This window comes from Emydura macquarii, unplaced genomic scaffold, assembly GCF_026122565.2.
Source record: "Emydura macquarii macquarii isolate MOO-44397 ecotype Brisbane River unplaced genomic scaffold, CSIRO-AGI_Emac_v2 contig_2768, whole genome shotgun sequence".
NCBI lineage: Eukaryota > Metazoa > Chordata > Testudines > Chelidae > Emydura > Emydura macquarii.
Window position 1 is genome coordinate 16,760,748 of NW_027132905.1, and position 144,179 is coordinate 16,904,926.

The 144,179-nt window shown below is 41.2% G+C and overlaps 1 protein-coding gene across 2 annotated transcripts; it reads right to left on the reverse strand.

Moving 5' to 3' along the window:
* Nucleotides 1-2,518: 2,518 nt before the first annotated feature.
* On the reverse strand, nucleotides 2,519-97,679 carry UBTD2 (ubiquitin domain containing 2). Of its 2 annotated transcripts, none has more exons than XM_067566379.1 (3): nucleotides 97,490-97,679; nucleotides 43,920-44,156; nucleotides 2,519-9,636 (listed from the first exon to the last, which is right to left on the reverse strand). In XM_067566379.1, the coding sequence occupies exons 1-3, from the start codon at nucleotides 97,557-97,559 to the stop codon at nucleotides 9,239-9,241; spliced, it is 705 nt and encodes a 234-aa protein (XP_067422480.1). In that variant the 5' UTR covers nucleotides 97,560-97,679; the 3' UTR covers nucleotides 2,519-9,238. The 2 variants fall into 2 exon arrangements, with proteins under 2 accessions (XP_067422480.1, XP_067422481.1); XM_067566380.1 differs by lacking the exon at nucleotides 97,490-97,679 and adding an exon at nucleotides 48,761-48,807.
* Nucleotides 97,680-144,179: the final 46,500 nt, after the last annotated feature.

A 144,179-nucleotide genomic window follows, 5' to 3' on the forward strand; every position in this document is an offset into this window, starting at 1 on the left:
CAGCTTCACTACTTAACTTCTGCTATACTCAATTTGGTGTGAGGCCCTGAACATTGAAGTTTAAAAGCTGTCAGTGGACGGCAAGGCGGCTGAATCAAATATAAAGCCCCAGCTTCTGAACTGAGCAATTGCCACCACGGTCAAGTGTTGTTACTTTAACCGTGGCACAGGAATTCATAACATGACAAGAAATACTACCCTCTCCCTTTATTTCCCCGTGCCCGAGGCTTTATTCCTAGGAATCAAGAAAAGGAAGCTGCTGCCACCCAAGTTTTCTGTGGTTAGTCTGGAAGATTGATTCATGTTTTCTAACCTGAGAAAGGTGGAATGGATGTTGTGAAGCCGGTCCCTGTTTAGTAAATTATCTGTGTGTGTTTATCACTTTTTACCCAAAGATCTTGAAGAACTGTCCAAAGTAAACATTCAGCCAGATTCCCCTCCCACATACCCTGGTTTAAACTGGCGTCACTGCATGGGCTGCAGTAGACTTACTCCAGGTGTAACAACTAAGGCTGGCCAGAAAACAAGAATTCCACTTTGCAGGGGAAAAAAATAAGGAGGTTTCAACATTGGTTCGCCTGATTTGCAGCAGTGACTTGACTTTGGGTCTCCCACATATCAGTGAGTGCCTGAAATCTCAGGGCATGGGTGATTCATTCCCTGATGGAAGTTTCCTCGGACTAGGTTCTCGTTGAAACTAAAATTTGGTGTTGAAACATAGTGACATTTTCCAATAAAAACCGTCAAAATATTTTTTAACCAGCTCTAGTGACAAGGAGCAGAATTAGGCCCTCAACATAGGAATCATTTCAACTTACTGCTCCAAATGGATCACACATTGCAGCAGTAAAACTGTCAGCTTGTGCTACAGTGCACAGTACCACCACGCAAGTGCGTAGGAGCAGAAGGGAAGAATACAATGCCCAAACCTCAGATGGAGTGCTGGCAGGCAACATAGAATGACCCTCTTGGAATTTCTCCAGTTCAGCAAGGTTCACACCTCCTGTAGTTCAGCAAGGCTGTGCCATTTATAGTGTATTTTGGAAGCTGGTAGAACGAGATATAGCTGAATGGTTAAATAAAATACCTTCACAAATACAAATAGTACATTTTTTCCATACCCATTAGGAGCATGGACAGAGTATTTTGGACACATGCAGCAGCCAGAAATTGTATGTTGATCATACAGTCAGAGCTGCTGCAACAAGCATAGTCTCTTATACACACAGCCTAAATGCTAGCGGGTGTGAAGCAGCATTAGATGCCACTGTTTTGTGTCAGTGGCGACTGTGGAATTTCAACTGCTGTGCATCTTTGACTAGGAACTCACTTTCCCCTTGGGTGGTACATCAGTTGTAAATATATTTCCTGCACGGGGCTTCTGGATGCTAGTGATAGGTGGTGTGTGTCTTTATTGCCACTTTACAAGTGATCATATGTTACTTGAATGAAAGGCACAGTTAAAAGGTGAGATTGTGTCATCACAACAACTCGACACTCCAAACCTTCAACATGTAAAGTAGTTGCCATTACTGGGCTCCAAAGGAACATCTGCCCATTCCAGAGGAGGAGGAATAGCAGCTGACAACTCTTGAAGGGTGGGTAGCAGTAGATTGTGCTCCTGTTCTTCCCGCACCAAAAAAGAGAGTCAGGAAGGACACGTAGAAAAATCCTCATGTATAATTTCAACAATTGTATTTAGTTCATACATTATTTTTTCTATATTCTGTTATGAAAACACTCTCTCTAAAGGAAGTTAAACAGGTGAAACTAACTGTGAGGATGGTAAAGGCAGCAAAGCAAATTAGTTAGCATTATTCATGCTCTTTTGACATTGTAGGCTCTTAAGATTATAAAAATGGATCACACTAAAGGTTTGTCTACATGGTTCATTAGTCCACAATAGAGGGGTGCAAATTCTAGCGTGCACTAGCGCATAGTGGCTTGTGTGGACCCAGCTGGTGTACACTATCTAGTACTGTTTGAAATGGGACTACATTAATATGCATTAGGGAACTTTCAATGAGTGCCAGTGGGTCCACCCAGGCCAGTTAGTACATGACATACTGTTGCGTATTCAAATTTACACCCTTCTGGCATGGACTAAGGTGCCATGTAAACGTACCCTAAGAGACCCATCTAACATTAATATTTAAAGGGCAACTTTCACAGATAAATTACTTAACATTTCCCCTCATCCATAAAGCCCGCAATACCAGATTGTGTGTAATATCACACACTACACTTTGTGGGTGGTGGAGAAACTTGACCTTTGGTTCCCTACCTCACTCTGCACGGACCTAGATTCTTCCACTGATCGTGTACCCTATTTTACACTATTCCCAACAGACAAATTGTGTGAGATGCTGCTGAATGATACATTTTATGTTTATGACCTGAGCATCTTAAAATTCCATGGGCAAAAGTATAATAAAAAGATTGCAGAATTACAATGGAGTTCAATTACATTCAAATAACTTAAAAGAGAAAAACAACACTCAGTTTGTTTCTTAAGGCATGGCGTTTCCAGTATTAATTTTATTTTTAAATCCAGAAAAAAGAAATTGTTGGTTTTTCTTTGCTTTTTTTAATACAAGAAGTTTTGTACAGCATTTCTGACTCATAGAAATTCATGTTTTGCCCTCAATGCTATAGACATCTAACTATGTAAAAAAATTCACATAATTTAAGTTTAAAGACAACCTACTTGTGCTTTGCAATTGATTAAAAAATATGTGCGCACACTACTGTGATATGTCAACCAAATAACAGAGGTACAACAAAAATATACAATGCATCTTAATGTAACCCAGTGTTCACAGCATCTCCAAATAGGCTAAGAATTAATCATTGGACTGAACTAGCCAGGGAGGAAAAAGCATGTTTCACACAACCGGTGTGTTAAATTCTAAAAGATTTAATTTTATAAAAGTTACGGGGGGCGGGGTGGAAGTCACATCATTGGAATTCCTTCATCCTTCTCTCAATAGCTGTTGGAATCATGTTTCTCTGCATCAGTACCAAATTATCTAGCACCTTATCCTACGTAACATGAATATTTCTTTGATACATGGCACACAAACGACATACAAAAGAGATTTACCATAAAAGTGAAGGTATTTCAAGAAGTACAAATTTGATGGTACCAGCCATCTTTGGAAGTCGCTACCACGAGGCAAAGAGAACAAACCCAAGTCTCTTGCTCATAACGTGAAAAATGAAGGGTCTTATACATCTGCAACTGATTAGTGCATAATATTGCAGGCATTGCTCAAGGACATCTCCAGTTTCTAGACATTCCCTGGACTGGGAGAAGAGAGGCACAAATAGGGTCCTTGATATAAGACCGTTTGATTATTTTAATAAAGTCACATGAACTGAGATTTTATTTGCTTTAAACTTCCTTAAACTGTCTCCAGTCTTTGGCTAAATTCAAATTGTCAAGGGGAAAAAAAAACAGGATTAAAAGTAATAAAACTGGATTTTTTGGAGTTCTAGGTGAACAAAGTTTAAAGGAAAAGTCAGAATTTTAAGTTCTCAATTTGCCACATGGTTCTGATTCATTGGTCTTTATATTTAAATGTACAAATACAGCATTCCATTGGATAGATACCCAACACATGGCCCTGTTCAAAAGGATAGGAACACACTTCTTCATGAGTAGCCCAGTGACCATATGTAATAGGAGTTTCAAAGTCCATAGTAAGAAACTTAATTGATTAAAAACTCCTCATCTTCAAACTATTTGACTTTTGTGGGCTCAGTGGCATATACACTATGTTTCTCTTTGGATGGAGAACTATAGCCCTAGAGTTACCATGAATGGTCCACCATGTCCTATGAACAGGAAGTGGCATCCACATCCCTAGGGAATATTTGTTGAAACTGATGAAATATGAAAGAAGAGCCATCTGCAGAATGAAGCAATTAAAAATTCTTTATGAAAATGAAGCAGTTTTAAACAAGCAGATTTGTATTGACTGACAGAACTTTGCAGTTGCAAATGCAACAGTATGATATTCATTTATTTTGGGACAAGAGAGAAGCAAGGTTACTGAAGAGATAGTTTGTTTTAACTCATTGGACTTCCTGGGATATTAAATAAGTTTTAACTGGCACTGATTGGGCCCAAAATGGATTTCTTCTTTTTTTTTTTAAAAAAAAGTTTGCCAAGTGCATGAAATTCATCCAGTTTCCAAAAGCAAGTTCTTTAGAGTTCTCTATTTAAACACATATCACCTATTCCAAAAGAATGTCAGATGTCCAAGATTTGCGAGCAAGGAAGCTTTTTTCATTAATGGAAATTATTTTCATTTCAAACACTTGACATGCATCTATAAAGTGAAAAGAGCTGACGTGTTCTTTATAAAAGTTTTTTTTTAAAAAGTCAACATCTTCTCCGCCTAAGATGTAAAGTTTTTAACATCATATATATAATGACATATGAAAGATTCAGCAAAATATAAATCAAGAATCAGAAATGTAACTAACATTTGCGTTTATGAAAAGAATAGTGATGGACAAATTCATAGCACTCATTTGTCAACATTTATGCAGCTGAAATGCTTCCAAAATTCCATGGTTAAAAAAGCAGCCCACTATTTCATCAAACTAATATAAATATTTTTCACTAACAATGTATATGTATGCAGAAGCATGTCTGATACTGTAGTGATATTTTATCATTAACAGGCCATCCGCTTTATTGAACATTATGATGTAAACTGAATGTGTTGCTTTGTCACATCAATATTAATCCTGATTGCTTTTTCTCCCCTACTAAATCAACTGATGTAGCTTTTTGAGAAAGGCAAAGGGAGGTGGTTTTATTTTTACACAGTACCCTTAGCCACCCAATTGCTATTAAAAAAAACTATTTACACTGCATTTTCACATCATTTAGTTTTCCAAATATTTCCCAGATCCAGAAAAGTAGAGGTTGCTGGTTTTAAGTAGGAAGTTGAAAGTTTTCTTAATATTACTTCTCAAATAGACTTTTCTGTAGAGGATATCTACAAAACATAACGCACACTTTGTTTCCAAAATAGTGGAAACATAATTCAAAGTTACATACTATGAAAAAGTGTGGTCACTTGTTCTTTTTGTAGAACACAACACTTTGAACACACTTGTAGCATAATTAGCAATACCTATGCCATAAATCCCATTTCTGGTCATTTTCTCCAGCAGATTACATGTAGTGTTGGTGACCTTCTGCCTTTAAAGCTATTCTGGGAGCACAGACTTTAGCCAGTCCATTACTTCTGAGTTAAGTACAAGGGACACCTTTTCAATAAGAAGCACAGATGTTTGAGCTCTGTGTTAAACAGACCTATCAGTGACATAAGAGGTAAAAACGTAATCTACTAGCATCCCTTCCTGGCCAAAGTTAATCAGAAGTGACACACGCAAGGCCTGTGGGTCTAATGAAAACATTATCCTATTATTCCTCACTTGTCTGCACTTGATTATGTCAACTCTTGTGTATACATTATAAATATCTCCCAATTAGTACACTCCTTTCTGAGGACATTGCACTGCATGATGCTGCACATCGACTGGGATGCCCAATCTATAAAACAACAAAGGCCACATAGGAAACGTGTCAGGAGCACAAAGGCCACACCGAATCTGAGTCCACAACAGCATGTGCTTGTACTTACCTTCCTTGAGTGATAAATAGAAATTGCCTGATATTTGCAACCACCAGTAATTCAGCCTGCTGCTGACTGGACTTTCTTATGATGACTGCAAGGTGAGGACAGCATGGCCAGAAGCTACATTTTAGAATTTCACTAGTCACATTCTGGGGACCCAAAATCCACCACAAAGTTTTGTTTTTCCTCCTCCTTGCCCCAGAAAGGGGCTTTTCCAAAGCTCTGCTTTTCCTCCCTCCTTGCCTGTGTCCCATGCCTATCTATTTCCTAATACTACACATGGGCCCCGATTCTGCTCTGGGATGCAAGCACACAGCTTCCAGTGAGACAAGTGGAAACTGCGTAAGTTTGTGTGAGGGCAGAATCTTGTCCTGTTCATTTCTGTTTTTATAGACAGGGATCTTGTAGGAATACAAAAGTCGGTCATCTTACAGATAAAGAGAAATCCAGTATTCACTGAACGTATATAGTCACATACAATATATTCATCAGCATGAATACACATATGCACACTTTCAGAAATGATCTCGTTAGATGCATTATTCTTTTCCTTAATATGGATCTTACCAAATTTCTTTGTTTTCAATTTATCTTGTATATTCAAAAATAAAGTTGTGTGGTTAGGTTTATCAAGAGGAGGATCAGGGACCAGTATTCATTTTCACCTTTACAAATAAGTGGCTTGGCCACCAGATTGCTTGGTTTTTTGATTTGTGCTTATGGGAAGGGAGACGAGGAGGAGAGTATGTTTTCTATGCAACGACCCCATGGGTGATCAAATCCAGCAATGTTCACCCCCTACATTCGTGAAGGCCAATTCAAAATTGCTTAGCCATCCTTCTCCTCACTCTCCTCCGCCAAAATACTTAATGTAAAAATGTGACATATTACAGCACAACATTCCACAATTGATGCTTTTTCAAAGAGTGAAAATTCATTTAAATTGTTTGTCTGAAACCTGTGATATCAAAAATTATATTTTCAGTAAATTACCTCAAACTATCTCTGAAAATGCATTCTACAAAAGGATGTTGGGAGTTACAAAATCATCATTATGCTAGTTACAGCTTTATTTCTTAACAGCTGTAATTTTTTCCCCCTTGAAAAACTGATTCCAGGGAAACTACATCATAAAAACTGATTAAAACAATATATATTATGTTTTTATAAGACATGCTGCTCCAGGTATGAAATTACTATCTGAGGCTTCGTTAAAGTATAACATTTTATAAAACAATCTAGTCTTACCAGGCACCATTTGAACAGTGAAAATCCATGAGATTTTTAAAGTGGTTGTGCAGAAATCCAGTATTATTTTCCCCTTCAAGATGCAAAAGACGTGGCAAAAGAATCACTACATATTAGCTGGATTTTATCTTTAAAATTCTGACTCCTGTAAATTGTTTAACACCCTTTTGTGAAAAAATCCAAAGGCTTTGTGCAAGTCAAGGCTTAAGTCTAACTTTTGTCTTTTTTACAAAAATTCTGGAAGTCAATTTGATGCTCGCAAAAGCGAGGGACTAAATGACATGGCTTCCTCCATACAACTCTTGTCATTGCTCTTCATTCACCCTGTATTGCCAAGCTTCAACCTACCTTCAGTAGCTCTGGCAGTGAGGTGTGCCAAGGAGCAGTGTGGTTTTGTGACATACAACATGGGAACATGCGTGATGTGGTACCAAATATGAACTTCAGTTTCCAAAAGTGAAAGACTAGTGCACTAAACCCAATGCGCCACCTAACCACTGAACAGATGAAAAGGTTAGAGAGATATGGAAAGCCTCATGAGTTTGCAATTTCAAGTAAACTGTGCTAGTTCCAATTTTACACTGTTATTTGTCAAGTAACCTATCCACCCGTAAGACTGTTATATTAAGTTGTACAGAATTAAAGTAACTTTCTTCACTGCAAATTTGAAAGTGTCAGTCCTAAAATAGAGACTCCACTATCAATGGAATAAAAGCCATTCTGGGGCAATTTCAGATTTAGTTATGGAAGATAAAAAGAGCAATATAGAGGACCACGTCTGAATAGGCAAAATAGAGGGTTGGTAGGAATTAAGTCATCTGAGTGCATGAGGACTGAAAAACTAAAAATAATTGTGTTTATAACAGGAATGAGGGACAGTCTCAGAAAAGGATTTACCCTATATCCCAGATTCAGAGAGATGCAGAGCAGTCTAACAAAGGAACTAGATCAGTTTCTTTTAACATGGTAACAACTAACTCAGTAATTACATTACTTTTTTCAACCTAATATTCATCCTATTAATTTTTTGGGCAAAAATACTATCATAAATGTTGTCCAAAGCACACTGAAACAGAGATGTCTTTTACATTTTGACAGGAAAGTGCCAGGTATTAAACCTAATGTATATACTAGGCTCCTGATACATTATAATGAACATATTTCCACAACTACGGACTAGAAAGTGACCAGGTCCTCCAACACTGAGATTTAGGGAACAGCCTGTTTCTACTGATAGTGACATAAACGACTGAATGTAGTGTGCTTTATATTCTCCTTTCTATGATTTTCCATAACATGTGCTCTCTGAGAAGTTAGCAAGGGGAATATGGCATTCAATCATACTTGGGTGTAACTGTGATTTTATCTGGAACTATTATAGGCTAGTATACCAGTGTTAGTTGCTAAAGATCATGCATTTGTTTTTTTAGTTCCAGATCAGTGTCCCTCTTGTACTTAGCTAGCCTTTTGTTATTAGTTTGTTTTACAGGATCAAGAAAGGTATCATAATTTAGTAGGCACATACTTAGGTGCCAATGAGCCAGAAAACTGCAGCAAAATTTAACATTGTAGCACATAAATTTACAGTACAGTACATGAATGACTTTTTAAAATGTGTATACATTTACTAAATTATTGCCTAATGCTCCAGAAGGCAGTATTTACCAAACACTGAAGCCTCAAACGGCACAGGCCCATTTATCACCATCTTGGAATGTGCTAAAACTGGTTGGTCTAAATATTAAGAAGAGCCACATTTGGGGTGGAACACAGCATTATTAGAATTCAACACAAAAAATCTGTTCTTCAGTCCACCTCTCTCTGGATGAGTTTCACTACGCCACAGGAGTAATCTGACACAGCACGAGTTAAACCAAAACAGAAGCAATCATCATAAATACCTAGCAAGGTGGATCTACCAGAGTAGCTACATTTCTTGCATGAACTGTAAGTGGTGCCGATTTCATGAAATACTACAATTTGGTTTAATTTTTCTTTTTTCTTTAAAAAGTGCTCTCCCCATGGATCAAGGCTCCACTTACAGTTCCAAGCATTATTCCAGGTTTTTATTGTTTAAATGACAGACTTCCCCCTTACACACACCCTTCATTGCCTTTGCCATGCGTTTCTTTTTGAAGTGTTAAGAAATATCAGATCAGACAAATCCCAAGGGGCTGTTTACATTTGTGTTTTGTTTTTGCAGATCTCCATCACAGATGGAATTTTTGCTGGTCATTTTTTGGAACCAATCCATTAGCAGGAAAAATGAGAGCAGTGAAAATAAATCCCAGTTGATGGAGGAGGAGGAATGGAGAATTAATAAACAAAAAGAATCAGTTTTCCACTGGGGTTGGATTTACTAAGGGCTGGCTCACAATGACTTGAACCACGTAGTCCTTGGGGATTTTCAGCTCCTCCAGTTTCATTTTGTCTGCGAGTGGCCTGCCTGAGAAGAACCAGCGCTGGCTGCTGGGCTCCACTCCTTCCACTGTATGCAGCCGCCTCTTCATGTGATATACTGTGTCCATACTGCGGACCATAAGTCTGAGGTCTTTGCCTGTTGAGAGGCGCAAGCGAAGCTGGCATTCATGCCCTGAATTGGGCGGTGGATCGGGAATATCTAGAGTCTCTAGGTCTCCCTTCTCCTCTATCATGTTGATAGGTGGTGCCAGGCAGTAGACTGGAAGCTGGTATCTGTTGCCCAGTTCATCATAGCACTCTGTAAGAGCACCTTTGGGAGACAGAGGGAAAAAAATAGTATAAATACAAGCATTTTACACTTAAAATCAAACTAATGGTAACCTCTGAAACATTTGTTCTTGTATTAAAAGCACAGCTGATTATGTCCCATGCAGGCTGCAGCCAGAGCATCCCCAATCCCTGATTAGGAAAGTATAAAAATGTTAGCTTTCATTTTCAAGTGAAAACTATATTTCTCCCTCTTTCTTGTGAAAAAACTATGGCTGGGGCTGAAATAAAAACATCTGCGCTCCATTCTGCAGTGTGTGGGGTGGGAGGACGGGGGAGAAGAACCTAATAATAATAATAATAGAGTGATGCCAGCCCCCTATACGTCATAAAATGGATCGGTTTAGTTAAGTTTAGGGCGTCACTCAAAGATTCACCTCCTTAACTCTTTCCCCCTCACTCCCCAAATCCTTAAGCCACCTCTGAGTTTGATAATGGTGAACATGATTCAGTAGCACTGGGATGGGGGTTGAGGAGAAGAGAGGCAAAAAAACCCAACACCTTTTTCGTAACTCCTCCTTTCACCCTCTCATCTCCTCCCAAAAAGCTAAAACTGGCTCAGATAGGACTTATATACTCTAAAGATTACCATCACTAGAGAAAGACATGATCACTCACTTGAACAGATCACTCCATCTACAAGACAGCTGTGTTATTAAAGGAATGGGAGACTGCACTATTGCATGTGACTACAATGACAAAGTTTTGGATAGATGTTACACTATTATAAGCCTGAAATTTAATGAGTTTGAATCCCTTTTTCTCCCAGGCGCACTCATAGTGCCCACCTCAATGAGGACAAAAATACCTTTCAGCATTCAGTGTTAAAGCAGCAAGGAAACTGGTTTGCAGTCTTGGAGATGGAGTTCTCTCACTACTGATGCTATAAGTGAGGTTCAACAGACAACTCAGGAATTTTAACTTAAATTTACGGAGCTATTAAGAGCCTCAGCGTGTACATGGTAAGACATGCTTCTCACCATGGGACGTTCAAGAATTACACTAGAAAAATGTGGCAGAGCTACATTTTTAGCAATAAAGTTTTGAGTTAAAGTAAGTTAAAACCAGAATTTAAGTCTGACTACCTATGTCACATATCACATTCATGCAGTTAGTCAGGAAAATGAGATGCAGGGGAAACAAGTTTGAATTCCTAAATCGGAGCAGAAATCCTCTCTCAGGAGTTAAAAAGCATAATCTGCATACTAAGGAAATGCTGCTACGTTGTCTTGGATTTACCTGCTTGAAATGAATTTTCTCATTCTTGCCCCCAGATGGGGCACATACACTTGCAAGATTATCTAACTTTTGGAAGTTACAAATGTTTGAAGATGAGCCACATCCCAGAGCTACAGAATATTTTAAAAACTCTGACTTTGCAGTTCTGTACAGACCACCCCAACTGTTCCTCATTAGAAATTAAGGCCTTTTCTAGTTGGAGGCTTTTTTTCATACTAACAGTGAGTTGCCTTAAACTTTGCTGTTTGGTTGATCAGCAAAAATTATTGCAACATGAAATTATAACTTGGGGACATACTGCATAGCTCTTTCATTTCAGTCTAACAGTCACATCTGATGTTGAAAACCATTTTCTTTGAAACAGAAACCTACATGTTCTTTTTAAAAAGACAAAAAAAAAAAAAAAAAAAAAAAAAGACACTTTTAGATCATTCCACACCAACATAAATTTAAACATACAATGAGCATTGACTGGTTAAAATATAACTGTTCCAATAGCTGTCACACTTCAGGACTTTCATCTCCATTTGTGTGACTAGTATCAATTTTGTTACACTGTGGGTTTCATAAAGAATCCAGAGGAATATGGCTGTCCTGCAGCAGAGTAAGTTTTTAAAAAGCGAACAAAACATGAAAGAATGACGTAGTGAATGGACTTAAACTTTTATGAAAAGTGGAACATTTCTAGTAATCAGTCAAGTGAAGTAGTATTGGACTCAAATATTATCCAGTGATAGTTGATGTCCCCAAACTGTCTGCTCACTTTCAGTAGACGGTCCTTTTTTTCTGAAATGGTCAAAGAGGGCAGCTCCACTACATGAAAAAAGATAAACGGCTGTACTACCCACACCAATCTTGTGCTGTTTGTGCATCCCATAGTAAACCAAACTGGACTAATCAACACAATCTGTAGCTCACGCATACTTACAGGAGAAATAACAAACTTCTTCAGTTCTCACAGCCGAAAGTTGTTGTTTTTTGGGGGGGGGGGGGGGGGGGCGGCTTTTTTTTAAATAAAAAAGGTACACATTTTTATTTTGAGCACCTAAGCAGTATAGCATATCCAACATAGCATGATTAATTTTTCCTATGAACTGTTTGCTACACTCAACCAAACATGTCTAGCATTTTAGTCCCAAAGATGCTGAACTATACACCATCAATTTTGTTGAAAAATATATTTGCCCTAAAAGAAAGCTGCTACTTAGGCTGTGCCAGGGCAGGACCATCAAGGGGTTAATGTGAAATACAATGGTAAAATACAATTTGCCAAGGGATTTCCTCAACACCCATATTCCTTGTCCAACCAACACCAGTGCCAAAGCATATGCTATAAACAAGTAAGTTGCTTAATCATAATCAGGTAAGCAATATTAAGAACTAACTACAGCTAACTTGGAGCAGTTTTCTTGGAATATGCACTCAATTCCTTGAGGACTCTGAAAGGGGTAAACTAAAGTTGCAGTCTTGCCACTGAAAAATGCACATTCTAATGACAGGACAAGGAAAAGTATAAGATGAACTGTAAGTGTAAAAAAAATTATTTGGAACCCTGTCTTCAAAACTTTCAATCTTTCTCGATCACTGTGAAATATTTTTAAGATTCTTGGAAATCTTTAAATTGTTTGTACTTGGACTCAAGACTGAGCATTTAACTACAAACAAATCACACCTGAAAGTAGAATAGATAAAATGAAAGTATCCTCTGACGAAGTTGATCATCAGTGAAGGGATGCTCATGTCACCAAATATGTTTACAGCACTATGCAGTTAACATTATTCTTCTTTTGTTGAGTGTCAAAAATACTTGGCATTAAAAAGAACAGAGGAAGACATTGGTCCCTGTCCCAAGAAGCTTTCAGTCTGTTCAAATAAAAAATGGAACTATACAACTATAACTCACATCATCAGCGTGGTTTTGGTCCCATTCAAGCATCTAATCCACATAGAGGTTTATGAATCTGTTGTAGCCTTTGGACTAAGGAAAGTGGATTCTCTAGCTATGGTGGCAGAGGTTTGCATACTTAGATCTAGAAGTCCAGGATTCAAATCCCCACTGACAATTCCTCCAGAGGTGTTAAAATAAATAAATAAATAAATAAATATATATATATATATATATATATATATATATATATATATATATATAGGTATTTTTACATATTACAAGTCAATAATGAAAAAACATACCATATTTGCTTGAATTCAAAAGTGAAATTATATTTGGCTATACTCACAACTACAGCTGGGCGAATTCTGATATTTTACATAGATATATAAAAAAATGCAGTGAAATTCAAATGATTTGCAAAAGGTTTGTGAATTACACACCAGCTATCATTAGAAGGACTTTCTCACTAGTAACAGATATATGCTCTTCAGGCTCCTGCCATAGTGTGTACTTTTATTATATAACAGTAACTAAACAAAGTAAATACATTTTGACTGCTCAAAACTTTTATTTTTGCTGTTATAATTGAGAACTTTCTGTTACTGATACATTCTACAAGGCCAGCGGTTTTAAACCATTTTTCATTTGAGGACTCCTAAAAATTTCAAATAGAGGTGTGGAGCCCTTTGGAAATCTTGACAGTCTGCAGGCTTCCAAGGGGTCCACGAACCACAGGCTGAAAAGCACTGTCCTATGGTAATGACAAACTTTTGTACACCCCTTATACATAGTCTGCGGACTGCCAGAAGTCTGCGGACCAACGGTTGAAAACCACTGGTTTAGGCAATAAAGTCATCCAACAAGAACTGGCATTAACAGAAAAAGAAGATGACAATTCACATTATAGGTTCCTCCATCAATTAGGCAACAAGGGGCCTAACAAACTAGGTAAGGGGATGGATTCCCATTTGGATACATTAAGGACACAGGCTCTCTTAAACTTGTGACACAAAACACAAATGGAAATGTCAAAGTTAGACAGACAGCTCCATCCTCTGCTTTCTCCATTATTAATGTTATTTATGGAAGTGCCAACAGTGTGCTCAAAGCTGGAACTCACAGACAGATGCTCCCTGACCCAAAAGGTTTCCAAACTAATACAGACAGCCAAAAACAGACCAGACAATACATCAGGACAGATGTAAAGAACAACAGATGTAAAGACAATTGCCAAACTTCAAAATTTGGAGGATTTATTTGTTATTGGTTTGAATCACCACCAAGAGGCTCTGGGAAGGGGGTGGTTTTTAAGGAGGAAACTGAACCAAGGGAGGATGACTGTGGCACAAGAAGATGGAGGAAATTCTACATGTAAGGAGGAGGAAGGTATATAGAAAAATGACCAAGGTATTTCAGCACAGTTAGCAAAGAAAAAATGCACAGGTCTAAGAATATCACAATAGCTAGCTAAAACTCTCTTACAAATTTTAATTCTCCTTGTGGTCATTTATATTAATCACTGTTGTAAGGATTAAAGTGATACTATATTTCAGGAGAGGGGGAAAAAGGGTGTAATAGACTATTTTAAAACAATCTGTGTAGCATCCGTCAGTGAACCAGTATTTCAGGTTTAATAGAAGCTTTCTCAGCCCTCTTGGCTGCAAGGTAAGTACACAACTATATACAAGAGGCTGGGAATACAGAAGAATTGGCAACAATGGGAAGAAAGGGGTGGATGAAGCTTCATTAGAGAAAGTGCCTTGTAACGTGGTCTAGTATAATTATGTGTCACCACCTCAGGGAAGTAGAAAACAATAGTATATTTTCTTTGGCAGCATGCTTAACTTAAGGAGCAGTTCTTAAACTTTTTTAAAGTGCAAATCACACCCCTTCTACTTCACTGGCACAAAACATCATTATGGCAATTATAACAATTGCTTTCAAGAAACTATATTAGGAAAACTGGGTTTTCAGCTTCTAATACAACTTAGTAGGTGGATACAAGGGAAGGTGGCACCACATGAGATCTTACAGATCTTTGTGGAGCACCAAGCAGTGTTATGTGGGCCATCAACATTCCCTGAACCAAGGATTGAGAACCTCTCAATTACAGGCAACCCACTATAATAATAATTACTGGAGTAATTTATGCTGACTTTGCCATGCGGCAGTATCAGGTATTGACCTTAAGAACCCTGATTCACGTCAGTTGACAGAGGCCAGCAAACAAAGTTGAGTGTCTCACAGTAATAAATATGCAACACAGGCTTACAAACACAGTAAGGGGGGGAAAATGTCCTGCTTACTTAAAAGAAGTAATATATTCTTGGAGAACAGGGACATTTTGGCAGAAGTCAGAAGGTGGCACAGAAAGCTTCTTACTCGTTGTTACACAGATTTGCAACAGTTTTAGGGTTTCGAACAGAAAAATAATTAAATTGACAATATCAAGCACACTGGATTAGAATTATTTTTAAAGATGAAGTATTAGATAGACTATGAAACTGTACCTTAACTAGTTATTAGTGTGGAGAACCTTTTCCTAGATTAGTAACTGAAAACCCTAGGAACAAAAATGAATGGTTTCTGTGCTTAAACAGTTCCAATGCTATCAGCAGTTTCAAGATAGATCATTAAGAACCCAAAATTTACAACTGACCAGACTTTGATTAAAAAAACAGATTTGCTGTCTGAGAATTTTTTTTAAAACCTAGTATGCCAAGGACAAGTAATTCATCTAAAGAGTTGAAGTGCCTGTGTATTTGCAACATTTCAATCATCCTAGAAACACCTGGTTCATTTGTTCTTATTAGTGAAAAAAATCCCCATTCCAAAAGCATGTATATAATTCAACTCAAGGATGACTGGATTGCTCAAAACATTGGCAATGGTAAGACCTTCATCTGAAGATAGCTGCTCTGAATCCAGCCTGGGTCACTAACTCTTGAATTGAATTGATCTTATTCTGGGTTCATAGTAGACAGGGATTCCTGGAAGGCAGTAACTATTAACATGAAAATTGAACTATATTCTCACCTTAAACAGATGTTTTATGTTTATGCAACCTACTGTTAATACAAACTGAGAGAGTAAAAAAAAGTGCTACTCTGCAGTCAAACCCATATAACTTAGTGATTAGATTGGTATTAAAAAGCTAAACTGTAGTTCTTCAATTTTCTGGAAGGTGGGACATTAATATTTGTGGAAGCCTAAGTCACACTAAGCACTGGGACAGTGAACTAACTATAAATATTAATGGTGTGAGTGAAGTACTTTAAAGTAAACAAGTGTGAATTCCCCATGCTCTTTTCATGTTCAATTGCCAACCATACTAAGCCTACACCTGCTAAGCAAATTTTAACATCTGTAAAGCTACCACACATTACACTGCCTCATTAACGCCTCATGGAGTGCAAGTGCTTTTCCTGAACACAATAGTGTCAACTGCTTAAATAACTAAAATGTTCCAACTGAGCTCCTATCTTAATCTTCTTTTTAGCATAAAATACTTACTCAAGCAAGGGCCTGTAGACAATGAGTGTTAAGCATTTAATAATTCCCATTCCAAATTCACTAGAAAAGAGCTCTACCATTAAAAAAACATTACAGGTCTGGCTTAAGTCCAAAAAAGGAAACTACTTTCTGGACCAGCAGGAGTTCTGAGTGCTGCAGAAGCTGCTTAGTAAATAGAGAAGAGCTTATTTCCACTCAGTAGCAACACCTGCTGGACAGTTCAGAGTGGCTTTAACCAGTTTGAAGATAATCAGCTCGCTGCCTAAAAAAAATCAGCATGAGGCCCTGAGGATTTCCAGGTAGTGGAGAAAGGTATTATAAAAAGAGGAAAAATTAAGACTTCCATGAAAGTACAAGTGTGATCTGCATCTTCGCTATGTGTATTGAATGTTAAGGTGTTGAGGTCATTAGAACCCCATTTCTCCTGCACTGCCCCATGAGCACTGAAAAATGAAAGCACACTATTCAGCCTGAAGATGCACTGTTGGGTAAAATACACTGAATTGTGTTATGGTGGAGTGGCTGCTCTGCTACAGTTAAGGATAAGTCCTTTCTGTTGAAAGGATGACCCTTCTAAGTGCTCTAAAATCTTTATAGTTACTAGGATTGTCTTGACTTTTCATGGCCCCATGGAGGCGCTAAGCAGTGTTAGAGGTTCAAATTTGAGGTCATTTGAGCAAAGGGTTCTTGAGATAACGCCTCCTGAAAAAACAAGTCTTATTAAAAACAAAGTCCAGTCTTATACCTATTTTTGCACTCACGTGGTGATCAAACTATGGCTTTAATGGCTCCTGAGACAAAGAGACTAAGTGACTCATCCAAGGTCATACAGGAAGTCTGTTGAGGACCAGGGAATTGAACCCAGGTCTCTACTACTGGATCATCCTTCCTTTTATGCCTCTCCAATGTCTGTCCCTCCCTTCAAAGTATCCCTACTGACTGCATGCTGGTCTCTACATGGTTTCTGCATCCTCTCTCTAGCACCTCAACCTACAGGTCCCATGCTGATGCCGGCCTTTTCATGGTGATGATAGCTGGTGAGGGAGAAATCGGCTGCTGGACAGACAGAGACGGGAGACTATGAAGAAGCAATGAAGGGACTAACATGCAGCTCATGCATTGTGGCCAGATGGTTGTTGCCAAGGAGCCAGAGGCAGTGGATGAGGGGAGCTGAGATGTTATTTAAAATAAACAAAAACAAATTAAATACCAAAGCACTTCACTAATACAGAATTCAGGTTCTCCAGTCAGGCCCTAGTGGACTTTCAGAATGTGGCAAGTGGCTAAATGTAAACCTCTGAAAACCAGGAAATATAGTTAAGTACATGCCACCCCTGCACGGAGTAGGCAGCTGGCCAGAGTAGGCTGCCTGGTTTTGGGGCCTGGGGTAGACTCAGTGGACCAGAGGCACAGCAGGGGAGGCCAAGCTGGAATACGGACATAGTGGGGGTGTAAGGCCGGCTCAGTATGCAGCTTGGCCTACATAACCAAGGAAGTGTGCTGTTGCCCGTGACGTGAATGCAGAAGCAAAGGGAAGACTTTTTACATGCTAATGGCTTAATGGAATGGGAAGAGACTATTTGTTGCTTGGGATCATGATGTGGTGGTGGAGAGTGGAAAGAGACACACTGGTCTTCTCATGTGCTTAAAGTTGCTGTAACCAACATGAATAAAACTGTAAAGATTTTGGGACATAGATTATGTTGGTGATTTTCCCCATCCTGTCAGCAATTCTACCCTCCAAACACTGCAAAGCATGATTACTGTCATCATTCCATTACAACAAAGTGTAGAGAAGAGGGACGACAACTTAGGAATCACGTAGTATCCTTTACCTAGTCACAGTGGCGCCTCAAATACAAATCTACTACATTTGTCAAAAAGAACACTCACTCCTGCCAAAAAATCTCTCTGTAAAAAAACCCCCCAAAAACTAAGAGATTCACTGACAAAACTTCATTAACAGAGTTTAAGGTTGCCCAGTGGTATCTTGTGCCCTTCTAGAACATCAAGTGTGAATGCAATGTTTACTCCCCTTACTCTAGGACTGCATGGTATGAGTTATTTCTCCCTTTACTGTGTTTCTGGCTGAGGGCGCAAACTAGGGCTTGAAGCAGGGAATAATTTGCAGGGAACCACAGCTCCAGACGTTCTCAGTAAAAAACATTTGCTTGGAACAATTCTCTAAATAAAGTGGGGATCTGAGGCTGCCAAAGGGTTGGATATCCAGGTGTGTTTTAGGTTGTTTGTCTAAAGGTAAAGGGGGGAAGTAGAGAAAAGGACCTATATCTCTAGCACGCACATAAAACTCTACAGTAGCCTGCAACCTCCCATTCGGAAATCATCCATTCACAAAATGTAGTGCTGGTTAAAGGTCATGAGCTGAAGGCATTGGACATGGAAGTCCTTTATCCACTGAGCAAGCACAGCACAGGTAGCTGCAGTGCCTGTTTCCCAACAATATGCCTCAAAGATTTCCTGGAGAAACAAACCTCTAATGGAGGGGGAGAGGAGGAGGGGGAGAAGGATAGTTCAGACTCCACAGCCCATTCAAGCTTTAGCCCTCTCACTAGGACCAACAAGTTTGCAAATGAACTCAGCAAGTGATGATGATTTGTGATGTGGATAAATGTCTTCTCACAGAACCGAGACTACCAACAATTTAGACTCATGAACAGTGTGAGAAGGCAATGGCTTTCAATTAGCTACCAACCTGAACCTGAACTAGTTGGAGTCTAACTAGTAACTTAAAGGCACAAACTGGAATTTTCCATTGGCAATTTCCTGAACAAGTCCATTTCTCTTCCTCCCCACACCTTCAAAAATTTTAGCACATTAGACTTTTGCTACATGAGAAACTCCACAAGGAGAATAGATGTGTCAGTAAATGATGCTTTATCCAGACATCAGATTTGCCAAAGGAAGTCACTTATGAGTTAATATTCTGTGATCTTGGTGTCAACACCACCATATGTACTGCCACTTCTCTGTATTACTTAAATCTAATATGGCAGGAGGATCATAGCTTCCACATTCAAAAAACATTACACCAGGGCTCAAAGATGACAAGTCCTGTTTGCTAATAATAAAGAATTCATGTGTTATTCGGGTCTGCGTTTAATAGATGCCATGTCTAGACAGGCGTCTTAAAAATACTCTAGCTATCTTTGTTAGAGGGTCTTCTCTATCATCCTCTTCAAATACATTTATTGTTCTCTCCTCTTCATCACCCATTTTAAAAAAGATGCACTGGTGACCAGGACCTACTGTACCTATACTGCATCCCCAATGGAGAATTCATTTACCAGGATTTTAAGTGACCAGACATTGTGAATTTGAGGTAATCTGGAGAGCTGAATTTACAGAATTACAGAAATTGTCACAACCTTCTGTATCATGTGGTTTTTATTTTTAATAATCTTGGTGTTGTGTTCCAGTACAGAGAAAGGACAGCCCTAGCAGTTAGCCAGTGATGCACACAAAAACCCAACAACCAGCTCTCAGTATGGAGAATTAACCATAAAAAACAAACAGTTTTTTGTTTTATGCAACAGATGCAGATTTGCTTCTCCTTGTTGCTGATAAAGTGAGCATGAGCAGTCTTCTCTATCCTTGGTTCTGCTGGGTGGTCTTCTCCCTCAGCTTTTCCCTTTACCCTCCTAAACCAGATTTGCAAAGCCTCCTTCAACTGCTCCTTCCAGATGAAGAGGCCAGAACAGCTGGGTTGCAGCATCCAATTGGTCAAAAGAGGTGTTTTTCAATGTTTTAGTTCAATTAAGTTAACTTAATAAGACTGAAATCACACCCCCTTTTTGCCTATCAAGACAGGGCCCAAGAATTTGATGCAGAGAAAGTAACATTTTAAGTGCTGACTAAAACAAAAATAATGTAAGAGAGACTCTTAATTTAAGGGGCTTGAATAGCGTTCTAATGACTTTGGTTTTGAGTTAGCTCTGGTACTTAAGATAACATATTGGATCTGTTGCTTGTATTTTCTTACTTGTAAGAGGATTTTACTTTCAGTATAAACAGCAGCACACTACTCAGCAAGATCACAAACAAGCTACTTCATGACCTGATGAATAGTAACACAAGGGCCTATTGCGGTATTGTATGAACAAGTTGATTAATTACATATATATGAATCCCATCAAGTTTCACCTGGGGCTTGCTTTCAGAAAGACTGTTAGCTCAAGTTATTCTACTCGAGCTAGCCTAACTCAAGTGAGGCCTTGTAGTCATTGCTAAAAAAAGTAATTTTTACTTTGCGTTAATTAAACACAAGCTATCCTGAGGTAAAAACAGGCACTTTAGTGATTTCTGGATAAAGCTAGGTGAGGTCAGCACTATATCTCCCCGAGGCTGACCTCACACAGAGCTTGCCTACACACTGGGGCAATGTGCCCTATGGCGGTGTCGTTTCTAAACCACACTAATTGGTCTGTGTAGACTCTGCTGGTGCACACTAAAGGTTCCCTAACACTTAAAGAACGCTAGGTAGGGAATCTTTAGTGTGCACCAGCAGAGTCTACACAGACCAATTAATGCACAACACATTAGTGTGCTTTAGACATGTTCCCAGAGCACACTACCTACTGGGTAGGCAAACCCATAGTTTAGCTTGGTAAAACTAAAGTGTCTTGTCTTCACTGTGTCTTTACTTCAGGATAGCTCACGTGCATTAGCTACCCCGAGGTAAAAATAAGCACAGCATTTTAGCAGTGAAGAGTTGGTGTCAACACTTCAAAACAACACTCTTGAACAACAGAGTGATTGGATTAGCAGTTGATGAGTTGCAACTCCAGGTGCTGCATCCCCCATGCATTACTAGCTGGAGTCAACACTAGATCTTCAAATCCTGTGTGAGAGAGTGAATGAGCGAGTGAGTGTGTGTATGTGAGAGAGAGAGAGAGAGAGTTGAGTAAGGGGCAGCACTGGAGTTACAGCACATGTTAACAAAAAAACAAAGATAAGCCCTTGGACTACACATGTGAACGAGTGAGGACTCTGTGTGGGTAGGAGAAGTCCCAACTCAGTTTAAAACAATAGGCACTGTATGGAAAAGAGTAGCAGAATAAAATGTATGTATATTAAAAACTCTGCCTGTCTGCACACTGCCCACCTGCGCTCAATGGAGCAGAAAGGCATAGAATAGAGATCATGGCAATACAGACGTACCTGTGTTCCCACTTGCAAGTGTAACATTTCTCTCATACTAGCCCCTGGATTTGCCCATATTACCATGCTGACATTTAAAACCGGATTCTGATATAAACCTGCTCCAAATAGTACTTTACACACAGTCCCATTGAGGCTAGGGAGACTACAAATGGAGTAAAGTGCTACTCAGAGTGAGTGAAGGTATCACAATCTACCCCTCAGTGATGGGCCATCACTTTTTTAAAGATGCAAAATTAAGAATACCTGCATTATTTAATCCAAACAGCTCAAATTAGCTAGCTGCTTGTCTAGTCCGCTTGGCACAGCTGTGCCAACTACACTTGCCTGCTTGCAAAATACTGTTTAGAGCACATAAACCTATTAATACAGTGAATGAGATTTCCTTTTAGAAAATATCTGGAGCCAGCACACACCTAGGTTACCTGTTCTACTTTACCCGTTAGAGCTTGATTAAAATGAGCTTTCTGTGATCTTTCCTAGTGGCACTGCATCAATTTATGCAACATCTCTGGGAGAGGAGAATGCATGTGTGTGCACAGTACCCCAGGAAAATTAATCAACAAGACTCCAGGGAAGCCAAACAAACTATCACAATCCCATACTCCACCTAGGTACAAAGATAAAGAAATCTACAATATACATTTGTTTACAGCAAACCCCCCCCCCCTTAAAAAAAAAAAAAAAAAAAAAAAAAAAGGAGCTGGGTTAGTCACTATATGACAAACATTCCAAGCATTGTTATCTTGTGAATCCATCTGAGAGGACTGCATGTTACAATTAACTTAGCCATGCAATATCTGTTTTAGTTACATATTTCACCTTCTCTGTATTGTGTTATACAAAGTATATTTCTTAATTATACTTTTGATACAAAATGTCTTGATCAGAGTAATTTCTAGCCCATCTGCAGAAAACATCTAGCCAGGAGTACTTTTAGGATCTGTATTCTGATCATGAAATCTCAGACAGGTTAATTACCCAAGCCCCTAATACAGCAGTAGCGCCTTCATAAGACTCTGGTTTGCTATAGGACAAACTCAAAGTCTCAGCAGGCTATTTTTTCTCTCTTTGTAATAACTTATGCCGTTAAATAAATATAGTGTGAAAACAAGTACATCTTTTTTTATTATTACACATTTTCTTGCAATAATGCACCATGAAACCAAATACCCCCATGTTTATTATGTGCTCTAGAATCTCTGTTCTGCTCGTAAATGCATGATGTCAACAAAGGAGAGCACTTTTGCTAGAAAGAGCACTGAGAATTAAGGAGGAAGCAGATAATTGACTAGTAGAAGTTGTGCTTAAAATTTCATTCTCATACCAGTTTATGAATTTGTTCTAGAAGATTTCTGGGGGGAAGAAGATAGTTACTTATTCCAACTGTGATTCTTTCAGCTTTGCTGTCAACATGGACTCCACTCTTGGGGCATACGTGTGAGATCAGATTCTTCTGACCAGCAGTGGTTGTTGGGGCCTGCACACTACGGGTATGTTTACACTGTAATTGGCTGGGCTCTGCCAGCTGCCTGGAGTTCACAGGACTTGAGCTGTTTAACAGCAATGTGGACAGTTCAGGCTCAGGCTACAAACTGAGCTCGGGGACCTTCCCACCTTGCAGGGTCTTAGAGCCTGGGCTCCAGCCTGAGCCGGAATGCCTGCACACCTTGCGAGCCTAAGTCAGCTGGCACACCCACTGTGGGTGACTAACTGCAATGTAGACATACCCTAAGGCCTCCAAGGGGCCGACCAATCAACCCTGTTCGTATAATATTGAGGTCTGAAGAGGGAGGCAGCTCTTGAACCAGAGAAATGTGTGGACAAGGCCCTTAACGAATCTAGCCGCTGTAGGGTGAGAAAAGAATGTGGCCCAGGATAGGAGGGGGATGGGCAGATACTGCTGCTAGATGGACTCCTATGGAGCTGACAGAAAGCCCAGACTGTTTCCGGGCTAGCAAGTAATCCCATATTGCTGAAATGGGTGTTGTCAAGGGAGATATCTGGGGCTGAGATGTCCAAATAGAAAACCTCTTCCACTTAGCTTTTATAAATCAGTGCAGTTGAGGCTTTCCTGTTTTGGAGCAGAATGTTCTGAACTTCAGCTCCATTGATTTTCAGGGGACATCATCCAGCCAGCATCCAGGCGGTCAGATGTAATAAAGCTGGGTCCAGGTGTTGGCTGACCACTGTTCTGTGACACTATATCAGGCAGGATAAGCAAGATGATTGGTTGTTGCACTGAGAGGTTCAGATCCAAATCTCAGAAACTACCTAGCCTAAGCCAAGGCTGTGATAATCAACCCTGCCTCTCGTCTCAGTTTTCTCAGGACACTTGGTGGGAAAAGGCATCTCTAAACCCTGGTGCCCAGGATGAGAGAGGCATCCAACAGAGAGTCTAGACTGGAGTCTCCTCAGGAGCAAAACACTTTGCATTTCTTGTTCTGGCTGATGGGTTTCCCCACTTGTGAAAAGAGTCTCTAACACTGAGGTTGTCTAAGAACTGTCTGCTATGGTGATCTATTGGGGAGTTCTGAATGCCTGTGTAATGAATGTGGGATTTTTAGTAATATTTTAATGATTCCTATGCATGCCTCAATTTCCCTCTGGGCTTTGTCTTGCTATGCACGGAGAGTAAAGGGAAGCGATGCAGGTGTTTGATTCACACAGCAGCCTGGTTGGAGATCACAGCCATCAACAAACTGAATAAAGCTGAAACATGGGAATGGAGGATTTGGAAGAGGAGATGAGGGAAACCCCAATGGCTAGGACATTCACACCAAGCGACCAACAGCCAACGCCCAGATTTCTCCCATCTCTGTGAAGGGAAGCAGCAAAAAGGCCGAGTTGAAAAACAAAGGGAAAGGTGACATGATGTGTTAAGAGCTGAGCTCTTGGAGCCACAGAGTCCTAACCTGGGACTAAGACACAGACACACAGAGAAGAGGAGAGAGCAAAGATGGATTCTACAGCAGCTCGGCTGGGTGAAATTCTGATGTTGACCAGCCTGAACTCTGTTTTAACTTTGCTTCTTTATGTTGACCTAAGGACTTTCAGATTCTTTATGCCAGGTGACTAATACATGTTTACCTTGTTTTGAAAAGGGTATCACTGCAAATACTTAATGAGAGTACTGCACTCTGAAGGTGCAGAACAAGGACTGAACAAGTCTCCTTGGGAGCCAGACTGGGCTGGATTTGCTGCAGGGAGTCACAGACAAAGACAGGGATTGGTGGTGCTCAAATCGCAGTTTTGGAATCATGGAAGCTCCAGGCTTGTCCTTATGGAACTGTGTGAATCCTTGGGGTCTGGCACACTAAAGACTTTACTCTCAAGGTTACAGGCTGGGGCATAGACCAGACTCTGTGAATCCATGACTGCCTGAAAGATGCAGGACCAGTGGTGTGATCTAGTGACAAATACACCACTTCCAAAGCTGAACAGTCATCTGACTCCTCTCTGTCTGTTGACATACTGCATAGTCATAGTGATGTCAGAATTTTAATCACTGGACTAAAGACAGGAATGCTTTGCATGCCACATGATGGCTCTGAACTCCAGGACGTTTATGTGTAAAGAAGCATTCAGAAGGGATCACAAGCCTTATGTTCGAAGATGATCTAGATAAGCTCCCCATCCCTGAGTGAAGCTGTCTGTCAGAGATTCAGTAGGCGGAAGAGGTGAAGAGAACCACTGCAGAACCAAAGGTTCTGTTGTTACAACTGACTTGTAAGATGACTAACTGGAAGTTGAGGGACGTTTCCCTCTGCATTTTTTCAGCTTTACTTGATGCATTTAACAATACACTGCGTATAGCTGGTTTCACTGTTTTGTTGATAGCTGCACTTCCCATCTCATGTATTAGCATGACATCACTTGTGCTGTTTGAAAAGAGCTCTTGTGCACAATCTTTCCAAGGACAAAAGCAGAAACTGAAGAGGCAATAGGAAGGCATATGCAGAAGAAGGAAGGAGGGTCCAAGCATGTTCGGTGCTGGTGTTTGTGAACTGGAACAAAAGACCATCAGTGGAACAGAAGCAAGAAAAAATTTAAAGGAGTTAAAAATAGTTCAGTACATCCCAGTTAGACAGTACTTATCAGAAAACTTAATTTATTTTAGACACTATCTAAAAATTCCAATTGACCATGCCTCTTATGAACATAATAATTTTTGTTTAACTTCTCAGTTTGAAAAAACAAATTACAGAGATTTAATATTTAACTAGAAGGAAGTCAGGTCTGACAGATTTTAATAAACACAAATCAATTACAGGCAAAGTTAACAAAACAGCATGATCATAGCCATCTGAATGAATTCTGTATGTCCTCTGAGACAGATAGTTTTCATAAATTTTAAGGCCAAAAAGGACCATTATAATATCTAGCCTGAGCTCCTGCATAACACACCAGAAGGTTCCCTTTCATTGATATCGACATGCCGAACAATAAGCAAACCTAACACAAGTCACCAACATAAGGCTAAAAAATAAATGTTCATTTTAGATTTAAGACACAGGATAAAGAAAGACATTCCTCCAGAAAAAGACCATAAGTAGTGAATAATCTATGGGAATAAATTAAGATGAAATAAGGAAAAAGAGGATGAAGGGAATGAAGACATGAACCAGTTCCAAAAGATACATGAAAGCAGTGGTTCATAGTAGTCTATGGCTTTAATCCCCATTCATAAGAACTTTGTATGCGAAGGTGTGCATGCGAAGGTGTACATACACTGAGTTTACATACATTCAGTATTAGTTTATATTATAGTAGTATCCAAAGTATGCAAGGCACCCAGCAAACAAAGAGACAGCCCCTGCTGTGAAGAACTCACAAATTAAACAGGACAAAAAAAAACAAAATAAAAGAAGTGGGGAAAGGAATACAATATTATGCCCATAGTGATTAGGGTGGTGATAGGACTATGCCTTGTTAAGCACATTTAAAAAAAATGTATTCCTAGCTGCACCATTAATTAGCCATTGTTATCCTGCTTCCCTCCCCACACAGGGATACAGCCACACTCTATTAACTACCCACTATCTCCTCTCTACTCAGCATTACTACTCACATAATACACTGTAGTTGCAATGCAAGAAAAACGGCATTCACTAAATACTGTACCACACAGTTATTTCTTAGTCTAAGCACAGGGGAAAACCTATTATTTCAGAGAGCACTGCATGGTAACTATTGTAAAATGACGACTTCTTAAATGGTGTCCACTGAATATAACCCAGTTTATTGGTGTTTCTCTAATTTCAGTCATGAGAACTCTGGAATTCTTCATTTTAAACAAGATTCCATCTGATGAAAAGCAGCATTGAAAATTTGGTCACACTTTGCAGAGTACAAGCCTAATAAGATACTAGTCATTGGCTTTGGTGGCAACTGAGAAGCATCTGCTTCTCTACCCATCAACCTCCCTCAGTAGATTCAGTTATTTGAAGATAGTTCTTTCAGAATGTGCAAGCTAAAAGCTGGAGCTACTCAGGAGCTGGGGAATTAAATCCAGCCTACAACTCTACAGCAAAAGCAATGAGGAAGGAAAATGAGTAACCCATTTAATTGGCACCGTTAAAGATCACTTTGCAGTACAGTATTCTAGAATTGCTAAGCAATGCACAGCATGTGATAACAGCACTGGTTTGCATTTCTCTAGATAAATGTTTTGGCAATAAAACTAAAGTTTGAACTTATTTCAGACATGTAAACTACTAAACAATTGACCATGGTATACTGTTGTCAACTGCCCTGCCTTTCAATCCCAAATGGCCACCTTAAAATGTTTATGGGTGAAATGCAAAAAGCATGTGTCAAATACAGTCATTCAGATTTACCATTTAACCCCACTTGCATCTCCAACCGCCTTCACCCTTTCACCTCTAAATTCACTAAATGTGCTGTTCACAACTACTGTCTAGAGCTCCTCTCCTCCAATTCCATCCTACACCCTCTCCAGTCCAGCTTCCGGCCCTTGCACTCCCCTGAAACTGCTCTTGCCAGTCTCTAATGATCTCTTCCTAACCAAATTTCAGAACCTGTACTCCATCCTCATCCTCCTTGACCTGTCAGCTGCTTTTAACACTGGAGAGACAAGGTGGATGAGGTAATATCTTTTATTGGACCACTTCTGTTGGTGAGAGAGACACAAACTCAACAGCAGAAGTTGGTCCAATAAAAGACATTACCTCACTCATTGTGTCTCTAATATTCTGGGACCAACATGGCTACAACTACACTGCATGCTTTCAACACTGTAAAGCATGCTCTTCTTGAAGTCTTGTCCTCCCCTTGGCTTGCGTGACTCTGTCCTCTCCTGGGTCTCCTCCTACCTCTCTAATTACTCCCTCCGCATGTTCCTTCGGAGGATCCTCATCCCCCCTCCAACTTTCTGTGGGGATTCCTTCCAGGGCTCTATCTTTGATCCCCTTTTCTTCTTCCTCCATACGTATCTCTGGGGAATCACATCTGCAAACGCAAATTCAACCACCACCTCTATGCTGACAACTCTGAGTTATACCTCTCTACTTCAGATCTGTCTCCTCCTCTCCAAACAAAAGTCTCAGCCTGCCTCTCCGACATTTTCTCGTAGATATCTCTAGCTGTCAGCTCAACTCAACATGGCTAATAAAGAGCTCAATCTCTGCCTCTACACTCTCCTTGCTATCTCCTTTCTCGATCACTATAGACACTGGCACCATCCTGCCTGTCCATTCAGGCTTATAACCTGGGTGTCATCTTTGACACAGACTTCTTTCTAGGTACAAGTATTTCTTTTTAGGTCCTCATAGCCAGGCTACGTCTAAATCTGGCAGGTTCTTTTTGCATAACACCTTTAAGATATGACCTTTCCTATCCATCCAGGCAGTTAAAATTCTCATCCTCATCTCAAATCTTGAATACTGATACATCTTTTCCTCAGGCTTTGAGAAAGGCAATTATGCCTAGTTCATACCCATTCAGAATGCTGTTGCAAAGATCATTTTCCTAGCTTGTCGCTTAGACCATGTCACCCCTTTCTTTGCATCTCCCCATTGGCTCCCCCGTCTCTAGCACATCAAAAATAAACTGTTGTCTTCACTTTCAAAGACCTTCATGACCTAATCCCACTCTACCAGTCATCTCTCATTCACTATCAAGATGTTGACTCCTGCTTGTGATCAGCCCATGATGCCAGCTTCCATCACCCACTTGTTACATTTTCAAACAAGCATTTCTGGCTTTCTTCCATGCTGTCCCACACACTCCAGAAGAACTTCCTTGTAAACCTCTGCAAAGCTACCTCATTATCCTCCTTCAAAACTCTCCTTAATGCTTTCTTTTCTGTACAACAAACTTGACAATGGTTAGGCTGCTGCTGAGACCACCTCCTATCAGGCTGACATATACTGCCTCCTTGTTTTCTAGTATTCCATCTGTCTATACTGTAGGGATGTAAAATACGCATCGGTTAAATGGTTAACCGATAAGTATTAGTCTTACCGTTTAGATTAATATTTAATTGGTTAACTGGCAACTGTCCGTACGGGGGTTAACCTGCGGTGTGGCCACACTACTGCTGCTGCTGCCCAGGGAGGCCAAGGGCTCCGCTGAGGAAGACCCGGGACTCGGTCTAGGGGTCTGAAAATGGGGGTCCCATGTGGAGCTGGGTTGGGCGTGCACAGGCTCCTGCTCTTTCAGCTACTCCTCAGCTACACCAGGGCGGGGGAAGGAGGAGACATAGTGGTGCGGGCTCTCGGTCCCCTGCAGAGCTGGGCTTGGAGAGTTACCTGGGAGCTGTATATAGTCACTTTCCATGGTTTGTGCAGGTCTTTCAGAGCAACAGGGAAGGGAAAACCATTAAAAAAATTTAAAAATGGGATTGTAAAGTCACAGAAATAGGCAGCAGGATTCCAGGGCCAGTGTAGGATCTCAAAATGCTTTAAAAATCTTTTAAAACTGAGCAGAGTTACTTAACAGTGTACCTTTTAAAAAAGGGACAAGAAAAATATTTAGCAAAAATTAAAAGAAATTCAAAATTCCAACTGAAAATTAAAACAAAAAAAAAGTTACCAGAAAGTGCTCAACCACCAGTTATTAACTCTTTGTTTAGTGAGAAGTAAAAGATGCTTCCACACTGGTTTTCTATAAGCTAATGCTATAAGTCTATCTTTATTAGTGGAAAGCTTAGGAGATTTATTGCCCAAGTAAAGTGAGTTTCCAGGAACGGATATATTATAACATGACGTACTTTCAGTCAAGAAAAAACATCTTCTCTTTCACATTTTAATACTAAATGTCATCACCATACAGTTCTAGCAAGAGGCCATGCAAAGATAGCACAGTAAATCCTATGTGATGAGGCTTTATGAATTTGAATATGCTATTAAACACAACAGCAAAATGACATGGTTAGAAAAATTCGAAACAAGAAATGAGACTTTAGAAAAATCACTTATTTTACAGTACTGCCTCTATACTAGCTTTTCCACAGAAGGACAGAAAGTGTATTAATTTAAGAGGCTATTACATTTTACATTAATTCAGGGCAAAAAACCTCACTGCAAATTAAAAGAAATATTCCCTCACAGTTAAAAGACAACAGAGTTTACATAGACTTTTCAAAGTACCCTGCCATCCCACAGCTGTCTGTTGTCTAGAGAGTGAGGGAGTCTTTTTTGCTCTTAGTTCTGAGACTAGAAAAGCTTTATTCAACAATAAAATATTTTCAATAGTGTGTAACACACAAAAATCCTAAAAGAATGTCAATTTTTGTGAAATCTCCCAAAGAAATGGCAATTACTGCACCTGATCAGAACCAACACAGCTCAAACATTTCACGCATTGGTTTTCACAGGTTGTTTTTGTACATGGAGGACAGTTTTCTGAAGCAGACCTGAGAGACCAGAAGAGCTCCTCTCACCAAGAATTTGTTTATTCTAGATGAAAAAATTAAGTGTACCCTTTTGCTGAAAGGAAAATAGAAAGTGAAATGATACTACTATATTTTTGTGCATGCTCTTATTTTATGGTCAAGCACTGAAATAGTCCTTTATATGCAAATAAAATGACGTAGCAAGAGTGTAACCTCAAAGCAACCAAAGCTTAAAAAGACACCATCAGAACTTGAACCTGTCATGCTGCTGTCATTTTAGTTAAGGAGTCCAGATACTGAATGCTGTAAAAGGAGAGCTACCAGTAACCGTTATAAATGAAGGTGGGAAAAACATTCAAAATGTATTATGTTCATTTTAATGCAGCTTTTCATTTACTTGCTGAACATCTGAGTAACAAGAAACCTATTGATATGTCAAGGAAGTTTTCTAAACTGTAATGTTAATTTTGAAAAGCGTCAGATGTCAATGAGCTACTAGTGTATAATCCTACACATCAGTATCAGCACTGGAAGAAAGTGCAGGCTAACTCAGTCCTTCACATCAGCAGAATTTCCTAAAGCATTCTCCTTGGATCACCATGCTCATTGTGACTAATCTTGTTCCTTGCGAGACCTTTGGCAGTACTCTGGAGTTATAAAATTAGTACATCTTTATGAACTTCACACAGCGACAACTGTATTGTTCTTCTGTCTCTGCCCTTGTTACTTTTACTAGGCCGGATAGATCTAAACCAACAGTCTAATGCAGTTTTCCTTGTTAGATGTTTAATAATACATAGGAAGCGAATCTGCTACAAACCCAGTCAAGTGGTGACTGTGTATGAAGTGTCATATTTCTTACAAAGGATAGAGAGCCCACAATCTTTGGACTTCGTATAGTCCACAGGCCCACCCCAAGGCTATTTTTGATAATGACATTGACAGAGATGACTTAATATCCAGAGTTCCCAAAAGCTTTCAGAACGCTGCTGAAGTTTAAAATTAACCACTGAAATAGATCTGCAGTCACTGTAAAATTATTCAAGAGCATTTTGATGTGAAACACATTAGAAACCATGACTGATGGTTCAAGGGCCCACGGAAGCTATTGTTCAAATGCTGTTTTGTGTTTTAAGGCAGAGACAACATGAGTTATAGAAAGGCTGATTTTGCTGATGACTATTAATCTGGGATTTAAAAAGCCTGTGTGTCTTTTGAAATGGAAGCTTTTTCATTGAACTAGTACAGAAGGCAATTCCCTACATCCTTAGTCCAACAACAAAAGAGACCAAGTGATGGACATAGTAGCTTTGAAAAAAATGATCTATTGCTTTATGTTTGCAGTGTTGTTCCCAGAATATGAGAGAGACACAAGGTGGGTGAGACAGTATCTTTTATTGGACCACATTCTGATGGTGAAAGAAAGGCTTTTGATCTTACCCAGAGTTCTTCTTCAGGTCTGGGATAGACACTTAGTTTCACAGCTAAATACAAACAAACCTACCTTGCATTTAGCTGTGATACTGAGTGTCTTTCCCAAACCTGAAGAACAGCTCTGGGTAAGATCAAAAGCTTGTCTCTTTTGCCAACAGAAATTGGTCCATTAAAGATATTACCTCACCCACCTTGTCTGATCAGAAATTTACAAAAATAAAGTGAATTTTAAAAAGGTAAAATGTGTTTGCAGAATGTAAAGCATCAACTCATTTCACGGCCTCTGGTTCATCAACACACTGGCTGAACAGCCAGAAATAGCAATGACACTACAGTACTTTCCAGAATCAGTGTTCTGGTTTTGAAGTTATTTATTGCTTTAAAAGAAACTCTGTTAACTGTTCATTATTAAAAAAGTCGCCATGATTTTGCTGTGGGTACCTCCAGACTAACAAATACAGATTATAGCCTGATTCAAAGACTGGTCTCAAGAGACCACCCAAAACTTCCTGAGGAAGACTCCTCTCCTCTTTCCTTCTAGTGTATGTATCTGCTGGCTTTTTCAGGGATTAATGTTTTGGAAGTCAGGTAGTATGTGTCTAAGCAAATGGGAAATAATGATGGTTGCATATGGGCCCTTATACAGTGCTTCTTTAGCGCTTAAGTGGGGTAGCTTTGCAGCATGCCTGAACTCTACTGCCATCAGAAAGAGGAGTCTTAAGGCTCCTTCAAAAAGGCAATGTGAGTTGTGTCTGTATCCCCATTTTACGGTTGGAGAAACCATGGTGTAGAGGATTAAGGACTTTCCCAAGGTGATATAAGAAGTCTGTGGCACAGCCAGTAATAGAACTCAGATCTACTAATTCCTGTCTTGTGCTTTAGCCACCATGCTTCAATCCATCATTAAAAGAAGCTGATTTCATTCTCAGAGGCCTTGACAAAAAGAGGCGAGTCTATTTATAATCTCAGTAGAGATTTAAAATTAACTACTCTATATGCCTGTGATGGGATAATAAAAGTAATTACTGTATACAAATGGCACTGTCATGTGGAGAGGGTACAACTGTAAAAGGGCTGGTGGCACTTTGCATCTAACTTTATCTGTCCAGGATAGAAAACTGTCTGGTCCTTGTTCAATAAAAGCACGGAACGTTATTTTCAGCACTGGTTTCTACAAAAATAAACTTTTGTAATCCACTTTAAAGAAAGTCACATGTGGCTTCTGGTAATTTCATAATGCAGGGGAGGGCTCTTTCCATACTATTTTCTGTCAGCTAGGTCACGGCTGCATGGAACACCAACAGCTATAGTAATGAAAGGACATACTGTTTAGCCTGTCCAATGCTTTTCTGCTCCCTAGCTATACAAGGAACAGAGAAATTATCTTTTTTGCCTTACTGTGTATGAGTGTTGCAGTAAATGTAAACAAAAGGTGAAGTGCTTAAATCACCAGAATCAATAGCAAAGTGAAAAAGACTTGACTATAAAATAAGATAGATGAGTCAGACATTAAAATGTAATTTATTCCATAGAGTTGAGCAATTTCCACAATGGGAAAACAAGAAACCTACAAAGGTCAGTCTAAAACTTCAGAATCCTGCAATAATTTAATAAAATTACATGCAGAGAGCTTCAGGCACTCCCAGTTAGTCTTATGTTTACTAACAGGTTTGTCTTTCACAGCTACTTCTGTGTGTTTAGTTCCAGTTTATATGCAGTACCCACAAGGGACACTGCCATCTTGAAACTTCGTCCATTTTAAAAAAAAGGCATTAAAGTAGTTTAGGTATCACATTTGTCCTGGAGTAATTTCCTTTCTGTCCTAATCCTTCATTCCACTGTTGCTGTATGAAAGACGCACAGAACACGGGAAATTGACTATATATGGCATACAGAGAAAGTATACAGGAAGTGTGTTAAATGCACACAGTAAACAAGCTGAAATAGAAAAATATTTCCCCCTACTCTCAGTTATAGTCTCCTTGGGTTTTACTTATAACAATAATAGGGAAACTTTTCTCCAAAAAGTAATTTTTAAGTTGACAGTGTTACTTTAAGCCAATGGTTCCCAACCCATGGCCCAAGGGCCAAAACTGGCCTGCGGGGTCTTTCAGAGTGGCCCATGGCTCCCTTCCCTCTGCTGCCCCTTAAGTAACCAGGTGGAGCGCGTTGCTGGTGCAGGATCCTTGCTGCAGCCAAGGGGTAAGGAGATCAGTATTCCCCTCCCCGTGTCTGTAGCAGGGAGCACATCAAAATGCTCCACGTGGGTCCCTAGGCATTGGAAAAAGTGATCTGGAAAAAGGGATGAACAGGAGGTGGCAAATTTGCAGATGATACAAAACTACTCAAGATAGTTAAGTACAAAGCAGACGGCAAAGAGTTACAAAGGGATCTCACAAAACTGGGTGAGTGGGCAACAAAGTGGCAGATGAAATTCAATGTTGATAAATGCAAAGTAACACACATTAGAAAACATAATCCAAACTATACATACAAAATGATGGCGGTCTAAATTAGCTGTTACCACTCAAGAAAGAGATCTTGGAGTCAGATAGTTCTCTGAAAACATCTGCTCAATGTGCAGTGGCAATCAAAAAAAACCAAACAGAATGTTAGGAGCCATTAGGAAGGGGATAGAGAACAAGACAGAAAATATCATTATGCTTCTATATAAATCCATGGTATGCCCACATCTTAAATGCTGTCTGCAGATCTGGTCTCCCCATCCCAAAAAAGATATATTGGAATTGGAAAAGGTACAGAGAAGGGCAAATGAAATGATAGGGATATAGAAAAGCTTCCCTATGAGGAGAGATTAAAAAGATTGCGACTCTTCAGTTTGGAAAAAACACAAGTAAGGGGGGATATCATAGAGGTCTATAAAATCTTGACTGGTGTGGAGAAAGTGAATAAGGAAATGTTATTTATTCCTTCACATAACACAAGAATGAGGTCACCCAATGAAATTAATAGGCAGCAGGTTTAAAAACAAACTTCACACAACACAGAGTCAACTTGTGGAACCCTTTGCCAGGAGATGTTGTGAAGGCCAAAACTATAACAGGGTTCAAAAAAGAACTAGATAAGTTCCTGGAGGATAGGTCCCTCAACGGCTGTTAGCCTGAATAGGCAGTGATGCAACACCATCCTCTGAGTGTCCCTAGCCTCTGTTTACCAGAAGCTGACAGTGGACAAGAGGGGATGGATCACTTGATGACTGCCTGTTCTGTTCATTCCCTCTGACACACCTGGCATTGGCCATTATTGGACATCATGATACTGGGCTAGATGGACCATTGGTCTGATCCAGTATGGCCATTCTTAAGTTCTTATTCTTAGTGGTTGGTAACCATTAAAACATGTTGATTTTAACAAAATTTAGCCTTCCTATTAAATTTGGACCTTTCTGCTAACCAGAAGGATGCATTATGTATACACATTTATACAAGCCATTGTATAGCTTAGTGTACATTTATTCGTATTCTTAATGGTTACTTCTGAAAGTGGTAATGATACATTTATTTGCTAGATGATTCATTTTTACTCATTTGTGACAAGCTGCATTTGGAAATTGAAATGCAAACAAACATGCACATAGACGGCACATTAAAATTTTTATTAAATAATTTAAATAAATAAAAGAACAAAACATGTTTGTATATGTTTGTAGCTAAAAGGATCTGACTTATTAAACAAAGGAAGTATTAGCAGTACTCTGAACTGAACAGATTGTTTCTGATCACCGTGTTCTTCAAGATTTAAGAACTAGTAGATCTCATCCCATCATGCTTGTTTTTAATCTAGAGATTAGAAAAAGGCTGCTTTTTCAACTCTCAATCTGTTTCTCAACATTGAGTTAATTAGTCACCCAACTAAACCAACTGAATAAATTGACATGAAGAAAATATTCTCTCTGCAGAAGAGGCTACTATACTGTCAAAAAGCTGGTTTAGCGTATCAACAAACTCTAGTGCCACATACTTAGCCAGTGACTTTCACCAGTTCAGTTGTTTGACTCATTAAAACTGCAGAAACAAATATAGACTGCTTAAATGATTGTAATAGATTATAGTATATTTAAGCCTTAATATAGGTTGTCAATTTCAAGTGTGATTTTAAGATTTTAAAAAATTCTATAATAATCTGATTTAAAAAAAATATTTTTTTAATCCACTCTGATTTCTTGTACTGTTGTGTTCTTGATACCTGAGATTTTACAAACCAGGACAAAGATATGAGATGAGATAAAAGCTGTGTATATTAACAGGATACTTTGTTCTACTCTAATCTCCCAAGCAACAGGACAACATCAGTAACAATGCAAAGAACGCAATGCAGGTAACTGCAGAATATTAAAAACCCATGCATTATACTGATTAGAAGTTACAAGTATTAATTCCTTCACATAACTGTGTGCACATTTTGTTTACACACAAGTATCCTCATTAATAGCCTGTATTTCTGTTATATGCTATTTAACAACTTTGACATACCAGGAAAGAAGCTCCATTTCCTCTCCCTGTGATCTACTCTGGATCCAACTGGAGAAAGTGAAGCACTCTTAAGTAAGAGAGCTAAAACAGGGATTTGAACTATGACCTATCCCTTTTCCCATTAACTGCTAACAAAATAGTATCAGACAGAACAGCTCTGCAGGAGGTCCATCATAATACTAGGGATAGGCTTACACTGCAATTAGTCACCCATGGCTAGCCCGTGCCATCTGATTTGACCGAGCGGGCTGGTTAATTGCAGTGCAGACATTTGGGCTTAGGCTGCAGCCCAAGCTCACCACCCAGGCTCCTAGAGTCCAGGCTCCAACCCAAACCCGAACATCTACACCACAATTAAATAGCCCCTTAGTCTGGGTCAGCTGGCATGGGCCAGCTGGGGGGGTTCAACTGCAGTGCTGACATATCCTAAGGATTGTCTTTTTATTTACGAAGAAGCATACTGTTTGGTCAGCTGTTCTATTTTACCTGTCATGCTCTCCCTTATTATATAAATATCTTTTTTACTTGCACTGTGCTGTTCCAAATCAAAGAATTGTATTCGTTGCCATTCAGCCACTCCACCTCAGCGGAGTTCTCAATAGGATAGACTATGACATTGCTTATGAAGTATCCAATACACATTAACAAGCACTTACATAGCACTTTCCCAGTTTCAAGTACTCTAAAATCCAATCAATCAATCAATCAATCATCTATATGAAACATGAGTTAATGGTCACAGAACGACAGGAATTCAGTACATTCTGTACTGGGATTATTAGGCTGAGATGCAATATAGTACTGAAATAGCATGTAAACATCTTCAAGTTATATAAGGTATTAAAATGCCTTTTTCAAAGAGAATCATATTGGCCAAAGGAAAATGCATAAAGGAAAATCAGTAGAGGGCTGCAGTACTTAAGGCATCTACATGAAAAGCTACTTTTTACTACAGTGAACTAGACCCAAAGGCAGTAACCGCCACTGCAGTTAGATCCTTAGATAGCAGGAATTATGCCTGAATCAAGAGCAGGCTCCTTAGCTGTGTTTAGAATTTTTTTTAAATGTGCATAGACAAAGCTTCATTTCTTTCAAGCATCTGATTTTGGTTTTCACTTTTCTGTTTACCTATATTATCATGTTTTTTGTGAAGGGAAGGAAAATCCTTTACAAATGTCTACTAGATTTATCTAGTTTACTGAACTTGATCTTTCTAGGGTCCACCAATATATTTAGCATTACCATTCCCACTTTTAGTGAACATAAATGTTACCTACAGTAAATGTGACAGTTATCCTTATATACAAAGAAACACTGAAAGACTATTCATTGAAAAATTGTGCTTCTAGCTACTTGATAGTATCTTAAGACACATTGTAGTCAGCTGTTCTTGAACAGAGAGCTGTTGGACTTAGTAAGGGAAGTCCTTTTAGGGCTACTTGATGAACGATAAAATCATCATGTGTAGTATACTAGAAACTTAAAAAAAGAAATCCCACACTATAGAAAAGACCTAACCACAAATCTTAAGTAGTCCAGTTAACAGAGACACATTTCAATTAATTTGTTATATATTCATGTCTGCTGAAAACAGTTAATGTAACACTGCAACATTTTAATAAACACAAATATACCAAGACCTTAACTATTATATACTTTCTGCATTTCCTTTTGATTGCTAAGATGTATGTGAAACGTGCTCTTCATTAAAGTCAAATAGCCATGTTAATATAATATTAAGGCTAGACTGCTTTAAAGTGTTAGAAAATGCTAATGTCATTTTTAAATACATGGCAGGTGATCCAATGAAAAGAACAAAGATAGATGGGAACTGTCCCATCCAAATCCTTACCGCAAGTTACTGTTTTGTTCTCTTCTGCAGTTAAAAATGCCATACAAACTTTTACTAGAAAAATCCAATTGCTTCTGTGGACTAATCTCGGGGTGAGGAAAGCTAAAGCCAAACCAATATATTGAATTTCAAAACAAAGCTAAAGAGATATGGCTTTTTTCCTTCCAACATTTTAAATACGAGGAATTGTTGTACGTGTGGCAGATGGACTGGCATGTATCAGAACAGCTCCAAAAAGGTGGGTCTAGAATGCTAAAAGGGAGAAATTATTCCAGAATTTGCTCAAAAGTTCACTTTTGAACAGTACGTGAATATAGATTTTCAGAAGATACATAGCACCTGCAATTCTCCCTCCACAGGCTTATTTTTGTAATGACCATCAGGATATATACAACATACATTCCCCAAAGTCATATTTAAGATGGTGAACATGGGTTTAATAAAGGCCTAACTTGCATATACAAGAAACAAAAGAAAAAATGAACTAGTCTCTCAGACAAACAGAATTTGTTGCATCACTTTCCATGCACACTATTCCTTCAAAAAAGGAAATTACATGAAAATCCTCTTATGTTTCAATAATGCTAAGATACTAATACAAACTAATTAATTTCCTGGATTTTAATCAAGAACTGAGTTTGCTTCCTTCTTTAATTCACTGGATTCTGACAGTTTGTGCCTCACATCTGTGTTATTAAACTAGAAGTTTAGTTTGGTATTAATGTCATCTATCACAGACTTCCCTGATAAACAAAAAGAACAAGAGAATTAGCAACTTTCAGTCAGAAAAATACTAGAGGAGACAGGCAAAATAATTCAAATGAAATCAGAAAAGTTAACAGATGTCACACTGTTTGCTTGAAACATTTTAGAACATGATATTTTAAGCACCTTGCTTTACTAAGCTTTCGTTTCAACTAAGGAGAGATGCAGTATGTTGTGTTTATAGATAGTTTTGAACAGGATAGATGGATGGATACAATTCTCTCTCCCCTTCCCTATATATACATAGAGAGAGAACACACCACATTCTAAGATTTTCCAAGCAAATAATGTAACATCTATTAACTTTTCTGATTTCATCTGAATTATAATTTACCTGAATTATAAATCCAAAATGGGATAGCTAAAATCCATTTTGTCATGTTGGCATTCCTGAGCAGTATCTTTTAGTGTTTTGGTTGTGTGTGGGTGGTGGTGGTGGGGGGTGTGGGGGGTGGGAGAGGGGATGATATCAAGACAGAATTCTTTAAATGTATACAGATCATTGTCTAAAATATAAAGAAAAGCTCTATAAATTGACTACTGCTGAATCCAGGTTGACTACAGAAGCTGCTGGCTGGAGGCAGTGACAGCATATATGAGGACAAAGGAGGCAGGGAAAGTGCAAAGGAGGTGGAATCTGGGAGGAGCCACGAGAGGGGGCAGGGAGTCATGCTACCTGGTCTCAGAATGGGGTTGCAAGGTAGTAGACTGGCCAAGCATTGAAAGGAACCAGAGGGCAAAATGATATGGAGGCAGGGGATCCATTTACAGAACAAACCAAGAAGGCAAAGTTAAAGATGGCTGGGTGGTTTTAATCAAATCAGGCAAGATTGATGACAGATTATACAGCAGAAGGGGACTGGCTGAATGTCATAACTGCTTGTTTTCCAGACTGATTTTGGAGGTTTTGTAGTTGATTTCTTGTAAATAATACACTTCTTTTTTAGTGTTATTTGGAACAGGGTTAGATTTAAATGTGATTTCCCCTCCCTGCCCAGAGTCCAGCTAAATTTGTGAACAATTAGATTATTGAGCCTATACACAGAAAGCCTTTCTTTTAATAATGTATTGATTTAAGACACTCAGGTGCTTTGGCAATTGGCAGAGATATTAATTTCTAAAGTAAGTATCTTGCTTTGCAATGTAAAGGTCATTCGATATAGCAAGCCTCCCAGCTGTTCAAGGCACAGACTGAAACACTACCCGGGACAACACTTGGTATACCAGAAGACAACAGGGGAGAAAAAAATAGCTTACATCACTCACTACCTAATATTGACTATTCTCCCTGTGCAAAGATCAAAAACTCCTCATCATGAAAAACTGAGGTTTCTAAACATTCTGCAACTATAGGCTACTTGTAACTGAAAGTTAGCATGAAAATTATGCACTATTTTGGGCAACAGTGTGCATGTATACAATTTTAAATCCTACATTTCAGAAAGGTTCTGTGTACAATACTTCCTGTATGAGCCTCAGAAAACAGGCTTCAGTTTCTCTATGGCAGGCAGTATCTCAAAAAGTATTACTCGCTGAAGTACCAGCATTAAAAAAATATGCGTTTGTATATATGAATATGTTTACACACTCCCAACCACCTCTGTGCAAGGCACTAGACTGTTACAGGTAACACAGAAGGGACAAATTTTCTATGGTTTATAATATTCCTCCTAAATTCCTAGAATGTTCAAAGAAGTGTCATCTTAATTACCAGAAGATTTTCAGATTTTTCATCTTTTTTTTTTTTGGCAGTCACTTAAACAGCTGGAATTTAAAACTTCAAACTCTGAAGATCTTCAGTGACATAGGTACAGATGCTTTGCAAGAGAATTTTGAAAATAAAAATATTTCTTTTCCATTTGGTCAACAAGTCAAAACTGCCTGTTGAACATGTGGGTTTCCGTAATGAATGTGCACAGACACATGCACGTATACAAACAAGCATGCACACAACTGGATATCCACACTCAGCCCTATTCCTACCAGCAACCTGCTAAACCATGCCACTGTCCCAAAATCCTTCCCCACACTTACAAGACTTCCTTCCTACCTTTAGGATGGCACAAACCTAATAAGTGGCCTTTGCATGGCCTGCTGCCACAAGTTCACATTTCATCTGAAAGTGACAATTCATTTGTCCCCTTGTGCAAAATTTATACTGAGTGCATGATCTAATACTGTCAAAATATCTCACAATCAGAGTCCTGTATAATCCAACCATTGAATTTGACAAAGAATCCATCCCTCACTGCAGAAATGTGCTCCAGGATTTAAGCTTTCGTTTTCTAAAACAATTATGTCTTGATTAATAATTTGTATTAGAAAGGCACCCAGAAGCTACCATCAGGGTCAGAGCCACATTGTGCTGGGTTCCACACATACATTAAGAGAGTCCCTATCATAAAGAGCCTAAAATCCAATTTAAAAAGACGACATAACAGGTGAGTATCGTAAATGCAAGGAAAGGGGAACAAAGCTAACAGAGAACAAATGTTAAAGAGATAAGAACACATGGTGAGAGGCAATCTATGTGACAATTTTATAATAAAATTAAATAAATTAGATATCAGTAAACCTACTGACCCTTTTGGTTGCAAAGAAAAACCTTTATAATGGAAACCAAGTGAAAACCAATGCATTGTTGTATCCTCCACGTCTGCAAACATTTCAAACAACTTCTGAGATGTTAACTGGTCCCATTCATCTCAACAGATGTTGACATTTAAACTATTAATTATTTCAACTGATCATCTTGGCAGAAGTTTCCACGGAGTCCACAATCCGCTCAGTGACAAAAGCCCCAAATGTCCCCCCTTTGGTTGCCAAGATATCTAGCTTCCTCTGTGATAACTTGTATAATGTAATTGTGTCTTGCAAATACAAAAATCAAGCAGCACATTAAAGTTTAAGAGGCACTGTAAAATAAATTCTATTTGATATCAAAACAATACAAGAGATACTTCAATAATATCTCACTATTTCATGATTTATATTAATTTTTTAATTTAACTGAAACTCTTACAGAATTCAGCACTGACATGCAAAGCCAAGGAAGCCTTGTGGCAGAATTTAGGATCCGACTGGTACAGAGTCCACAGGACCTTGCTTGTAACAGATGAACACAGAATGAAGAGCAAAAGTATAGAAATGCCTTTTGAGATAGCAACCAATACTACCTTAGGTAATTGACTCCTTCCCATTCACACCACTTGTTCAAAACACTACTCCTATTGGGTATGAAGAATGTGGACAGCTGGAAACAACAAACAACCAGGACTCAGCTGAAGCCCACCTAGTGGAACTACTAAAGGTCTGTTTATGTTTAAAATGACTTTTGCTGGAACAGCATGCTTTGCGAAGAGGGCACTGGCAGACTGCATGAGGACCACTGTACCAGGCAAGAGATGGGAGAATTTTACCTGTCTCAGAGTTGTTTGGCTTGGGATACCTGCTTGGGGGATCAAACTGTTTTTATCACTATCTAATGAACAGGAGAACTTGGAGTCTCGTTTGTCCTATACAGCACTGGGAAGGTCTGAAAATGATTGCCTGTGGATTCTTCTACCTACACATACAGGAAATTGCACCTTTATAGCTAAAGACTGCTATGCTAATTCAATGGGGATGTCAATCAAAGTAATCGGTTGTGCTTGCAGACAAACCCTCTTGAAAACAAACAAACAGAAGGCTATGTTAAAGGGACAGTCAGAACAATCACCTTCTACTAAATTTTTTTTCATATCTCAACAACCTTGAAGGAATTCAACTAATATTGCTGAGTGCACACGAGAGAAAGCAAACATGCTGATGCAATGCAAATAGTAACACTTCAGGAAAGTGTTACTGGCTGCAGTGTATACAAAAGGCTACAGCCAGAGAAACCCATAGAAGCCCCAAATCAGAAAAGGCCAGAAACAACCCCAAAACCATAAAATGAGAGCAGCTCAGCTTCACTAGAGGCTTGAAGACAAACAAAATAGATTCAAGAAATCAAGTAGGTGTGGACATGATCATTACCAAAAGCAACATACACAAAATCCCAGGTTAACTGAAGCACACAAATAGCCATTTTTCACTTCTGTCCCCTGGGATTGCATTGTAAATTTACACTTCAAGCCCAACAAGGCCAGAATGTGCGTATTGCCCATCAGAACTTTTTCATTCCACTTTAGGCATGGGAGACTAAAAGTACAGCCTAACCAGAGCATGTAAGCTTTAAACCTATGCTCCCAGTTTGGTTCTATTCCTCATATTTCTTGAATCCCTAATCATCAGATACTTTAAATACACTACAGCTCTGATTTCCTGAAAGTGGGTATTCAAACCTCTACAACCAAAAAACCTCAGAAAAAACTACAATGGAACAAAATCCTACTAAGCTTAAAAACAATGAATATGAGAAGCAGTTTATTTCTTACACTGAATGCTGTCTGTAAAGAAAGAAGAGAACTTTACAAGGAGATCAAAAGTCAACCTACAGACTGAAATAGGCACATCCAAGATCTCAAAGCAGTTTGCAAACATTACTAGGTGTTTTACATGTTCTTCTCCCCTAATGAAGAATCAATTAAAACATCATGAAATCTGTCATATACAGTTATCCTATGGACCAGAAAACAAACATAGTTGCCTAGAAGAGGTGACTTTTAAAGGTACAACAAAACTGTACTGGAAATCACTTGTGGATATTATGAAGTAACTCCATGAAACAGGATGTGCCTTTGTATGTCATGTCCTTAGTACAGGTGTTAATACACATTTTAAATGGTATACATCCAAGACTTAGCTAACTAGCAAGATTTATGCAGTTGTCAGCTCCCTTTTGAATCCCAGCATAATTCTGGTTTCTTCCAGCATCAATACGGTAAACAGAGAAACAGATCACTTGATAATGATTCATATCAACAAACAAGTACTTTTAGGATATTATGTGTCTCCAACATTTATTCCCAGATGGTAAACTATACTCACAAGCCTTCCATTCCCATTTACCGTAACTGTTTACTAAACTTGCTCAGGTTGTGTCCATCTCTGACAAACCTACCATGTGGTAGTGTTATGTTTGCACCATCAATGATTGCTTGTGCCAGTTCATGATCATTGCTCTCAAATGCATGTGCAGCAGCCTTGAGGGCATCCCAAATTTCCTTGCGGCCTTCAAAAGCTGGTGCTGTGTCCCAAAATTCATCTCTTTTACTGCGCAGCTGTCCATCCGTCATTGGGTAATCACTTTTCCATTTTGGTTTTTCTTTTTTCAGGGGTTGATTACGACCTAAAGCAACTGTAGAAAGAGATACAAACACATTACTAAAGCCAAACTAGTTATATTTTGTTATGAGCAGCTTTGGCCTTCTTTCTGGAAACTCTGGTCCTTTGTAAACTCTCCAACCCTTCACATGCTCCGCAGACTGCTCTAATTCCTTTTTTAAGGCTCTCTGGTCATTTCAAAGTTTTCTCCCCCTCAGGTTTCACTCTTCAGCTCTTTCAGGGGTTTCCCTTCCACTCTCCAATTATACCTGCCTCTCAAACTGTCTAAAAATTCCCTGGGTGCCTTTGAACTTCTCTCCATACTCCCCTGGTAACTGTCTCTCTTCACTCCTTATGCCATCTGCTACAGTCTGCATGACTTATTCATAAAACAATAGAAATCTTTCAGCATGCTACAGCAGCCATACAGTGAGAGAAGCATATTAACTAGTAGCACCCCACTGTCTCAGAGGCAATACTGCATCAGGATTTTCCTTTTCTATTCTGCCAGCAATGAACTCTGTACAAATTATGCTCCACTATTAAATGTAAGAGTTTTATAAAACAAAGTATTTTTTCATTGTCCTCTTTGTACATATTATTTCCCTTTTTGCATTTGTTCAGCCTTTTAAGTATTTCTGACTCAGAGGCTAAAATCTTAATGCAGACAGAGAAATCTTTAAAGAACATACAGTAACTTTACAAGCTTTCCCATAGTGGATACTTTATTTACATGAAATATTTGAGGATTTGCTTCACTTTACCTATAACAATATTTTTATAATAGAGAGACTGTTAAAAAGGAACCATAACATTCTGATGACATATTAGGCCTACTTGTTCAATTTTTAAGCAATGTGAAGCACACGTTACAACCCACCTGTTTTCTTCATTCTCATGAGCAAGAAGTTTATTTCAAATGCTGCACAGTCCGTGAGATGTTTTTCACGGCCATGAATTTGATTGGGCTCTAAGTATGGGAAAGCAATGAAAAGCAAAGAAGAGAGCTCCTACTCTGTTCAAATACTACAAGACTGAGTACGTAGTTTAGTATTTAAATGGGAAACAAATATCCTTTGAAAATTTAAGGATGTTCTTTGCAGATGAAACGAAATATTCTAGGTGTAAGGCAGAGACATATGACAGGTGAGGAACGTCATATGCCTGTCTCCTCTAAGCAGTAATCCACACAAGTCAGTCAGTCAGTCAGTCTAGGAGCCCAGCACATGTGATGTTGGGAAGACTGCCCTAAAATGTTCTGAGTGAATAAGGCCTGGTCTATACTGCTAGCAAAATTTGGCGGCAGTCAACGGGAGTTACACAAGCTATGCAGAGTAGCTTGCATAACTCCCATCGACTTCATAACTGCCGTTTAGCATGTTGCCTCTACTGTGCTGTGCTGATGGGAAATGCGCACCCGTCGATGCAGTGCTACGTTTTTGGAAATGGTGTTAATAGATCGACTTCCGGATTGATTGAGTGGTTCTTCACTTCTGCTTAATTGAGCCAGATAGATCGATCTGATGGCGGCAAATTGCTGCCGTCAGTGTAGACATACCCTGAGATTTTACATTGCCAGTACTGTGGAGCAACCACCGACATCACTGTCTGGTAAGGAGGCCCCATGTCCGCATTACAGAAGCCAGATTGTGTCTGATCAAAATAAGACTCTGCAGTTGCTGTGCCACTGAGGTCCAGGGAATAGTTTGTATAACAGAGCTGCTGATTATTAGTCTTTAAAAATCTCAAAGCACTAATGTAATAGGAGGAATATTTATATTTAGTGTTCTACAAATCTACACCTTCGAGGGGTGAGGTGAGCAATATTCCCTTCTCCCCATACCCTGCTCATTTTGGCAAAGATTATGGCACCAACAAAACCAAACCTATATCCATCTCAACTTATTCCTCACATTTTAGATCTGCAATTTAAATAAAAAAATATTCCTCATAACCCCTGTGTACCATACACACAATTAACTACAAGGACATTTTTAAGATGTGAGCTACTAAGGTTCTACCTGAAGTGCAAAGAACAGGAACAATTTACCAGATCATTATGAAAGATTAGGAAAATATGAAGTAATTTGACTCCCAATGGAATAAAATTGGAACTCTCTAAAGGTTCAAACAAATTGAAAATCTTAGTTTCTGGTGAGCTGTAGCAGTTATATTTGCAGAGAGTGACTATTTTATTCCAAGCACGTCTTTTCCTTCCTTAATTCCCTCCACCATAGATATTTCTCTCACATTGCTGACCAGTGAAAGCTAGATGCTACTTTCAAAACACATGACAAAGGAATGCCTGCCATTGCTGGTTGAAGGAGGCAGCATATACATGAATTATCTCCTTTTATAAAAAGGGGGTGTTGAAATGGCTTTAGAAGATCAAATAGGATGTATTCAAGGAGCCTAATTTACTCATTGTCTGTCCTGGCACTGCAGAAAGAATTCTAACACCACACGCATTCTTCAAAGAACGAAGAAATACACTCAAGGTTACTGGGAGTGCAGTTATATAGTTTGACTTTACACAGCCAATATAATAAGTCTTTTAATCATGAATTCAAAGTGGCATTCATGTCTGAGACTCTGGGAATGTTAACTCATTAAAATGAGATATTTACAAGAATTTCAGACGACAAGGTGACATTTCATAATATATGTAGGTACAGCAAATGTTCTTCAGATTAAAAAAAAAAAATCAGAGGAAATGTTTGAGTTGTGACTAAGTCAGATAACAAAAAACCATAGAACAACAAGAATGAAACCACCGGAAAAATGAATTAGCTCAGCACACAGGCTGTGTTGTCATTGCTATTTTGTATCCTATGCAGGAAATGCACAACTGATATTCTTTCAGAAGTTTAACTGACCAATATACAGTTATTGCTTTTAGTTAACATGGGACTAGTGCCATTTGCTTTAAAAATGTTACTGACTATCTACCAGATTTTAGAACAGAAAACATAACTTTTTACAAAACAGACACTGAGTTTGCTGGCAAAGCCCAGGTATTAAAGTTCCAAGTCTTTGTTGAGCGCATGCAGGGTAAAAAGCAACCATGGCTCAGTCTGGAACAGCGGTGCAAGTGCAGTTCAGACAAAATGTGTGTGTGTGTTAGTTAGGCAGCAGATTCTGAAATGCTAAAAGCAAGCTTATTAAAACTTAAATTGTTTCCTGAGAAGTGGTTTGCAGACAAGGTATGAAAATGTATCTCACCAGATTACCATAAATATGAAACTTAACATCATTTTTAAACAAGTGGTCCGGTCACCAGATTGTAAATGGAAATCTTACCTATGTCAAGAAAATGCCAGTTTGGGTCAACGGGCATTTGCTTTAACATTTGCTAGCCTGATCTTTGTTTGCATATAAACCCAAAGAATGCTAATTTATCCCCCAGGATCTTCTCCCTCCTCCCCCAAACATTAATTATGAAAGTGGGTTAGAGGCACTTCCTGCAGCTCCTGAACAGTGTCTTTTTCTGCAAATACTGAGTGTCTTCTCTGCAAATAATCCAACAGTGTATTACAGTACTGCACCAGGCAATCTCTTCCCCTGTGCTATGCCCACTTCAGTTCTCCCTACCTTCCTTGGCCTCAAAAACTGATCTGCACTGGATGAGGAGGATATTGTGGAAGATCTGTTTTTTTCTGCCTATTATTACTGCCATTCTAGAACAATTTTGTCCTGGCAAGATAGCCCAATCTTTCCTATGTGGGCAGAATGGGCATCATATAGCCAGAGACAAGGAGATAAAGATAAAGATCTTTTTATTGGACCAACAGAAGTTGGTCCAATAACAGATTCTCTCATCCATCTTGTGTCTCAGATCCTGGGACTAACATAGCTACTATAACACAGCAAATATCATGATCTAGCCCAGAGGTTCCCAACCTGTGACCCGGGGGCCAAAAGCGGCCCACGGGGGCTTTCAAAGTGGCCCGCCACTCCCTTCCTGCTAGCTGCAGAAGGGAGCCGCTGCCTATGGACCAAGGTGGAGTGCACTGCCACGGGACTCCCCTCCCCCGGCTGAAGCAGGGAGCATGGCAAAGTGTTCTGCCTGGGCCCATAGGTGTTGGGGTCCCTGCTAGAGCCAGAGGGAGGGGAGCACTGATCTCCCTTATCCCTGGATACAGAATGGAGTCACCACCTAGGGACCCAGGTGGAGCGCACAGGGCTACAGGGAGGGCTGCTGGCAGAGACTGGTGGCCCTTCAAGGTTGTAACAAGGATATCTGTGGCCCTTGAGCTAAAAAGGTTGGGAACCACTGATCTAGCCAGTGATTACCATTTTCATGGTTTATTTCATTTTTATGTTGAAGGTAGGTCTGGTGAAACATGTCACACTGTGAGACTGAAGTCTCTATTCACCACATGGGAAACTGAAGCAGTTCTACTGCTTCAAGAATTTCCAGGTCCATTCAATATTTGGCTGAACTGATTCTTGTCATTTCACATTCAGCTGGCAACTGAACAACTTTCAAGTTATGATAGTGTATAATGGATGTGAAACAGTTACATACCCCATCATCAATCCCCTGAACCCTCCATCCAGTTCCTGATTTGTACTTAACTTGACACTTTTCACTGAGGTTCTATGATAGAAAAAGTAATAGAAAAGTGCTTTACTCACATTAAATTAAGCTTTACAACTCCCTTGCAAAGTATTATTCCCATTTCAGAAGCAGGAATACAGGAAATCTGTGATGGATGTGGAATCAGGGTCCTCACCTCCTGGCTCACAGACCAGTGCTTTGACTACAGGACAAAGATTTTACTAAATAAGCTTGATATTAAACAAATGTCTCCAGTGCAAGTAGTGATCGTTGAACTATATGTTCAGAGCAGTTTAGCCTATACTTTCCTACAATAAAAAGTCTATACTACTTTCTAATGAGAATAAGCAATGCAATGACAGTACAACAATTAATGTTTATGTCATGATAAATGTTTACTGACATCTTATATTCCTCATTCTGAGGTTAACTGAAACTTGAAAGAACATATGCAGGATTTATTTCAGACCATGTACATCACAAATACTACCAGCATGTAAAATATGGAATGAAAAATAACATGCACATTCATTTTTTATGTTGCATCATAAAAATACCATAAGCACTGAAATTAATATTTGTCTTAAAAGTAAAATCTGGATCCATAAGTGCTAAAAAACCACTCTTTTCTTTAAGACAACCTTTATTAAAAAATGACCTATCCCATGAAATTGTGATGCCTGATCCGTTTGGAGGGAGATTGAGGGTATGTCTATATTGCAGAGTGAAGTCTATTTATTTTAAATCGACTTTACCCGCCAAATTTTAGAAGTCGGAGGGGAATGATCACACCATGCTCACTGTGTTGGGGGACTGCATCCCCATTAGCTGTGCTTGGGTTGACAATCAAAGCAGTGCACCATGGGTAGCTATCCCACAGTGCAACTAGCCACAGAGGCTTTTGGATAAGTCATCCTCCCATGATGCAATGTACTGCTCCCCTCCAACCATTTTCTTGTCCCAGTCCAAACAAACAGACGATCTCCTTTTTGCACCATTTTTTTCAAACCTTCACTCTCTGCCATGTGCACACCATTGCCTGAGAGGAATGGAGCCCACTCAGCGCTGCATTATTATTGTGAGCATCACAAACACCTCACGACTTATTCTGCAGTATTTTCAGGGGCAAGACAGGAGCTGCACCGCTGAAAATTGTGATGTTACAGGGACTACCTTGCTACAAGCCATAGAATGAAACAACTCCCATTTGCTGCAGGCTGGCATGCACCATCTGCAATTGGTGGATTGCCGCTTCTGGTCCCGGGAAACAAGCAGTGACTGGTGGGATTGCATCATTATGAAGGTGTGGGATAATGAGCAGTGGTTGCAGAACTTTTGAATGAGAAAGGCCATTTTCTTTGAACTTTGCAGAGAGTTCTTCCCAGCCCTGAAATGCATGAATACTCACTTGAGACCAGCTCTGACAGTGAAGAAGAGGGTGGCCATTGCTCTGTAGAAGCTAGCAATGCCAGACAGCTACCGGTTAGTTGGGAATCAATTCGGAGTCGGTAAATCCACCGTGGGAGCAGCTGTGATTCAAACGTGCCAGGCCATTAATAGACTTCTGCTAAGAAGAGGAGTGACTTTGGGAAACGTGGAGGACATAATGGAGGGCTTTTCCGCAATAGGGTTCCCAAACTGGGGAGAGGGGCACAGATGGCACACATCCCTATCTTTGCCCCGAACCATCTTTGCCACAGAGACATCAATGTCGGGTGGTCTGGAAAGGTGCATAACGTGCGCATCTTTAGGAACTCAAGTCCGTTCAAAAAGATGCAGGCAGGCACTTTCTTCCTTGATCAAAAAAATAAATATTAGTGATGTTGAAATGCCAATAGTGATCTTGGGTGACCCTGCCTACCCCTTGCTTCACTGGCTAATGAAGCCCTACACTGGGCACCTGGACCACAAGAAGCAGCGTTTTAATAATAGACTCAGCAAGTGCAGAATGGTGGTGGAATGTGCATTTGGACGTTTAAAGGGGTGCTGGCAAAGTCTGCTCACTAGGTTAGACCTCAGTGAAAAAATCATCCAAATAGTGCCCGCTGTGTGCTCCATAATCTGCGAGACAAAGGGGGAGAAGTTCCCATTGGGTTGAGTTGTGGAGGCAGATAGACTGGCCGCAAATTTTGAGCAGCCAGATACCACTGCAACGCTGAGAGCCAATCGTGGAGTGCTGCACTTCAGGAAAGCATTGAAAAACCGCTTTTGCAATGAGACAACAGTGATGTGCGTTGCTTATTTGTGCTGTGCTTTCACTTCGCATCCCCTACCCATCCTCCACCAAGCCAGTTCCCCCCTTTCCCCTCCCTTTATTCCCTTCTTATCAATAAACAGTAATGAATTGTGAAGCAGTATGTTGCCCCCAACCTTCCCCCTCCAATCCATTGCCCCCTCCCCAGCATCTTCCCTCTCCCTTTATTCCCTTTTTATCAATAAATAAAGAGTAATGAATTGTAAAGTAGTACTTCTTTATTGATGATCCTTCACAGAGGGGGGAAATGGAAGAAAATGGAACGTTCCACATGCATTGTGGGGGGCCAGTGATACAGAGCCCATTTTGGCTGTGCACACATGAAAGAATCACACATCCCCACTCCTTAAAGGGGCTGTTGGCTCTTTCTGCTCCCCGCAACCAGCGAGGAATGTAGCATGTACTGCACCCTGCTCAACCACCTTCTAGGCCATTTTGGGGTGGCGGCAAGGAAAGAATGCATTAGCTCAGAGTTTTGCAGGGACTGAAGAGGGAGTTTGTCCTGCTGCTGAGCTTCCTGAAGCTCAATCAGATGTCTCAACATGTCTAGCTGATCACACAGTAAATGCAGCATCTCTTCTTGTGTTGAACGCTCATACTCCTGTGCTGCCTTCCTGTTGTCCATGTCCATGTTTGTCAGATAATGAAATCTTCCACGCTCTTAGCTCTGTGTCAGCAGCCGCGGAGGTGTTCATTAGCTCACTAAACACATCCCAGGCTTTTTCCCCCCCGCCTTCTTATCTGCGACAAGCGCTCTGCAGGAGTATGAGACAGTGGTGCATTGAAGACCATGTTATCCACTGTGAGGGAAGCAAAGCACAAGGTACCCATTGTTAACTCATCCCATGGATGAAAAGCAATGTTACAATGTAAAAATAAGTCCCCTGAGCATTCCCAAGGGAAGGCTACAACTGCATATCATTGTCCGACCGTTGCAAGGATCGGAGTGCTGTTCCAGCCATGGTAAGTAAGGGGCGAGTGCATCTATGTTAGGGAAATCCTAGAGGCCCATGCTGTACAAGTCCAAGCTCCCTAGAGCAGCATGGACGTCAGGCTCCCAATTGATCAGGTTTTTAACATGCGGTAGAAAGAGTGAGGGATGGGTTAACTGTCTCTGGAGGAAAAAAAATGGGAACCCATTTGCAGATGCCCAAGACCCATAGCAACAATGTCCTGCTTAGGGACTTGCAGTGTGCCGAATCAAGAAACCATCCCCGGCTGTGCAATAACACACACTTTAAAAAACTTTCTTGGCCAACCACTGCAAATGTGCGCCATCTTCCCTAGGTAACCATGAGTGATATCAGCCTGCTGAGGGTCACGCAGGCTGAAAGGGAGGATTTGCTGCAAGCATCTGGTTAAGGCCTGGCCCTTAGGTGTCTATGCTGTGTTCCGCGATGATGCCTGCACAATTACCAACAGAGTGGTGGGGGAAAGTGTCCTATTGTGGTGGAAGAAATAAGGCTGCCCTCCCAAGAAATGTTCTGCAAACGATTGCAGAGCATTTGCATGAAAGCTTCCTGGAGATATGCACGGCGGATTCTTGGAGCATCCCTATGCACATAAATAATCTTTTCCGGGGTGAACCAATGCTTAAGCAAACCAAGTACGAGGAAGCACAGTGACACTGCCACACACACTACTTTTTCCCACTGGTACAAGATTCTGGACAGAGGATATAACCAAACACATGCAATTTGCAGTACATACTTACCTTCCCTGGCATCCTGGTCAGTCACGGTTTCCTGCGTCTGTGTGAGCTGCTCTTGTGTTGCAAACAGCTCCTGGCTTTCAGGGAGGAGGGATACCCGACTCGCTGCTCCCTGTTCTCATCATCATCCTCCTCCTCCTCCTTGTCCACGGGCTCATCCTCATTCATCCTGGCCTCGGATTCCCCTGAGATATCAACTCTGCATGGTGGGGTCTCCACCAAGAATCGCATGCAGCTCCTCGTAAAAGCGGCATGTTTGGATGAGGAACCAGAATGGCTGTTAGCTTCCCTAGTTTTCGGATAAGCCTGCCTCAGCTCTTTGATCTTAAGCATCACTGTTGCGCATCTCTGTTGTGCCCCTTCTCCAACATGCTACAAAATATCTTCTTGTAGATATCTAAATTTCTTTTGCTTGCTTAGAGTTGAGCCAGAACAGACTCTTCGCCCCACAGACCAATGAGATCCAAAGACCTCAGGTCAACTCAAGGCTGGAGTGTGGTTAGGGGGTGCAGTTGCCATGATCAGTTGTGCTAGCAAGCTCTCTCCACACTGAAAAACCGGAAATGGGAATTCAACAAGTTATGCGGGGAGGAGCTATTTCCTGTTTACGTGGCCACAGTGAAGCAGACTGCGAATGTGCAGAGTGGTCACAACAGAGCATTATGGGATACCTCTCAGAGGCCAATGACGTCCATTTACATTGTACTCTGCCTACACTGAGTCATTCAACCCACAGAATTCGACTTCAGAACTACACCACTTGTAGAGGTGGTTTTTTAAGCCGAATTTTACCACTATTTAGGTCGGCGGGACTGACATGCCAATGTAGGCGCATACTTTATGTGATCAATGTAAGCCGCATTACATCGCCCTACATTGTCAGTGTAGACTAGGCCTTATTTACAGGAACAATGATACACAAAAGTCATTAACAGACCACTTTTCAATAAGCAGTATGGGATGTGTATGTATGTCAGAGTGACATCTGACACCAGTTCAGTGTATTTCTGCTTTGTTTCCCTTTCATCATTCACTGTGTGCTTGTCTCATAAAAGTCATTTATTAACCCTTACGTTGAATCAAAATTACTTCTGTAACAGTCTCCGACTTAGAAAAAGGCATCCAACTCGAGAGTCAAGATCATCAAGTGCAACCAGAGATGGGGGACGGGGGGCAGATGACTCACATTCCTCTCAGCAGAGCTATTTGCTTGTAAAGCAGAATATAGGATGTGAAGACAAATTAAAAAAAAAAAATATTTCCAGTCAGAATAAAAGCAGATCATTCCTACTTGAATACAAGTTTATAAGGTAAGGAGGCAGATATTTCATTGGTCTGTTGGTTCGTTCTCAGAATCCAGGTTGTAATGTGATTAATAGCAAGTTACAATAACCCATTTTTCAACACTTTTTCCATCAATGCAAAAAAGCAAAAGTTGACAACTGATATTTATAGCTCTATATGGATATGGATAGGTGGGCTAGCAACAGAAGTGACTGGGTTTCAATAGATAAAAGAAACAGATTGTCTATTTCCGTGCCTTACTTTAAAAACTGTGTCCATCCCGAATGTAAGTTCAGAGTAAAGAGATCAACGCCAAATTTACAAGTGTTCATCAAGATACAGGCTGCTGCACAAAGATATTTATAAAGTCAATGTATTATTTGTATAGAACTGCAGTTTCAAGGACGAAAGGTTCTCATCCTCCCTCTTCCACAGAGACCCCTTGTCACTGAAGCCTTCTTTCAGTGGAGGATGACCAGATGGGACTACCCTTCAACCCTGTCAATGCTGTTCCTAGAATGGTGTGAGGGGTTACTACAAACACATGAGAACTGTTCCTTATTCTCCCGGGATCAGCCTGATCTCTCTCTCTCCAGTAGTTCTATTTCAAGATGCACCCCTCCCCCAAGAATCAAACCCAGGTTTCATGTTGCAGTTAGAGCATGAATCACAGGACCCCTGAGAAATCTCCCCCTCCCCCCAATTCCACACACATACAATTATTAAAGCCACTAACATCTCATTTAGGACATTTTCCTAATAGAAAATCCATCAAAACTTATTGTCCTTTCTAACTAATTACCAGAAGTGCTGTGAAGTTCCCACTGTTCAGAGAGCAGTATGAGATGAAAAAAAGCAAGCCAGACACTGGGGAATCTAGAAAGCTGACTAGTGGGGGGGTGCGGGTAATAATTTATAGTAGAGACATTTGACAACTGTAGATGTGAAATGTTAATCTCCTCCTCTAAGTCCTCTGGCTAAAAACTCATAACTACCGTAATATGCTCTTCCACATCTGCATGCACATGCACACACAACAAAAAACACGAATTCTCAACAAAAATTTGTTTTTCAAGTATAAATAGTAAAACGTCGTACCCAAAGAAAATGATATCCAACATGAACACATTGAAAGCATATGCATCAGACAAACAGTCCCATAAGTAGGATTCACCACTACAGAACAAATCTCTGGTCCATCTTGTTTGCTTTACATTTTGGGCAGTTGCGTATTCCTGATCCTTCAGAAGACTGCAACTGCCTCACTAAATCTTTGCTTATGGCAAGTTATGCAATCTTACTTTTCAGGGGGACAGGGTTTTCAACCCTCCACAGATTATAATGAAGTTTTTTCCTCATTGTCATCAATTTGACTTACTCTGTGTAGCTATATGCACTATTGATTATACTACTGAAAATGGACTTTTGAATAAATCCATCCATATTGAAGCCCAAATATAGTCACCTGTTTCTTAAGTTGAATTTCAAATTACATGAGTAGTTTCATTTTATTAGGGTCATGTCTGCTAAATCAATTTCAATGTGACCCCTCCCTAATTCTCCTACTGAGAGACCAAATAAAGGGATGCCACAGATTAATCTTGACAAAAAAGTCACTATTTTGAATACTGTTATCCCATTATCAATGGCAGAAATTCAACTCAAACTTTCAACTTTATTTATAGAGCACCAGAGGGGTGCAGCACCTTACAACCAAATAAGATAATGTCTCTGCCCCAAGAATTTAGGCCTTGTCTACACTAGAAAGTTTTGTCGATGGTAGTTTTTTTGGTGATAAAAAGTGCTATAATTACAGCACTCGTACCCATCCACACAGCACTCATTTTGTCACAAAAACACGTCCACATTTGATGCTGTTATATCGATAGTAAGAGCAGTGATGATTTATCACTAAAAGTTTGTTGCAAAAAGCTCTGCGCCTCTTGTTGAGGTAGTTTTATTTTTTCAACAAAACAGGGCAGTTTTGTCAACAAAAGGGTCATTGCAGTGTGTACACCAGGATTGTTTTGTTGACAAAAGGTGACTTGTCAACAAAATTCTCTAGTGTAGACCAGGCCTTAATGTCCAATCAAATCATAAATATAGACTATTGAAGGAAAAAAGAGCGGTCTTTCAGTGGAAGGACAGTCATAAGATCTATGCAAAATATATTTATTTTCATCATTAGAGGCAACACAGGTACCAACACCTGTAGGTAGAGTTGCCCAACTCATTCCATAATTATACCTCATTTTCAATTGCTTATAACTTTGCCAAATTTCATCCAGCTTGGCTCAAATTTTCCATGTTCAGTGTCTGCCTCAGGCTGATTTTCCAGAAAATTTCAGCAGAAACAGTTTGGTCATTTCTTAGAATGATGTTAGGGAAAACATTTTTTGCCCACATTAAAATATTTTTTAAACTGTTTCATTTAGAAGCTCTAGTGAGACTCTCTTCTTTGCAACAGGAACTTGTAACTTGACAGGGGAGAGGGCTGCTCTGGTGTCACATGCCTTTTGCTGTTCCCCTAAAAAGAAAACCCATTTTTCCCATGTTGCTTTTTTAAAAACCTAGAAAATTTACAAACAAAAACTACATTAAAAGAGCATTAAGGTTTTCAAGTCAAACACTTAACAGTTAGGAAATGCCAGAAGTAAGGTTGACTGTACAACCACAGTCTGGTGTCCTTGTGTGCATGAATTAGGATAGTCTCTGATTAGATCATTACATTCGTTTTTTCTATATGATCCTTTCCTTTATCTTGTGCACTGATGGGTCAATCCTCACTGAATGGATAGCTATTCAGTATTTCTTTTTCTCCCCATCACTGAATGTGTGGCTGCGTTATTTACTTCACATCATCAAACCCTACACTGAATAAAGAATTGATAATTTTCTCAAGGGTTTTTCTGCAGTGCTCAGATTGTAGTATTTTAGTTCTTTACAAATATGAATGAATTTATCTTCACACCACCTCCATGAGGTGAGATTCTACTGTCCCTATTTTACACCTGGGGAACAGAGGCACAGAGATTAAAGCCAAAATTGACAAGTGTCAAATATTTTGGTTGTCCAAGCTGAGAAGCATATGACCTAATTTTTCACAGCACTTGGCATTTTATAGCACATTACATGTTCAGAGCAAATCTCCCATTGATTTCACTTGCAGTTGAGAGAGCATAGCAATTCTACAAATTAGACTGCAAGCATCTTGAGCTGGGGGCCCAGAATATGAGGAATGTGTAAAATTTTTTATTTAGGTGATTTGCCCAGAACCATATAAGAAGTCTGTGATAGAGGTAGGGATAGAATCAATTCCCAAAGTGGTATTCAACTGCATTACCTACGAAACCATCCTTTTTCTTCCTGCAGTCTCCTGGCTCATTCATTACACCCCTTTCAACTTCTGGAACAACTTAGGCAGGGTCATACAAACAGATTCATTCAATACCCAACACTATTCACTCCCTGAGTACCAGGAAACCTGTGCACTAATAGAAGTCCTGCATTCTGTAACTTGAGTGCTTGACTTTCCACCATTAATGTTATTTTAGGGTTTTTACCTGGATGCAATATATACATTGAAGTTCTTTAAAGGAGGCTTTATAGAAGCAGTATGTTAAAGAAGGACATGTATTAAAAGATGGGCAATGGGTATGGAGAAAAGTGACATGGGGACCAACCGCTGGGAGAAGGCAAGATTTTGAAGCAGCATTTTGGATGGACTGGGTAGGGAGGAGCAGGGAGACCCCAACAGAATAACATTACAGTTAAGACAGAAGATGACTAAGGAACACAAGATTGTAAGCAGCTGTAATGGGAAGGAGGGAACAGATTTTAATCAGTGTTCTAAAGGAGGAAGGGACAGGATCTGATGACTGCCTGTCTGTATAGAAGAGTGGAAAATGACACATTTGTGAGGCTGGTTTTCATGGCAGGGGAATCTACTGAACTTGATAGCAATGAAGAACGGAGCCAGCAGGGAGAGTTTGGCAGAGAAAACTAAATGTTTAGTTTGCTTAAAATGTACACACATCAGTATAATTGATGAAATAATCACTGCATCCCTCTCTGGGGATAAGGTTGAAAGATAGCAAAGAATATTGGCTTCAAGAAGAGACAGGTTAGAACAGGCTAACTTTGCATTATATACAAATTTGAAACAATTATGAATATAAGAAATGATCAAGAATGTTATTTGAATACAACATTCTGTTAAGTTGAGGGGCAATTACCAACTCAAAATCCTTTTAGAAATTAAATGAAAACTGAATGTATTATTCCCAAATTTCAACAAGAAATAATCTCAAAGGAATGTTTTCTTCACCACTAATATTTTGTAAGGTTTGATACATCATCTAGGCTACTATTGATGCTGCTCATTTTCTCATATCGTCCTCAGGTTCAACACTACTACTAAATGAATTACACCACTATGGAGGGGGGTGTGTGCGCAGGAACAGGATTCACTGTAGAAATTTGGTTCACAAGAATAAAAGTTGAGAAATGGAAATTTTTTTGCCTACATTAGATGAACATCTTAATTACTTGAGGGGACAATGTACAGAGAAGGATCTCACAGAAGTGAAGAACTGGCTTAAAACCTCAGCTGTTCAGTTTTAATCTACATTAGTTGCTTTTTTTTTAAAAAAAGGACTGAATTGTTGTAAACAACTACAGTGTTTAGAGTGAAAGATGTTAACGGGGGACCATTGAAACACTCTCAATCGTAACTGTTTTTACTGATTGTTGAGTGTTACTATGTAAAACACAGTAGATACTTACCCATATGATCTTTTTTTGAGTAGGTAGGCAGGATGGTATTCCCTGAGCATCTTGAGTGATCCATTCCAATTAATTTGTAATAAAATGTAAGGCCCACAGTATGAAAATCCACATTATAAAGACAAATGACAAGATGGGATGAGTTGTAAGAATAAGCAAGCCAGGAAATGAAGTCACAGAGTGAAACGTTTCAGATTAATAAACCTCAAAAAGGGGAACCGCACAAAAGAAACAAGCTAAGCGAGTACCAGAAATTTTTTTTTAAAGCCGGTCAATGAGGAGAAGACCCAGTGGAAGACAATGGACTGTGCACTTGAATCAAAGTTTGTACTCCTACAAGATTAGACTGCCAGACATTACAGGTACCAATGTTAAATAATGTGTGCAGTCCGCACAGAGGAGGGAAATCAATCATCTGTGGCATCCTTATGCTGTCAGCCAGCTAGGCAAATGGCACTGTGCAAGCCAGAAAGGCAGCTGCTCACCTGTTCTCAGAACTGGGGCACAAAGCTGGGAAAGCATCACTATGGAAGTAAGAGGGAAGGATAAGGCATCTCAAATGTTTATCTGGACTTTTTCCCCTTCAAGATATATTAACTGCACAATAGATTACTTGTTGCTACCTGGTGAATAAAATTATATTGGTAATTATTAGCAGCTGGAAACAGTCAAATAAGTGTGCACCCCCTTCCTCCTCTCCAAACACAAGGCCCTAAAAATTGCTGCATAATCAATTTGAAAGTTTCCTTCACCACATGAGAAATAAAGCACAAGAGAAGAGGAGGGTATATAATTGTGGTGGCAAAGAGAAATCAACGTAATAATTACCAGCAATTACATTTTATTCTTCATCCTTCACCACCACCACAGCTTCTTTGTGAAGATCTGCCAAACAAATAAGGAAGCAAGTGAGGGGTGTAGAGCATGAAAAGCTGCTTGTAATATTGGACTCACATTTGAAGGCGGTATCAATTTTATAGCAAGAAAGTCCAGCTCCCAAGAGGAAGCAAGACAGTTCGCCATAAAAAGGGCAAGGATCAGTCCCTCTGTATGGTCTATGCATCCAGGATTTTATTACAACAATAATGTCTGTGGTTCCAAGACAACTACTGAAGCAAAATTACTTTTGTGATAAGGACAAAGAATGTAAATTTATTACAATAGACCAATAAAAACAAACAAAAAAACAAAAGGGCACATTTCTCCATGATTCTATGGTTCAAATCAAGTAAGGAGCTCAAAAGCCAAGTGGCGTGGATAGAAGCTATTGAATTAGCTTCGGGAAATAATCTTACACTTTCCAGTGGGTGATTATTTATTAACAGTTACTAATCTCCGTAGCTGTTGTTCTTTGAGATGTGTTGCTGATGTCCATTCCAAGTAGGTGTGTGTGCGCGCCACGTGCAGTGTCACTAGAAGGATTTTCCCTTAGTGGTATCCACAGGGTTGGCGCTGGAGCCGCCTGGAGTTGCTCCTTCACGGTGCCGTATATAGGGCCCTGCCAATCCTCCACCTCCTCAGTTCCTTCTTGCCAGCTGGGTCCGACGGAAGGGTAGGTGGCTGGATCTTGGAATAGACATGAGCAACAAATCTCGAACAGTTACAAAGATTAGTAACCATTTTTCCTTCGAGTGCTTGCTCATGTCAATTCCAAGTAGAGACTGCAGTACCGCTTTACCAAATGCAGTATGGTCTGGCATGCTGTGTAATAGCATACTGTGCCACAAAGGTGTGAATAGACTACCATATTGTGGCTCTACAAATGTCTTGAATTGGGATCCGAGCGAGCAACGCTGGCAAGGATGCCAGTGCCCTTGTAGAGTAAGCTGTCAGCACTGGGGATGGTATTTTTGCCAAGTCATAACATGTTCTGATACACGACATGATCCATGCAGACATTCTTTGTGATGATATCGGGGTACCTTTCATACTATCTGCTACTGCTACAGCGTTGTTTTCTAAATGTTTTAGTCCTCTCAACATAAAAAAGCCAAAGCCTGTCTAATGTCCTGAATACGCAGCCTCTGCTCTCAGCTGTTGGCATGTGGCTTTGGGTAGAAAACTCAAATATGTCCTGGTTTGAATGGAATTGTGACACCACCTTTGGAAGGAAAACCAGGTGAAGGCGCAGCTAAACCTTGTCCTTGAATAAAACCATATAAGAGGGCTCAGACTTGAGAGCCCTGAGTTCCAAGACTCTCCTGGCTGGCATTATGACCACTAGAAAGGCTACCTTTCAGAATAGATAGAGAAGCACACATATCACTAGAGACTCAAGTGGAGGACCCATCAGTCTTGACAGTACAAGGTTGAGATCCCATTGGAAAGTTGGCTGATGTGTTTGAGGGCATGTGGAGCAAGAGCTCTGCCTGGGACCCAATAAGCGGGGTCCTATCTAACTAAACCAATTGTAATTACAAACTAACTCAAACTATTTTACTCTTTACAGGTATCAGTGCAAACAACCACTATGAAGATGCTTCCAAAGCAAGAGAAGATTGATGTTCCAGTGACTGTCATGGGTGGTAAGAAGGAACTGAGGAGGCAGGGGGTTGGCAGGGCCCTATATACAGCACCACGAAGACGTGACATCAGGGGGCTTCCAGATCTGACCCTACAGATACCACTAGAGGAAAAACCTTCTGGCCACGTGCATGCGGTGCACGCACATCTACTCAGAATTGACATGAGCAAGAACCACCACATTAAACTTGTAAGAAACTGCTTGCTTTCCTAGATACATTGTCTGTGTGGCAACACTAGCCTGTATGGATACACTATTTTCAGCATTTCTTCAACCATTAGTGCAGCTGCACCAGTGCTATAGTGTAAGCACCATGACAGATGGGGTGTAGGCATTTCTGGCAATGTCATTTAAAACCAGCTACACTGGAACTTATGTTACCACCATTGGTAGATCTGCACACATGCTAGACTGACACTGGGAAAATGCTACAGCAGACAAAGAGATTGAGGAAGTCTAGGACAGAGTAAGAGTCAGTCCAGGATGAAGACATGTAGCAGAAGCCCAAAGACCTTTACTTGAATCACTTAAAATCCTCAAGTGGAAGTCTTCTTTTGAGGTCAATAACAAGCACATGCTCTTATTGAATAAGGCCGCCACCACCATTTGAGCTAGACAGCAAAATGCACATTCCATTTTTTACTTCTGGAAAGCTGGATTTAAAATTTAGGATTACCGCTGAAAATGAATATGCTGTCTTCCATGCAAGGTTCTTTCAGGTGAGAAAACACCACACAGTACTTCACACAATTCATTCGGTAAAATTAGTAACCTCTTCGGGAATGCAAGAGAAAGCTTGCATGGAGTTTCCTTAGAAACTGTGTACTGTTTTCAGTCTCTTGTTAACAAGAATGTACTTTAGCAGTTTCATCAAGAAAACTTTTTTTTTTTTTAAAGCATTAAACGCCTTTTATATCTTCTCATGGATTCAGTTAATACAGAAGCATTAGACATATCAGATGGAGTTGCAAAGTATACAGTTTCACTGACTAGTAAATCTTATGCAGACAATTATGCTACTACTTGCTTGCCATTCAAAGCCAACAGAATAAACTGGCCTCCATCTATTAGTTCAAATAGTGTAGTTTTGAAGTCATGAATCAGACCATCTGCTTCCTGTTGCAAATGAATTTCATCCTGGCCCAGGATTTTAATTGTTGCACAACTATCATTTTTACAAGGTACAAGGGAAAGGATTTAAAGAAAAAATAATTGACATTTAGTGGGAGCTGAAATAAAACCTCTCTCTCGTTAAAAATAACTTACAATTCAGGATGTTCAAAGTGTTTCCTCTGCATGGCAATGCTATCAAGCATCAATTTTGTGCGCTTGCAGCAAGATGAAAATAAGATTAAATTAAACTGCAAGTTGTGGTGGGGCAGGTAGCCCAGCCCAGCAGAGAAGGGATTAATAGAGCCCTGGAGAGGCTGCGGGGTAGCAGCCAATCGGAAAGCCAAGGAGGAAGCAGCCAATCAGGGCCAGGCAGGCCCATATAAGAAGGGCTGCCAGCCAGAGGGAGGGAGCAGTCACCCTCAGGAGCTCAGAGGGAGAAGGCTGTCTGGCCTGCAAGGTGAGGTAGGCCAGCACCCTGGATACAGCAGTGGCTGGCTCCATGGAAGGAGCAGCCGTGGGCTCTGAAGCAAGAGCAGGGGTGGACTGCAAGACGGGCTCCAGGGGAAGAGCAGCCAGTGGGCCCTGGAGTAAGAGCTGAACAGAGATGGCAGGGCTGACTCCAGACAGGGAGCAGCTGGGCCCTGAAGTAAGGGCCCGACTCTGGACTGCTGTGGCCACTGATAAGTAGCTAAGGATTATTGAATCCTCCCCGAAAGAGGGAGGAGTAAAGATTTTGGCTATGTCTACACTGCCGAGGGAAGGCGACTTTCAGCAGCCGATTTTTAGAAATCGCAGTGTGTCTACACTACGCTGTTTGCACAGGTCTCCTGCATTTACACTGACCAGCCTTAATTCAAATTGCAAAGCAGTGCAATGTGGGTAGCTATCCCACAGTGCAATTAGCCACGGCAGCTCTTGGCATGAGTGTCATCGTCCCATGATGCAACGCTGCTTCCTCCACCCTTCCCCCACCCCCAAACAAACAGGAAAGATATTTTCGTGCTGTTTTTTTACTCCCCACGATCGCCACTGCTACAGAGACATGGAGCTAGCTCAACTCTGCACTATTATTGTGAGCGTGACAAACACATCGCGGCTTATCATCAATTTTAGAAATAGAGCAAGAAGCTGAAGCACAACAACACCGAGGCTGCCCTGCTACAAGCCATCGAACAGAATAATTCCTGATGGCTGCAGGCTGTAACAAGTCTTCTGCAGTCCGTGGAGCACTGGTTCTGGTGCAGGGAAACAAGCACAGACTGGTGGGACCGCATTGTTATGCAGTTGTGAGATGAGCAGTGGCTGCAAAACTTTCGTATGCAAAAGGCAACTTTCCTGGAACTGTGCTCGGAGCTGGCCCCATCCCTGAAGCATGTGAATACTCACTTGAGACAAGCTATCACGGTGGAGAAGTGAGTCACCATCACTCTGTGGAAGCTGGCAACCCGCAACTGTTACTACTCGGTTGGGAATCAATTCGGAGTCGGTAAATCTACAGCGGGCGCTGCCGTGAATCAAATGTGCAGTGCCATAAATAGACGTCTGCTATGAAGGCTAGTGACTTTGGGAAATGTGCAGGACATAGTGGAGGGGTTTGCCACAAGGGGGTTCCCAAACTGCAAGGGGGCCATTGATGGGACGCACATCCCTATCTTAGCACCTGTCCACTTAGCAACCGAGTACATAAACTGCAAGGGGTACTTTTCCATGGTCCTGCAGGGGCTTGTGGATCACAGGGGTCATTTCACCGACATCTATGTGGGATGGTCTGGGAAGGTGCATGATGCTCGTGTATTTCGTAATTTGGGGCTGTTCTTTAAGATGCAGGCGGGCACTTTCTTCCCTTACCAAAAAACTCACATTGGGGGTGTGGAAATGCCAATAGTGATCCTACTTACTCCTTGCTCCCTTGGCTAACGAAGCCATACACTGCTCACCTTGACAGTGACAAGGAGTGTTTTAATAAGTGGTTAAGCAGTTGCAGAATGGTTGTAGAATGTGCCTTTGGGCGTTTGAAGGGTAGATGGAGGAGTCTCCTCACTAGGCTGGACATGAGTGAGAAGTACCTCCCTTCAGTGATATCTGTTTGCTGTGTTCTTCATAGTGTGTGTGAAGCGAAGGGTGAGAGGTTCCCCCAGGGTTGGTCTGTGGAGGCAGAAAGACTGGCCGCCAATTATGAGCAGCCAGATGCCAGCACTATGCTGTGAGCTAACCGCGGAGCACTTTGCATTAGGGAAGCTTTGAAAACCAGGTTTTGCAATGAGATGCAGGACTGATTTCTTTTCCTGTATGTTGTTTGCCTTTGGTGAACCCCCTCCCCCCCCAACGATATCTGTGCCCACCAAACCCCTCCTGAACAAGATATGATTTAATGAAGAAACGTGTTGAAATGATGCAAAACTTTATTTCTGAACATTCAAGCAATGGGGGAGTGTCCATTCACTGTCTCAAGGAGTAGGGTGGTAGCTTGCTGGCCAGCAGTCAGCGTGGCCACCGCTGCTTTCTGCTCGCCTCCACCCCAGCACGTACTGCAGCCTGGACAATCTCCTCCGAGACCTCTTGGGAGCTGGGGAGGGCAGAAAAGCCCTAGTTGAGGACCATTATGGAGGGGCTGCAGGGGAACTCTGTCCTGCCTTCGCTCCTCCTGAAGCTCCACAAACCGCCAGAGCATCTCTGCTTGGTCCCGCATGATTCACAACATTTCCTGCATGGTACTGTGATCATGCTCCATCATTTCTTGGCAACTCTCCCTGTACATGTCCATATTCTGGGACAAGGTCAGCCTCCATGGTCTTTGCTCGATCTCTGTGGCAGCTGAGGCATTCATGAGTTTGCCAAACATGTCATCTTTTTGTTTTTGTTTTCCTCTTTCTAATCTGAGCTAGTCTTTCCGCAGCATTTCTTGAGGGTCTGTCCCATGCCAAGGTTTCTACAGAATGAAAGAAAAACAAGGTAGCCACCGTTAGCACAGTGAAGAAAATGATACAACTGTAACAATGTAGATAATGAACCCCTGAGAAAATGTAGACAATAATCGCAACGCAGTACACAGGGCAAACACACAGCCTCATTCCATTCCTGACGTCCCAGAAGGGTCTGCTCGCCATTACAGAGAAGATCAGAGGATAGCGTGGTGGTGGTGGGGGTCTATGCTTAAAACACATTTGCTGGATGCAGGGGGATACAAGCAGTGTTCCGTCATGATGCAGGGTCCCTTGATTGCAGTGAAGTATCCTAGTGTGGAGGGATGAACAAGGCAGCCCTCCCCTGAAAAGTTTTGTGAAGGATAACAGATTACATACATTAACGTGTCTGTGAGATATCAACTGATGATAAACGTAGCATTTCTCATCACATAAATCAACTGTTCCTTGGGTAATCCCACAGTACAGTCACCGAAATGCCTGAAATCCCCTTTGTGCTCCCGCCCCCCTACCCAATGTAAAAGGACAGAAATGCTAAGAAAAAAAACTCACCAGATGTGCCTTCCCCGGGATCATCAGTGCTGTCCTGTGGGCTGCTGGACTGCTCGGGGGTCAGGAATATGTCCTGACTTTCTGGGAGAACGGACACCCCGCTCTCCTGCACCCTGCTTTCCTCCACCTCCTCCTCGTCCACAGAGTCCTCATCATTGACCATGGGCTGTGACCTAGCAGAGGTATTGATGCTGTGGGGCAGCACTGTGGTGGGATTGCCACTGAGAATTGCATGCACCTCATCATAGAAGCAGCATGTTTTGGGTGAGGAGCCAGAATGGCTGTTAGCTTACCTGGCTTTCTGATATGACTGACACAGCTCCTTAATCTTCACGCGGCATTGCTGAGCGTCCCTCGTGTCTCTTCTCCAGCATGCCCTGGGATATCTTCCCATAAATGTCCAGATTCCTTTTGCTGGCTCTGAGCTGAGCCAGAACGGACTCCTTGCCCCACAGCGTGATGAAATCTAAGACCTCTGGTCGACTCCATGCTGGAGCGCGTTTGGGCTTTGCAGTAGCCATGTGGAGAACAGTGAAAAAGCTCTCTCCACACTGGCAGCACAGGAAATGAAAATTCAAATCTTCCTGGGGCTTGAGAGGAGGGGACTTTTCCTGGTAGCAGCACAGAGCAGCACAGCGCAACTGACCAGGGCAGTCAAAATGGGGCATTGTGGGATACATTCAGGAGGTCAATTAATTCGATTTAAGTGACATTGTGTCTACACTGACACTAAATCGATTTAACAAATTTGAATTAGGTGCTATGCCACTTGCAGAGGTGGTCTTATTAAGTTGATTTTCCAGGCACCTTAATTCAAACTAACAGTGGTGCCAGTGTAGACGCAGGTGTGAGTAGGTCGACTTAAGTGACTTTAAGTCGACCTAAGTCGCCAGTGTAGACCAGGCTTTTGACACAGCTGGAGGGCTGTGTCACTAACTGGACGCTGGGACTGCTGGGAGACGCAGGTCCAGAAGCGGAGAAAGAATGGGCGACACACCACCAGAGAGGGTTCAGCGGCCACCAGAGTGATCCCCCAGAACGGCCAGCAAGAGGCGCTGGGGTGGTGAGCAGGGATCCATTAAAGAAGTCTATAAAGAAAGCTTTGCTTTTATGTTGACTCAAGCTTACAATGGCAGCATAATGGTGGAGCAACCGGCTATCTCAGATTCTCAAACACACACAGAAGGTCAACAGGAATTCAATGAAGTGATAGGCAGGGACAGGTGCATCAGGTCTATATTTTGCCACAAACTGAGTAGTTATAATACCCATCACACTGTGCAGATACCTTTACCATTTTAAAAATGAAAGCAACGTACTGTTATAAACGGAAGAGTGAATTTAGCTAAACATTTTTTCTTTTAAAGAAATGTCACTGACTTTCCCATGTAATTCAAGTACTCAGGCCAGAAGCCAGTACACAAATAAGGACACCAATACAATTTAATATACATAATGATGGTATGAGACAACTAGTGAAGGGTGCTTAGAGTTTCATAAAGATGACTTCTTAGAGCAAAACCAACAAAATAAACCCAAACCTCTACAATCTTCAGCCCTCTTTTCCATGAAAGTTGGGGAGTGGAGGGAGGAAGGGAAAGAAGGTTAAAGGCACGGTGGGGAGTTACACAGAATATCCTGTTGGCAGCTCCATTTCTCATACTGAAGGGATTCCAGCTTGAGTGCCTCTGCTGATCTAAACTGTGGCAGGACGGCACAGACTCTTAGCTAACCAGCTCCCAAATAATTTAGGGCTTTATAGGTCAACACTGATGTCTTGAATTCTAGCTCGAAAGCTCTTTTCAGCCAGCACAGATCCCACAGTACTAATATGTGCTCCTGATGTGAAATTGCTTAATAAAAGCCGTTGCATTCCACACTAGCTTCAGTTTCCAGCTGATTTCAATATGTAGCACCATGCAGAGCATATTATGGTAATGTTGGTAACTTTTCATAGAAGAATGACATTTACACTGGACAAACATACAGTGATATGATATGAATCACAAGACAGAGGTTCCTATTTACTGTGCTTAAAGAATGTGATGTTCTAGCTCAAGTATTCATTGCAAAGCAACTAACATTTCAAGCATGAGAGGGGCATGAATTCCACAAAGAAATGCACAAAAATAAACCTGCAAATCTCAAAGCTAACAATTGTTTTAGGATGGAAAATGATGGAGTTAAGTAACTTCAGTTAATTCCACACCTTGAGTTTATCCTACTGTGATAGTTATTGGCAGGGATCAAGTCTCACATTAGCCAATTAACTAAATGCAATTAATAGCCTGCTTCAGCTACTTAAGCTCATCAGCTAATTAAAAGATTGGTAAAAGTTTGAACTAGGAATTTTACTTGACAAATTCACTATGCCATATCTTTAATGATTTAGCTTTATAGCTGGATATGAAGATCCACTGATGCCTTACAGGAAACTGAAAACAACTGCTCAGTTGAAAGTAAACATGCTTATTTTTCTCTTCTCTTGTTCTTTAACAAGGACATCTGACTGAAATTCTATGTTTCTAGGGGTTAACAGAATTCTCTCCTCATTTTGCAAGCCAGTATTTCATGATATAATTACTGTTTCATGCCCAGTTAAATCACTAATAGAAATAATTTGTACATGCTTCTAGCTTACTTCATAGACATTTCAACACCAGTGTCTTGCTCAAACATATTCATCTCATTTTTCTTAATGCTATGTCCCTGTAATTTTTGAAAAACATTTGTCACTGAGAGATCAACACAGCACCTATTTGTGCACGCAACTGTACTGATCACTGTGGTTGCAAAAAAGACTGCATATAGAAGTTATAGTGACAGGAAAACATATTCCCTACACTCCTCAAATGTCAGATTTCTTCATCAACCATCTCCCAATGATGGGCAGTAGAGTCTCTCCAATTTTACCTATCAACAAAGGTGCTGTAATATAGAACCTTGGCACAACAGTGAATTAGGGACAGGAAGCCAACTCTAATACTGACTGAGTTTTATCAGTTTAAAATGCTAAATTTTAACAGATTATGGCACTGCAGTATCACTCAAAGCTCCACTCAGGATTGGGAACCCAAATATCTATAGCCATGGAACCTGTCCTGTAGGAATATTTTTCTTCCCTGCAGTACTGACAAACACCTTTTTGACACTCCTTTTCTGTGGCAGGTGAATTTAAACTTGAGAGGACTTATATTTCTTCTTGTTTTAAAATTATTATATAAGAAAAACGTCACTTTAAAAAACAAGTTATAGTTGATACTAATTAATCAGGGTAAATATATTAGTTCATTGGCTTTTCTATTGTGTCTCCAAGTAGTTCAGGTGGCAAGACACAAAAAGAACATTTATGATTTTATTTTAACATTCACAAATTGGAGTACTCTCAAATGAAACTGCTACAAGGCAGATCTCCATAATAAAATGGTGACTTAAATCAAAGATAATGATGCAGAGAAGGAGGGGAGAGACAGGTCAGCAGTTTGCTTCATTCTCCTTGCCAAATGTTTCTGGACTAGATATCCAACTAAGAAGCCTGAAACTTTATATTTGGGTATGCATGTGTTTGACCTGAGTTAACTCTAGGGAAATGTCAAGTTGACCAACATCATCCACCAACAACCTCATTCACTGAGAGAAAAATGAAAAAACAGCCAAATAGTTTAAACTTTTGCTGTTGCTATAAAAATAAAGTCCACCTGCTGTTCTGGCCTGTTACTCTACAATAAAATCTGACATCTAACATCAGAGTAAACACAATCATTCAAGTGTTCCAGGTGTGGGTGAAAGGGTAAAGAGGAATAAAGAGATCAGCTGCCAACCAATGCTCTCAAGTCTCAACCATTTCAGCTCAGAGTGGTATGGAGCTATCAGTAGGGTACCTAGTGTCAAATTTCAAATAACTTCTGCTATTGGTATGTTTTGCTATTAATGCATAGGATGATAAGATAATACTAGAAAATAGTAAAATAGAAAGATAATAATAGAAAATAGACTAAGTTCTTCTGGATCACTCCAAAGCTTCCATGAGTTGCAAGACAAGCCTGTCTATTTTCAGTTTCTGACCCATCCGTAGCATGCAAGCTTTGTTTATCAAAATGATGATGGTGCTGGCCAGTGAAAAACCACAGATACTAGAACCTGATTGGAAATGACCTGGCTTACAATAATTGTACTGGATAGTAAATTTGAAAGCAAACTACAAGAGTCAAAAAAAAATTGAGGACAGGGAGATAATGATCAACCAACAACATTATTGTAACTGAGAACGTTGGGGACTATGAAACACGGAGGCAAATTAAACTGACTGGAAGAACATATTCAAATTGAGAATTGTCAACCTGTTAAGGATTTCTGACAGTAGGATGATAGGAGAGAGATTATATCCTGCTACAATAAAAGTAAGTGCTAAGCATGGATAATTTAAAATTTCTTCTACAATGTGTTAAAGGGGGACTGTATACCAGAGAAGGCCAGCCAGACATATGAGATATGCTATGCTGATATCCAATATGTCCTCTTTGGATTATATTCTGCACTGCTAGGATGATAATCACTAATTTATCTATCGTCTAATTTCCACAGATCTTAGAGTATGCAGAATCTTGGAACAGCAGCAAAATATGCCAATCAGAGTTCAGTTTTCATGGTTTAAAAATTTACTTGAAATAGCATCTCATATTTGCAACTCAGAAACAACAATGAAGACTTTAAGCAGAATAAACATCTTTTTATATAGCCAGAGGATTCACCAGATAGGCTGAACATGTCTCATATATGCTGCAGTATTTACGGATGATAGGGGGCAACAAACTGTATGCACATGGAAACAAATTACTTCAGATAACTAGGCTTTTGCAATCGGCACACAGGACTTGCTTTCCCTTTCTCACTTTTCTAAAAGGGTTTGCCACCGAGTTTAATAGGGTTTAAATGATAATATAATCATTATCAATTAGTGGCATTTTCTTTGATTAATCCTCCTCATGCTGGAAAGCTGTGAAAATTTCACAACATTATGCATTACTAGTTTATAATGTGAGATGACAAGAACCACTAGCACACAAAGGGAATGAGAACATGAACTCTGGATTACAGTTTTTTGGCAGGGGACTGGTTGGGTACATTCTAAAGGCTTAATTACTTCTCACTTGTCTCTTGGTCAGGACTGAGGTAATTTGCAGGGCTGGGCGATTGTCAAAAATCCTCTCATAACATCAACATTTCCTAAACGAATTAAGAATGTTAGAAGCTTTAAAGTGATTAAATTCAAAGAGTTACACATATGACCTTTACATCTTTATGAGATGTACATTGGCATGCAGTTACTACTGTTTGTATTATTTACATAGTAGCAGATAGGTATATGGTGCTTCATAGAACAAAAAGATATCTGACCATAAGAACCATACAATCTACAGTGAGAGCAAGTTTTAAGAGCAAGAAATCCATAGATTAGTCTCAAAATACAAATATATTGATTCCATTAAGTGTACGTACAAAACAAGAAAATTCAAATAAATATTCTTAAAGCCAGAAAGCTTTCAATGCTTATCTCTTTTTCCACTACATTACCTGCTGTCTTCATTAATCTGTGCTAGTTTAGCATGCCTCTGCTGCCCAAAGAGTACAAACCATTCAGCTGCATTCTGAGTCACTATGGGAAAGCATTTTCCTTCTTGTAAGGGTGGTTTGGATTCACTGGGACAAGACACCAAATAATTTGTTTGTTTTGATATACTCTCAGAATACTTCCAGAGAATACTTCTATTTCTTTAGAATTATTTTACCTCAAGAAAAATAATCCTTATAGAAAGAAGAAATACTATTTTATCAATGAACAAACATGAACAAAAATAATTTATGTATGGTAATAGTAGCTACAAATATGCAGAGATTCCATGCTACTCATATAAATTATGCATTATTTACCAATATACTCAGTCTCTTGTGCAGTAGATTATGCAAAGTCAAATTTCTGGTGTAAAGAATTCCTTTGTTTCATGTACAGTTTTTGTTTCAAAAAACCCAGCAGCCTACATTTCTCCTGGAGTCAGACACTAGCACCAGTATGAGAAGTTCTTCGGACCTTGCGTGGTGCTTAGAAACTACTATTATTAAACAGATTTTCCCACATTCACAGTTGCAATGGATAGCCTAGTGTTGCACACTATATATAGTAAGTGTCAATAACTGTACAAATAGATGTTGGTAAATTACAGCCAAGGAATTAGACTTTTTTTAAATGAAGAGTTAATGCTTAAATAAGTTGGATTTAATACTGATGGGATATCAATATTTTGTGTGTATTATATGGGCTATGGATATGCTTTATAATATACAAGGTAGCATTCATTTCACACTAAATCAAATTCAAAAGGAAAGCACCATTACAAAATAGAATTTGATTTAATAAAGCACCTTTAACACTCAAGAAGTCAGAGACCTGTGCACAGTGAGGTAAATATTGGCAGTGCAGTGTAGGTGGAGAGATCAGCCATCACCAACTCAACAACAGCTCAAATACAGCTTTGAACATTGTATCTGTCAGGATATGAGTTACTCTGCTCTTTTTGAAAGGCACTATAGGATTTCAAAATCAACCAAGAAGAGGCACAACATACCTCTTACTTCCCATTTTAACACTCCACTCTAAGCTAGAAATGAGAGTTATCAGGCCAAGTGTCTCCACTTCTCTTTTCCCATATTATTAAAATGACATGAATGTTTTAAAAATCAAAGTAAAATTACATGTATCCTGTAAAAAAGTGCATTCAAATGAACAGAATAGGAAAAATTATATTTTGGCAAGATATGTCTTCTTGGCTCTGAGTTTATGTGCCAGGTCCTTTTGTTTTTCATTTTCTTTAAGTGAAATTACATTTTTTCTGAAAATTAAATAATTTAAAAACATGGACTTTGTTGGTACAGAGTATAGCCAATGAGTCAAGAAACATTAGCACAAAATATGCAAAGACACAACTGCTACAAGATTTATCAAGTACAAAAAGCCCAAACAGTAATTATTTCAAAATAAATAAATAGCATGGACTTATTCTTACCATATGGTTTTGAATACATTTGCTATTTTATAGGCATGCTGCCACTTTTGCTTCGATGTAGAATACAAAAAGCAGGCATTATGTACATTATTGTAATATTTACAATAAAAATGTTTAAAAAGTGACTGCACACCGAAGTCTTTTTCTAGTACTATATAACTGCCAGGAGAGTACCAGTCAGGTGAACTATATATACCACATGCATCCATTTATGGACTCCAATTACAAACACTTCAGGACAGGACCACATCTTTATGTGTTTATATATGGCTTATCACAATGGGACCCCAATCTTGACTGGGACCTTTGAGTGCTACTGTAATGAAATAATGAGCAGCAGCCCATTCTGCTCCCATTATGATGTTTAGAGTAAATACTATATATTCTGCAAACTTCCTGGGCTGCATAAGCCTGTGTGCTAACTGTAACACTAAAGTCTATGTTTGGGGCAAGTGTCTAAATATTTAGTTTCGCTCATCAAAATCCATCCACAACCAGTGTAAATTTCATCACAGATTCACTTCATTATGATCTGTTTTGTTCTAGTTTCTATGCTTCCAAGTATTTCTTGAACCCTTGCTCCATGCAGTTTTAGATTCAGGTTCTCACGATCTTCACGACTATAAAGATATTTAGACACGTCATTAGGATTTAGCTCAGTATTGTTAACAGCTTTATTATTTTAATCACTTGAAAGCCTCTCACGTCAACCTAATATAACCTCCATGGGGTTTACCTTAGCTTCTACAGTGTCTCTGTGCCAGAAGCTCAGGTGGGGAGCACTATGGGTTGCTGAGGAAACCCTAGGGAAAGGAATGCTGCTCCCAGAACATAGTAAGCCTAAGGACAGGTTCAGAATCTCAGTTGCCCAACAACGAGAGGGAAAGAGGGTAGATACTAGTTTGAGTGGTAGAGGACTTCGCCAGCTCAGGGGAGTTATTGCAGCACATGCCTAGATGGCTAACTGCACACCTGCTCAAAGGAGGAAGCAGATTAAAGCAAGGATGATTGACCGGTTAAGACCAGGAACATGAAGTTATCCTAACCAATGAGGAAGTTTCTCAGGATAGACTGCCTCCTGGATAGCTGAAGAGAAAGGAGCCAGCCACTGAATCGAGGACATGCTCTTTGGTGTACTTCGTGGTTACAAGCCTCAAAACTGGCCTCTGAATACTTGGCAGCAATATCCCTAAATTTGTTTCAGTCCCTGTTCATGGTGTATCTCAGTTTATAAATTTCAGCTAGGAAAGCGCCCAACTAGTTTAGCACTAGCTTACTCCCTTAGCTCCCTAGCTAAAACAGTCACCATGAGGCAAGAAATAATTCTTGTTAGATCAGGAGTTTCTGCCTGTTTTAACCAACAGTTGGGTTTTACAGAGTAAGAAATAAGGATTTTGGATTTTTACAATTTTTTTTAAATATAGTTTGCACCTGTTCCTTGAGTCCCTCTATGGGGAGAGGTACTTCAGAGGCAGAAACAGTATAGTTTCGGTAGTGAAAAATTCATCATGACTAGCATAAGATAGTGTGGACAGTCAGACCCCTCCTACAGCTGCTCAGGAAAGTGGGTCAGGATCTGAATCTGAGGAGCATCCATGTCATGGAGTTGTGAGTGCATCAACTCTTAGTTAGGTAGTCAGGCCCACTGTCTGAAAGACATCTATCCAATAACTTTATCCTTGAGCAGTGGGATAACTAGATGTCTGCTACTAATGAATACATCACCCTCACCAGCCAGCCAGGGCCCCAACATAGTATGCGTACCAACAGGACATTAAAGTCTTACTCCCCTCATGTGTAAGTTATGGGCTGGGCAGTGGTGACTATGAATATTTGTTTGCATTATTAATTAGGGTAGAATTTCAGAGTAACAAACACCTCAAATAGAGGTTGCTCATAACTCTGAAAACATGGTGGTTCTTTCAAAAGTTTATAACCGAACATTGACTTAATACAGCTTTGAAATTTTACTATTCAGAAGAAAAATGCTGCTTTTAACCATCTTAATCTAAACTAAACAAGCACAGTTCCTTACCTTGTCACATTATTTTTTTAACCCCCCGTCCCCCGCCCTTTTTTTTACAGCAGTTTATGTTGAACAGTACTGTATTTGCTTTGTGTGTGTGTGTGTGTGTGTGTGTCTCTCTCTCTCTCTCTCTCTCTCTCTCTGCAGCTGCCTGATTGCGTACTTCCAATTCTAAACGAGGTGTGTAGTTGATTGGTCAGTTCATAACTCTTGTGTTCTGAGGTTCTACAGTAATGTTTACTATTTGTTTAATACAATTACCTGGTTTGATATGCTGTAAGTCTCAGTGTTACTCCATGGAAGTATCCATATCTGAGGTGGCTAGGTCAAAGTTAGATGGCAGAATTTTTCCTTCAAAGCAGCACCTCTGATACTTCTGCCAGGAAGGAGTGAGGCAGGTGGAGGCACTGCCAAGCGATTGTGTATCAGAACAAGACAAAGAAAACACTCAGCCATGGCTGGAGGTGGTACCCAGAAGAACTCAGGCTAGTCCATCAAACCCATAAGAAGAGTAACAAGTAAGGAGGAGGTAACCGGGTAGGATCGGGCGTTACACAAGCAAAACCCATTAGAACAATATATGTGCCTGCTCCCCCCACAGCTGAAAAAGTTTCACTGATGTATATATAACTGAAAGGTTGCACGCTCTTTACAAGTCGGATGGAAGCCTAGAATGAAATATTGAGAATAATCCTCTTAACTATTCCCACATTATTCTATGTTAATGTTTATGTTCTCTTTGACTGAGTGCTGCTGTTTTTATGCTTGAATTTAGAATTTACATTCCTTCCCCTCCCCAGGGCGCAGTATTGCACAACTGGCTATGTGCATCACATGAGGGTTTGCATCTTCGTCTGATTTATGTGGTACAGGCCCTTCAAACAGAATTTCAGACTAGCTGGAATTTTCTACTTTGGCAGTTCTTATGTAAGAAATAATTTCAAGGTGAATTTTCCATCTGCTATACTGAAGATTCACATGCCAGAAAACCTAACTTTTTAAGCAAATATCTGAGTTTAATATGTAGGTTTTTAAAATTCTCATAATTCAGAATGGTAAATTTAAAGTAATTTCACTTTTAATGCGGTGACCTTTAAGTCCTCTAATGCTTCTTAATGGCAATAAAAAAAAATTGTAAGATTGAAGTTGAAAGATTAGAGAAGCATCAATCAATGCTAATTATTAGGCCTCAAGTTTGATTTCTGTTGATATTTAGCAGTCTACATACATCACTATTCAGTCAAAAATTTTGTAACTACTGTACATTTTAGGTTGAAAAGCTTTTGACCTTTTCACAAGTTACAGGAGACTTTTCTATTAATGTAACGAAAGCAGGGGGGAAATGGACTGGAGCTAAACTTTTTTTAAAAATAGGTAAAGCTAGTAATTCATCTCCCACTGTAAAATTAACAATTATTGGATCTAAATCCAAGGCGAATTTCATCTTGTGAAGTGTTCTTTATGCAAGAAGAACTAAATAAAACTGCTCCCCCTCAACTTTTTGTTCTGGCTGTGGAGCAGTTTACAGAAATTAGAACCAGTCCAAGTTTATCAAGAATAAAATAGGAGAAACATAAAAGGAAGTTGCTTTAGTTGAAAGTAACATGCAGATATTTGCTACCAGTCCTGTGATTGTTAACTCTCATGCAAACATTCACATTTTTGTTTTGTTTCAGAGTTGTAACTAAGTAGAGCTGGCCGGAAAACAGGAAAATAAAAGTTTGATGAAAACTAAATTTTTACAAATTTTCAGTTGTTGAAATTTTAAGACCTCTAACATAGATTAAATAAAACCTTTCACTACCATTATTTTTCTTAACTTTTATTTTTTAACTTGGCAGTTCTAAACTATAGCCATATTACCTTTGATAACATTTTTGGATTAGGATCAATCCTTACGATTTCTAAACAGTTCAGAAAGAATAAAAAAGGAAAACTGCCAAATGAAAAAAATTCCTGGCATTTAAGACACACACATCTGGAATGGCAGGAATTGATCCAAGCAACTCAAGCTTCTAATCCAAGTTACTGCTCCAAGAAAGCAATGGAACACATTTTCTGTGGTCACACTGTTTGGAAGAGCTAGTTTTACCAACAGATAAAATTAAAGTTGGATTGGTAAAGTGAGCACACATGGTGCAGTATCTAATATTCAGGACTTGAATCTTTCAGTTGGATTTCTGTAGAGCACAGGGCTGTAATAGTTCTGTAACATGATTTGAACCACAGAAGACAACTATGTAATAGTATCATGGCACTATGCTGCTTTTAGATAACGGTGCGTAGCACCTTAAAAATGCCAAAGAGAAACAAAGTTGTACAATACTTTGTCCCACCACAGTAAAATTTTGCTATGCAGATGTACCCAAAATAAATTAAACATACAGGCCCCAGTTCCACAGTGAGAGACACGTGGCCAGACCTCCCCACTAACTTCCAGGAATCTCTGCCTAAGTAGATCCCATTGCAAGACTGGGTCCTTAGTATCCAGAATCACATCACGATAGTGCTGAAGTATCATAGCAATAGATGCCAAATTAAAAATTAAGATAGTAGTTTCCAACTGGTCTATTTTAAGAAAAACTTCATCCCCCTTTTCATGCAGTATGGAAGTTGTGAATTTTCTGATCATGAGCAAGACAGGAATTGTTTATTTTTTATTAGCCTGTGACGTGAATCAAGCTTGTTGAATTGGAGACTTTAGTCAAGTAGTGTTCCAGACACACTGATCAGTGGCCTTCTTATTTGGGAAGGGCCTATGAAATTCCACCGTATACCCTGCATAAACATCTATATGTAAACTCTTGTTTATTTATAAAAGATTTTAAAATGTTTCTAAATGACTCTAGTTGTGTTCCTTATTTGCCAGTGTCAAACAAACAAGAGAAGACATAACAGAAAGGTGTAAGATATGAGCAAGAAAAATAGCATTGGGACTTGAGACCATATCTTTCAAGATAAAGGAATGAGTTTATCAGGGAAATCAAAATTATATAAATTCTTAAAGAGTAAGAAAAGGTGACTCATTATGTTGGAGGTCAGCAGCAGACTATGTTAATGAAAGACTAATTCAGCATGGAAATTTGGAAGAAGTTTCCAGCAGGAAGAACAATCAGATAGTGAGTTTACCTGATTAGACAAACTGAAGAGTGCTGAAGTCAAGATCTGATCAGTTGGTGAAATTTCTAATATGGAGTCTTCTCTGTTTGACGGAAGCTGTTGAATTAGATAACACAGAAGGCCCCCTTCCAATGCTATTGTTTGATTCTCTGCAACCGTTTCAAACTTGAAGGCCTTACATAAGACAGCTAATGATACAGTTCTGAGTTATGAAATGGTGACCACTTAAAAATGTTACGTCAGAACACGACTTTCCCTGTATCAGTTTGCAAATGATGCAAACAGTCACAGCAAGCAAGGAAATTAACAAGGCTTTAATTATATTTTTCTTCCCCAGGAGATCTAGAACCTTTTCCCACCTCACTCCTACATATAGGGCAGGCTACAAATGCAAGGTATTAACTCCTACCAGGAAACTGTAGTTTCCCACTACAGTTGTGTGTAAAAACTGTAAATATTAAGGTTGGTCACTTTCATTTGTGCCATTTTGAAGTGTGCTATTTTCCCAGATACAGTCAATAGAGAAAAGTGCTATTGGTGTACAAAAAAAGCGGTGTACACTAGTATTCTTAAGGTCTATTCAGAGACAATGTTCCATGGAGTAAATAATTTGATTCTGCCCATCTCATAAAACCATACCAGAGGAAATGTAAGGTCAATAAATTTCAAGATAACCCTTGTTCAGAAATCATAAAATGGTGCTGTACATATTGTCTTAAGAGTTGTTCTTTTTAGTATGAGAGCATTGTTCACAATCTTTGAAGAAATGTTTGCATTGGTTTTCTGATGCACTGCTTTGGAATAGCTATGGTAAACAGCCAAGGAGATTACACTTTTTCTTAATATCAGTAATTAATCCATTCCTGAGGCAGAACCAGTCACCCATGCTTGAGCGGAGAGACAAGCCTGCTGTTTGTGAGCACCTCTGTTCCAGAACAGGTGTATGTGTACAAATAAAATGAGTTAACTATGAATATACCCAGACTGCCATCACTGGGAATCCATCTTTTAACAGGAAGCCAATTAGCAAGGTCCGAAAACTTGCTACTGCTCGGCTGAAGGGTGATATTCCATTTTGGGTCCATGAATGAATGCAACATTCCCCCTCTCTGTTACTAGGCTTGGAGAAAGTCTCTATTGAACGAACACGCACACACACACAGAGTCTGGAATTCTCTGCTTAATGAAACTAAAGCAATTGCAGATGACAGCTAGTCTAAGAATGCATCATTTCCTTCTTAATGAAACCAAGCACATTTTATTTCAAAAAAAAGATTCCTCATATTTGAAATCAGTTTGTGATATTTTTCCCTCTTCTGGACACCTACCCCACCTCAAATAAAGTACTACTTTGTATCTCTAGCTACAAAAAAAAGTTAGCACGATAATTCAATCAGAATATATGAGCTTTTACCTAGATCCAATTGCTCAAAAGAATGATGCTCTTTTCCTCCCCCAGACATAATAAAATAGGGGCTCTCAAACTTTTTTTTTTGCAGGGACCCCCTATGAAAATATTTCAGGTTGTGACAACCCCCCTCAAAAAGTGATGACCCCCCCCTCCAGGCCATGCCACACTTACCGGCATGCAAGGGGGCTAACAGCTCATGGGCCCCCCTTTATAATCTTGTGACCTCCTGAGGGGTCATGACCCCCAGTTGGAGAACTCCTGTAATAGAACATTGTCACTGTACCTGACCATTCTTATTCAGTTTCCAATGAGACAGAACATGCACAAATGCAGTTTTTTATTTTTAAGAATATAATTAGCTATGGGGGTTCTTGGGAGCAGTTACAATATCATGCTACAGGACTGTGAAGCTCAGTCTCCAGTGAGAACAGACATGGGAATGAGGCACTGTCCTACTCTGAAGACAGTAAACCTTGGAAGTGCTTATGTTGTTACAAATAATCTTAAGTGGGCAAGATAAGAGCAATAGCAAGATGCTCAGTCAGATTTCTTCTTAGATTAGATCTACCTGACCCAACCATCATAAGAAGGGGAGGAAGAGATCAGAGAGAGCTCAAGCAGCTTTTATCTATCCACCGGGCACCAGTTAAAACAGTTAACCTCAACAGCATTTCTTAACTTGTGATGTACTTTGTTCTGAATGCTCACCTTTGTCAAATATGTATCTTTTAATCATAAAAATAAAAGGGCTGAGCATGAGGGACAAAACTGACTTGAGTCTATAATAGCCAATATAGTTGACTTGCTAGATCCAGAAGCTCCAGATGGCACAATGCAGCACATGAAACCAACCTTCAGAATGCATTCGACACTTGCAGTTATATGAAAACAAATATGTATAATTCAGTGTGATACTCACATGCATGCCTTCCAAACTTTGATTCCAGGGGGAAAAAACCTGATCATCCTACTGATATATTTATAACCTCTACTAAAGAAAACATGGAAAGTTCATTTCAACACAAAATATAATTCTGAGTAAGATAAATAGGATAGAATCCTCAAAGTAACCATAATATGATAATCCCATAGGAAGAAAAAAGGCCTTTCAAAATTTTGAGTCCCCTCCTGCCCCGCAAGCCAGCTCTGGAAAGTACATTTAAGCGATTGTTCCTTCTATAAGAAAGAGCCATGAAGAGATTTTAAACTACTGGATTTGGATGCTGATGGATGTAAGAATTATTCATACAATGCCCTCTCTTCTGAAAGAGAGATCTGGGCAACAGCACTGTCAAAGTTTGTGTTAAAAAAAAAGCAGAAAAGATGTCTCGCAAGGAATCACTTCATTTAGATAAGGGCATAAACTCCCCAAATGGGAAATACAATTAATTTGGCTTAAACAGAAAAATTATCCTTTTGTATATTTTATGATTCATGCACCACTCAAGAAAAGTCATCTTCTAAAGTGTATAATGTATAATAGAAAGAGTTTATAAAAAATTAGCGGCTTATTTGGATCTAAAGTACATTAATTCTTAGTATTTCCATATATTATCAAATACTACTACTCATTCTGTCTCTACAAATGCCAAAGTGATGCTATTGCCAGAACAGCTGCAAGATTGCAATTGGCCTTCCCTCTCTCTCTTGCCTGAAGGCATTTAATTCAAAACCAAAGAGAGCGCCTGAGTTATTTCTAAAGACCATGCTTAAGTTTTGACTACAAGGTAGCAATCAAAGTGTTTGGGCACATACAATGAATGTATTTGTCTGTTTCAATTGGGCTAGGAGACCTATGGAATGCTGCTTACATACCATCAGCATGAATGTGTACAATAGGGGACCAGTTTAAAGCATATGAACTTAGCTAATCAAGTAGTGATGTGTACAATACATATCCGATTTTAGAATTGCCATCTTTGACTGTTCTCGATACAGAATTAGTTTTGCATTTGGACAGCAACATGGAGAAGTCTACAATTGAAAGAACCTGAAACAATGAGAACTGAATAGGACACAAGTTACAGAAATAAAATCATTATATAGCGTTGCAAACATTGATAAATCTGATAGTGAGAAGCACATTACAGAACCTACTTTAACTTGACAAATGTTAGAATGTTACTTTCCGAATTTGTAGAAATATGCATTCTTTTGAAGCCCTCCTATAACTTTACTTCACCAAATCTATTCTCTGCTGTGTATTTTATTGAGCCAAACAAGCTAAAGACCTTAGAAATGGCACTCAAATATGCTACAATATTTTACAAAAGTTTTGTTTTAATAGATATTTGACAGCTTGCACTAAAAAAAAAGAAGCAGCTGGTTTTTTTTCCTTGAAAGTGCCAGAGTGCAGCTGGGACCTGCAACTCTATCATTCAATTACCTCTCTAGGATACATAAAAATATATTTAATGAGTTCAATATGCAATACAAAGGAAATGATCTGCTCATTATTACAGTGAGCAGGAAGTTCTGATGATATCTATAAAAGAGCATAGCACCAAATGTTGGAATAAGAAGATTCCATTGTAGTTGAAGACATCTGAAGAAAATGTAGTTATAGCACAAAGACTTAAGTGAGGATGAGAGACGGGGAACATGCAGTAAGGAAGTATTAATAGGAAAAAAGGACGGCATACAAGGACAGAGTAATAGAGATGAACACAAATTAAAGGTCAGGCTAACCTTTGTAGTGACTGACTTGTTAAAGTGGTGGGTCATGATGAGCAAAAGCTCAATAGAGGCCTATTTTTAAAATGTTGAGAGGTATGAGGGACTTAGGGGCCATGATTACTAGAACTGGGAGCTCAACCTAGGGTAGCAGTCAACTATAAAAGAACATATTAATCTTAAAGTAGGCTTTAATGTGTGAGTAGTCATGTCTTAAATCTTTCCATTTCAGCATAGCTGAAAGTGACTTGGCTCTGCATTCACAGTAGAATCTTACTAACACTGGTATTATGGACACTCACTGTAATGGTGAGCAAGACACTGATCCTACAAAGATGAACATGAGTAGTCCCACTGACTTCAATGGTATCCCATTATCAGGCATGCTGCACCAAAATGTTTTTGTTCATTTAGTTTGACATTTGTGATTTAATTATACTTAACTACATACAAGTACATGCACTTAAAAATATTTTGTAAGAATTATGAAGTCTGGTATACCGGATTTATGCAGTTCTCATGTTTTTGCAGAGAAGTATTTTATGAAGAAATAAGGTGTGCGGGTTAGCAATTTTCATGGTAAATTTACCTCCTCACCAGAGGGTCATTATTCAGGAATTCCCAGTTTTCCAAAGTACTCATTTGTTTGTTTAGATATCAAGATGTTGGTGAATCCAAACCAGCTGGCATGATGTGATTCACCCACTGCTGGTACACTCCACTTCATAGGCACTTTCTTTTAAAAGAAACTATATTTACTTACACAGACAACTCAGAGGATGGCAGTTCTGCAGCAAAAAAAAAGTAAAACAAATGCTGTAAAGATTCCCTTTTGAATTTACAGTGCCCTCGGCTCACAGTAAGTGTGCCAGATACTGAGCTTTGGGGTTCTATTTTAAATATACAAAGGTAACAATCTTTCTGTAGGATGCAGTATATTAATTTATAATGGTGCCTGTACTGCTATACCCTGATCCGGACACAACTTTACCCCTGAGAGTATTCTCAGAGGATAGGCACTTCCTTACTGTATAAAGATGAAAAAAGTCTTCCTATTAGTATGTTGGCCAAACTGTCAATTTCTCTATAAATAATAGTTCTAAGCACCAATAATAGTAGATATATCATAGCTCAATGTTCTCCTATTTATTAAGATTGCATGACATCATTCCACGCTATATACAACATATCACAGGCTTTCAACATTTTAACCTCAGATTTTTTGTTTTTCTGATCATTCTTCCACTGAGAGCAGCCCAAGCTCTCCTCTTCACCATTGTTATTTGAAAACCTGCCTTCTCTCACACTTAAAACTGTGGGACACTGGGTGACAATTCACACACATATATACTCTAACTCTTCCATAAAACATTTCCTTTTTACAGAGCAAGCTTTGTATCTAAGTTTTTAAATTTCAGTCTTTGTGTAGAGAATTCTCCGCTCTAACTCCAAAGATAATATCTGCTCCACTACAAAACCTCTCTACTATTGGCTGTGCTCACTGAAAAAAGTTTGCAGAATGAATCCTATATTTAATTATTTGGTACTCATCTTATTATACCAGACAACTTGGGCTAAAACCAGCTTCTTTTATAAACTTTAGTGCACCTATTCCTTTTTTGAAAAAATTCATCTTTTGAGGCAAATACCAAGTACAGAATACATGAATTTCTTTGTTTTTTAAGCTTCATCAAAACGGCTGGTCATATTAGACTTCTGCAAGAGGGAAGGGAAAAAATTACACTTTAACCCTTTAAAAAATTGCAACCATGGCCCTCTGACAGATAACTTTAAAACAGCCATATTTTGAAGTTTTGCTTGTAAGCACTCATTGAGAAGTCAATAATTCTACTCCCAATTCTGGAAAAAAAGAGTTATGAACTGAGTTAGTTACTACACGTGCAGTAGAAAGTTTTGTTCAGTTGGTGGTTGTACTTTGTGTGCAGTTTCTGTGGTAAACAGGCCCTAACTGGCTGTAAGGTCTTAAAACAGTTCTAGTAATTTAATAAATGCACCCTTGTTATCATATGTAATTAGCTGCTTCTGCACATGCCTTCAGAATTTACAATGCCTCTACTTTTCACACTACTCTAAGTTTTCAGGGCATTAGGGTACTTAACTCACTAAGAAAGTAAGGTAGCTTAAAAAATTACAGTCTCTTCTGCATTTGGAGCAGTGCAAGCGTTCATGTTGCCTCAGATAGATTTAAGAAAACTAGGAAATTAAAAGCAAAAACAATTAATGCATCACTCAGTTTGCATAGCCACATCCTTTAGCCATTACTCACTTGAGTAGTACTAGTACCATTGAAGTCAGGAATAGAAGAGGACTAAAGTGAGTAACAGCTGCAGGATCAGGCCTATGGTCAGCAGAAGCCAGGAAATGCAAAGTTAAGGTTCCAACTGCAACATTAAGTGGACCAGATGAGACTTCCTGAATATTTTATTGTATACAGTTCAAGGTAGTCATATATCAAACTACACAGTGCACTGTAAAGTGTATTCCAAAAAAATACAGGTTTTGCACAGCGAAAGAGTTCTTGGAACCTTAACTGTTGCATTTGCCGATTTTTGGTAACTCATGTGAAACTTCAATGAGGGATTGATGCCACTTTTTTGTTGTTGTTGTATTTGAGACACTTTATTGTTCTACTGTTCCAGGCAGAGCATGTAACTTTCCTTTTCTCAGTCTTAGGTTTCAGCCAAATTACATGGAGAGCAGACTGCTCACACTTTCAGGTCTCCAGTTTAAAAGTCTCATTCAACAACCATTCTAGGCAGAAGTATTAGAGTTACTGAATCTAGGTTTTATTCCTTCCTTGTGCTCATGCAATGGGTTATTTCACTCTTTCACTTTAGAATTAGGGTAATTTTGAGGACTGCCTTGTTCACTGAGTTCTTATGTAGAGTGATGTCCTGTGACAATAAATATCCAAGCACTATGAAAATCTGCTGCTGTGGTACAGCCAATTCCACAGAGAATTTAGCTGAACAGCCTCTTTCTCTGCTAACTCCTGACAAGCAGATTCAACCAGTTATGCCAAATGCTTATCGTTATTGTAAGTAGATAAAAATCTTATAGTTTTGGTATACAAAACAAAGATGACTCTAAAAGCCAAATATATGCATAAAGCACCTGTAGCTCTAGTCAGCAGTCTTTCAGCATGTGAAAATTCATAGTTGTGTCCAAAAATGATAAAGTATCAATTAAGACTATATTACAAGCTCAATTCTATTCCTATAATTTAGGGATCTGGAGTTTAGAATCCAATATGGAGTATATTTTAATTAACATTCATTTATGAAATTTAGCATCTCCAAATGTCACTAATCCAACTCCCATCAACAGTACCATACAATTGCTACAACTGGAGAAATGTCAAAATCTTTCAGGTCCTGAATTACATCCCAGCCACTTGCTAGCCAGAAGCAGATAAGAAAGATCCATAGATTTTTAAAGCCAGAAGGAACCATTGTGATTGACTAGCCTGACATCCTGTATAATAAATACAGGCCATAGGATTTCCCTATATTAATTCCTGCTTCAAATTCAATAGCTGTGCTTGAGATTGAATGTTTTTCTAAAATATGTTCTATCTGGATTTTAAAATCTCCAGTGATGGAGAATCCACTACAACTCTTGCTAAATTGTTCCAATAGTTAATTACCCTCATTTAAAAAGTTGTGTCTTATTTCTAGTCTGAATTTATCCAGCTTCAAGTTCCAGACATTTGATCTTGTTCTATCTTTCTCTGCTAGACTAAAAAGCAGTCATCAAATTTCTGTTCCCCATGTAGGTACTTAGACTGTGATCAAGCCACCCTATAACATTTTCTTTGATGAGATAAACAGATTGAGCTCCTTAAGTCTTTCACTACAGGCATGTATTCCAACCCTTTAATCATTCTCAGGGCTCTTGTCTGAACCCTCTCCAATTTATCAACAATCTCCTTGATTTGTGGACACCAGAACTGGACACAGTATTCCAGCAGTGGTCTCACTAGAGCCAAATACAGAGGTAATGTAATGTCCCTACTCCCATTCAATCATTCACTTGTTTACACATCCAGGGATGACATTAGCCCTTTTGGCCTCAGCATTGAACTGGGAGCTCATATTCACCAGATGATCCGCCATGACCCCAAAGTCTTTCAGACTCTCTGGTTCCCAGATTCTATCCTGTAGAAATGGCCTGCATTCTTTGTTCCAAGATGTATAACTTTATATTTGGCCATATTAAAATACATAGTTTGTGCTTAGTTTACCGAGCAATGCAGACTGCTCTGTATCAATGGCTTGTCCTCTTCATTATCTACCAATCCCCTAATTTAAGTCATCTGTAAATTTTTAATCAGAAATTATGAGATTTTCTCCCAAAATCATTGATAAAAATATTAAGCAGAGTAAGGCAAATAACTGATTCCTAGAAGACCCCACTGGAAACACCTATTTGACCATGATACCCGGTTTATAATTACGTTTTGAGACTTATTTAACCAATGATTAATACATTCACTATGTGCCATGCTGATTTTGTATTGTTCTAGTTTCTTAATGAAGCTGTTGTGTGGTACCAACTCAAATGCCTTACAGAAGTGTAAGTATATTACATGAACACTATTACCTTCATCAACAAAATAGTTCTCATCAAAACATGGTATCAAGTTAGTTTGACAAGATTTATTTGCATAAACCCATGTTGATTAGCATTATATTACTTTCCTTTAATTCTTTATTAAAGGAAACCAGTTATCAGTTGCTCTGTTATTTTGCCTTGGATTGATGTCAGGCTGACAGGTCTAGAGTTACCTGGGTCATCCTGTTTTCCCTTTTTAAATACTAGCCTATTAGCTTTCTTCCAGTCCTCTGGAACTTCCCCAGTGTCCCAAGACTTATTAAGAATTAACATGAATGGTCAGAGAGCTCCTCAGCCAGCTCTTTTAAAATTCTGGCATGAAAATTACCTGGCAGGGTGGATAAAAATCAATGATTTTTTTTAAATAAAAAAAACAATTTCAATTGTATTTTTTTTATTTAAATCCGATTTTTTGATTTAAAAAAAAAAATCAATAAAATACTAAATTTCTCTCTCATTTAAAAAATAAAAGTTACAATTAAATCTCATCACAAAAATGCTAAACCTACACTTACAGTCTCAAAAATGAATTAATGGCTCTAGTCTGTCCAGCCTAACTACCAGCTCTTGCTTCTTGAAAGTTCTGGGCTTTCAGTTTATGTTTCTCAGCAGACTAATGTCACATGTGCAAAGAAAGACAGGCTAGATAGGATTGTAGTTGTTCTGTGCTTATATGGTGGTGGAGCTGGGCCAAGCAATGCAGTGGAGTTAGTTAAGACAGTGTCTTAAGACAGAGAGACATTGGTGGAAGGTTGCTAGATACAGTTTATGAGAAGAAACTTGAACAGTGTGCAAGAAATACTGAGGGGAAATTTGCCAGTTTAAGCCTTGATGGGTGGAGCAATGTACACAATGATCCAGTAATATGTGCCTGTGTGACAACAGAAGATGGGGTTGCGTATCTTTCAGAAACAACAGGTACATCGGGAAATGCCCATACAACAGAATACTTAAAAGAAGTGGCAGTGAAAGCTGTAATAAACTGTGAACAAAAATTAAACTGTCACGTGCTCAGTTTTGTCACAGACAATGCTGCAAACATGGCAAAGATGAGAAGATACTCAGAAGAAGAAACGGAAGGATGCTCCTTAACAACATATGGCTGCAATGCCCATTTAAGGCATATTTTAGTCAAAGACTTAAGTATTTCTCCTCCAGGAATAAAAGAAAATGTTGTTGAAGTTGCAAAATACTTCTGTAATAACCATTTTGCTTCAGCTTCACTGAAGAGAGCAGGAGGATCCAAACTAATTCTCCCTCAAGATGTTCGATGGAATTCTGTGGTTGATTGTTTTGAACAAATTTATTAAGAACTGGCCTATTCTCATAAAACTTCATGAAGAAAACTGTGATAAAATAGATGGAAGTATCTCATCCAAAGCATCTAACATTGGATTAAAGAGGAATGTAGAGGATATGCTCAGTACATTGAAGCCTAGATCCATAGCCTTAAACAACCTTCAGAGAAATTGTAGCTGCATTGCTGATGCTGTTGAAATTCAGAAGGCACTTCAAGAGACTGAAGAAAAAGTACCTCACCAGAAAGTTAAACTGCAGGCAATAAAGAAGTGAATGGATGAAGCACTCACTCCACCTCATTTTCTTGAGAACATTCTTGACCCTAGATATAAAGGTAGATGCCTAACTTCTGAAGAAGATACTGCCATGGCATGGGCACCTCAAAAATCACTCCTCAGTTATTCCAGTCATAATAAATTTCAGGGCTGGAGTGGAACCGTTTAAACAGTACACATTTACTAATGAAGTTTTGAACAAAGTCACTCCCCTGAATTGGTGGAAACCATTAGCCAGGCACCTTGAAACAGAGTTTCTTCAGTTGCTAAGCCAACTTTTCACAGCAGCAGCTTCCTTTGCAGGCACAGAGAATATTTTCATCATTTGGTGTTATTCACTCAAAGCTAAGAAATCAACTGGGAGTTAAAATAGCAGGAAAACTCATATTTCTGTTTGTCTATGAATAAAAATAACAGTGGAAATGGGGAAGATGAGAGCTAGTTCTAGAAGTTTTAAGGACAGCAAATGTTTAGTGTTGTGATGACTTGTCTGTTAGAGTTAATAAAATTTGAAAATTAAAAAAAAAAGAGTTTAAGGACAGCCATCAGTCGACAACTCAGGAAACTACTGCAATTGCAAATGTGAAACATTTATGTAACATTTAAGATACAGTTTAATAAATATAAGTGCTATTGTATTTGTGTGTGAGAGATTTAGTTCTTACCATTTCTAATGTACTGCTGCTGCATCTGCAGCTTGACACAGGTAGTGAGTATTATGTACTATTTCCTAAATGAATAAAAATCAAGTTATCTAAACATTACACAAAGTATACCCTCTTAGATGTTGTAAAATGCTGTATTGAGTTATAAATTAACATGTTGTAGTGATCAGATTTACACCATTGTTTAAGAAATATGTGAAGAAGTAAGTGGGAAACTTGATTTAAATCGATGATTTTCTCTTGGTGATTTAAATTAATCCACCCTGTTACCTGGACCTGTTGATTTTAAAATATCTAACTTTAGTAGCTGCTGTTTAGCAGTATTAGAAAGTATTTCATCATCATATGATATGAGTACATAATTTGCTTACCCTCCAGATGAGGGTGGATCAAGAGTTCTTTCAAATATACACATCTTACTAGTATGTATCTGCTAAATGTGAAGACCCTCCTGAAAGCCTTTGGGCGTGGGGAGACAGCTCCCTTCCATCACAAACATTCCTCCCTTCCACCAAAAAGGAAAGATCTTCCCACTCTTTGAAGGGAATCTCAGTCACTTGGCACCTTACCCAGCCTCTTTTAGGGGTCCCCTGCTGCTGTTTTAAATATTAGCAGAGAAACCAACCACTTTGTCCAATTTCACTCTGAGTAATGCTTGGAAAAGCTTTGAAGAACAAAAGAGTATTGGGAGTTGCCTCTGTACCCCATAATAGAGATTTGCTTGATAAGACAGGTATTAGGCAGTAATGCATGAAGTTTACAGGCCTGACCCTGTAAGATAATAATTTAGCACTTGGCATATGGACATAAGATTTATAAAGCTTTTGCATAAGTAAATTAACCAGAAATGACCTTAAGTCACGAGACAGCATAAAACAGTGATAAGTATGACTAAACTGCTGACCGGTAATCGCAAAATACCTATTAATGCAAGTTTGGGTATTTTAGGATAGTAACATCAGCAGTAGTTCAACTGCAAGACTGCTATAGTAACCAACTAATCTATATGTTAATAAGTTTTAGGTAACTAATATGTTAACCTATGATATGAGAGCATTGCAATATTATTAGGGTGAGGAAATTTCCTCATGTATATTCATAGAGGCCATCAAACCCTATAATAGGGTTAACCATAGCCTAAGCAGTTGGGATCTTTTGGCATACCAAATATAGGATAGACCTTGGTGGATCACAGATTCTAGGTCTCCACAAAGATGTTGAGAGTATATGATTGCTCCAATGCTGGATGTACAGACAATTCTATATTACATTTACCTACTTGTTTGGGTTGGAGCATTTGTGCTATTATTAACTGAGTTAATAAAACTATTGCAAATTCAAGAAAAACTTTTTAAGTGTGAGTGTTGCTCCTGTGGACGCCAGGGTTCCCACGTTAATAGTAATTCTAATAATTCTGGGCCTGATCTCAGGATGAGACCCGGCCAAACCACAGAGTGTTGATTGGGGATTACTAAAGAATCAGTGTAACTAATACACAGCCTACAGATTGATCAGGCAACAACTCACTGCAACAGGAAAGGGTATTGCATCAGGTCATGCTCAAGAAGTTACTTGGTATGTCTACTCTGTCTAAAACCTGCGTCAGCGAGTCTCAAAATCCAGGTCTACAGACGCAGGCTTGCGCAATGGTGCTAAAAAGAGCAGTACAGACATTGCAGCGCAGGTTCTGAAGCCCACTCACCTCCATGGGCTTCAGAGCCTGAGCTGCAACATCTACACTGCTATTTTTAAGCCCACAGTGTGAGCCCAAGTCTACAGACCTGGGCTCTGAGCCTCACAGCGTAGATACAACCATCCTGAATCTGACGAGACAGCAACTTGGGGACATGCAAATTGGTGAACAATTAATGTGTGGCTTTATATAGTTAGGCTTCATAGGTTGTGAAACAGTCATCCTATAAAGTAAAGAAGAGAAAACTTTAGCAGTTACATCAAAAGAGTATAGTTTTAGGGAAGTAGAGATAGTAAATGAAAAACAATTGCCTAAGAACATAACTGACTTTTTATACACAATGTGTGATAATGAGTTCATGAGAGAGATTGGGAGTTCTTTTATACATAAGAGCTCTCAAGTACTTCAATCCTTTGCTTATAAAAAGCAAACACTGCTCAAGAGTAGGGTTTTTAAAATTATTTCCTTTTAAACAAGGACATTAGATCAAAGGAATTTTTGCAACCTTGATTTTAAACTACATTGCCAGGTCAACTGTAACCAACTAGAACCTATTTTCCACTTGCACAAGATCATTTGTGGGAACTGATCCAGCTTACTTCTGAAATCAGATTTTTATTTCTTGGGAAACATTTCACAAGTACTCATACCACCAGCTTCCAACATGCATCATTTCACCTTCCTTAGTGCTCTCTATGTAGGGAAAAGTTATTTTAAAGAATTCCTTTAGGCAGAACGTCCATGTAGTTTTTCTTAGCTCAATTACCTGAGCAAGACTTGAGCTATTAACACTTTACTACGATGTTTGGAGCACTATACTGGTGGAGTTCTCGTTAAACATGTGAGCTGTACTGCAATTTGTGACTCAAAATATTACTCAACATTGCTATCTATGAAGGAAACGTATTTATAGTCTTTGCTGTAATAAACATTTTGAAAATTCAATTCACAGGAACAGAATACCAATTGTGATACTTTCTCTCTATATTTACTATAGTCATAAATCTTTAAAGCACCACTAATGTTTCATTTATAATATTTACTTAATATTCAATGAAGGAGAATTTTGCTACTTGTAGCATTGGAAAACCCAAATAAGAGAGTAATCAAAGATTTATTTATTTCTATATCACTCCAACCAGTAAGTTAACTCAAAGAACTGTTAGGGGGTATGATGCTAAAAAGCAAACGAAAAGAACAGCAACATTAGTTAGTCTGCTTCAATTTACAGAAGAGAGAGGACACCTTACTTCACTTGGTAAAACAAGACTGAAGTGATACAGAAATAACTGTATAAACATAATGTGGCCTATTAGTTTGATAATAGGACATTTATACTCCTCTAGATACACTTCAATAGAAGAATGTTTAAGGCCCGATTTCACACATGCTATGCACAGTAACGGCAAATGCCATTGGTTTCAGCTGGTGTTGTGTGGGTGGCCATTTTGGTGTAAATCTCTGACATATTGACTGTTGTACAATTTCCACAACATTTTTATGACTAAGGTTAAGATTCTATCATGGGTATTTTTAGTAACAGTCGGGGCAGGTTGCAGGCAATGAACAAAAATTCACAGAAGCCGAGACCTGTGCCTGACTGTTACTAAAAATACCCTGGGGAAGAGGGGAAAATAGAGTGGCCCCCGCTAATCAGCTGTGTGGCACTGTCCCTGGGCTGGTCAGCTTATGAGCTGTTCCATGGCAGCCCCAGTGCTGATAGCTGCTCCAGCCCTGGCCCAGAAGTCACAAAGTCACAGAATCTGTGACCAAATTGTATCCTTACCTATGACAGATCTCAAGCTAATTATAAAAAGTGTCAGTTCATGTTAAACTTTTCTTACTACACAGCTTTTAAAAGCAAAACTTTTATACTATATCTTCACAAAATTCACAAAGAAAACAGCATATAGCAAAAAGTATGATAAAAGCCAACAGTACACATCAGCTCTGAATTCAAGATCACCATTACAAAAGTATATCTGGTACAGAGTGTAGAGAATGCTGATGTAAGCACTTTTTTCTTAGATAGCAATACAAAACAAACGTACTACTTACTGGCATGCACTCGTTTAGGGCTTAAAATAAATAGCTAAAACAAGCTATATAATGTAATCTGGAAGTAGAGGACTCTTTGCATGGGTTCTGATATAAAGGGTGTGTACTAAAACACTACTTACCTTTCAGGCACTAGACCTTTTTAAAAAAAACTAAGTTAGCCATGGTTCAACTGAGAGATACAAATCTCTGACTACTCAGTAATGTGAACTCCCATAGCCAGTCTTCAACAGAAACACCATGAAAGCAGTTACTGTCACCTCAAAACAGAAGGGCTTACTACAGTGCTACGCTACCCTCCAATGAAGATGCTTTAAAATTGTCTTTCTATAGTTGGCCAAAGTTTAGACCTAGGGCTGTACTTGGCCTCTAGTGCTTTTGAGCAGCATTAAGCACTGCAGTAAGAAGTTACACTGGGATAGCTGATTGTTTTGAGTGTCAGTTGAGCATACAATCACCCACTTCTATTTGTTCCTGTTGTGACCACAAGTCAGAGACAGAAGGAGAGAAGACAAAAATCAAAACAGAACGACTTTAGTGTTTTGTACCAAAGGAAAAGACAAGAACTCCAAATGGGCAGGCTAGCATCATGTCAGAAAGAGAACAGCAGCAAAGAGACAGCTGCAGCCCAAACACTTAATCTGTAATGACTTGTGGTGCCCATATTTCAAGAAGTTGAATTTCTTGCCTTCTCTTCACTCTATACAAATAACTGTCTTGCTGAACTTTGTAGGCAAAAGAAAGTCAAGACTAACTAACATTGCACAATGCCTAACAGAAAAGATTTTAACAGACTTACCAGAAGAAAATGAAAAGGGAGTTTCAGAGGATAAAAGGTAAAATAAATATCTCGCATAGGAGGATGGGACCCAGATGTAGCCCATTTTGGCAAAAAGAATTCTTCTCGGTATTTATGTAATGCTGAACCAAGCTGAATATAATTTAGTACAGATCTTTATGAAACCTTAAAAGCAGGCACAAAAATGTAAAGCCCTCCATTATTTAATCCCACAGCCACATATTGGAAGACAGCACAACTGAACAGATCAAATGACCTGTAGTATGAAGTGGCTAGGGATCAGAATTTTCTCACCAACCACATTGGCCAGAGTTGTAAAAGCTTACCATGATCTTTGTCAAGGAGAAATTAGAGAACATCAATGATGAGTAATGACTGGGGGGAAAAGAAAAAGGCCTCATGATTTTTATGAAGTGCTGTCCTGATTAGTATACACCAATCATTCTTCTTTTCTTCTTTTGCATCTCTCCTGAAAATCCCCCATTCCACAAAGACGGATTGTGGTAATGACCACATATCACTCTGTTTACCTCTGCTGGTTTTTATGCAGTAAGTATTTTGGAGCAACAATTTTGTTTTATGCTTAGCTTGTTTTTCCCTGTTATAAAGTATTGCATATCACGACAGTACTATAAAAAAGTAGTAATAGTGGAAAAGCTGGAGCTAGCCAGGGAAGACTGTTCCCCTTCCAGTAGGATGGGCACAGCAGTGTCTGTTGATGACCAGACATTTTTGTTAAGAGCCTTCTCCTCCTACTGAAGTCAATGGGAGCAGAAGTGGGCCCCAGGCCTGCACTCCACAATAACGTATCACAAACAAGAGACATGTGCCAATATTTCTGGCCACTTTACTTGTAGACACATACAAATGCCTTAAGGAATTTACCCTGAGGACCAGCAAATATAAACAAAAAACAGATCAGATCTAAAACAAATCAGAAGAGAAAGGAACTGTATTTGATCAAGCCATTTTGGCAACTTTATTTAACAGCAATGGATACATAAAGTGCTAGTGATTGCTAGAAGAACTCATGACAATTTTCTGATTGGAATTACGCTGATTCAATCCAACAAAATTTCATCCATTTCCATGGAGTTGTTACAGATTCAGACTAGTGTAACTGAGATCAAGATCTGGCTCAGAGACCTTCATGGTTAATTAATTTCATCACTAGTAATATTAGTTCATAAAGCAACTCTTCCTTTCTTTAGGAGAAAGTATAAAGCTATGCAACAAACAATTATCAGATCATCATTTCAGGCACTGGCAATGCACTAGTTAACACCAAAGTTTTGGTTCTGAACTATTTTCCTGGAGTTTATGATCTGGCCCTATCCCACGGCAGCAGGCAGAAAGAAAGGTAGTATGCTGTACTAGATCACAGAATCTGAAGTTAGAGACAGAAATGACCTGCTAGATGATTTAGCCCATTCCCCTTCATAACGAAGGGAACAATCCTACATTAATTCTCTAGTGATTTAGCCAGGCCAGTTTCAGAGGTCTCAAGTCATAAGTTCTCTTTAGAAACCAAGAGTCAGATTTTATATCCACCACAATCATTTTATAAAGTTTTAGATCCAAGAGTCAGAGAAGCTGGTCCTTGACAGCTTGACTGGTAAACTATGGTATATTAAAAACATATTTTGAAGCCTTTTCATCTTAACTATATCTACCTATTTAAAAAAATGAGTTCACATTTCAAAGTAGGCTACTATACACACACAGTAGTGAGTAGTTTATGTATTTTCATTCAGTCCCATATAAATCAACCAAAATATCAGACCATTACATGAAAGACTCATAGTGCATATCCTTAGAGCTTGAGCCTGCCCTCCAATATGTGGTTTGGAACTGTGGGCTTCTTGGAAAATCCAGTTGTGCTAACGCACCCATGCACACTAGACTATTTGCCCGAAAATACACAATGATGTATGCTGTGTAACAACAAGCAGAAGCACCTCACCAGCTAAATCTGGAACACTAAGTTTCACCAATTCCATTGAAATTGCCTGCCTCACACTACCATTGAGAGTGTAATGATATGGCATTAAACTCTCTGCTGAAGAATTGTAACAGTTTTACAGATACTGTATCCAATCCACTAGATATCAAAGGTGAGATAAAAGTGAGGAAATTCAGAGTCAAGGCTGTTTCTGCAACCTTGCCTCACCTTATAATGCTTAGGTACTACTGTGGGTCTCTAAACAATGGGTGACATTGCATGGAAGTGCTGAAAAATCCAGGCCAGGTAAATGGCATTAAAAGCTATAAACCAGCTTTTTGTTGTAAATTTTCTTGTTTGGCTTTCAACATGAATATATTTCCCCCCCCCCCCCAAAAAAGAGGAAAAAAAAAACCCCTACTATTCTTTGTTAACTGGTCACAGCTAACTTGGTATTGAAAAATTGGTTAATTTAGTCACTTCCCTCCTAAAGTCTGAAAAAAAGTTGATCTGGAAAGAGCTACCACATTCCCTTTTACTTTAATGGGAGTTGACACACTAAATCCTATTCAGCTTAAAAAAAAAATAGGAGTTTATTCCAGATACACATGATTCAAAGATCTACTGTAATTAGCAGGCAGCTGCTTCAAAAGGTTGTTTTCAGATCTATAATTTTTATATTTTATGCAATACACATAAAACAACAGTGCGGCTAAAAATGCTCCATGGTTTGAATGACCAAACAAAGCAATACATAGTATACCATAAAGAACAATGTTGCAGTGACAGTGAAATGATTCAGATGACCTAATAGGTCATATTTTTATCTTTTTTTCCTAAAAAAATTAAATTTTAAAGTCAAGTACAGAGTCTACATTGTAGAATTGTTCCCTCTCCACCCACCCACCCCCTTTAAATAGGTGTGCAGCTAACAGGACAGATAAAACACTGCTCCAGCACTTAATTTTACTAAAGTGACTATTTTAATACCAATAATTTAAACTGGGGGGAAATGTCCATCTTTTATTGGAAAGCAGAGAACTGCAATGTAATCAGGAGATAATCCCTCCCCCGATAAACTATTTTCTATGTACTGAAGCAAAGGGTTAATCCCCAGACAGAGAACAGAGTTCAGAAATCACTTTGTAGGTTAAAAATCTATGCAAGGTAAATAAAATGCAAGGCACCACTTTGATCAGCCCACTGCTTTTGAGTGCAGCCTGATCTCCACTGAAGGGATACATGTTATCAAGAAGAGTTTTTAGTGTCTGGTATTTGCTTTTCCGGCTAATTACAGCTCTGCCTGGTGTGGAGAGGAAAGTGAACATTTTTGAACGCTGACCAAAATGCTTCCTTTCTATTATTTGTATTTTGTACATATTTTAAAAGCCTCCTTAAGCGCTCTGGGGTGGCCTCTCAGAAAGGCAGGGGAAGGGGGGATTTTTCGGTCCCGCTGGACCACTCCCAAAGCCGTTTTCAACCCTGCAAAGCTGTGCCTCTGCAGGGCATTTTTAAAAGACCCCGCGCGGCTCCTGGGGAGGTGAAGTGCTGAGGCTCGGCAGAGGGAGAGCGCGGCCTGGGCCGGGGGCTAGGGCTGCTCTCTCCCCACGCCCCAGCGCACGGCCCCTGCCTGCTCAAATGCCCCCGTGGCCCGCAGGCAGGCAGCTGACGGCAGCTGACTTCGGGGAAAGTTGCGATGAAGGCGCAGGGGGGCGAGGCTCGCGCAGGGGAGGCACCCCGGGGCTGGGACCGGGGGAGCGGCAGAGCGGGGGAGGGGTACCAGGGCACCTGGCGGAGGACGGGGGGCCGGGCCAAGCCCCCCTTCCTGAACAACGGGGGAGGGGATGGAGGCCCCGGGGAGGGGGCTCGGAGGTACGGTGATACATTGCGAAGCCCCCCGGGCAGAGCCCCGCAGGCCCGAGTTCCGGGGTACCCAGCGGGGTCCCTGTGCCAGAGAACTGGGGACCCCGCGGGCCTCCGCCCGGATCCCGCCCCCTCTCACCTCCGGTGCCGTCCGAGTTCTCGTTGAGGCTGCCCGAGGAGTCGTGATGGGAGCCCACACACCCGCCCATGGGGCCCGCCCGGCCCGGAGACCCGCCGCTCCCAGCCCGAGCTCCGCCACCGGCCGGGCAGGCGCGATGGCTCCGAGAGCCGCCGCCGCCCCCTGTCCCTCCCTCCAGTGCCTGGCCGCCCCGCCCCGCCGCGCCGCGCTGCGCCTAGGCCCGCCTCCGCCTCCGCCTCCGCCCCCCGCGCTGCGCCCGGCCCGCCTCGCCTCAGTCAGAGCCCGCCTGGCCCGCTCAGCGCCCCCTCCCGGGCAGAGCCCAGGGCAGCCCCGCTCAGCGCCCCGGTCCGCCTGGCTAGGGAGCCGGGTGGGCAGCCTGGCACTGCCACCATCATCCCATCCATCCCTGCTTGTACCGCTGGCAGCAGCCTTCGGGCAGTCTGGGATAGCTCCCTAGTGCATAGACATGCATATCCTGCCCCTGATCCAGACCCGGAGTCAGCCTGGGATAACCCCCTGCCCTCACCTGTGTGAGGTGTCCCAGGTAACGCCAGTGCTTAATTTGTGCCAGGGCTGAGCCCCGGCAGCTCTGGGCTTGCCTTGCTGCATCAATTATGAAAGTAAAAATATTGCTGGAGCATGGGCACTCCTTTCATATACCGGGTAACTCCTGCTTCTTGATAGAGACCCTTAGGAGGCAGCCTGAGGTAACCCTCCCATCCCTCATTTCACCTCTTGCCCCCACACTCAGAGATGCAGGCAGCAGCCCAGCGTACCCTCCTTCTGTCACTTAGCATAGTGCCCACAACTAACCCCGCCGCCCAAACTCACCCCCCAGCAGAGGCCTTACTCTTCACTATGACGGTGATTTAATATTTTTTAATTTTTGTGACTATTTGTTATTTGTCCAGCACATAAGTGATTCTTGGCACTTTGCAGACAAAAAAAAAAAAAAAAAAGATGAGGCATGTACAATCTAAGTGTGTGATCCTACAAATGCTCACCCATGTATCTTTGCAAATGCGAGTGGTCCTATTAGTTGCATGAATATAAAGTTATTCATGTACATAAGGATTTGGAGGCTTAGGTTCTAAATCAGAAATAACATGCCAGAAGGCAGCCATAACTCAGCTGCAGCAATATTGTGAAGAGTCATTAGAGTTTTCAAAGTATTTGAGGTGAGAGGCACTAGGAGAGGGCAAAGGGTTATGATGATGACTGTCAGATTGTGGGCCCAATTTTCAAGAAGTTGTGCAAAACTCTGTTCACAATTGCATATCTCATGTACAGGTACAACTATAGCAACTGAGCACACAAAATATGTTGTTTGCTAGCCCTGCATCATGCCAGCCCTGCACATGTAAATTAAGCACACATTTTTGCTTGTATAGCTGTACTCCTGCCTCTTTTTTTAAATCAGGCCCTCTATGTTATCTAGGTTTTAATGTAATTTATTTTAGCAAATGAAATACAGCTATTGCACTAAATACATGTTAGCAACGTACTGATACTTATCTGTAATACTCATGAGTATATAAATTGCCACCCTCCCCTATTCTCAGTACATCATACAACTATTAATTTTCAAGGTACATCTGTGTAATAATCTCCATTTCACCAATTAAAAACTAAAGGCCAGAAAAATTAAATGGCTTGCTGAAGCTCATACACTCAGTCTATTCTAATGTCTAGTAGTCTATAAAGGTTTTTATATTGTCCTCATCACTGTAGTGTTTGACCACCTTCCAGTACTGCATTAAGCAAAGTGTCTGACATCTGTCACAGGTTTAATTCTCTTATCCTCTCCCCAGGGAGAAAACTGGGTGTGCAGTGGTGTTGTTATATATTTACATACATGTTGGTCTGTGTTTTTGATACTGAAGAGAGATTGAAGAAATGCATGTTACAAGGTGCTAAGCTTTGTGATGGTCCTTAGTTCCTATGGGAGTTTGTTCCACAGTCTCAGACTGGATTTTAAGAAAGCTCCATCTCCTGCACAGCCAAGCTGTACCCTTATGGTAGAAATGTCTACTGTGCAAGAGAAGCAGAGTTGTCAATTGCAGTCTTCAACCTGGAACTTTAGGTGACCTTTTAGGTATCCTGGGCCCAGCCCATTGTGCACCTTGAAGAGAAGGACCAAGATCTTGAACTTGAATTGATATTCTAGAGGAAGCCACTGTAGAGAGCAGAGGATAGCTTTGATGTGTTCACACTAGCCCACATTGCTGAGGGTATGTGCAGCAGTATTCTGTACTAGCTGGAACTTCCTAAGGGTTCATGTCTTCATGTGCAGGTGTATTGTCTTGCTGAAGTGTGGATAGGTGTGACAAAGGCCCAGTTCATTGTCCACCAGGCCAGGAAGGAGTTTCCTAGCTAACCAGAGATGGTAGAATGCATTATTTCTGGATGCTGATATGAGAGCATAGCAGCAGTGAGGAATCCAGGATGACTCCTGAATTATATACTGAACTGACCAATTACCAACAGCCAGCAGAAGAGTGGAGAACCGAACCCAAATCTCCTGCCTGCCCTGTTCTAACCATTAATCACAGCTTCTTCCTTATATAGTGTGGTGTTTCAGATAATAAAATACATTAATTTTGGTAAAGCGACTCACACAACAAGGTAAAGAATTTTTTCATAAGGACAGGCGGCCATATATTCAAATGGTATAAATCAATTATGTTTTACACCAATTTATACCAGCTAAACCCACCCTAAGATATTCTGTATTTGCTATTGGGATGAATACAGGTAAGTCTACAAACAAAAATGCTATTTTAAAGAAAACATACAATTATATTTTTAAACTGAATGAATACATTAATATTAGGACAGCAGAACCAGAAAATTGTGCAAAAATATCCCAGATTAGAATAATATATTTGTTTGTATTTGGATCACAAGAAAGTCTGGTGTTCTTGTTTCCTGCTTATTATGTCACACATTTATGATGGATTCTGATTTTTCTATTTTGCGGTAGTCTTATCAGGATAGTAGCACGAGTGACTAGCCTCTAATAGAGATTTTTATTTTTCTATTTAAAGGTTTTTACTTTTTCTAGTTGTATGGTTTGCCTTAATTTTTGGTTAGTTTCATAATAAATTAAATTCACACAAGACAACATCACAAGTAAATGCACAGGCACACATACCAAAAAAAAAAAAAAAAAAAATCAGTTTCCCATTAGTCACTACTATTTATTAAATCCTCAATCTGAGTTAATAAATTGTTAGTTCAAATTAAAAACTCAAAGTCACTGCCACCACCTTCCCAATTAATCAGTATCTTCAGTGCTGTGAAAAAAAAGGTGGGGTTTTTTGGTGTTTCATGCCTAAAAGCATTACATCTTTTCAGTGTCAATCTCACAGTAGGCTTTGAGAGTTATGGTTCACATGTGCTATCAGATGCACTGTAGCTCTTCAAAACAACCAGCAGTAATTCAGAACAGTTAAAGAGGAAATAGACAGTGCAAAAAAATAAAATCTGGTTGACAGACTGAGAATTAGGATCCCTACAAGTTTGTTCAGGAGGAAATCTGCTGTTTTTCTGATAAAGAAAGCAACAGAAACTATGTAACTATTTTTACCAGCTTAAAATACATTGCAGAGATCCTTTTCATAATTAAAAAATAATCACAACTGGTCATGGGACTCCAATTCGCAAAAATCAAAGGAACAAAAATCTATTAAATGCATTTTTTCCTAGTTTTATTTGGATTTGCAACTTTTAAAGGAAATTGAGTAACCTTTAAGAAAATACATATGTAAATAATTAAGATCCCGAATAACTAGCGTGATATAGGGAGAGGGACCATTGCTGCAAGAGGCTGAGCATCTTCAAATCCCATTTGATTTCAGAGTGGTGAAGGTGCTCTGCAGCTCACTCGGCCAAGAGCAAGCATGAAGCCCAGGACTGGTAAGTAAACATGAGGAAAGAGATCTGAAGATACTAGTTGAATACAAAAGTAAAGAGCACATTAGTTACAAGGGATGACAAAGTCCTTGTGTCTGTAGAAGAACTAACTACAAAACAAAGGAGATATTGATTGATTCCAGTTGTCTGGGTATCTTGTCAGATCTTACTTGGCATTTTCTGTTTTGTTAGGTGTTTGCCCAGAACATAGGGATAATTAGGGATAGGCAGGACAAATCTTTTCAGGAGAGGCTTGGAAAATTCAATATATTTTGTTCAAAATTACAGAACTATTGTGGAAAGAAGTAATTATAATTTATAAATTTCGGAGCGAGATTGCATGACATACTAGTGCCCACCCCTAGAGTTTGGAAATTTAACTCTACAGGCTAAGAGCATGAAACTGAAATGAGACAGACATTCAGGTTACATATCAAAAAGAGCTTTCCACTCAGTGATCAGTAAGTGGTATAGTCTACCCAATGACGTTTAAAAACAACTTATTAATATATTTAATAGGAGGCTAATTAAATAGCAAGAGAAGGGAGTGGGCTTCAGAGGCCAAGCCACAAAACTTCAAAGAGCTGTCTATACAGCTATTTTTAGAGCATCGGTGCAAGCCGGCTAGCCTGAGTCTGTTTACCTGGTCTCGGAAGCTCTTGCTCCAAAATGTTGTGTAAATCTATCCATTGTGGGCCAAAGTCAAATTTACACCAGGGACACCCTGGCCCAATATTCCTGGACATACTTGTAATTCATGGAATAGGCCACAGAAGACAGACCAATGGTTGTTTCTAAACACCATATTTGTTTTGAAGTTTATATGGCATATGCTGCCCTGAAACATTTTATGAGGGAGGTCTGGACGAGGCTGTGGTATAGGCATTAAAGAATTCCTGTGTTCTAATCATGGCCCTACCACAAACACCCTCTGGGGCCTTGGGCAACTTCTGACTATTTTTCTACGTCTGTAAATAGGATAATATTTATCTACATACATTTCAGGGGTATGATTGGAATTAACTCTTATTCTTCAATACTTGTTAGTTGCTGACTGCATATTGATGGTAAAATACTTCAAAGATAAAAAAAGTGTTATACAAGTACTGAACAGTGGAATGAACTGGCTAGTGCATATATGTACAACTGTCCTACACTAGATAGCATCATAACTATTCAGTTGTGAGTCATAAGCTCTATAATGCCAACAATTAAGAGATATTTTCCTTTAGCACAAGTTCTAGGGGGCTGTGTTTTTGGGGCAGGAAGATTTAAGTTGTAGCCTCACTACCCAAGTGGCCAGGTGGGCAGCATGGAGGCATCCATCAATTCCCTAGCAGGGCCAGATGTGTGTTACAGGATTAATTTTTACATATTGCAATTTTTGTATGACAAACTTGCCTTTCTTACTTTTCCAACCTAGGCCTTGCTGATTGCTTGCAGTGAGTGATAGTGCTTTTGCCATCACATTGATGATACAGTCTGTGAAATCCCTGTTCTCCGATGATTCATCTTTGCGTGGGAACAAATATGAAATGCTGACGAATTGCATGAGTGCTCAAACTTCTGGCTGAGGCATCAGCATTTTGATATTTATTTAGAGGCTTTTCAGTGGCACTCACGACCATTGTATCTGAGCCTCCCAGCACCCTGGCATATAGAGAATTATCCCCCTTTTATAGATGGGAAAATAAGACATAGATTAGGTGATTTGTCCAAGGTGTCACATTCTGTGGCAGAGCCAAGAACAGAAGCCAGATCTCCTGAGGCCCAGTTCAGTGTAACCATGAGACTCTCCTTCTCTCAAGAGAGTTTCAGGAAATCTAGAATTGTACAATTCTGTTCTCTTCCCTCACACTACAATCCTGTTCTCTTCCCTCACACTAATGAGGTGGTAGCCCCATTTTGAAATGGGGCATAAGGAAGGTTCTTCCCCTACACATGATAAACAGCACATTCATTTAGATGCAAGTTCTAGAATTCTAGCTCCTATTACAAAATGTCTACCAACTAGAGTTAATTGGCCTAGAGACAGGCTATGTTTTCCTATGCAAAAACCCAGAGGAAAGCTAAAGTTACAGCTCCCTCAGCAACCTGCAGACTCCAAGGTTTTCAAAATCAGCCTGTTAGGGTGGGCTGAATTTGCTCCACCTTCATGGAACCTGCACGGGGAATAATTCTCCTAATCCGCAAAGGCCTCAGGATGCTTGAGGAAACCTAGCAGATGTCAGGGCTTCCACAGCTGGCTAAGGTATGTCCTATAGTGAGACAATGCCTCCATACTAAAGCCTGGGGCTCCTGTTTTCCCTAACATGTCTCCTTCAGTAGTGATGCTCCCATGCATTCCAATGACCACATTACTCCATTCAGAAAGGGCTTAGTGGGACTTCCTGGTAGATCAGATGCTGGCAAAGTAATTTTGTTTTATGTGAGGAAAGCTCTGTGGAGGTGGAAGATGATAATGACCCGGAGAGCAGCTTTCCCCTATCTACATCCTCTCTTCCAACCCACAGAGCCCCACATGTTTGGAGGACAGGAGAAAGAATAAAGGGTTGAGGCCTGAGCTATTTATGAATGTTTTCTGCAGTTTTTCTCCTCTCTATTCATAACAGCAAAAGTTATGATGTTACAACTCTTATGAGCTTCATGCTGTAAAGCTGTAAGTGCTGTAAAGAAGAGTTTGTTTGCTCCTGGAATTGCTGAAAATGGCTGTTTAATGAATAAGGACAAGGGTTGTGATAAAACCTTTTCAATAGGAATCTAGATGCTGTGAGGCAGATTCCATTGCAGGACCTCACAGAATTCCCAAATTTCTCCATGGAGGCATCTCCACTTTTCAGAAATCTTCAATGTACTGGAGGCAATGGTAGATAGATAGATACACTGCTGACAAACAACCTTCACGAATCTCAGAGGAAGATTCAAGGTCTTCCTAATTCAGAAAACACCCAAGTTTTCTAATTGCTTGTCTCAGGACCTTTATTTTGATCAGGGGCTATGAAAAATCTCTCAACTTTTAGACTAAATCAAGAAAGTGGGTAAATTCACTAGCCTGCAGTTTAACCAGTTTAAGCAGATATTTCACTGTTAATTCTTTTTAAAAACAGTTGTACAAAATCATATTTGTCAAACATTTATTTTTCTGTGGGCAAAGAGTTGCTATCGGTTTAAACAGCTGGCATAGCCAAACATTTGTATATACACATACGCACATTTCCACTATTGGTTCAATTTCAAGTTGAGAACTTGCAAATTCATTTTCTGGATCATTTAATTCCAGAAGTGCTATGAATGTACCATAAAGCAGTAGCTGTCTGCTGGTAGGTGCCACTGTGATAGACTAAGTGGTAGGCCAGCTGACATAGTGGACTATCATGAAGCAAAATGAAAGCTGACAGCTTTGCTGGTTCTTCTGCCTTTAAAAGTACTTTCCATTTTTAACAAGCTCTGAGTTCTGCAAGCTGTTCTGAAAACAGAGTTAGTTTTTTTTTTTTAAACCCACAATCACTCCTGCTCTTGACACCTTCAGTTCTTGGAATAAGATATTTAACAGTGGAAGCTTTTCTAATAGCCAAAGTGTACTACTGTATTTTTGATTTATCCTTGTTTCTTAAGAGCCAAAGATGAAACTCAGCTTCCCCCTTGTGGTGAGCTTGCTATAATGAACAAGAAAAAGTTTCACAAATACTGGATTGTTAGAATTAACTATGCACAAAAAAATGTTACTATGATGATCTTTTTATAGTGTCGGTCTTTTAAATGTAAAATACTAGGAAAACATTAATATCCTTTTATTATATAAAGTTCCATCTGCAGGAAGCACTTCCTTCTATTCAAAATTCAACCACACTGTTTAACAATGCAAAATTTCAACCAACAGTACAAAGTCTTGCCTCTCTATGAACTGAAGCGAGATGTGATTACAGATCTTCCTGCACTTCCAACTGCATTTTAAATTTACTCATTGTCTTTTTGGGTGTGGATATTATGTATCAGTGCATTAAATAATGAAACGGCTTAGTGGCATTGGGACAAAGCAAGTAAACATATACAGAGCCCTGAGATCTACTTGTAAAACACAGTGATGCAGTACGAGCTGATTTACAGGTTGTTGGATACTACAGGGCCAGCACAAAATGACTGACTGTGTAATGAAGGATTTCAATGACATTTCCACAATTACTTCTATTGCAGTAGTGCTTTGGGGCCCCACTTCCCCTCCCCAGGGTCAGGGCAAGAGTTATGAAAAGAAGATCACATGATTATATAGGTGGCTATTACACAAGCTGATTTTGGTGCTTCTAGAAACAACCAGCTCTCCCTGAATAGCACACAACCAAATCACCATTTTTTGGTCTGATTTAATCTAGGCATCACAGCACTGGAGGGTCCTGAGGAGAGAGGACAGAGTTGAAGGAGAGGATTCTGGCTCTACATATAATGAATTGTGAAATCTACCAGCAAGATGGCATATGAAATTCAATGCTGATAAATGCCAAGTAATGCAAATTGAAAAGAAAAATCTGAATTTATATACCTTACTGTGTTCTGTATTACAGTATCAACTAAAGACAAGGATGCCATTGTGGACAGCTCGATGAAGAGTTCTGCTCAATGTTCAGCTATGGTCAAAAAAAGCAAACTCGATGTTCTCTGTCCCATTCCTTATGGCTCCAAACAATACAGAAAATATGATAATGCCCTATATAAATCAATGGTATGGCCTCATCAAGAATACTGTGTGCAGTGTCTCAAAAAGGATGTTGAAGAATTAGAGGGTGCTCAGATGAGCAACGAGAATGATTAAGGGCATGGACAATCTCTTCTATCAAGAGAGGTTGAAAAGACTAGCATTGTTTATTTTAGAAAGATGACAAATGAGAGGAGACATGATAAAAGTATGTAAACTCATGAATGGGGCAGAGATAGTGGTTCAAGAGATTCTTTCTCCCTGATTCACAATGCAAGAGCAAGGGGACGTTCAATGAAAATTAAAGGTGAGATTCAAAATTGATTAAACATATTATGTTTTCACATAATATGTAACCGGACTATGGAACTTATAGCCCCAGGAAGTCCCTGAAGGCAAAAACTCTCAAGATTCAAATAGGAAGTGGGCTTTTATATGGATAACAAGAATATCCAGAGTTATAACAGTAAATAAAAAAAGGTTTGGAAGGAATGTAAAACCTCACTTTTTGGACATAAGCTAATCTTTCTAACTATTGGGGATTGGAGGGAGATTCCCCGGGTGGCAGATTATGCCACATCTACACACTGCAGGGTTTCTTGCACTTTCTGCTAAAGTAGCTAGTATTGGCTATTGTCAAAGACAGGATACTGGAGTAGACAGACCATGGGTCTAATCCAGTCTGGCAATTCTTCTATTTCTATTAATTCAGAGAGACAGAGGGTGTTTTTGCATAAGGAGCAGCGTGGACTGAAGCATGGAGTTGGTTGTGAGACAAGTTGACAAACTTGCAGATATGGTTGGCATCACTGGCAGATCAGAGCATGCGAAAGACAGGAGGAGACAATATGATTTGAATTTGAATGAGTGTTCATGGAAAATTCCTCATCCCCCTTGTTTGCTTGGCTCTGATGAACAGCAAGAAACCCTCTGGAAAAGGAAACCATAGAATTCCTCTGCTTCTGGCTTCAGCCCTGTTCCCCAAGATGTAAAGCACTCACTCAAGTTAAAGAACCGTTTGCTAGGGAGAGTGTAGAGGCAGCCATCCTGTAGAGTTCTAAAGGGTGGGTTCATTCAAGGAGAAGTCAGAATCTTTCCTCCCCAAAAGCTGTCTATCTCCCAACAAACTGATTTTGATTAAAGAAAAGCTGAGCCAACAGTAATGATGCAGACTAGTGTCCTCATATGGTGGGACCAACCATACAGGAAATATGCAACTTTAAGAGATGGGTAAACCTGAAAGAGCACAAATATTTGGAATATGAATATCTATGTCTCAAGCATTCTCTTGGGCTGCAGAAGAAGAGTCATATCTGGGAAGCTTCCCCATGGATAGCACTGGCTACCCTCGCGTTCTTTTCCTCCTTGACACTCTGCAGTGGATGTACAGTACAAGAAGAAAATATCTGTCATAGCTAGTGCTGAGCTCTTATCCATAGATCTCAAAACAGGTTACAAGGGAGGGTATACAGTATTATCCCTATTTTGTGAAGGAAATTGAGGCACAGAGAGGGCATGTGGCATACTCAAGGCCACCCAGTAGATGAGTGACAGAGACAGGAACAGACCCCACGCCTAGGCTGTGTTACTCTTTTCACCTAAGCTCTGAAGGGCTGGAAGGAGGACTCTTCACCACGGTCTGCCGAGGTACTACCTTCTCATTCTGTACAGACTGCACACATGGAGCACCGTTCGTGTGGCCCAGAGGAGGAAGAATGCTGTGGAAGTGGTTGAGCCTCTGGCCACATCTACGCTACAAAATTATGTTGGCCTAACTTACGTTGGCATATAGCCACTGCAGTTATTAAATCGCTGTGCGTGCACACCTGGCTCTGTGTCAGTGATGCCTTCTCACTAGGTGCACTTGTACTGATGGTATTGTCAGTATGGGATGGCTCCTGAAAGCCAGTAACAGTCAGTGTAAGCCACACAGTGTTTAGACGGACACTGCATTGACCTAATCACATCAACTAACTCTACCTGCTTGGGAGGTGGTGTGACTAAATCGGCACAGAGGGGCACTTATTGAAGTGAAGACACTTCCCCAGCTAGGTCGATGCAAGGCAGTTTACCTTGACCTAACAGTGCAGTGTATACCTGGCCTGTCTGCAGAGAAGGCACTATATCCATAGCAGAGGGTCCCCTCTCTGCACATCTGCGTAAGATCCGTGGGGGCGGGGGAAAGGGGATTGGGAGGTTTGGCAGCAACCTGACTGACTGGATTTATTAAATTAAGAACTTGTCTCCTCTTATAACCACACTTAATGAGAACACGCCAAATTCATCCCTCCTGTAACTCTACTGACCTAGATAGACTTGCACCAAAGATAAATTTGGCTCAATATCTGGTTTGAACTTTTGACTATGAGATTTAAAAAAAAAACAAAAAAAAAAACCCCCAATCAAAAAACCCATCAACATTTGTCAGCCCACGAAAAGCATCTAGGCAGCCATTTCTGCTGCATACTGGCCCAACAATTTAGAACATAATCCTATTGTTATATTTCCCATCGACACAGAGCCATTGTATCCTCCTGACCTAGATGCTTTTTATCTGAGACCAAGGAAAACAAAAAGTGTCTCTGTGAGTCAGAACAGAGTGTAAGTCTCTCTCTTAGCCTACCATAGTCCAATTGTGGGGTGCAGTTGTATCAAAGACCCCAAGTGAGGGATACATGCAGGTAATTTAAGGCCATTTAGGATAAATACCTCTTTCTATGATCTCAGCCCCATGATTCTGCATTTCTGGTGCAAGTCATTTCCAACAATTAAAATGAGGGATACCAAGTTTAGCCAGAAGTTAGGCTAGGGCTAATGTAAATGCTAGCCATGAAATGAGGCACCTTCTAGACACAATATCTTTCATTCCATAAGATTCTCCATTTCTAATTGCCTCACAACACTCCCCATTCCCTGATGAACTGGCAGGAAAACTCCTTCTATGTAAGGACACAATACACAGAATCATCACACCTTGTCACTGGGGGCCTCTGTCACTACCCAGCCTGCCACACTGCCTGGCCTGCTTCTTGATCATAAACACCACAGGGTATAACCCTGTCCCCACATATGTATTTATTCTTGATTTACAAAGGACGCTAGAATGTGTTGCAGGCTTACAGCAGGCAGAGACTTCCCCCACAGCCCTTTCTCCTCAAGCCAGGCTCACTGAGTTTCCCTTACTTCCTGTTCCTCTCACTTATATCCTCCCAGTTATTGAGCTAATTGCCTCATTAGCTGAATAATTGACACCCACGTATCTGTAATCCCCAACAGAGACTGATTAATTGGTTTCAATTGAACCTGCACTCTTCCGGGTGCTGCAGCAACCTCAGTGACCAGGGTGCTACTAATAGTGCCCTATTGTTACATACTGCCTTACAAAAACACAGCTATCTATGCCACACCTACCTGTGCAAGGTACAAATGGCACAACTACATGACTTTCCCAGGATGTGAAGATTCAGGAGAATTATACTGATATGGTTCTACTTTAATGCAAAGTCAACTACCTGTGTGCAGCCCCCATGTATTGGAGGTGGGTGAGAGGCTGGCAGTAGCTGGCTACTTGATGGTAGCCTGGTATGCTAAAATACAGTCGAAACTAAGAAATGAATACCTGCAGCAGTGCCCATGGGACTCCTTCCTGCCATCCATCAGCACATAAACAATCTAAGGAAGGTATCGTTGAGAGGTTACCATGTCTAGGTGCCACGGTGATGGGTGCAATATAAAACTTGGATATATAGAACCTGCAGCATCTGAAATACCCTATGGAACACATAGGAAACCACATAGATCAGACTATAATGTGTATTAAAGCCAAAGAATGGTTAGAAATATACCATCACCCAGCTAAGCAGGCAATGTTTATGACTACACCTTTGTGTAAACACCGCATTACTTTGATATATTCTAATGTGATTGGGAGTCTATCAAAAACCAAATGCAATAACGGTGGCAGTATAATAACATCCCAGCACCTAATTGTAAGTGTACAAAATAGTGTAATTAACCAGTGGAAATCACTGACACAAGATATTACTGAAGAGAAAACCCGGCAGTACTCAGAGAAAAGATTACATACTGATATGAATAATGGGAACATCCAAAGTTTCATTAGATAAGCTAAAAATGTATAAGGACTATAAACCCTCATGCTTCAGGATCAGACAACCACTAACTCCCTCAGACTAGGAAGAAACACCTAGTAAGGGGTGGTTATTCAATAAATAACAATTGTGAGATTTCTTGTGCCTTCCTTTTAAGCAGCTGGTTCTGCTAGGGACAAGACACTGAACTAGATGGAGCATTAGTCTGCTGAGGTATGGCAAATCACATATTCCTCATATGAGTACTATAATACTAATATCTCTCATCTGTAGATGGCAGCACATTTCTGAAAATACAGCTTTCCTGAGATTAGAATTTTGTTTTAAATGAGAGGGGTTTGGTTGTGTGGTGTGAACTCCAGGAGTATATGCAAGATTATCCTCCAGCTTTGCTGTAGAGCTCCTTCTTTAGTTCCCCTGGTACAGAAGCAGCACAGATGGGTTTCATTACAAATTCCTGCTCTTTTGTCTTTTTCATTAGTAATATGTGTGTGTGAGGAATGAGGGGAATTTCCCCAGTTTTGATTTTAGGAGAAGACAGGAGAGATATAAGTATATTAGTGCATGTATGAATGTTAAGGTTCAAGCAAACCTCTTTTAAAAAAAACTATGCTCCGTGTTCATATTCATGGCTGATGGATGGCTGCCATTGCACATGGCTGGCTGGAACTCAGGTGACTGCACTATTTAGGACCATAATTCCACCCAGGTGTGAGCAGATGTACCTTTCATTGACTACAGAGGGAGGTGCACTTGTTTATTACTGGGCTGCTTTGGTCCATTGTATCTATATGCTGCAGATATTTGTGCCTAATTTTATTATTATTTGTAATACAGTTGTGCTTAGAGGCTCCAATTGAGATCAGGGCCCCATTGGGCCGGTCTCTGCACAAACACATGGGAGAAGACAGTCCCTGCCTTGAAGAACTCATAGTCAAGACAGAGAATAATAAAAATGCAGCAAAGGGTAGGGCAGAAAACAAAACAGAAACCCAATATGAATAGACTCCAAAAATGGAGCATAGGAGGAGAGAGACTAAATTCTAACCAAAAAATGAAGTATGTAATTCACATACTGTGCCAGCAGAGAGTCGCTGGTATGGACACAGTACAGGGCTCCCTTCAGCTAGAACCTAATCAAAAAGTATTTTCTTAGGAATCAGCCTTGGGGAAAAATAAGTTTCAATTGTAGAAAAACATTCCTGAACTTTCACCAACCCTGCACATCCCAAATAGTATCTCAAGAGCTCACCAAACTTCAGGCCTCTGGTAGTTTGCATCCCTAATAGAGAAATACTTTGCACACAGTGAGAGAAGGGGTAAAGACGTCACCCTTTCTGAGATCCCAACTGCCATGCCCGAGACCTGTGTGTCACTGCCAGTCAGGTCTCCTGCTCCCCAGGAGGATGGGGGCTTGTGTTGGGGACTGAAGTGTTACATTCTTAGTTCCTGGAAGGGGCAGAGAAGTGCCTTGTGGGCAAACGCTGCCATGATCATTCCCTTCAATAATGTGAGCAAACATCAAAGGAAGTTACATGTGTGACATTTCATGACATACATGGAGTCCAGCTCTTGACGCCTCCTCACACAAATCCATCTCTTCCGCCCCTCATTCATGTGGCTCTAGCGAGTCAGGACTGAGTCTGCAGCCTGGGCATCAAATGAAATCTGATGCCTTGACTTACTGGTGAGTGGGAGATTCTGTTCCTCCACATGGCAGCAGCTTTTCTGTGTATCATGAAATGAGACCAGCCCTTGATTTGCTCAGTCTGACATGGTGTGGAGAGAGAGTCCTTAGGCCTGCCACTCCTTGTGTCTATTGATGAACGCCATGAACAGAGGATAGGGGACTGCCACTGTGGTAGTCTCATCAGCTAAGGTCTCTGTCTGGTGAGTCACAGACAGCAAAAGCAAGAAGAGGAACTGTCAAAATCTACTTAAATTCCTTCAGAACATGGGAGATGTGGTAGAAAGAGTGTTCTCACAACAAGCAACCAGCCTGTGTGTACAAATGGAAGCAGTGTCCATTGGCCCGGTACCACTGGACAAGTGTCCAGTTACCCAAAGACTTGGTCCAAGCCTGCTCATGATAATCAGCTGGGCCCTTCCACTCAATCAAGGAGAATCAGTGATGGACCTTGAAGGAGCCCTTATCACCTGTGTGCGGAAACCCTATCAATGTTAATAGAATGAAACTAAAGAGGTTCTATAGCAATGGCTCTAAAAACCTATGCCATCGAGCACAGGATTATTGATTTATTTACATGTACGTTTGTGTTTTTAACAAGCCTATTGAATTCTATAGCAGGGATTGAATTCTCGGCCCAGTTCTTTTGGGTGATTCAATAACAATCTCTAGTAAGTTTATCAGGTTAACATAATTTTCTATTACATTTTACAGGATGACTCTCCTTGGCCAGATGGGTGGTGACCTAACATAGCTCTCTCAGGGCACTCAAGCACCAGACAGGGGTGCAGAGGCATTCATGGGCCCCTCTAGGGACTAAACTTCAGTGTGGAAGTCTGAGCTGAATGTGCTTTTTAAAATGAAATCAGAGGGATAAGAACCCAAACCTCTGAATAGCTCTGAAGATTGTAGAACTATTTTGTTGCTTATTTAGGCTGGATCCAAAGTAATTGAAGTCAATGGAAAGACTCTTGATGTCACCCGGCTTTGGAACAAGTCCTTGGTCTATTGTTTTGCTGTGTCATGTTTTGTGACAAGGACCTGTCATTTACATAGGTATATTTTTGCCCTATGTCTCAACCTGCAAATTTACACATGCACAACAGTGAAGCCAATGGTACTGCTAACACGTAGAAAGATATTTGTGTGTAAACGTTCAGATGAACGGGGCCTAAGTATTTAATTGTGCAGTATGGATTGTCATTTTATTACAGAGACTTCTGGGCATGTGGTGTCAAACATGAAAGCACTGACTGATTATTACTGGCAGGGAGTGAAGGATCCAAGTTTGGTGTTTCCAAGTCATTATGTTATTCATTCATTATTAGCTCTGAGACCACTAGGAACATATTTACAAGAATTGGGGGCAAGATTAGATGAGATCAGATCATGCTCTTGGCTTTCTCAACAGTTCAGCTCTTGTTTATATTGTTGTCCAGCAGGAGAAACCTTATGTTGCTGAAATTATTATTTGAATAACTATGAAATGTACCATATAAAACCAAATTATATTGCAATGAAACAGAAAAAGGGGTTTTATGAGATTTATAAAAAAGCACTTATCACCTGGCAACAGATCACTGAATCTTCAGCAAAACCCAGTTTGCATTTGGATTTGTTTATTTTAAATGTTCAAAAGCCATAGACTAACTTTTGTTTTGTAACAAAAACACCCCCAAGCAATTACACAGCATTACATAGATCTCACTAAGCACCCACTAGGGTGCGCCAGATTATAGCCAAAGCTAATCGTGATGTAAAACTTAATTGAAATGCAACTACAGATCATGATAATATGAGCAAACAGGTTTGGATAAGTGAAGACTCAATTAGAACTTCCACCCTACACCTTTTGGGTTAATTTATCTACTCTCCTCCCTTGTTTGGCAGGCATAGTGGGAGATGAGCTCTTTGGAAAATCTGGCCGTTAGTGCACAATTGGTTGTATGTAATTATCCACTGCTTTTCCCAGTACTCTGAACAGTGCTAGATCTCATAAGAGGTGCAGACCTCTAGCTCTCTGGCCCCGTCTTCAGTTGAATTAAAACCACTTACATGATTTAATACAGGCTTTATCTACCTTGAACTTAAAAAAAACAAAACTTTCATCTGTGGTCACAGCAGTGAAAGCTCTTGCATACCCAAGGCACCAGCAGCTGCTGGTGTTTCTACCACCTTGCCACCTAGACTTGCTCTGAGCAGGATTTGGTGAAATGCTGGTTAAAAATGCTGGTGTCCCACTAGTGGAGCTATACTAATAGCAGTGCAATAGAGGGAAGTTTAAAGAAAAAGTTCATACAAGGTATAGGTTAGTAGTTGATTATCTTGTCTCAGCCCTTAATAAACAGTTTAAGATCATTTCAGCTGTGTCCACAGGCTTGCTAAACTGTGTTAAAACAAGTTTGGGAAATACACAGATATGTCATAGGGGAGCTGGAGGGCCTAAAATCAAGGCACAGTGGTTTGATAGTGAGGTGCCCTGACAAAACTCCCAAAGGCCTAATCCCGCATGCAATGGATGCATACACAGTGTAAAAACTGGGATGGATTCTTTGGGGAGGGCAGTCTCTTTGGTTGTTCCAAATTCCTGGCCCGGAATCTCCCCCAGGATATTTCAAAAGTTTGAATTAATCAACATAAGTAGATATGGGGATTGGGAGTGTGGGGGTGGATGGGGAAAGTAGAAAGAAAATGATTATGAATTCACTGGAAATGAAACCACTTGTGAGCTGTGAAGATTATTACTGCAGTAGTGCAGATGTTCATCTATTTATTCATCTGCCTTTCTAGCTACATGGTGAATGGCGGAGCCAACAAATACAATGCAACCAAAATATATACAATTACAAACCTGGAAGGGGCCTGTTCTGAGTGATTTACAACCATAAAAGGCCAATGAGATCTTGGCTCAGTGACACTGAAAGGTGAATAATCTTGCGGTATGAGTCCTATCAACACTCCCGCTGTAGAACATTGCAAGGGGTGGCAGAGCTCTTTCTTATTTAAGAAAAGGCCACTTGAAATAGTTTTAAAATAGGCTGCCAAGTCCTTGCATGTAATATTGCTGGTTAAACAAACAGGCCTCCTCATTTGAGTGCAGCAGGCTTTGCATCATTAAGATTAAATGGTCACGTAGTTTTCCCCTTCATGTTTGTCCAAAACCAGAAAACAAAAGCGATGGCTTGACATCATTTATTCCCCACGGTCATCAATGCAGACAAGTGAATAGTCCTTGGAGAATTTTTACTGTCTTGAACAAACAAGGTAGAGAACAGGGTGAGCCAGAGCAGAAAGATTAGGCCCATGGATACCAGAGGATGACATTCAAGATCTTTAAGATTTTGCCCAGTGTTGGTACAGCTTGGTCCCCGGATATTTGTCTAGCGCTAACACAGGTGATCAGGCAGCTGGATGATTCAGTTGATCAAGTCATTGACCTTTCATTTTGGGAGGCCTGAGTTCAAGTCCCTACTTTGCTCCAATGAAATGGAGTTTGGCGTCTCCTCCTAGACACATGAGCATTCATTCACCCATGCTGTGTAGTTGAGCAATACTGGAAGCCTCTGGATGAAGGTCTAAGGAATACAGCAGTTTGGGTCTGAGGGGCACTTAGGCACTCAATTCACACAACAATGCCATAGCTCCTGTAGGTCACAAACAAGTTTAAGGTGTCAGGAACACTCTCCTTTTCTGTACTGCTAGAGAGACGAGGGGAAGAGCGGTCCCAAAACATTTTCCTGTTATAATATGGGGACATGGTGTGGAAAAGGTTGAGAACCATTATTATAACTAAATAAATGAAACAAATTCCCAGTTAGGAACAGTCCTGCTTCAGCATTTCATCTATTACATCTCTCAGAGTCGGTAGAGTGAGGTACTGTGCTTCCTCTGGTTAATTTGCCTCCTGCTTCATTTACCCCTCACTAAGTGGATTATTTGAGTTTATATGAATCCTACCATTAAGGGTGAGATTCCTGCTAGTGTAACTTTCATTGTCAGTATCACCCTCCCATACATTTTATGCCTGTGATCAAACGCTTCCTGCTGCTTTCACATCCTCATCTTGGTTTTCAGTATTTTGGTATATGTTTTAACAATCTAAATGTATTGCCTAGTTGGCTAGTGGGGGGAAGGGAGTTAACTATCCAATGGGGGTAAATATCTGGAAATTAAAGAAGGGGTTTCACATTCTGATGCAGAGGTGCTCCACTATAGTAACATGACACTTAATATGCAAAGGGACTGTAATAAATAGTGCACAAATTGTCTGATAATGGAATTTCATAGAATTCAGATTCAACCCACTTTATTTCAGCACAAGTCCTACGTCAGTGGGCATGTGGTCAGCTAGCCCAAAATAGGATTTTCTCCTTTTTTTCTCTTATCTCTTGTAAAATCCATACAATTCTTTATTTTTTACTTATTTCAATTTGTACAAAAAGTTAAAAAAATTAAAAAGGGGCCTGCCTGAGCCCTTTGGTGACCTTGACTGATATTTAAATTCATAACTTTCACCTGTACCCTGTAGAGTAATCAGCAATCCCATTCTGAAATTGCTGAATCCAGGCCATGATTTAGGAAGTCCCTGTGCAGTGACCATACAGCAGAGGCTATGCCTCCCTTTGCAAACTAAGGATTCAGGGAGCCATGTGACCAGCAGCTTCAGTCCAGGGGGCCCTTTGTGATAAGAGTCCTGAGTTCCCTCTCTTCTAGCCTGTGGGATTCTACAAACCCCTCAGGGGAGTTGGTCAAAATGAAATGGGAAAAATGGCTAACCTTCCCATTGCTTTGCAGTTGTTTCCACCGGAGTTCGTTGAAACGTTTCAAAAGTTGAAGTTTTACAAAATTTCAGTTTTTAGGGGGAGGGATTGGCAGGGAGAGGAGGAATTTGGCAAAATAAAAGTGATACTATCCCCTGACCCGCTTAACCTCAGAGCCAGCAAAGGCCAAGCAATACATAAACAGAACATATCCTCCTCCCCTTGCATCACCCACTCTCACTGCTTCCCCCAAAAGCTTGGGGCAATAGGTGAGGTTACTGTTCCAAAATAAGGGGCTGACCCAAATCCTATGTAAGTCAAGGGGAAGGCTCCTATTGGCTTCAGTGGACATTTGGACAGGCTGCAAATTATCCAGTGCCCTTTTTTCCAAAAGCCACAGCACCCTGGTAATTAGGGTTGCCAGTTTTGGTTGGACGTATTCGTGGAGGCTTCATCACGTGACGTAAGCGGCAATTCTAGAGACTCACTGGTTCCTACCTTAGATATGGTTTGGTTTTGATCTTTCCACAAACGTTGAAGTTTCCCCCAGGGTCCAAACTCTTGTTTAAGTTTATTTAGCCGTGGTGAAGGGAGAGCTTTCCCACCGGTGTAATGGATACACAGCTACCCTGCTAACTTGGCTTTTGTGGGAAACTCACTCCCACCAAGCAGCAGTCTCATAGTGAGGGGTTTCCACTTGTAAAACAATATTTACCAGTAAGAGCTGGCTGACAAAGTTAAAGGAAAGACTAACAGTAAAAAATCTTTTGCAGCCAAAGTAAGCTGAGTCATTTCATGCTGCTATTTGGCCCTGGCTTCGAGCAGCTCCATCATAGTCAGTTTCACACAAGGAAGCTATGCTCTGCATACAGCTAGCAATGTGGGGCAAGTAACATGACAGTAAAAGGCTAAGAAACTAGACTTTCCCTGAAGCTATTTATTTACAAGAACAAACCACATGAGGGGGAGGAAAATATATCCAGAAAGTCAGGTGTCAGCAAAGGCTTCAGTGTTTTACCTTTTTGGCTACAGGTGGTCAATGGTCATTCAGTAGGGAGTAGCTGAGAAGCCAAACTGGTCTTTGTTTCTCTTCCTTCCTTGTTCTCCTTTCTCTGTTTCTCTCTCTCGTCAGTGTCAGCTCTATTCTTCCCTCTATCTTTTCTTCCCTGCAGGAACTCCCAATTCTCACCTTCCCCTGGTCTTTCCTCCCACCCCTTACCTTGTTACAGCCACTAAAATGATCAGCAGTGAAATAATTAATGTTGACATTGACGTGTTCTCATAGGCTCAATATTCCAATGAGATTAATAGGAGACTGGGAGTTCATATTTCAGAGTCAGAGTCATTCTTCAAGGCTGGCTGCAGACTCAGGAAGACATTAGCTACATCACTTGACACTCAGTTCATGTTTGGAAGGTTTTCTCCATAACCATGAAGATTAGAAACTTAATTTTCTTAAAAATGAAAGATGAGACTCTGAACCATCCGAATATGTCCTGCAGGCCATGTACATCCATTGAGGGAGGCGGTTGACATCACTGCTCTAAATGAAACAGAGAGACTGACAAAATTAAGAGACACTTGGATCAGCCCTAAACTGAGAGGTGAGAAGAGAGAGAGCATGAGAAAGAGGTGAAAAGGGAGAGAGAAAAATAAGCAGAGGAACGGAGGTGGAGAAAACACTTACAGACAGCAAGTGATAGAAACAGCATAGGAGTGAGAGAGGTGCAAGAGGAAAGAGATGTGAAAGAATGAAGAAAAACGGACAGAGAAATGGAGATGGAGAAATCGCAAGAGCGCGAGCATACTGGAAGAGTTAGACAGGTCAGGAGATGGAGAGACCAAGAGGATGTGAAAGAGAAAGAGAGAGAATATTTGGATAGCTGGAGAATGACACACTGAGCTACACAGGGTATGTTGTCAGTTGAGAAAAGAGAAGAGATTTGCATCTGATGCACATCAGGTGGAAACAGGGATCTCTCACGGGAGCCCCTTTATTAAAACTCAGCTACTAAATTGAAGGGAACATTAAATACAAATAAAGATTTGCATGGATTTGACAAGGAGAGAAAAGAGAAAAAAAGTGAATCCAATTTTGGGCTGACCAACCAAACGCCACTGTTGCAAGACTTGTGATGAAGGAAAGAAGCAGAGTGGGCCGCCTGTAATGGAGTCACTCCCTTCCGGTGAGTTCCAGAGGGATAGCTGTGTTGGTCTGTTTTTAGCAAAACAGCGAGAGTCCTGCGGCACCATAAAGACTAAAATTTATTTGGGCATAAGCTTTTTGTTAGTCTTTAAGGTGCCCTAGGACTCTGGCTGTTTTACTCCGTTTTGGGTTGCCAGCTCTGAGGTACAAAACACCAGCACATCTAAGATGATTCTGATCCCTAGAATCTGGATAGCTGCACGTGTGCACCGAACAGCCTTACTGATTTCTCAGGACAGCTACCTCAAAACAGGGACAACTCTGGGAATACCTGGATAGGTGGCAAGCCTACCCCTGAATCACTCTGGCCAGAGACAGCTTGTCCCTGGGACTCAGAACCATATTTCTGAAGAACAATTTTTTCCCCTTTGCTAGTCATTGCACCAAAATGGCAGGAATTAAAAAATTAGTTGTGATAAGACAAACATTCACTGCTGCCACCCCTAAAAACTCTCTGCCCAGTGCTAGTTCCAAGTCACCCAGCTGAACAGTGCTGCATTATCAATCTACTCAGCATGCGGTTCAGGAACAAATAAACATTTTCAGAGGACGCTTTAAGAAGTGTTTATTTGCCCAGAGCTGTTGCCTCCCTCCTTTTCTTTATGGGAAAACATTTTGATTTAAACGGGAAACTGAACAGATTCTGCTGTGTTTCATCCCTCCTGTCTGTAAACAAATTTGCTCCTGAAACACAGGCTATGGGGGGAAAAATAAACAAAATTGACAGGAATCAGAGAAATGCAGTGGAACTGCCTGCAATTTCTGGGCGGGAGGAATGGGGGAAGAGATTTGGGGCTTCTGCCTCACGGGGTGCTGGGGATCGGGGCTTTCTGCCCCAGTCCCCAGCCAGTCTAATGTTGGCCCTGCTTCACAGACCCCCTGAAACCAGCTCGCGGACCCCAAGGCAGCTGTGAACCCTCTGTTGAGAAACCCTGATCTAAAACGCTTTGGCACGTGAACTGTGTCTTCTTTTGTATGTGGTCAGTCCCGAGCACACTGTGGATACCACCAGCGAAAACAATTATTATTATTAATTACTGTCTTACTGAAGTGCCAAGAAGCCTCAGTCAGTGAGCAGCTGCATTGAGCAGGGCTCTGCACAGACATGAAGGAACATAAGAACGGCCATACTTGGTCAGACCAATGGTCCATGTAGCCCAGTATCCTGTCTTCTGACAGTGGCCAGATGCTTCAGAGGGAATGAATGTAACAGGGCAGTTTATGGAGTGATCATCCCCTATTGTCCAATCCCAGTTTCTGGCAGTCAGAGGTTTAGGGACACCTGGAGCATAGGATTGTATCCCTGACTATCTTGACTAATAGCCATTGATAGACCAATCCTCTATGAATTTATCTAATTCTTTTTTGAACCCAGTTATACTTTTGGTCTTCACAACATCCCCTGACAATGAGTTCAACAGGTTGGCTGTATATTGTGTGAAGTACTTTTAAATCTGCTGCCTGTTAATTTAGTTGAGTGACCCCTGGTTCGTGTGTTAAAGGATAAATAACACTTCCTCTTCATTTTCTCCACACCAGTCATGATTTTACATACATCTATCCTATCCCACCCTAAGTTATCTCTTTTCTAACCCTGAACAGTCCCAGGCTTTTTAATTTCATATAGAAGCTGTTCCATACCCTTCATCATTTTTGTTGCCTTTCTCTGCACCTATTCCAGCTGCAATATATCTTTTCTGAGATGGGGAGACCAGAACTGCACACAGTATTCAAGATGTGGGCATACCATGGATTTATACAGTGGCATTATGATATTTTCTGTCTTATTCTCTATCCCTTTCCTAATGGTTACTAACACTCTGTTAGCTTTTTTGACTGCTGCTGTACAATGAGAAGATGTTTTCCAAGAACTATCCACGATGACTCCAAGATCTCTTTCTTGAATAGTAACATCTAATTTAGATCCTATAATTTTGTATGTATAATTGGGATTATGTTTGCCAATGTGCATTACTTTGCATTTACCAACATTGAATTTCATCTGCCATTTTCTTGCCCAGTCATCCAGAGACCCCTTTGTAACTCTTCACAGTTAGCTTTGGACTTAACTATCTTGCATAATGTTGTATCATCTGCAGGCTCTGTCGCCTCACTGTTTACCCTTTTTTCCAGATCTTTTATGAATGTGTTGAACAGCACTGGCCTCAATACAGATCCTTCGGGGACATCACTATTTACCGCTTTCCATTGTGAGAACTGACCATTTATTCCTACCCTTTGTTTCCTGTCTTTAAACCAGTTACTGATCCAGGAGAGGACCTTCCCTTTTATCCCATGACTGCTTACTTTGCTTATGAGTCTTTGGTGTGGGACCTTGTCATAGGCGTTCTGAAAGTCCAAGTACACTATATACACTGGATCACTCTTGTTTACATGCTTGTTGACTCCCTCAAAGATCTTTCCCAAAGCAACTTATAATCTGAGACATGGCAGGGGGTGTAAAGCAGAACGGAGAGAGTACAGGGAGGAGGAAGAGTAAGCTAACAGTTGCAGGAACACAACTGCACAGATCTTTCCCTCAAGCCTCATCCACAGCTTCTAACGTTACAGACCATTTTTCTAGGTGAAAGATCCCTGCAGAGGCAGCTGCTCCAGTGCCCCAGGTTACATAAGGCATAGTATGCATATTCAAGCAAGAGGTTTGTGATGAGGTATGTGTCCCAGACAGGCCCTGAATGGTTAATGTGGGTCTGAGAGGCCAGTTATGTTACCTGGCTGCCCTTGGAGAGAGAGCCAGGCTTAACTGATCATGAAGCGCAGCTGGGCAGGAAAAGGCTAATTACTATAAAGAGAGGAAATTTATAGCAGACACAGGCTGCAGGGGGAGAGTCTGCAGTTGCTCTCGGGGGCGGGGATAGAAGAGATAGGAAGCAGTCCATGGAGACAACAAGGAATCTCAGGGAGTAGACCTTGCGTTCCTTTACCAGCTACTGAGGAAGGTGCGGTGAAACCCCTTGAGGTAAGGACCATGGAGTCCAGACACAGATGGAAGACCTGTGGTAAGGTCACTGGATTGTAGCTTAGTTGGACTCTGTTATCCTGGAAGGGAGGGGCTAAAGCGTGACCAGACCGGAGGGCCAAGTTGCAGGAGCAGAGACTATTGCAGGTATGGAGCAACCTTTGGCAGGGAGTGCCATATGGGGAGAGAGTTTCTATTGTGAGCCTGGCCATGAGGAGGTGCTCCTGAGGTGAGTGAGCTCTGCCACAGGGCTCCAGAACAGCAGCATGACTGCACTGAATAGCCTGGCAGGGGCACTTTCAATAGTGTCATTAAGGAATGAGCGCATTTCTGTAGCGGATTCCACAGCAGCAGCACATGTAGCACTTAGTCAAGTTACAGTGGTCCACCTAAAATTGTGACATAGAGCTACCACTGGGCCAAAGTGCATCAGATGAGACTTCTCGGTTGCTACCTCATGCTCTTTATCCCTGTAGGTGATGTATTTGGATCAATACTCTTAGCTCCCTTCCTCTCTGAAGCTTGTAGCTCTGTCACTCAGTCTGCTTGTACCTTCCCAGTGTTGTGAATCCATAGCTGCAGTGAATCCAAACAGGTACATACGGCTCTGAAGACAGGACTCAGGATTCTGTGCTCCCAGGATTCTATTTCTGAAGCTAAAGAAAATTCCACATTAGCTGTGGTGACTTAGCATTTATATTTTCTGCAGGCTGCAGCCATGAGAGGGAGACATAACTGCACACATAGGAGCAGCTGTGGCGGAACATCCAGTAGAGGGCAGATGCTAGTAAAGCATATTTAATCAGAACAGTACAGCGTGGGAAAATACATTATGAGAAAAAGGCAAAAGAAGTTAGCGGGACCAATTTAGATAAGGCTTTAGGTCCATGACTGGAAGCTGGGTGAATTCTGTCACCTCAGCTGTGCTTGTTAAAAAATCAGCCTTCCCTTATTTGCTTAACTAATAGATTCCAGCAGCTCTTGCTGCACATCTGCTGTATAAATGCAGGCTAATTTCTTTTCAGCATCAGCCCAGCCCTGCGCGTGCTTCACGAATGGCAGAGATTAGCAAATAAGTATTAAAATGTAGGGCTGGTGCCTTACAGGAAGCGTCTCTTCTAATGATATGGAAAGCTTAAGGCTGTTGACATGGGAACGGTAGCTCACCGTACGGCCTGTTCCTTCTCTCTAACCAGCAGAGAGATTTAATTATTCAGGTTGGGAACAGACTTTGGATAAAAGAGCCTCTCAGAATGGCTTTATACCGAAGCCAGGTTGCTTCTCTCAAGAATCTGGATGGGAAGCTAAACTAATACTATTTTTTGGTGGGTCTTCATTTCCATGCCTATACTCCCCCTCTAATGTATTGGAATGGGAGACTGGCACATATGATCTCATTAATATGCACAGTCACTGAGATTCTGCCCTGTACTTCCAGTTGTGTGTACTGTAAGGATTCCATATGTATCCCCTCTAACCACCACCTGTACAGGGCAGTCTATGGCCAGGTAAGGGGCTTTTATGGCCTCTGTACATCAAAGCAGGAAGAAGAATCCTTCCCATTATTGGGATTATAGCACTGCTAGAAAGAGACTCAAAACACAACAGGGCCTGGGGTTCATACCTCAATATTGGGAGCCAGAGTCTTAGCTTGTAGTGTCTCAGGTGCACTCTGACATCTGCAAATGCAGTTACCAAAACTGCTCATGTTGTTATCGTAAACAAGCATGCAAATAGTACCTAGCCAACTGAATCCCAATTTATCCATGAAAAGACAGTAATTCATTTTGAGAAATTATTTAAAACATTTGAATGTTCACAAATTATCTCTCCATTCTCATTGTAAAACCTATGCACAACAAGACAACTTACATAATTTTAATAAAACCCAAATAAAATTTGAAATCAATATTTAACTAGTCCTGGGCCCTGGAGGCTGATGGTGCACTCTGCTGTACTCTGACATCTCCATTTATCTGGAATATCGGGTCTTGTTATCCCTCGATTTGCTGTGAATTTGAAAAGTGAGACAACATTGTGATCTCATTGTATATCCAAGAATACTGCTGATCTATCCCAGGCCTGGAGGGAATTATTGTTTGGTCTCAGATGAAGCCAACGTAATGATTCATTACATTTCTACATCTAAATGCTTCTTCTACCACTTTATTTTAGCTTTGCCAAGTGGCAAGTGGATGATTTAAAACAAATTATATAAAATAATTTGGGGCTGCATTGCAAGTGCTAAAATTGATCAAGTCACACTGTCAGGAAGGAAAACAACTGATAAAACCCAATGAAAGATGCAATAAACTTTTAAATGAAACCCTCTTTACAATACATTTTATATCTATAAGTGATTACTTTCCCCTTTTATGTGGGTTGCAGATTAACTTTGAAATAAACACTGTACAAATCAATAAATTCTTTATCCTTTGGCCTCTGGGCTTATTTACTCACCAGTTGTTTATCCCTGTGTCTGCACTACCCAGGAAAAGCTATTCTTTCTTCATGGCCTTGGATACCTTCTGCTATTATTTTTCCCTGGGCCTATAGCAGAGAGGGATTTTGCTGGTCAGGATTCCATCAGTTGCAGGGCCAACTGTTCTGCTAAAATTCACTGGAAGCTGAATGTGAATTCACAGGCTACGTTTAAAGAAAAACCAGGAACATAGCAAAGTGAGTTGTCTTTTTGCTGTCAAGGGCTTCCATTGGCATTGTGATATTAACAGGATGTTCACAGCCTGTCAACCTTAATCTTAAACCAGCCAAGAAAACAGAGAACAATGGGGACAGCCCAGATGGACTTTCTTGTTAGACTCCTGTGATAGAATTCTGCAATAAGTAAGTGGATCAGGGGTCCATCAGCTATCTTTATACAAACAGTGCTTTTGCACCAGCACCACTAGGTGGCATTATAGCAACATACACAGAATTGTTCCTTTCTGTCAGATCAAACTTATTATTGTGGCTTCCTCCCCCAGTCCTGTGGCCAAGTTCAGGTGGAATATTATTTCATTTGGCGGTTCTTTGTAGAGTCAGAGCTCATGGGGTGGATCCTGGCTTCCTTGAAACTAAGTACTATTTTTAAATCTAAGGGTGTTTCCAAGCTCCCAGTGGTTGCATAGGTTAATTCAAGAAGGGCCAGCCAGCCTGTGAAAAAAAGCCAACCTCACCAGGAGAGGCTTTTTCCTGTTGAACAGCCAGGAATCATTCTGTTTTAAAGGGGTGAGATAACTGCTTTGTCCATCTCACTGTTGGGTGACAAAATCTCAGATAAGGGGCTCTCCCTTTGTTTTGTTTACAGGTGCGGGCTTGGGCAGTGGGAAAACAGATGGGGGGAAAAAGAACAGAAAACTAGGAAAAGCTGAAGCAACGTGGCTGGTGGGGCTGAGAAGGGATAGTTACAGCCATGTAAATTCTTAGATTGGGCTCATTACCATGGCATCTGAGGGCCTTGCTTTCTCTAGCGATTTCATTCACTACGGCTCCATTGTTCCTGTTTGCTAACCAGCTGTATCTAGACACAAGCACAGTTCTCATTCATGTGGCAATGGGGGAATCACTCGAGGCAGCTGGCAGGAGTGGGCCGTATAGGACAGACCTCCAGTGAGCTTCCCCTGAGCGTGGCTCACTAGAACTACTGTGGATATAGTTTAAAACAATCAATGGCCTCTAGTCCTCCAGGGCCTTCTCACAATCCACCACTGGGTAGTCTGTTTTGCCATCTGCCTATTCTTGTTCCTTGCTCTGAAGTCACCTACCATAGTATATATAACTGCTCAGCACCCTGATCCACTAGAAAAGGAACAGAAAGCAAGGAAAAGCTAAAACAGCATGGTTGGTTTGGTGGGGAGGGGAAGTTAAGTCTATGTAGGTTCTTGTAACAAGGTCACTGTCTCCAGAGTGCCCCCTCCTGGCTAAGGATAGCTTTTCAACAGTCCTACCTCAGTTTTCCTCTGAGGTTGCTGGAAATAATCCACAAAGGCTTTCTGGTGGCTAATAACACTACTGCTTGCGGCTGGTTTAATAACAACGTTCAAAACACTCCTCAAAGTGCCAAAGGGAAGTTCCTCACCACAACCCAAAAGCGCACACTCAATCCTGGAGCCTTCTGCCAGTCCTCAGGCTCTTCTTCTGTCTCAGCCTGCTCTTCAAGCATCTACTCTCAGGCCTTCCTACTCCCAGGCCTTCCTTCTCCCATAAGAGAGGATCCAAAACTCTCCCTGGGTTGCCTTTTCCCTGGTTCAGAGATGCTGGCAGGCAAACACTCTCTGCTACTGTCCTGGTCCTCTTCTAGTATCTCAGCCTTTCCTACAGAAGCTTTGCTGCCCGCAGCAGCCTTCTTTGGGTCTTTCTTGAAGTTTCTCTTTTCTTCTACCCAGGCCTGTCCCTTATTTAACCCTAAGGCCTGATTGAATCACTTAATTTTTCCCATCTGGGGAGGCAAGTTAACAGTGTCACAGGTGCAGCTGAGACCCATTTTTTGTTGAAGGGCCAGTCACCCTGTGACAGTACCTATATAGACCTGTATTGAGGTATATTGAATATGCCACCCACCCATTTAGATTGTACACTCCTCGGAGCAGGGGATGTTCATTGCTCTGCCTAACACAATGGAGACTCTGTTCTCATTTGACCCCTAGGTCTGTCCTACATCACAGTTGGAAAAAGGCTTAATACGCAAATCTATGTCCCATGTGGAAAGATAAAGGAATTCCTGTAATTGCTGCCCAGAAACAGTGCTTCTTTCTCAGAATGGGCAGCAACTTCACAGGTATGATTTTAATCACCACAACAGCTGCAAAGTTAGTTGTCCCTCACTCATGCGGGCCCTGCCCTTCACAGAATATGCCCAGCACTAACTGGTACAATTGAAATTCAGTGGCTCTCGCGTCTTGTCTGGAGGGCATTTTGCAGCTGTTCTTGAGGCATGAGCTGTGGAGTGCTTGGGATCAGTAGGAGAGTGAGGTACAGAGCCAGCCCCCATTGCTCACAGGCAAAATGGAAGGTCAGCTGCTGCCACTTGGATCTCACATATGATCTGAACGGCTCCCAAAGCCTGGGGGGGACTACTTTTGGCCATGGTGTCTCTTGCCAAACAGCTCGTTCCTTGTCCAGAGCAAACAGCAATAGCCCAGACTCCACTTTCCCAAAGAGGTCCCTAAGTGTATGGAAGCGTGGCACATCCAATGGAGAGCCCCTGTGAACACGGCACACTTGAACATCTTCAAAAGCTGTTGCAATGCATGGTCATATCTGGAGCCTGGCCAACGAGCTCTCCCCACAAAAGTGATTCTAGCAGAATTTGGGTGAAAATATTGCCCTGAAACATGGGTTCTGGGTTTGCACGTCTGAGGGATGATCAGTTATTGCAAGGCCTTTGCTCTGTAATGCTGGGCTGTTCACTTCCGACAAATCCAACTCCCAGGACGTAGATATGGTTGTGAACATTTAGCAATACATTTTGTAGTCACCTGGCACGTCGCTGCCATCACTGCTGCTACATAAAATGGGCAGTGGGAGCTTCCTAGCGATGGCAGGGGTAGAATTCAGACCTGTCTGCTCCAAAACGGCAGGGCCCGACCATCTGAGTTACAAGAAAACCTCTGTAGCCACGTAGGACCACGTGAGTCGTTCCAATTCTATCCAGCAAAGGACAGTGCTGAGGATGCACAGTGGCCAATTTCTTACATTGAGACTTTTTAAAAATGTACTTTGAATTAAAGTAGATCATCACAATTAAAAAGCAACTGAGAAAACCACACAGCCAGCTGTGATGCATACATGTAACAAAGCAGAGGGGAAGGCAGAATGCCTGAAATAATACATATGAAAAACAGTGAGAAATAACTTTGACCTCTGTAAATCATACCTAACAAAAATATGCTAGAACCAGTACATCCACGTGTAATCCACTAACACTTCCTTATTGAGATAACAAATAGCTTATTCTTGGAGAGAGCGTTCCAGGGTCAGTTTATAACTCACAGTCCAAGTAAATATGAAAATACTGCCAACTGAGAATGTTTACAAACTTTATAGCCTTCCATCCTACCAAGTATAAGGAAGAAGAGAGAAGCTGTTCTTATTCTGTGAGTTGGGAATGCTGGATAATCTCAAGGGCTCCATTTTTTTAACTCTTTAGGGGGAGGATGTTTTTCAGCAGTATTGGCATGGCTAAGATCAGTTACTGTCTGTGTGGAGTTAAAGGAAGAATGGAGAGGATCATCTTCAAAGCTCCTCAACACCGCTCCTGCATTGACTGAAAGGATCCCTACGCAGTGGTTCCCAAACTTTTTACTAAAGTGATCCACCAACTGCATTTTGTCTTTTTTGAGACCCACCATTAAATGTATGCACCCCCTGTGCTGGCATTGCAACCCCACACCCACCCCAGCGCAGAGGGGAGGCCTCGGGTGGGGGCAGTCGTTAGAGAAAAGATCCCAAGCTGTGCTCACCTTGCATCTTGGGGTGACAGGGGATGGCTGGACCTAATTTGAGTGAGCAGCATTGCGACCTGGCATGTGGGGTCACAGCGCCACTCAGGCTTGGCCCAGTCAAACTTCCATGCTGGAAGGGCAGCCTAGCAAAACTGGAGTGGTGCTGAGACCCAGTGTGTCAGGTCACAATGCCCAGAATGGGGAGCCAGGCCCAGCCCATGGGACAGCGGCCGCTGCTGTGGGTTAAGTGCGGGACAGGCTCGCTCCCCAGCTTCTCTCTCACCTCCCGGGGCTGTAGCAGGCTGGGAGAGATGTATGCTTGCCTAGGCCAGAGCCTAATCATGGATTAATCCAGGCTGGGATGTGGTGATCCATCAGGAACATTCCTGGGCCCCAATGGTGTGTCGGGACCCAACATTTGGGAAATACGGCACTAGAGAGAGATGGGAGGCTCCCTGCCCTCCTCCTCTGAGAAAGATCTTTTTTACAGCTTCTCTGAATATGTACAAGAATTGCTAGGAGGGGGTGGAAGATGGTTTTTTGTGTGTGCGTGTGGGGGGAGCGTGGATGGGCGGGCGGGCGAGTGGGGAGTACTACATTGTTTGGTGCAGCAACCAATAAATCAATTGATGTATGGTAAGAATACAGAATGGGGTGGGAGATACATTGCAAGTGGTTAAGACCACTTGTGTCTCTCCCCTGGTGTCATGGGGGGAAAGTGGCCCAGGCCAGCCTGGGGAATGAGGCCGGATACGGACATCAAATTTTAGACTTCCATGTGGTGCCATGGAGCACACCCAGGCTGGGGAACAACAGGGCATGGGACCTGAGTCACTTGTGTGCTGGACTGACTGTTTATTCTTATATTCATATAACACTAAGCATGAGTGTGATGATTTTCAGAGGCGTATGAAGAGAGGGTCCCTGTCCTGAAGAGCTTTGCCTTTCAAATCGCCAAAGCAGAGGCCAAGTGTTAAGGAGTAGAACAACAAATACAGTGATTGGGTCAGATTCGATCTCCCCACTGAGGGCTCTTTGCACCATCGGCGTGATGGAAAGGGACCCCCCGTGTGAAGGAACACACAGCTGTAGAACCCACCTGTCTGGAGTTGCCACTAGGCCACATTGTCTCCCCTGGGGAAATCCTCAGAGATCTGCCATGGACACAACAGCATTTCTGGGGGCTGTGGCACTCCCTAGATTTTTGCCTCAGTGTCTCTTGATTTTGTTTTCCTGTCCCTTCAAACCAGAAGATATTCACCATGCTGGCAGCTCCTGCCGGGCAGAGGGGAGCGGTAATGGCATGCCGCTCGGTGCTTGTACGTTCTCCTTTGTCCCAGCCTACTTCAGATCCAAGGCAGCGTTGCATGATCTGAGTATACTTGAGCTCTGCACTGTTCACTATAGATTCTTGCCCAGGGGAGTCTTAATTGGGGCCAATAAATCTGGCCCATTTATATCTCCTGAGATGGCTTGATTCCAGAGCCCAGGAAGGGAAACTTCATCCATCCAGTCCCTCCCCTTCCTTCCTTGCATCAGAGCCAAAGTGTTTACTCTGGTCTAAAGCTATGTTGATCTTTGGCAAGGCTGAAAAGGAAAGAATCACTGAAGCTTTAGATGCTTTTCCGAACTGCCTGCCATGGCTTCCAGTGACTGCAGTACAGGGCTCATTGAAAGACTTAGCTGGGGTTAAATACCACGGGATATTCAGCTGTCGTACTCTGTGCACCAACAGCTCTACAGCACCCTGGAGTTCAAGGAGCTCTGAATTCCCACAGGGTTACAGTAAAGCAGCCCAGGAACCTTCATTCATTCCTTCAGACATGGAGAGAAAGGACAATCCATTCACAGCAGCACTGCTCTCCTATGCGCTGGGGAGATGCTCTGTAAATTGAGTGTAGCTGCAGAGCTCCTCAAGGAGTTATTTCATAGCATCATCCAGGCACTGTATGGTGTGTGCATGGGCATACAGTCATAGTCATACAGAATCAGTGAGTTAAAGGCCAGAAGGGACCAGCAAATCATCTAGTCTGACCTGTATATCACAGGCCACCAACACCACCCAGTCACTCCTGCACCAAACCCAACAACCAGAATTAGACCAAAGTGTTCCAGCCCTCTGGAGACTGAACTATACTGTACCACAGGCAGAGAACAGGAAAGACTGAGATGCACCCATGCCCTAGGCCCCGGCAATGGCACAAAAATGACTCAGTGAGATACAACCATAGAATCTGGGGAAGTGAACGTCACTCATGCTGCCGAGGCAGGCAAAAAACCCTCAAGGTCACTGGCAGGCCAGTCTGGGGGCAAATTCCTTCCTGACTCTGAATGTGGTGATCCGTTCGATCTTCAGCATGTGAGCAAGAACCAGCCAGCCAAGCACCCAAGAGAGAGGGACTGCCTGCTGCCACCTCAGAGCACATAAGGAAAATAAGACATGAACCAGAACATGTTGCGTGAGGGTGTCACACCCGCTCAGATTCAGCCTCACCATTGTGCACTAATGTACTGTTGCCCAGCACATATCAATGCAACATTACCCCTTCTTCACTCTGCCCTCAAGTCTCAGGCCTTGTCTGCTTTGGGGTTATAGCCACTGGGAATAGCTGCACCAGTGCAGACCCTTAGACTGCGTCTACACTTGGAGCTAGGGCTGTGATTCTCACCTCCAATCGACATACCCATGCTAGCTCTAATCGAGTTTGCACTAAAAATAATCGTGCAGTTGAGGTAGCATGGGAAGCGGTGGCGGCATAGGCTATCTGCCGTGAGTACGTACCACCAAGGTCTGGGCGGGTGTGTACTCAGGGCGGCCTTCCCTGGCCGCCGCTCACCTCCGTCCATGCTACTGCAGTTACACGTCTACTTTTAGGATGCTAACTCAATGAGACCTAGTGTTAGTGTGTCTAGCACACCTCCAGCTCCAAGTGCAGACGGAGCCGTTGCCTAGAACTGATTTACTGCATGATTCATACTGCGCAGCTTACCCGGGTTTTAAATCACACTGGAATGCTACACAGACAAATTTAGCTGCACTGCCACTGAGGCCATGTCTACACTAGGGGGTTGCATTAGTCCAGGTACATGGGGTGTTAAAATCCTTTTCCTCACCCCAGCAGCGTACAGGGTGTGTCTAGGCATTGCAAGGGCCAGAGGATAATTCCCCTGGGACAAGAACAAAATAGGGTTGCCATGATCAATCCTAAATGCCCCCCTCACAACTTGTGGTATAGGCTGCCAAGGGGATGCCAGGAGCAGGATGGGATGTCCCAGCACTACACCCTGCTATGGAGATTCTGGACTGTGGTGCAGCCTATAGGAAACGCTGGGTTGGCTGTTGTAAATTAGCGCAGTGCCAGGCCTGCTCTTTATACTGGGGACTGCACTGGCCTCTGCAGCAGTCCAGAATCTGGGTGCTTCAAAAATGGCCTATAGCCACTGTCACGCTGGCTGGATTGGGGGCAGGGGCGGGGAAGCATTTATGATACTGTTTGACATCAGTATGTCAAAATCATAATAATTCATGTAAAATATGCCATGTCAGGTACTGTTAGAAAGGCTATCGTGCTAAGTAAGATGATGATGTTTATGTTCTTATGTGCAATAGAAATTATGGATATGTTTGAGATATCTGTATTTCAAATTGTGCTGTCTGGGACACACCCCAGACAGGATGGCTGCAGAACAATAGCCTGCTTAATGGCCCATTAAGACATTTCCAGGTGCAAGGGGCCCTGGGGAAGAAGCCAGGGATATACCTGATGAGTCACCAGGACTTGCCCATGTGACTCTGGATTCCATTTTGGTTCCTGTAAAATTCCACGAGCAGCATGGCAGGGATATATAAGGCAAAGGCCTTGGAATCCATGTTGTCTTTAATCCTGTTCAGCTATCTACCTCTGGATCAAGTCATCTGCAACTGAAGCTGTGCAACAAAGGACTGAGACCCATCCAGGTACTGGATGTATACCAGAGGGACTATAGTGCAAACTCCAAAATTCTTCTAGGAACCTGATGTATATGGACTTTCAAATCATTTGTATGTACCTGATTGCTTTAATCCTTTAACGTTTTTCTTATAGTTTGTTTCTTTCCTTTTATAATAAACCTTTAGTTTTAGTTACTAAAGGATTGGCTGGCAGCGTGGTATTTTGGGTAAGATCCAAACTTATATTGATCTGGTACTGTGACTGACCTTTTGGGGTCAAGAGGAACCTTTTTAGTAAAGAGCATAGAGTTTAAATAACTGGTCTCTTTACTGGACCTAGTGGCTGATTGGGCTGAAGGGGGCTGTGTGTATTTGTATACTGGCTTCCTGATAACCCGTGTGGGGAATCAGAAGCACAGTTTGTGGCTGGTTGGGAAGTCTGGCTTCAGTGCCACCCACCAGTGCTGGGAGAATCTGCTCTCCTTTTGCAGTCTGCCCTGACCTTGGCATTTTCAGATGGCTACCTTAGGCATGGGACAGGTCACAGCCACCTTTGCTCTGCCACCCTGGCTCGAGCCTTCTGTGCTTCACCTCCAGTGTAGACGAAGCCTCAGAGGAAGGAAGCTCCCTGCTGCTTTCCCTCTTTTCTGCCATTGAATGGGTGCTCTTTCAAAGGGATGGTTTTCTGAACAATGAGTATGTGCTGCCTTCGAAGCCCTGAGGCTCCTGCATGTTTGCACACAGTTAAGTGCAGTAAATGTCACCATTGACACAACTGGATTACTGGACTGGAACACGCTGCCTGGACGCTTGGAGGTAATGCTCCAGCTTCTCACCTCTGGAGATGTGAATGCAAAACCTGGCTTGGCTCACAAGACAAATGAGTTTGAGGGAGCTCATCACCATACTGAGTGCGCCCATGCTCACATCACAGAGTTGGGTATAAAAGGAAAAATCTCCTCTTATAATAGGCCCAGGAGTGGGAGAGCAGAGGATGCTGCCAGTCAGGTCTGAGGGACATCAGCAGAGCTGTAGAGGAATCCAGAACTGGGAGTTCAGGGGTTGCTGCTGGTTGTTACTGAAGTGAACTAGCAGAGTTGTATGGCCCCGGGGGAGCAGGACTGGAATAACGGGGGTACAGGTGGGCAGTAATGTGGTGCATTGGCAGAGCTATGTGAGAATCCTAGCCTCTCCACTAATAAGGGGAGATTAGCTGACATTACAATACAGACCACATGGACCCAGGTAATGGTAATTAATGAGTAGCAGGAGCTATTCTGAACAGCAGTTTTCCTGTCCTTTTCTACTTAGACAGCAGGGTTAGTGTCATTTGCCTTCCCCAGCGAGGGGCAAATCATCGCCTTAAATACCAAAATGATCATTTCAGGCATTTTAAAGTAATGCTCTGTGTTTTCTTCAAACTGAGGAGAATATGAGGATCAATCAGACCACTCTGTTCCCTTTCCAGCAGAAATGCAGGAGTTTCTGAAGTGCTCCCAAAATCATTGGAACAGCAACTGGGCATATTGCTCTATCCAGATAATTGTTCACAGCCTGGTAGGAGTGTCTTGAAACAAACGGAACAATGACCGAGAGGAGAACTCCAGGCCCTTGCATGGGGAGGCCCATATCATTTAGCTTCCTGCTTGCTTCCTGCATCTGATCAACCCAGCAGGGGCGAGCTGACAGAAAACATTTTGCTCCGACTAGCTACAGCAGAGTTGTTTCCTCAGAGGGAGGGGCGTGGTGGTGGTGGTGGTGGTGGGGAGAAACTTTTTGTCTCAGAAGACACTTGCTGTTTCTGTTTGTCTATAGCTCTTCTCCTAATGGAGATAGCGTAGGTTAGGCTTGGAGTATGGAAACCCCAGCCCGGTTGAATCTGTGATCTTGGCATGCCACTGCCCCTCTCTGTGCCTTATTTTCCTTCTTTGTAAAATGGAAATAACAACAATAGTCACCTGCTCTACCTCATGGCTCAGTTCATTCAGGTCTGTATAGTGCTTCGAGGTCCTGGGTGCTCTGTGGACCTGACTCCAAGTCAATGGGAGTTTTCCTTGCCTTCCAAGGGCATGAATCAGGCCCCGGGTGTGCCAAGTATTATTCTATACATGTAAATATTATTAACAAAAAGCATCCCGTGAAGAACACCTGAGCTGGGGCAGAGTGGGGAAAGGGCTTTCTTTTTGTAGCAATGTTATGAAACAAGACACTGTGACTGGGTTTTCTAAAGCACCAATTCATGCTCAGTGTATCCCAGAGAAATCAGTTAGGTACTAGTAACTCATAGATGGGGCTGGCTAGTTGCCATTTGGCATCTGCATTAGCTCTCCTGGTGCTGGATATTGCAATATTACTGAGATAGAGGTAATGCAGCCACGCTCACTGCTCAGTTCCTGGAAAGATGCAGAAGGATCCTTGACTTCCACCTGGACTGAGCCTGTGAACTAGACCAAAGAGACCTCATTTTAATGTCTCCTCCAAAGCATGGTCCCACTGACAATGCATTAGTCACACATCATGTTAACCCCTCTATATGTGTCAGAACAGAGCAGGTGATGATCCTTCCTCTGGAGAAGGACAGTATTTACTCTGGCCTGTGGGGAAAGAAATCCCTAGAGAGTGATGCTATTTTATAGTTACTGAAGTGTGCAACTGGCTTGTAGCAGGAGCTAGAAATTGGCTCAAGGCTGTAGGGCTCTGGCCCATCTTCCGTACGTGATCACTTGCATGTTTTGTGTCCTCTTGATGAACTTGCAATGGATACTTGAGATAGTACTGGCCAAATCACACCCAGGGATGGTTTGCGCAATGTCATAAGCCGTGTGTCAGGTGACCAGGACTGTAGCATGATGAATTCCAAACTCAAGGACGTAATAAAACCTATTAAAGTGGGTGTGGCGGTGTGTGGGTGCGTGTATGTGAGAAAGCTGGTGCAATGTCTCTGTTTATCAGAGAATGGATATGAATGCTAATTTGCTAATTTTGTTCCCGATTATGGCAGAGAGCAGGAAATAAGATTTGAAGAGAACTTGAGCACTTCTCAGCTCCAGGAGTACTCTGTGATCTAGGAAATGGCACTTGTGTCTTCTTCAAGCATTATATCCTTGTCCTGACAGAGGAAAAATGCATTCCTTTATGTTGTCTTTTCCTTCCAGGCACCAAAGCAAAATCCCCAACACAGCCACGGAGATGGGGGGGATCCAGTAAAAGAAACTACATTGTTATACAAGTTAATGTCCGGTGACCAAGTAAAAGGGGAAAGACAACAGGAAACTGAGCCAGATGTCTTCTGTGCCATTATGCCGTGCATGCCTGCTGGGAAGTGAGAGGACGATTACTATCGATTGCATGGAAAAGCTCTGTGCTATGGTAAGTTAGATAATGAGGATGCCAACATCAGAAGACAAAATGCATCCAAGCTAAGGAAAAAAACAGAGTAGGAAGGCTTGTCAAGCACTGCAAAGCTGATAAACGAGACAAAAGGAAACCGCTCATCATTGCAACACCTTGAAGTTACTTCCTGCCAGACCAAAAGATCCAACCACCCTAAACAAAGCAGACAGATGAATATGAGCAGCTCTGCCTTGGCCTCATGCACCCCAGTGAGTCTGAGAACCACTAATAGAAACAGTTGCACATAAGCCAGCCCCAGGTTTTGAGAATTGCCACAGGCTTTGGGAGATGGTCTAGTGCAGTGTTTCTCAACCTTTTAAGTAGCAAGTACCCCCTAACTTCTAAACATCTTAATAAGTACCTCAACACTCAATTTTCTACTCTGAGAAATACAATCTTTTCCCCCTTTACCGCTGGACGACTGTATTTCTTGTAAAGCAGGAGAGTTCTGAGTTCTGCAATGCTGTGTGGCTGTGGCAGATCACAAAACCCCTGCTGTTTCTCCTCCCCTTCCTCCATATAGGAGCAAAGGTCAATGCCAGCCACTCACTGTGGCCTGATGGCGGGTCACTTGGTGTTCTCCTCACACAGGCAGGAATTTGTGAGGTATGAGCAGACATTAGCGGCCCACCAGAGTGGATAGCAGCGCTCCCCATGGCCGTCCCTAGGGGGCGTGGGCCTGGGGCAAATCACACTGTGTGGGCCCCTCTGAAGATTTATACTGGTAAAATCTGGGGCTGTCATAGTTGTCAATTTCACTGCTTAGCTCCAGCTGTGAAATTGACAAGTAAACCTGTGGGGAGAGCCGGGCTCCAGGACTGGGCAAGTTGCTGGGCTCTCCGCCTGTCTTTCTGGGCACTGGGCTTTGAGCTGGGAAGGGGAAGTGTTACCAGGGCAAGTCCACCCAATCCGAGCTGAGGTGGAGGAAGCTTCTACGCAGGCTGGAACCTGGGGATGTGGGCAGGCGGCACCGGCAGCTGCTGCCCATCTTCAAGCCAGGGTGCTGGAGGCTGTCTCTCGGCTAAGCACCGAGGCACGGGTGGCAGTCACCCAGCTGCAAGCCCAGCTCGCAAGGCGCAGGAGGCTGCTGCCAGGCTCCCACCTGGGAGCTGGAACCAGGTGGGACACAGGCGGCTGCCGCCCGGCTTCCCAAAAAGCCAGCAGCTGCCACCCAAGCTGGTGGCTGCTGCCTGGTGTCCCAAGAAGCTGGCGGCTGCCGCCCAGCTTCCCAGGACTGGGGCTGCTGCCATCTACCTCCCAGCTAGGAGGTGGGACTGGGCGGGAAGCCGGTGGCTACCGCTCGCCTCCCCCAGAAGCCAGCGGCTGCTGCCTGCCTGGGAGCTGGGACCGGGCGGGAAGTGGGCAGCTGCTGCCTGGCTTCCCCAGAAGTTGGTGGCTGCCGCCCGCCTCCTTTCACTGCATTTTTCCACCATGTACCCCCTGCCTTTGTCTCGCGCACCCCCAGGGGTACGTGTACCACAGGTTGAGACAGAGTACCACAGTGCAACGTGTACCACAGTGCCACGGAGGGGTTAAGGAGAAAAGAATTTGGCCTAGAGTGTGTTGGTGGGCTCCCTCCAACCAGACACTTCCCCAGAAAGAATAGGGATCCATAAAATGAGAATGCCCACGGGAAGGACCAGCGAGATGCCACTGTGCATGGGTTCATCGCAGTAATGGGAACCTATGGGTGGTGGCTCAGAATAAAATATGGAGGCAGTCAGGAAGGGATTGTGTTTATAACAAGAAAGCAAATGCAGAGAAGCAAACAGAAAACTCCCCAGTTTGGGGGTCAATGAGGCTGATGACCCTTGGTGGGGAGTTCTATCTTTCAAAGGTGTCTTCCCCACTTTGTCTCCCAAGCAACAAATGCAGACCCTTCCCCAAGCACCTCTGCAAGGGGAGGGTAAGGCTGAGCTGAGGTTAACTCTGTGTTTACCAGGGACCAAACAGTTCTCCTGCAAGCTCTGTGGACAAAGTGCTGGAGGTACATATCTTAGGGTCCAAGCATGCATTGCTGAGTGGTTCGCACTAGAGGATCTAGTGCTAAAGGTCTCCTTTCTCAGGTCCTGTGATGCTGTACTTCATTACCATGCAATAATACTAGACATCCTGACATGAGCCTGACATCTCTGCCACCTCCCTCCCTCAAAGCCCTGTGTCAGCTGCGCTCTCACAGGGAGTGGAAATTCAACCTGTCATTCCAGACAACATGTTCTTTCGCTGTGCTGCGAGAAAGTCAAGTGGCTCGGTGTACAATGTGGCGTGCATGGTTGGCGCACTGGCCGTCTTCGAGAGGAGATGGCCTTCTTTGTGGAAACAAGCAGTGATGTGTAAGAATTAATACCTACACAAACAGAATGTACACAGTCAGGATGGAACATGATACTGGGAATGCGTCATGAAGCAGGGGAAAGCAAATATACTTTCCAATTAAACGACCAAGAGGAGGCAGAGAAGACTGAGTGAGAGAGAAAGAGAGAGAGAGGGCCTGATTCTCATTATTTACACCTGTACATAGTGGATATACGACGTCACCAGAACAGCATGGTAGACTTTTACACTCAGTTTGCAAGGCGTAAATGCTGACACAAGGTGCAGGGCATTGGAGAATCTGCCCCACTATTCACACACAGGAGACAGTGCCTTGGCCCACACCTGTGTGCTACCTTTACTCTTTATTCTGAAACACCAGCCATCCATCAGTATTAATAAACACAATGTGGGGACCTATTATAGACTGAAAATCTCCTTTTATTAAATATTTGTATTTTGAGTTTTATGTAAATCACATAATTTAAGACTGTCTATGATAAGGGATTTATAACAATAGCTGATGTCAGCGATGATGATTTACTGTTTTATGCAATTGTCTGTCCTAAGTTGTTCACGTCTGTCCTCAGTCTCTTGAATGTTTGCTGTGACAGGTATGGCAAATTCCTGCAATGTCCTGGACAAACCTTTCTGAATTAACTTAAACTTTATGGAATTAAATTTAAATATTTTAGGAGTTCATTGTATTAAAATGCAAATGTTTATGTGTTATTCTGGGATGGTATGTAACATCTCTGGGGAAGATGCAATGAATATAAGCTCTGGAAAGTGTTAGCAGCTTCAAAGGATCATTTGAAGCAATATGCCAGACAAGAACGGACTTTTAAAGTTAAGTGGATTCCCAGGAAATCTCTGGGGGGGGGGGGGGGGGGGGGTATGCAAATATACCACCTCCAGTTAAGCAAGAAGTCAGCCTTTTGAAGCTTTGCTCTGAGAAGGGACATTTGTCTGCTGATCACCTGTTACACAATGACAAGATCTCAGGCCCAACTGGTATAAAAGGATTGATTCTTAGATTCATGGATGTTCATGTTCTGAGCAAAAGGTGTTATGAACTTGTAAGCACAGAAAAACCTCTGGGTGAGGTTTGAAGGACTGACTCCTACCAGAGCCCTTGTTGGAATTGGGGTGATCTCTTAGGCAGTCCGACTTTCTGGGGAATTCACAGTGTAGGCTGGGAGTTGTGCAGCCTGTAAAAACCCCAGTCTGGAAGGAGAGAGATACGGGTCTCTACCAGGAGAGGTGACAGCTGAGGAGCTGGGAGCCTAGAGTGGGTGTCCTTGCCAAACCACAGAGCATAGTGGGGGTGCTGAGAGCCATTGACCCAAACTGCAAACCCTGCATATGATGGAAACCACTTCAAGTCAGGGGTTGCAGCAGCAGCTTCTGCACCCCAAGTTCCAGCACTGAAAGGCTGAAGGCAGGGAAGTAGCGGAGGAACTTATCTGTTGACATCGCCAGGGCAGGAGAGCAGGACCCAGAGGGACAGCGAGAGGTTCAGGGATGTGAGGGATGTTCCTCGGGTAAGAATGGTCCCGGCAGAGAGGCTGTGGGCATTCCAAAGGGGAAGTGTGGGCTTGCATTCCAGCAGGAAGGGCTGGGTGGCTGTCCAGGGCCAGAAGATGGGTATAGGGGCAAGGAGGGATGAAACATCAGGTGATCTTAGTGACTGTATGCACTGGGTGTGACAAATGAGTTTTATGCTGGGATTTTTGTTATGAACTATTTTGCATGAGGTTTTATTAAGAAATCAGCTCCAAGGAGGGGTGATATTGAGAGAAGAGAGTTTGCAGTAACTTAGTGGGTTACCTGAGAGGGGACACTGAGGTAGGGTGCTGCTGATTGACCCCAGGCCATGGGGAGGAATAGAAGAGGCTCTCAGGGGCAGCTGACCCTGTTACAGGTATCATGTGGGTTTTGTTTATAACTCTTTCTTGATGGCCTTTTTCAGTACCAGGCTACAGGGTTAAGAGTATCCGAGAAGCATTAGGAGTTAAAATAAGTATAGGGGGAGAAAGGCTTTCCTTGTATTTTAGTCCCAAACACTTCTTCCCTCCCCAGCTCTGATGAGGCACCTCAATCCTGACCGGCAGCATCTCCTGGTATTCCAGTTCTGCATCCCCCTCAGCTGCAATGTGTCCTGATTCTGACCAGCAGCCTCGTCTCCCTATTCCAGTCCAGACCTTCCCATACAGCTCGGCCAAGGCACCTCACCTCTGACCTGCCGCACCTGTTGTTCAGTTCCAGGATTTCCTCTAAACAGCAATGGCCAGGTGTGTCAAATTATTATGCACTGGTTTTGTTAACTGGAAGAATTAGCCCCAAGCTGACATTCTGAAGCATAATTGAAAAGCTAGTTCTCCACCTCACTGAAGCCTCCAGTCTTCTGCCTTCTCTCCTACATCCTTGACCTTCATCTGCAGCCAGCCATCTGCGCTCTCGCATCATGTCGAAAGATCTGCCTTAAGTGGGTTGGCAAATGTAATGGTGCACTTTAAATACCCCCCCAAACCATAGCTGTGCTTTATCAGTATCTACTGATAAAACCCTCACGTTCTGTCAATAGCAGTCCTGGGTTCCCAGGATACTAATGCATCTGAGAATGGGGGGCCATGTGAACAGACAAGATGCACACAAGAATGGGGAGAAAAAAACCAGCCATGTACAAAATAGTAACAAGTCAGAAGTCCTGTAAATTACATTCAATATCGGACTGACAAGTCTCCACTTCCAGTGATGGTAAAATCACTGATGGACAAATCTCAATGTTTGGCGGTTCACTTCAGAAAGTACTTAAGAGAGTATCGTCCCCTCTGTCGTGGAAAAGAATCACACTGCTACATTTTAGAGTTGGATCGGGTGCAGCTTTAATTGTGACACACACACAGTCACATAACCATAGCTATGGGGAATACTATAGCCATAGGGAAAACCCAGGTGGCTATAGGGAAGTCAAGCAGCATGTCTGGATGCTGGGCAAATGTACTTCAACTGGTTAACAGATACAAAAGACTTATATAGGGGTTGCTTAGGTTCATTTACATGTTGATCGTATAGTGGAATTGGATTAACAGTTTATACTTAAAAAAGTAGACAATCACAATGCATAGTGGGCACACCAGACGCCCTCCCAGAGACGCCCAATGAGTCACTTGAGTATACAATCAGGTTTTCAGGGACCCTGGTTAACTCCCGAAGATGGGTGGTGACACAATACTTGTTCAAATGCTGATTTGTATGGAGTGAGTTTCTATGGGGCCGGTAAGACAAAGGCGGGCAGGTACTGGTACTTATCAAAACAGGTGAAGTCTGTTCAGACTTCAATTAAGGCTCATAACAGAGACTTGCCTCTCGGGTGTGGTTCAGAGACCTCTTGTGTGACTTTAACATCTTTATCCTAATTTCAGTTGAGGCCTTCTGTTAATGGTTTAGCCTGGGGCTTCTATTTCAGTTTCAGGCTACAACTTCAGGCCAGGCCTTCCATGACCAGTTTCAGGCCAAGCATTCTATTAATAAATGTAATGCTTATTTCTTTGATTCCACACCTCTATGGTCTAGCTATCAGGATGGATAGAAAGGGTCTCTTGGGAGACTAGAAATGTCTTTGTGGATTTGTTTCCTCTTTCAGGCCTGGATCATAGAACCATTGAAGTCGGAGGGCATGACTCTCCATTGCTTTGCATCTTGTGCAGTCTTTTACACCATGAATGCCATTGGGTGTAGAACCTGCCCAATCAAACACTTTGCAAATACTTTGCACTGGTGTCAATGACCATACAAGGTGCAAGACAGTGGAGAGTGAGGTCCAGACATGGAGAGGGCCTGTTAGATAATTCAGCCCACCTCTCTGTTGTTCCATACTTCTCTCCCCCTTTGAATGGGGCAGCGAAGGGGCAGGTGGTAGTGCCGTTCACTTTCTATTCCACATTGAGCCAGAAGTTCCCCTAACAAGGGTAAATTCTCCAAGAGGTGTGCAACTATGCACTAAGCACACCCCAGAATCCTGCCCTTTGGCACCTTTCTGCATGCAGGATGAGAAACACATGGAGTAAGTCATCCAGGAAGGTGATTAGGGCAAAGAGAGTAAAGAAATTCAAGAGAGACCCAGGAGATAGAGCCTGGTGAATAGACAGGACAGTGAGATTCACACTCTGCCCTTCTCTAGTGCCTGCCATCCAAGGATCTCAAAGTACTTTTCTAAAATTAGTGAATGATGCCCCTCCCTGATGCAGTTTAATATGAATATCCATGCGGCAAAGGTAGAGAAAGTGAAGCACAGAGAAGCAAAGTGGCTTGCCCAATATCACACAGAAAATCTGTAGCAGAGCAGAACAGCATGCAGATGTTCTGCCTCCTAAGTCTTATGCTTTAGCCACAAGACCATCTTTTGTAGGTCCATGGGCCACAGGTAATACTCAAACTACAAACCTCGTGGTATGTGGGTTAGTTTAGGTACAGTATGAGCATGATAATCCATCCTAACGACACTGATTAAGCTTGTGAAGGTGGTACACCCAGTACTTCTAGGTGTAGTACGATGGTCTTAAAGTTTGAGGATGATTGTCTCGTGCTCTTACCCCTTTATGGAGGAGAAGCTGGTCTCTAAAGTTTGGAAGCGGTCAGCTTTTCATGCCTCTCAGGTTTTCATTTTACAGCAATTTAACCCAGACATCAGCAGCCAGCATTTATATTCTCTCTTTTGGTTGAGGCTATTTTTAAACTTACTTAGTGCCGCTGCCTGGGCTTGGTTTCCTTTCTTTCTTTTTTGATGCTTCATTTCACAATCCTCCTCGGGTGAAGGTCAAAGCCAAATAGATAGAGCCAGAATCTGTTTGCTTCAGAATCCAGTGGTCAGGAATAATAAGAAAGAAAAGGAAAGTCCTGCAAATCATTATCATGCACAGGCTGCATAAAGAGTGACAATTTTTGGCTCACCTCGCTCCTCTTGATGAGGATAATTGAAATGTTCTTCAGGAAACTTGCTCAGGTCTAGAAAGATCTTTATTTTCCTCCTGGCTATGATCCCCTTGATTCACATCCCTCATGAAAGCATTAATGGGAGACTCAGCTCAGATTTAACCCGGTTTGTAAAAATAAGCTTTTATCAAACGTAAGCATTTGCATTAGCGATGATTTTGGGTAACTATAATTGCAGTGTTTTCCACTTCAATGGAATCATCATTCTGAGGATCCCAAAGCAATTTAGAAAAGTGAATTAAACATTAATATCCTTCCAGCTGTGAAGTCGGCAGGTATAACTACTCTGATTTTACAGATGGGGAAACTGAGGTACAGACTGGTGAAGAGCCTGTCTTTTCCTCAAAATAATGCATGCAAAATGGCCTAGGTGTGCATGTAATTGTGCATCCATGTGGCCAGCTAGATGTGTAACTGCTCTTTGTATTCACATTTTCTTGATGGGCATATGTAATTTATTCATACACTTGTGTACCTATTTTTGCAAGCATCAATGGGTGTGCCTGCACTGGGAAAATCAAACCCTCAGTGATGTGACTGATGCCACACAATGTGATAATGGCAGAGTTGGGTCCTGCAAACAGTTGGGTCGTGCATCTGTGCATCCTTTCTCTAATCTGGATGCAGAAGACTTAGGCTTCAGCGAAGGCTCCCTGTGTGTCTCCAGTCTTTGAATGTAGATTATCCAGTCTAACATACATCTCAGTTCCTAGTGCATTACTGAAAAAGCAGTTACTTATCCCTTTAAAACAGCAGGCTGATAAAAAGCACTCTTCCTTCCTCTCATCTGTTTCACACAATGACAGATTGACAAGAAAGATGCTCCATCCCTTGAGAGGATGAATAGCACAGAGAAGAAGCCCATTAAAGAGGAGATTCAGTAAAGTCTAATCATTAGAGCAGGGGACTGAGATACAGAAGACCTGAGAGGAATTCATCTCTGCATCACACAGCTTTCCTATTCAATTCCTTCCAATGCAAGAGCATGCCCCATCTACCAGAGAGCCATCTCTGACAGCTCTGCGCTTCAGGTGCCCCGGAGCAGGAGGTGTTCTGAGGGTGCATATATGGACCAAGGGAGGAAGGGGGTAGGAAGAGGCAGGGCTGAGGCAGATTTGTCCCAAGGATTCTCCAGTACATCAAGCAACATAAAGGATATGGAGAGGTGGAGGGTGCAAATGAGAACAGCCCTAGCCTGCACCGGGACCCCCAGCAGTATGAGGGAGGTGCAAGCACCTTGCCTCTGTCCCCAGCTCCTGCCT

Coding starts and splice junctions, on each gene's coding strand:
- UBTD2 (XM_067566379.1), bottom strand. CDS start 97,559: ATGGGCGGGTGTGTGGGCTCCCATCACGACTCCTCGGGCAGCCTCAAC. Junction 44,157..97,489: donor GAACTCGGACGGCACCGGAG/GTGAGAGGGGGC, acceptor CTCTTTCTACAG/TTGCTTTAGGTCGTAATCAA. Junction 9,637..43,919: donor AAACATAACACTACCACATG/GTAGGTTTGTCA, acceptor TGTCTCCCAAAG/GTGCTCTTACAGAGTGCTAT.